The following is a 142,642-nucleotide window of genomic DNA, read 5'->3' on the forward strand; positions in this document are numbered from 1 at the left end:
GATTTGTTCTAGTTCTCAGTATGATTAATGCAGGTGACAGTGGGCATAATTTCATTTACTCTTGGTTCTGATTTTGGGTTGCTTTGTTCTAGAACCAACCAGAGTCCTCTGCAGCATGTACTCTCAGTGTACCTGTACTTAGAAATCAATTAATATACATTTCACACACTGCATGTAGCACTCTAGACACAAGTATACTCTAGCTACTCCTAAAACATATGGACTGTTTTACTTATTCATCACATGGCTGCAATTACACCAGAACAGAATCTAGTACATGAAAGAGATTCATGAAAAACACAGCTTTAAATTTGTGAAAACGACAACAATAAAACAGAAGGGCCTTTGCAGGTGCACATCTAGGCATAGATGAGGCATGTTGATGAGGTTAAATGGTTTTCCACAATTAATAACATATTTGAATATTCTGCAAATTAGACTAATAGGGTTCATGGGTGGTGGTTTTGCATATGGCACTCTTCAGCCTAAAATGGCACATCCGTCATTGAGGTTGGCAGACTGACAGGAGTCCCCTTCCCCAGGTCGAAAGTGGTGCAATAGAAACATTGTTGCCCTCTCTATCATTCGGCTAAATATGTTTTGCAGCTTTTTGTAACATTTCAAGAAGCTGGAAAGCCTTTTGACCAAAGATTACTGTGGCACAAAAGCAGCTGTGTGTGCAGAGCAGCAGAAAATAATCCTTCTGCCATACTACTTTTAGCTATCTTAAAAACCACCTCTCTCTCCGCCTCAAACTTAAAAACTGCAAATTTGCTGTGCCATTAAGTTAATAACTGTGAGCACAGGCACCCACAGGGTTAAGCCTCTTTTGGGGGTGGGGGTGGAGAAGTTACAGTTCACAAACAGTCAGTGTTTTCCGTTCACAATCCAAATCGTTCCACTGTCCATCCTCAACTATTGTAACACAGTCCTCTTTATTACCAGAGTTATTGGGTTCTCCTTGTTTCCAATTTGTGTAACTTAGGGCTGCCCCATTCACATACACAAATCTCCCTTCAGTTTGGATATCGTTGATACCGAGAAAAACAATCTTCGAATTCCTCTTTACTATTTCCGCCAAGGCTGCATTTTCCGCTGCGTTCTTCGGGGTGGCAAGAGCTGCACCTCCATTTTCACACAGTCTTTTTCCATTGGAGTAAGTTAGTTCTTGACCAGTTGAAACAAAAAATTTCTCTCCGACTTTCACCTGCTGCAACATCACAACTAGACAGAGAGAGAAAAGCACAGCACAGTGAGAAGCACATGAGAAATAATTGCGGGCAACCTGAATAGTAACTGTTTCACACTTACCCACATGGGCACAATCCATCCAGAGTCAAGCACTTTAAACTACTACCAATTTCAATGGTAGACAGTTGACTATATGCTTCCCAATGAAATAAATGGGATATAAAGGCAATTCATTCTGGATAAGCCATGCCCTTTATAAACCTTCCCCAACTTGCTGCCCTCCAGATGTTTTGGACTGCAGCCACAACTCCCATCAGCCCCAGGTAGCATGGCCTGTTGCTAAGGATGATGGGAGTTATAGTCCAACAACATCTGGAAGGTTCCAGGCTGTAGGAGGCTGCTCTTTAGGTTCATCAATATCCATGTTATGTACTGAGTTGAATAGGATCCAAACTGCAGCAGTCTGATTGGTCCTAGAACAATGCAGCAATATGATTGGTTGGCAGGAACCACCCAATCCTGCTCCAGTTAGAAGTGAATCCACAACCTGATTGGCTTACAGTAGAATTCCGGAATTAGCCAATCATGTGCAGCCCATTGTGTAAATAGTGTATATAAAGCAGATACTGTGAGGGGACTTTCATTCATTCCTCCTCACCACTATGAGCTGAATAAAGAGCATGAAATCACTTTGCGACTCTGAGTATATTTCAATCCAACACACTGAGGAAAATCTGTCATTTTCCTCCACACCCCACCCACAATAATCAGGGCTTTGAGTCCCATTGTCCCACCTCAAAAGCAAAACAGATTAGCACCCACTCAACCCAAATTTTGTTTTTTCACACATACAGAATGTTGAACAAGCTGATTAATAAAGGATCGATTTTGTTGGTTGTAAAATCTGCATGGGATGACATGATCACCTCACTTTTAGCGTGGAGAGCATAACCTGGCTCTAAGTAATATAAAGAGATGAGATGATAGTAGAAAGTTTGCAACATATGAGCTATTGGCAACACAGACTGACTCCTTTATATGGGCAAATCTTAGTTAGGCCCATTTGTACTATACATTGAAAGTTGTATCATACCATTTAAACAGTTAGGGCTTCTCCCAAAGAGTCCATGTACACCTCGCTATTAGCTTGTTTTTGCACTCGCACTCACACACACAACACAAGCAACCATTTAAAAACAAATATAAGCACAAGCATTGAAAATGCATATTCCATCTTACTCTTTTTATACTTGGTAAGGTCAGCTTGAAGAGTTTGGATTTTCTTTTCCAAAGCAGTTAATTGTTGTTGAGTAGAAGTAATGGCTAAGGTGAGAAAATGAAGATATGGTTCATATGGTTAAGCACAAATGATTTATATTGGAAAGTTGCCACCCAGACCCTTAACAATTCCTGACTCTGTACTACCTGCTGTCCTTTGTCACCCGTGTATCAATTATTTTTATATGACATTTATATCCTGCCTTTCTTCCATAATATAGCTGAAGGCATTGAGGGTCCCAGGTGCCCTAGTCAGGGACTGACTAGATCCAGTCCTACTTAGCTTCAGCCAATGTTCCTGCATTATGTGCCTTCAGCCCATTCCTTGGGGCATAAATGCTCACATTCACAAACACAGAAGCCCTCCTGCCTAAAAGAGAGATGCAAAATATAGTGAAGTAAGAAGAGAGATAGGGACCGCTTGTTCACTGGGGGCAGAAGCAAGAAGCATCAGGCATGCACTTGCCAAACTGGTGTTCTCATGATGTTTTGGACTACAACTGTGGCTGATAGGAATTGTAGTCCAGCACATCTGGATGGTGCCAGGCAGATGAAGGCTGAACTACAGGAAAGGAGGGGTTTTTTTTTGTTTTTGTTTTACTAATGTTTAATCCAATTATAGGACCAGTTCAGCAGCAGATTAAGCTGCATAGAGAGGTCTGTGACTTTCTTGGAAGCATTTCTCTTGGGCTCCTGTTGTGGTCCTAAAGCAGTGATGGCCAAACCTGGCCCTCCAGCTGTTTTGGGACTACAACTCCCATCACCCCTAGCTAACAGGACCAGTGGACCAAGGATGATAGGAATTGTAGTCCCAAAGCAGCTGGAGGGCCAAGTTTGGCCATCACAGTCCTAAAGGATCTACATTGGTTTCTGGTATGTTTCCAAGCAGAATTCAAAGTGTTGGTGCTGACCTTTAAAGCCCTAAACGTCCTTAGCCCTGTATACCTGAAGGAGCATCTCCACTTCCATAGTTCAGCCTGGACACTGAGATCCAGCACCGAGGGCCTTCTGGTGGTTCCCTCCCTGTGAGAAGCAAAGCTACAGGGAACTAGGCAGAGGGCCTTCTCAGTTGTGGTGCCCACTCTGTGGAACGCCCTCCCATCAGATGTTAAATAAATAAACAACTATCTGGAAGACATCTCAAGGCAGCCCTGTTTAGGGAAGTTTTTTATGTTTCATGTTTTATTATGTTTCCATATGTGCTGGATGCTGGTTGGGCTGGGGTATAAATAATAACATTATTATTAATAATTATTATTCCTGATTTACAGTAGATTATCCATGGAGTACTTTCAGATTTCTGTGGTTCAGTTTATACATCCAGCAGGCTCAAAGTGCTTGCTCTATGTGGGTCTGCTGCAGCCAGGTTCATGCTGTGATGGTATGAAGACATCATTGTATGAATTGTCCCTCCACATTAGTTTATCCACAAGCCACTCCTGTTTAAATGACGATGGCATCTTTAAAAGGTGCCACTTGAATAATGGGGAACAGGATGGCTCTGAATGCCCTAACCCCATTGTGACACTGGTTGACATAAATGGTGCTTCTACATGAACCCACTGATGTATTCTCAGATGCAATGGCTTGGGGGCCACAGGATACATTTTGGCCCTATGATATTCTAAGTAAAGCTTTCACAGAATAATAATTATCATGCAAACCATTCACTGGCATTCACAAAGAAGCAGTTATGTTGGTCTTGAAGTGTCCATTCATGTCTTTCTGAAAGCAAAATTAAGCACCAGAAAGTTGATTTCTTACCTGCCATTTCTCCCTTTTGTCCTTTCTGGCCTGGGGGCCCTGCAATTCCAGGCAATCCAGGAGGCCCTGCCTTCCCAGGAAAACCTTGTTGGCCCCTCACTTGGACTCCTTGTGTTTGAGAAAAAGAAACAGCTTTTGGATACTATTCCCCCGTAACAAACAGCCAACAAGGAAAAAAGGTCACTTTAAATAATACACATTCACACTCCTGATGGCAGCCTTCATGACAAGATGTTCCTAGCGCTCACCTTGTACTCAGCTGATAGTTGTGATTCTGTTCTGATGCCACTGCAAATCATCACAATTGTTTATTATCCTCCTGGTTCCTATATATTTACCCTGCTCACTCTGTTCCCTGACTCCCCACCAGCTCTGCCTAGATTTGCTTTGCTCCACAATCTCTCTTCCACTACACAGTGCATACATGCACTCACCACATAAATACAGACCAGGCATATCTCCCTCTCCTGCCTCCTCTGTCTCTCTCGCACATTTCACATATACACAGCTTCACATAAAATTATACCTTCTGCCTCTTTCCCTCCCCCAGACAATGCGCTCTCCCCCCCCAAGTGCATTACTCCCCCCATCACATAGACCCTTCTCTCTCTTCCCAAGAGGATCTCTGCACTACAAATCCGCCTTCAAGCTTCTGAGAAGCTCAGTGTGTAAATAGGTTTAGAACTGGTTGCTCCAAGCTCAGACCGCATGGCTCTAACAAGCCTTTCTTGTGTTCCTATACTAATAATGTAGGAACTTTCACTAGTGTAGTTAATCCAAGTTTTATTGCCTGTGTGTTCCAACTGATGTATGGAAAGCACATGAACCCAACCTTTGGAGAGTTTGCATGTAAGCCACTTTTAACTCACCAAGCATGTGGTCTTTTCTATGTTAAGGGAAGAGAGGAGTTTTGGAACTCACAAGGGGATATTTCAAAGGTCTAACAGCCTATATTTACATGCTTTACTTTCCTGCATATGTTGCGATTTAAAATATCTGCTAGGGTTTGCTCAACAAAGAGTATCAGCCCAAAACTGGGATCTTGGCATCCAGGAATCCTCCCTTTTTAGACCTATTTTTCCCTTACCACCAACAGGGACAAGGAAAGCTGTTTAGTCACTTCTCTCTTCCATCTCCAATGCTCAAAGAAAAGAGCTTGGAAAACTGCTATGAAGTACCCAGCCACCACTCAAAGCAAAAACATCCAGGGCTTGCTTTTCAGAATCATGGAGACAGTCTGCACCCATGCCTTTTGGGACCTTGGAAAACAGTATGACGTCAATGTAAGCAAATAGAGGAAGGGTGGGGGAGAGAAGGGTTAAATACATAGCAATGTGTAACCACCCTGCCAAGTCACACACATACATGAGAAACCCAGCTGAGATATAGATGAGCTATCATCAGGTGCCAAAGATTACCATATAACTATATGGAGATACCTTGGTCTCCCTTCTCTCCTTTGGGACCATCTCTCCCATCTCTTCCCGGTAAACCGGGGATTCCTGGGTTGCCACATGCCATTACTGTGCAAGTGTTTGTTTCAGAATCAGCGGCCAACGCCAGCGATGTTCCCAGCATCAGGGCGATGAAAATTCGAAGATACATTGCTGATACCTTAGACAGATAACCAGTTGAGAGGAAATTATTTTGAGATCTTTTAGAGGTTGCCTATGGCCACTCTGCTGTTCTTTCTCTGCCAGTGAGAGAGGACTCTGCCTTGGCCTCTTAAGATGAGACTCTCAGAAAGCCATCAGCCCACCTGTCGGTGTGTTTTGCGCCATTGAAGGACATTGGTCAATTTGAATTCTGAACAATTGTTACTTTACCCAAATGATCTTGGTGTTATAGCTGTGTGAGACAAATGCTGTTGGTTGGAGAACTACAGTTCTGGTAAATGAGCCACTGTGGCTGCTTGAGGACCATAAAAATTTGTGTCCTGGGCTTTTCAGACTCATCTACCCATGTACTATCTGAGACCAAAGGGGCACATTGGTTGCCAGATGTGATTCCCCCCCCAGCTCTCCTACCCCCACTACTATAAATAGTATTTCAGCTGTCATACTAAAACAGATGTGTCAGATAAGACAAGTTTATCTGATTAATTGTCTGCCTTTGAACCAATCCATTGCTTAATCAAATAAATTTAAATAAATGCCCATATTACGAACTCTTCATCGCCAACAAAATAAAGCCTGTTGCATATTGTAAGGAAGACATTTAATATTTTATTTGCATTCCCTGTCACAGGCAAACATCCAAAAAACATGCCTCTAATTCAGTCCCACAAATTAAAGCAATTTAAAGTGGAATGGTAAATCAACTAACAGCACACTTCTAGATTTGTCTATTCCAAGATAAATTCTATTGAATTCAAACTTTCTCACTCCCAGGTAAATGGGTTTAGGATTACATTCAGGCTTATTTTGAGAATGGGGAAACAGCAGATGGATTAAACTATTTTGTAGAACTGGAGGAGTTTAACAAGCAAAGTTTTCATCCAGCATTAATCTGAAGCAGCATTACTTACCGGTTCCTCATATGTTTCCTTGATCAAATGAAGCAGCTCAGCTGATTTGAAGAGAGATGAAGGCTAGCCAAGAAAGGGGAGGATTTCTGTTTTGCTTAGAATGGTGGGGGAAAAATCAGTAGAAAAATCCCATAGATAAGTATGTTTTATTTTATCTCTGTGGATTGCAAAATTGTACTTTATACACCAGCACTTACTGGCACGACTGCATGAGGTGTTTCAGCATAACCTTTCCCCCCCAGTCAATTTACTGGAAAACAGGGACAAATTCTAGAATTTGCCCTTTCATATAATCACTGGAAGTGCTTCTTCCAGCAAATAGATCTACAGACATCTTATAGAACTGTGATACAGAAATCTGTTATATTATGCATTATAGAGATACAGAAATCTAAAATGCTTTATACTTTTTGCAGCATTATTAGAAAGGTTGGGCTGTCAATCTATAACCATTTTTGAACCTTCTGATGAGTTTGTTCAGAGTAACCTTCCTTGTAAGCTCTCAGATAAGTAAGATAGGTGAAACCAAAGGGAAGTAAACATGTTTTTGTTAAAACCATCCAAGTTTCCCAAAAGTAATGATGATTAAATGCACATATGACCTCTCCATGCAGTTAAGCAGAGTTCCAGAATATCTGGAGAGGCCATAAAGCTCTTTGCAAAAGATTAAGCTAGCAGTGAACAGTAGCTTTAAAGCCAGTTGAAACTGAGGAAAAGAGGGTGGGTGGTGAACAGATATCTATCCTCGTTTCAACACTAGGCCCTGTTTCCAGTCACAGAGGATATTCCCTTTTCAGAAAGGCTGGATGTAGCTGATGCCATCCTAGCTGTTACACCAGAATCTAAATTGGAACCTGGGAAGTATTTTTTCTTTCTTTCCACCCTGAGAAGTGTTTTGGAACCTAAGGCGAAAACACAAGAACAAAAAGAGCAAGTTCAAGCAGAGTGGATGGCCACACCTGAGAAAGAAGAAGGGTGGATCTACACTCATGGTTTATAATGTTAAGGAAGGGTTAAGAAATGGTTTTCATAACATAGATGGACACATTGTGTTCCGCTTTTAATGTTCATAATGCGTTATTAAAATGAGACACCAGAGGGCTCTGCAGAGCAACCAGGAACCAGCAATAGGGAAATGACGTTTTGACAGACAAAACAAGGTAAGAAACGCTTTTAATCTACAAGTCTGCCCTGTAACCTTTTAGAATGATATATCTAATATACCATTCTAAATAAGATATCATTAGATATTAGATATATCATTCTAATAAAGTTAAACATGTCCCTTGTAGATCCAAGCAAAGTAAAACAAAACCCATTATTCTTCATTGAGCAGGAACATCTTAGGATCAGGCACTGTCTGGAAGTAGGGTGGCTGTGGGTCCTACTTTACAGAGAACCACCCTTTATTGGAAAGGGTCCCCTTTTGGAAGGGTAGCCTGATTCAAGTATAAATCACCATAAGGATGGAGAGCAGGGACCCATGAGCAGGTAGCAGCACCCTGAGCAGCAGACTGACACAGCTCGCCTGATCAGTCTTCCCCACAAGCCCACCATGGTGAGGTGTGCTCTGTTTATATCCAAATTATTGCAAGTTTTTTGCAAATGTGTGTCATCTTTTGTACTCTTTTTTGATGACATGTACATGGCTACCCCAGCTGAGGGACTTTCATGAATGTGGAGTATATCACAAAGTATATCACAGGGTAACAGATTAATAGAATTGCAGAGTTAGAAGGGACCATGATGGTTATCTCCTCCTGCAGTGCAGGAATCTTTTGCCCAGCATGAGGCTCAGACCCATGACCCTGAGATTAAGAGTCGCATGCTCTACCGACTGAGCTAACTCAGAGTTTTCAGGTATAACTGAACTAACCGGCAATAATACAAAGGCTTCCTTCCCACTGGTAATATATATTTTGTCTCCAACTTTATTTACCACTCCTGTCAAAGCGAAGGCAGCATAAGAGAAGAAAAGTAATGGTTTATACAGTCAGATCTAAGGATTATTCACACGCATGCACATTAGGCAACAGAGGTTTGGAATGGAGACGAGAACATCTTGGGACGTTGTCCCACAAAGCTCAGAATGTTTAGCAGCAACCTTTTTTTCCTTCTATTTCAATGTTCATGTTACATGATGGGCCACCATAGTCTCAACAGGGGTTTGGGCCTTGAGCTTCTCAAACAGCAGCTCTTCATAGCAAACCACCTTTGAAACCAAAAAGGCTTTCTAAGGTAGCTTGTGATGTTTGCAGAGAATCTGCTCAAGCTCTTTGGACCTTGGCCCATGTTTGTTAGTGACAAATATAATCCATTGTCATTGCCATGACACACATCACATGGAAAGAAGTGTGTGTGTGGGGGAATAAAATAAATGCATGGTAACCATTCTTACACATGCATGCATCAACTAGTTCATCTTGTGGTCCCAAGTGCCAGAAATCTATTATTTTAATGACTGTTCCTTAATTCAAAACATGTTAGTTGCTCAAGAACATAGGGCAAGTTCCTTCTTTCAGAGACCTACCACTCCAATGTGTAGTATCGAGAAAATATCAGGTTCTGAAATGCACTTTAGATTTGAAGTTTCAGGTGGATCTAAGGCATTTATTTGTTTAATTGTAGAATAACTCTTCTTGTGTTTTTGTTTGATCTGTCAGATGCTGGACATTGGAGTGGTTTTGTTTTGCTTCTGTTGTATATTTGTTAAACCTTGCAACTCAGAGAGAGGAAAAGACTGGCACTCTCAATGGAGTGTTTTTCTGAGGATGTCATGAGATGACAGAGATAACAAAGATGACCTTGAGATAACCTAGGGTTGTCCTTACCTGAAGTTGGCCTTACAGGGGACATGTGTTTGCTGATGAAAGTGCAATGCTCCTCAGCAAGATAGGGTGAGTATTTAGGGCTTTAACTTATAGTATTGTTCAGTCAGAGGGAAGATCTGAAAGACTGATACAGCTGACTGACTCATAATGTAACTCTGAAGGTGGCATCATAAAGTACCAGGGCTTTTTTTTCAGCCAAAACTTGCTAAAACTCAGTTCTGGTACCTCTCAGGTGGGCATTGTTGCCATTGTAAGAGAACAAAGTGAGTTCATGGTGAGTTCTGCGAGATCTCTTTCTAGAAAAATAGCACTGTATAGAACCATGTTTGATTCGTTCATTATGGCTGCACTTTAGTTCTTACTCATCACTGGAGTAAGTGTAGGAGAAGACGGTTCAGGCAAGAGGGATGACATGGGCTGCACCAGGCTGTATAGATTAGACAGGTGTGGAATGACTAATCTGTACTATATCCACATTTTAGAGCTGGCAATGTAACCCAGTGAACTATGCCTCCATTGACAAGATTACTTGCGAGTCTCCATATCTTGGCAACAGGTTCTTTTCACAATCATAGTACCCTCAGGGATCCAATATCCTTTTCCTTGCAAGGTCTGTGGTTTATAAAGACATCTCCATTGACCTAATGTCTGGCAATAATACAAAACATTTGGGATTACAGCTAGAAGGCAGTTTAAAAGCATGGATTTTTTCCTCTCTGCCTTATGCAGCATACTTTGACAATGCAAGTTGTCACAGGAATACAAAGAAGGATAGATATTCTGCTATGCAAAGTGGCCCACTTTTCCTAGGTTTTTCTGTATCCCCAAACTGGTGAGCAATAAGGTCCTGCTTCTGATGGTCAGAAGTTTAGCAGGGCTGTTGGCCTGGTTGAAAGGAGTCAACAAGAATAAGAAAATATTCCTCTATGCCACAGGAGCGGCAAGGATCCTAATTGCTAAAAACTGGAAAAAAGAAACTGTGTCAACAAAAAAAGAATGGCAAGACAAACTGTTAGGGTATATTGAACTGGCTAGATTAACAGAGGCAATTAGAGATCACACTAGACAAGAGTTTCAAAAAGGATGGGGGAAATGCAGAGAATACTTCACAAAACAGTGCCCCAAAATACATACCTGGACTTGTTTCGATTAATGTCTGCAGGAGACTTTGTGGATATTTAAGTTATAATTAGAAAAATCTTAATAATTATTCATGAAGGAAACAGTTTATAAGAAGTAAATAAGGAGGCCAGGTACAGGATAAAGGAAGTCTTTTATTTCGTTGTTTGTATTGTTGTATGTTATGCTCACTGTATGTTATGTTCACGTTTAATGAGGGTGGATTGTGTATTGGGGGGTGGGGGTTTATGTTATGTTGTAAATAAAATTCCAATAAAAATTATTTGAAAGAAAGAAAGAAAGAAAGAAAGAAAGAAAGAAAGAAAGAAAGACAACAAGAGATAGCTAGTTCTGGAACAACCCAACCTATGTCCGAGAAACAAATAGCACAAACCTGGAAGAAATGTCAGAGTCAGTAGCCTTATGGGATCAACTGGAAGTCTTTTGGCCTCTTATGTTGGTAGCTACAATTACCGCTGACCACCTGAAATGATGGTGAGTGTTGTTGCTCTGCTATTTCTTTCTTCAGCAAGCTCCTGTGCTGGTACAGAGAGCAACGTTCCTGAATCTGAATACTAGAATCACTGGTATGATTCCTTGAGCGCCTTATGAAGTTACGCCATGGTCTGAGCTGGAGTAGCCTTTGTTATATGTTCTTGTGCAGGTGAGGAACAATTCCTTGAATTGGGCTATAGAGAAGAAAATGGCAGTTTTGCATTTTGGGGACTGGTTGAAAGGGCATGTGGGCGTTCCAGTGTAGTTTCCTTGTTGTTACCATGGGGATGGATGTTGCCTGAATGTCTGTGTACTCATAGCATGTATTTTTTATTCTTGGACATGCTTTACTAGAAATCACAAGCCTCACATTAAATTTGCCGTATTCTTTCTGCACACAGTCAGGTAAAGGAAAGTAGCATCTTGAATATAATAATAATAATAATAATAATAAATTTTATTTATATCCCGCCCTCCCCAGCCAAAGCCGGGCTCAGGGCAGCTAACAACAATCAAATAATCAGTCAAATAATCACACAATCTAAAATATTTCATTATAAAATTAATTAAATCAAATTGATGGCAACCAATTATGCAGAATTATGTGCAGGTTGCCAGAGGAGGGAGTCAGGCTGCGCCCTGACCAAAGGCCTGGCGGAACAACTCTGTCTTGCAGGCCCTGCGGAAAGATGTCAGGTCCCGCAGGGCCCTAGTCTCTTTTGACAGAGCATTCCACCAGTTTGGAGCTGCAGCCGAGAAGGCCCTGGCTCTAGTTGAGGCCAGCCTAACCTCTCTGAGGCCTGGGACCTTGAGGATGTTATTATTTGCAGACCGTAGGTTTCTCTGTGGGGCATACCAGGAGAGGCGGTCCCGTAGGTACGAGGGTCCTAGGCCGTATAGGGCTTTAAAGGTTAAAACCAGCACCTTAAACCTGATCCTGTACTCCACCGGGAGCCAGTGCAGCTGGTATAATACCGGATGAATGTGCTCTCGCAGCGAAGACCCCATAAGGAGTCTCGCCGCGGCATTCTGCACCCACTGGAGTTTCTGGGTCAGTCTCAAGGGCAGCCCCACGTAGAGCGAGTTACAATAATCCAGTCTGGAGGTGACCGTCGCATGGATCACAGTGGCTAGGTCAGGACGAGAGAGATAAGGGGCCAACTGCTTAGCTTGGCGGAGATGAAAAAATGCCGCCTTTGTTATAGCTGTAATCTGCGACTCCATAGAGAGGGAGGTATCGAAGATTACACCCAAACTCTTAACGGACGGTGCTGGCACTAATTGCACCCCCGCAAGAGATGGGAGTTGCCCCCCTGATCCCATATCTTCCCGCCCCAGCCAGAGGACCTCTGTCTTCGAAGGATTTAACTTCAACCGGCTCCCACGTAACCATCCAGCCACAGCTTCCAGACATCTGGTCAGTGTGTCTGGGGCCGAGTCAGGATGGCCATCCATCAACAGATAGAGTTGGGTGTCATCAGCATACTGATGGCAACCCAGCCCAAAACTCCGGACAAGCTGGGCGAGGGGGCGCATAAAGATGTTAAAAAGCATCGGGGAGAGAATTGCACCCTGAGGCACTCCACACACCAAGGAGTGGCGTGATGACAATTCCCCCCCAAGCGCCACCCTCTGTCCCCGACCAGAGAGAAACGAGTGCAGCCATTGAAGGACTGTGCCCTGGATCCCCACGTCGGCAAGGCGGTGGTCCAGGAGTTCGTGATCGACCATGTCAAAGGCTGCTGACAGATCTAGAAGAATCAGCAGCCCTGACCCGCCTCGATCCAGCTGCCTGCGGAGATCATCTGTTAGGGCGACCAGAGCCGTCTCGGTCCCATGACCAGCGCGGAAGCCGGACTGGAATGGGTCCAGAGCAGATGTTTCATCCAGAAACCTACCAAGCTGTTCAGCAACCGCTCTCTCAATCACCTTACCCAGGAATGGAAGATTCGAGACCGGGCGGTAATTGGATAGATCTGAGGGATCTAATGATGTTTTCTTTAAGAGCGGACGCACCACCGCCTCCTTCAGTTCCCCTGGGAATATCCCGGTGCCAAGGGACAAATTGATGATATCCCCCAGGGGGCCCCGCACCTCGTCTGGACACGCTCTATCACTTGCGCAACTTACCCCTAGAGGGGTACTGAATTTTGAAAGAATTAGAACAAACTATTCCTTCACCCCACAAACATGGCCACCCCTGCACCTCCTGATTTTAGAATTCACAAATGACTAACCACTCAAGCGTGCAGCCTCTGTCATGCCATTTGCCATCTTGATGCATTTCTACACAGTCCTCGTTGCCAAGATTATTTGGTTCTCCTGGGGCCCAGTTAGAGTACCCAATGACATCGCCATTCAGGTACTCAAACCTGCCTTCTGTCGCCATGTCATTGATCCCAAGGACTGCTCTTCTGTTATACCAGGTCACTATTTTTTGCAGGGCGCTGTTCTCTGCCGCATTCCTTGGGGAGGCAAGTGCGCCACCCATGCGCAAGCAGGTCTCACGCGCAGCATCATAATCACCTCTGGATCCATCTGTTTTGAATACCTTCTCACCAACCATCACGCCGTTGGGGGCAAGGAGAACTAGAAAGAGACAGGATTGCAAGGCTTTCAATCTAATACTGTAAAACGCCAGGTGCATTGATGGTACAGGCAGCATTTTATATTTCAGTGGAAGGAGAAAGGTTCTCAGTGTGGTTTAAAGCAGAGGAGAGGATGGGAGTAGTGGTTGCACAACATATGGATGGCCATCGGCCACGGGTTCCCCATCACTTTTGTGAACTCAAATTGCATCAATAGTAAACTTGAGATGGCAAGAGCTGAGAAGACTCACTTTGTAGGTGAAGATTAAGGTATAATTATGATAGATATATAATTTTATTTTTTATTATGATTATTATAATTGATATTATTAATGTTCTTATCTATCTGGTTCCTCTTTTTCCCTTTAACTTTTCTTGTTCTTTTCTCTTTTAATTTTGTCTTTCTGATCCTATTTGTTCTAGGTATTATTTTACTGTATCGTGAAAACTTTAATAAAATATTTTGGGGGGAAATAGTCAACTTGAAGCTATATCAGCCTATTTGAACAAAAGCAAGCAATAATTTACCTTTCTTACCTTTTTGAGTTTTGGTGATGGCAGATTTCAAACCCTCCAACTCTGTTTCCAAGCCCCTTATTTGTGTTTTAAGGCTTTCCAGCTCTGAATGAGAAAATAGTTGCATTAGATTTCCTGATCAACTGCAAATTCCGGAAGTGAACTTTTTCAAAATATGTATGGATAACAATCTATGGCCAAGCTTTCATGTAGCTACAGAGCTGGCACAGAGTCCCTCATTTGAGAACAGTGCACCTACTGTAAAACTATAATGTGCCAAGTGGTCCTCAGTTGCTCATTCTTTTAGGTTATTCAAATATTTTTTTACTGTACACAAGAAGCAGAATAAACTTCCTCCTCTTTAAAGAAGTCGAAGGGCGTTTGCCAACAGAAACAATAGCTATTCTGTTTTCCAATGTTCAGTATTTCTCTCCTGTTCTGCCTTCTGTAGGAAGGAAATGTAATACAAATAGTTTTTGAGCTCACTTATCTTGGCTGGTTCACTTGGAAATTTTTCTTCAGGTGCAAATTTTGTTAACTTCCTGGATGGCGAGTTGAACTAAATGCCCTCTTGTTTGGAGATGGAATTAAAATAACCTCATGTTAATAATTGCAAGTGACAGATTTGTGCGGCCAACTTTGGGAAGAGAAAGAGGTTTTTGTGGAGAGGCTATGCAAGTTTTTGCCTTGCAACAAGACAATAGTAGGTCCAGCTGAAGCCCTCTGGGGAAAGGGGAAGGGAGAGGACTCAGAAAAACTGCCAAGAGGTTTTCCTCTTAGGATTGGGACAGTGTCTGCTGTGGAGTTTCTTTTCTCCCAGAGCTCAGAAAGTGCTCCTGTCTAAGGACCAGTAGCCCTGTGTGTTGGCTCTTAAGATTGCACCAATAATAATAATAATAATAATAATAATAATAATAATAATAATAATTTATTTATACCTCACCCATCTGGCTGGGTTTCCCCAGCCACTCTGGGCGGCTTCCAACAGAATATTAAAATACAATAGTCTATTAAACATTAAAAGCTTCCCTAAACAGATGGCATCTAAAAGTCTGGTAGTTGTTGTTCTCTTTGACATCTGGTGGGAGGTCGTTCCACAGGGAAGGCGCCACTACCAAGAAGGCCCTCTGCCTGGTTCCCTGTAACTTGGCTTCTCGCAGCGAGGGAACTGCCAGAAGGCCCTCGGCACTGGACCTCAGTGTCCGGGTAGAACGATAGGGGTGGTCAGTATTTGGATGTGGCTTCTCTTTTTGCACACACTGACATCACCACATCGGGGGAAGAAAGCCGACAACTGCCCCCCCGCAGAACCCCTAAGTGAGAAATGTCCACATGTGCACACCAGATTAGTAGTAATCAGGGCTCCCCCCCCCCAGCTGGAACTTGCAGGAACTTGCGGGAACTCAGTTCCAACACATCTCAGGTGAGTGCCATTGCCAATATAAGAGAACAAGGGAGGCGTTCATGGTGAGTTCCGACACTTCTTTTTCAAGAAAAATAGCAATGGTAGAAACCATACAGAGGCATTTTATTTTTTAGAGGAAGAGAGTTGATTCAGAAGGAGAGAGCATCTTTCCTCATGGAGTTATGACTGGCCCAGAAACCAAAGGGATATATTTCTTCCTCACTTCTTGACTTTGAGAAGTGTCTGTGGACTTTCGGCCTAAACTTCAAGTCTTTGTATCACTTTTTTTGCTAATCTCAATATGAGGTGGTTTTGAAATTCGATCCTCAATGTACTTGCACATTGTAGAAGAAAACACTTTCTTCCAATCTATTTGATTGGAGCAATTGTAATTATGTTAATACTTTTCTTGCTGATTATGTGCCAGTTATGTGTTATACAGTGACACATTTCACTTTGACCAAATAAAAACATAAGGAGGTCAAACAATGCAATTGATATTGGATGGACTACTAGCTCTCACCCTTGATTACCTCACTGGGTTATTCTGATAATAAATGAGCAAAATGGTGTCAATTGCTTTGTATACCGAAAAAGAGCAGAATGAATTGTTGTCATCATCTTTGTCCTCCTGGTACTTTGTACATCACGGAAAAAAAAGTTTAGCCCCCCCCTTTAGATTATAAATCTCTGGTAGGGCTCATATTATTTCTTATTTTTGTACAGTGCCTAGCTGTGTTGTTGCTGATGACAATAATAATAACAACTGACAACAACAGCTTTTACCTGGAAGATTACTGTTTCCACTTGATCCCTTTCCACCTATAGAGCCTTTATCTCTTTCTGAACCAGGAATGCCAGTTGGTCCTGCTGGACCCTGTAGTCCTTGGGGTATTGGTAATCCTATAAAGAAGACCCAAATCAGTTAACTGATATGCGACTTAAAAACAACAACAACTCTGTTTTATAGTGCCTATCATTTGAGGTTACGTAGACAGTACTCCACACTCTTTTGTCAGAACAGTTACCTTGTCTCCAATGAGATTTTACTTGAGAATTGTGCCTCAGAGTTCTTTGGCTCCTATACTATTGTCCGTTAGTTAAGTGCTGATACCATAGTCCTCCATATTCAGGCATTTATTAGTCCTATCTGTGGAAGGGCCACAGAGATGTAGGGAGCTGGGAAGCAGACCAGCCTCTTCCTGCTTTGCCAGTCTGATTGGCTCCAGTACCAGCCACCAAGAAAGCAGATTGGTGCAGTGTTCATAGATCACAGAAGAGTTGGAAGGGACCCTGAGGACCAACCCCCTGCAATGCGGGAATATGCAGCTGTCTCATATTGGGGATCAAACTTGCAAAGCTGGCGTTATCAGCACCATGCTCTAACCAATGGAGCAATCCATCAGTTGGGATAGCTACCAACTATCCAGCTATCCCTTGGCTTCCCCAGTCCAATATCAGAAGCCTGGTACCCTTTACTAGCCTGAGCAAAGGACACTCAAGTGCACAGAACAGGGTGAGCGGCAGGACCTGCGTAGGGCCTGGCAAGGTGGACTGAGAAGACTGGTGGGTTGCATTTAATCAGTGGGCTGCAAGTCCCTCAACCCTTCTGTAGCATGTTCAACACCAGCTTGAGCATTGTGGCAGGAGCTTTTCGCTTATTTGATCTGCTATATGTGTCTTTGTCTGATTTTAGTGCATGTGATGAAGTAGCCTGTGGTTTACCTAAATTACAGTAGCGCTAAACCACAGAGTCTAGGGCTTGATAATCAGAAGGTCAGCGGTTTGAATCCCCGCGGCAGTGTGAGTTCCCATTGCTTGGTCCCTGCTCCTGCCAACCTAGCAGTTTGAAAGCACATCAAAGTGCAAGTAGATAAATAGGTACCACTCTGGCGGGAAGGTAAATGGTGTTTCCATGTGCTGCTCTGGTTTGCCAGAAGCAGCTTAGTCTTGCTGGCCACATGACCCGGAAGCTGTACGCCGGCTCCCTCGGCCAATAAAGCGAGATGACCGCCGCAACCCCAGAGTTGTCCGTGACTGGACCTAATGGTCAAGTGTCCCTTTACCTTTATGTGTCTTTGTTTTATTTTAGTGCATGTGATGAAGTAGCCTGTGGTTTACCTAAATTACAGTAGTTAGATATTCTAGCCTTATTACTATATTATCATAAAATAGTTCTTCTGGACATTGCTGCTATAAGGAACAGGAAGCTGCCCTGTCCCCCATTTCCTGTCACAGGGGCTTTGATCTTGTCGTTAGCTAAAAAAAGAGCCCACACATACTTGCTCCAAGCTTGTATATGAGAACAGAGTGGATCAAGCTTATATAGAAGTTATTTACCCCATATTTACCCCAAAGTGCACAAAAAGAGAGTGCACCCTCCCCATAAATGTTCTGGTACCTTGATCTCCCTCTTCTCCTTTTGGTCTGGTCTCAGCAGATGCACATATAACTAATGTACAAGCATTAGGAACCCATCCTGGCAGAAAAAGCCTTGGAGCAGAGCTGGTGGTTCTCTGCAGAGAGGCTCCCCTTACCAATGGAGAAAGTATTAGAAGTATCAGCATGGTCTGGATGTATGGTCTAAAGTGGGGACAGAAACAAGCACAACGTCATTAGAAAAGAAGACCACTTAAACTCTGGGCACATGCATACCATACACTGAAAGCACATTTCCAGCGCATGGTTTTCCCCAAAGAATCCTGGAAACAGTAGACTGTCACCCACAGAGCAACAGTTCCCAACACTGTTAAGAAACTACAGTTCCCACAATTCTTTTTTAGAGACGTGTGCTCTAAATGTGCTTTAAATTTATGGTGTGGGTGTGACCTTTATCCTAATTAGCAGCTTCTGATTTTAAGAAGGAGATGGACAATATTGGAACAGATATGGATTTTCAGGATTGTGATTTCAGGTTCTGATCTGGAAAGACAAGGTTCAGCAAACATTGCTTGATGCCCTGTTGAAAGGGGAGAACTAGGGGAAACTGGGACCTTACAAAAGAGCAAGTTGGTGACCCAAAGATTAGAACAAGAGCCCAAAGGTCCTTACGTGTGGCACAAACAGGAAGTACCGCAAAGAATTAATTCATTGCTGAGTCAGGCGAGGTGTGCAGTTTCAGCACCATAGTACACCAGCCTGTTGTGCCAGTCATGTTATAACTTGTGCCACCTGTTTTCTACAGCCTTACCATGTAAGGTTTGGATAAAGAAAATAAAATTATAAGTATCTGTAATATGCATCGCTGCTTTCATCAGTGATGCCCAAGTTTTGGATCCTGAAATCTCCCAATTGCATCCTTTGAGTTCTGTGTGTCAAAGCAAACAGGCTGTGATTCCCCCCCCCCCCAGACAAATCATGCTGTCCTACAAGAAACTATTATCACTAGCAATAAGGGTTTACTTCCTACCCCATTCTTGTCCCTGAGTGCTAGCATGGTCAGCTGCAAAAGAGGGCTGGGCTCCTGTAGTTTTAATAGTCGTGCAAAAGTGGGGATTTCAGCAAGTGTAAATTGCATGCCTCTATCAGCTATCAACAACCTCAGGTATGCAGATGACACAACCTTGATGGCAGAAAGTGAGGAGGAATTAAAGAGCCTTTTAATGAGGGTGAAAGAGGAGAGTGCAAAATATGGTTTGAAGCTCAACATCAAAAAAACGAAGATCATGGCCACTGGTCCCATCACCTCCTGGCAAATAGAAGGGGAAGAAATGGAGGCAGTGAGAGGTTTTACTTTCTTGGGCTCCATGATCACTGCAGATGGTGACAGCAACCACGAAATTAAAAGACGCCTGCTTCTTGGGAGAAAAGCAATGACAAACCTAGACAGCATCTTAAAAAGCAGAGACATCACCTTGCCAACAAAGGTCCGTATAGTTAAAGCTATGGTTTTCCCAGTAGTGATGTATGGAAGTGAGAGCTGGACCATAAAGAAGGCTGATCGCCGAAGAATTGATGCTTTTGAATTATGGTGCTGGAGGAGACTCTTGAGAGTACCATGGACTGCAGGAAGATCAAACCTCTCAATTCTGAAGGAAATCAGCCCTGAGTGCTCACTGGAAAGACAGATCCTGAAGCTGAGACTCCAATACTTTGGCCACCTCATGAGAAGAGAAGACTCCCTGGAAAAGACCCTGATGTTGGGAAAGATGGAGGGCACAAGGAGAAGGAGACGACAGAGGATGAGATGGTTGGATAGTGTTCTCGAAGCTACCAGCATGAGTTTGACCAAACTGCGGGAGGCAGTGGAAGACAGGAGTGCCTGGCGTGCTCTGGTCCATGGGGTCACGAAGAGTCGGACACGACTAAACAACAACATCAGCAACACAAAGGTGAGGAAACCCTGTCATCTGTTGCATCTGGCCACCCTACAGAATACAGATGTATACTTTCTCCAATCCAAGTGAATGGGTGTGATTCCTTCCTATGCAAAAAAGCCTAACTTCTGCATCTCGGGGAATTGCTGAAGTGAGAGTGAAATGCTGCCCTATCTGGGGCCTGGCTGCAACTCCTATGCATGCTTGCATGGGACTAAGTTCCACTGAGCACAGTAGGACCCTCCTTGTACAGAAAGAGTACCAAGAAATATAGCACAGCCTCCTGGGGGCCCTGCAATATATGGTACCTGTTTCCACCTTCCCTTCACTCCCATTATAATCACAAGCATTTTGCTAATCTATACAGTAATCAAATGCATTTAGAGTATTTCGGTCCAATAAGTCCCTGTTGATTTTAGCACACTGAAAGAATAATATACAATCATTTATACCTGTTAGGATTCTTTGTTTGGTCCATGTTTGGAGTTCATATCAAAAGTCCAGTCCCTTTGTAATTTCCGTTTTGTTCCACAAAAGTCTTAGCAAGACTAATTTAGGAAGGCATTCAGGATTCCATTTATAGACCAAGGGTTATGTAACAAGAGCTCATGTTTCTTATGCAAAGCATTTTAACCATAAATATTTTGCTTCACGATCGTCAAACTATCAAAGTAGGTCTGTTGCTTTCAAGTGGGACTTCTCAAGAGCATGGTTTCCGGGTTCCTGCTATAGACGCTGTTAATCCAAGAAAGCGAAACACAAAGGAAGTATTGTCCAGTGGTGGTAAAATACATGCAGAGAACAATGGAGCTTGCCACTTCAAAGTAAACAATTCAAAACAAATTGTTAACTCATTACTGAACAATTTACAGTACTTGTTAAGGAGCAATCACGAAAATCAATCCACTGGTGGTAGCAAGCACATAATATTTGTGGCTTGGTTTTCTGTCTTGGGGGTGCTCCACTAATGGGACTTATAGTCACTTATAGTGGGAGTGTCAGGCAGTAAGCAAGTATTGAGATGATGTATTCCGTGTGATTTCTAAAATTCTGAATTTTACAGTGGTTAAAGACCCAGGCTTGACCTTGTTATCATTATTTTGAGGAGCAAATAAATATATTTTATTTAAGTGATTAATTAAAATCCATTTCCGGGAGTGGCCCAGATACTGATCACATTCTTATGGAGAAGAGATTGTTAACTGTGTAAAACTGGTATGATAGCATTTGGATAGCATTTGCACTTGTAGGCAAACTAACACAACAATGCTATAGTAGTCAGAGGTGACATTACCAAATATAGTTTTTATGATAACTGGTCTCCATTTCTTTCATTAATTCCTCGTCCAAAGAACCTAGACTACCTTCTGTTTACTGTACGTTTTGGACAGGTATGTTAGACCAAACATCTTGATATTCCAGATTTTCTTTATTTAGACTGACTCTTTCTAAAGTTTAAAGGTTGTGCTAATTTTATAAGTATGTTGTCATAATCAATACTATATGCTTGGCTTTTGTAGATAACATTCTTTCAAAAGTTTGTCATGAGGATGCACAGTTCACATGTATTTCCTCTCTCCCAATGTGATCTTTGGAATGTTTTGATTATTTTATGCCATGCTTACTGCTTCCTAACATTTTGCACTTTTTGAAACAAAAAATTCAAGATCTCTAAGAGCTTTACTGTATAAAGTGAACAATTGTACCCCCTCCCCTTTCTAATATCATCTAAAATATGTGAATATGCACAATATGTACACTGTTAATCTATTCTCTTGTTTAAACTTACTCAAGTCTTTGGCTCCTTTTCGTACACCTCATGCTTGTAGCTCTCTCTAATATTTCTCAATACCTACCATGGAACACAGAACTCCAAATGAGGGACAATGCCAGGATGTTAAAGACTTGAAATCTGAAAGTCCTTCAAAATGCTTTCTGAGGGTTGGAATTCCAAAAAGTGTGTGTGTGTGTGGGGGGGAATTGTTCCAAGGTTCAGAGTTCCAAAAATTCCTGAACACTTGTTCCAGGGATAAAAATTCCAAAAAAGGTATGACAGCTGGAATTCTGAAAAATGCTGAAAACATGTTTCAATTAATCTGAAAATGCTGAAAAAATAAATAAAAATGATCTGAGGGTTGGAATTCTGAAAATACCACAAAATGCCTTCTGAGAGTCAAAATTCCAAAAATTCATGGGAAAGTATTCTGCATGTAGCAATTCTGAAAATTTACAAAAGGTTTAAATTCATTGTGATCCGATAAAGCGTGTTCACATCAAAAGAGAGCACGTGTTGCGGTTGGGGCCGAACAAAACCCCATGTTAGTGACCAGGCCAAAGTGGGCTAGAGGCCGGGGAACTGATTGGAGGAGGTTGTTACTGGGGCAATTTGGATGTTGCCAATTTAGGGGTGGGATCAGTGGCTTTATAAACAGGGTCCACAGCTTTCTCTTTCTCTTTTGCTGTGGACACCGGATCTATCTTTAGCACCGGAGCGATTCAGCAAGAGATTTCGGTCGTATAAACCATTTTCCCCCTCTTTTCTCTTCCTTACCCTCTTGTTCTATCTTTGAGTTAACCAGGGTAATTAATTTTGTTTTTTCCTTTTCTTTATCTTCTCTTACCCTCTCCTTGTGGCCCTTGGTCGCCGGTGGGGGGGGGTGCGGGACCTTCGGTCCGGCTGGCTTACGGCCCGCTCTCGGCCGAGCCGTGGGTCAGGCTTGGGGCGATTCTTGCCCCCCCTTAGTCCCCCTGCCGGGCCCGGCCTAGTTGGGCCTGTTAATTTTGGCAGCCCCCTTACTCCAAGGGAGGCTCCCGGCCCTGATCCGTGGCCTGCGGTATCCGGGGGCCTTTTGGGACGACTGCCGATCGGTGCGGCCTGCGGCCTGGTGGCAAGGCTAGGGGACCCTATTTCTGGGGGGATTCGGCCCGGCTGCGGCTCCCGGTCGCCCCCTCGCTGCTCCCTTGCCGCCGCGGTCCTCTCTCGGCCTACCGCGCCGCGTCGTCGCCGCCTTCGGCGGCGCGGTGTCTCCCGCGGCCTGCTGCGGCCTGGTCGGGGCCTGTAGGCCTCGGCTGCCTCCCCGGCCTTGTGGCTTGCCGGGGTTGGCCGGTCGCGGCCCCGATCCGCGGTTGCCGCTTCCCGGGGCCCGCTCCAGCTGCTGCCGCTGCCCGGGCCGCGGCTGGCGCCGGCTCCTGGGAGCCCGTGTTCCGCGGCCGGATTCGGCCCGGCCGCGGCCGGATTAGCCCCCCGCCGCCCCCGGCTTACCTTTGGGCCCGGTTGGGCCCGTAGCGCTGCGCCGCTTCCTTGCGGCGGCGCGGGAATCGGCGGTCCGCTGCGGCCTAGTCCTGGCCGGCGCGGCCTCGGCCGCTCTCCTGCAGTGGATCCGGTGACCACTGCCTCGGCCTGAGGCCTGGAGAGCCGGTGCCCCCCCCATTCAGGGCGCACGGTTTGGGGGTGCGTAGGGGGGTGCTGGAGGCCTTGGGAGCTCCGAGCGGCCTGAGCCCTGGTTGCCGCATCGGGTCCCTTCCCCTTTCTTCCTTGAGTCAAGCTGCACAGTGGCCTCTGGTGGCCAGACTGTGCAACTACAGGTGCTGTTTTAATTTTGAATTTTCTCCACAGTGGCCTCTAGTGGCCGTTTTGGTATTGCAGGGTGCTGAATTTGTTTTGTTTTTGACCCGCTGTTAGGGTCCTTGTTAATCCTGGTGCTCATTTGGTTGCGCCGGTGGTGTTGGGTTAATTCCGTACCTGCTGCTTATTTTCCTTAATTTTATTAACTATCCGTTTTTCTAATTATTGTTAATTATATTATTACTTATTATTATTTTATTTAATTTGGTATTTGTTTACTGTTAATTAATTTAAATTATTTGGTCCGGAATTTAACCCCCTCTCTTAATTGATTTCTGTTCAAGCCTATAGCAGGAATGGCGCCAAAGAAGGCAGCGAGGAAGTCTGGTCCTGCTATTGCTCCAAAGCGGCCCATAAAAGGCCCATCGCAGGCTCTGCGTTCTCCGCAACCTGCCCAGTCTCTACAACGCATTCAGCGCATGGTCAACAGCTTGGCGGGTGACCCAGTGGCCTTGGCAAGGGTGGAGTCCGGGATGGATGGTCTGCTCCGCCGCTCCTCTACTCCTTCGTCATCCTCGGCAATATTGAGTCCTACCTTAGGTGCCTCGTCTCCAGTGGCGTCATCTAGCGAAGATGAAGCAGGAGCAGCGTTAGCCGGGGGGTCGCTGCACGATAGTCAAGCAGCGTGCACCCCGGTCATGCCTTCGTCGCAGGTTACTGCGGCGAGGGGTCGTGGCCGTACCAGGGCTGGGGCCAGAAAGAGAGGGTCAGCCAGGGACCGCATGGGGGTTTCACCTCCGCGGTCTTCGGTTGCAAGGCTTCAGGCGCCGGGTCATTCACAGTTAGTTTCTTGTCAGTCAATTCCAGATGCAGTGCAGCAGGCCGATTTATCTGAATCTTCAGTGGAGGACAGCCTTCCCTTACCTCCAAGGTCATCTTCTGGTGGTCTCCGTCGCCGCAAGAGGAGCTCCAAGAGACGCGCTAAGAGAAGACGTAGAGACACCTCGTCTTCTTCTTCAGGTACTTCCTCACTAAGTTCCAGTAGTGACGAAGAAGCGTCGCTTAAGCTTTACTGGGGGTTCGGGGAGGCCTCGGGGCTCCCGAAATGGGTGTGGGAGCGGAGGGCCAACTCCCATAGGGCCAGGTATGGGGCGGTGCAGGATTGTCTTGATGGGGCGTTGGTGCCTGACGTAAAAGTCTCCACCAATTCAGCCAGGGATATCATCCCTGGGGCCCACCTATCTGCCAAATTGCGATCTAGGATCCTAGATGGTCGCTATGTGGACATTTTTTGCCTTGCTCCCCCACTCGAAGGTCAGGAGCCCCTAGACAAGGGTCTGCCGGTATCTAAGAAGCGGTCGGTCCTGTCAAAAGCTGATAGGACTTTTGAAAGGTGGCTAGATAGCTTCCAGGTTTTTGCTGGAGTTGTGTCCGCAGCTTATCCCAGGAGATCCCTGCATCTGTGGATATATCTGTCTATTGTCCGTTCGGCCTATACGATGGCTGGTGAGACTGCGGCTCTGGCCTACGATCAGAACTTCAGACGTAGGGCTGCCAAGATCCCCTCAGCCCGTTGGGATCGGAAAGATTTGGATGTCTGGACCACTTATGTGGCCCCCCGCATTGATAAAAAACTCCCTGACCAGCAGAAATTCAGGCCCGCTCCAGCTAGGTCAGGCCGCAAGCAGTTCTGCTGGGACTTCAATAAGGGCGCTTGCTCGCGTCAGCCTTGTAAATTCGCGCATGTTTGCGACAAGTGCAATGGGAACCATCCTGCGTCCACGTGTGCCGGGGGTCGCCGGCCCTTTCGAAAAGGGGGGGGGGCTCTCAGCAGCCTCCAAAAACAGCAACTCAGCCCCCTGCCGTTGGAGCAGGAAAGTAGTGTTTTATCCTCCTTGGCTTACACCCCGGTAAGATTACAACCGTTGCTTTCTTTGTTAGAATCCTACCCTGATACCAAATCAGCAACTTATTTGCGTGAGGGTTTTTCTGTAGGTTTTAGAATCCCGATAGCTTCCACCCCAGTGGCCATGAACCCAGCAAACCAGAAATCGATCAGGGATATGCCAGAAGTAGCGCGCAAGAAAATCGAAAAAGAATTGGCTTTGCGTCGCATGGCCGGTCCTTTTGCGGCCCCTCCTTTTCCCCGTTTCCACATTTCACCTTTGGGTATAGTTCCCAAAAAAGCTCCGGGGGAATTCCGCCTAATCCATAATCTCTCTCATCCTACAGGCACGTCAGTAAATGACGTGATTCCCCCGGAGCTTTGTTCCGTGAAGTACGCTTCTCTTGATCACGCGATCAAGATGATTCGGAAATTTGGGGCGGGCGCTTTGTTGGCAAAATGCGACATCGAATCAGCCTTTCGGCTGCTTCCGATTCATCCCGATGATTTTTGGTTGCTGGGATTTCAGTTCGAAGGAGGATTCTATTTTGATAAGGCTATGCCCATGGGCTGCTCGGTTGCCTGTGCGGCTTTTGAATGTTTCAGTTCATTTTTAGAGTGGGCCTTGCGTGAGAAGACTGGACTAGGCGGAGTCACGCATTATCTTGATGATTTTTTGGTCGCCTCGGCAGGAAATACAGGGGACTGCGTGGCGTTATTGCAGGCCTTTGCTGCCTTGACGGAGGATCTGGGTGTCCCTTTAGCGGCTGGAAAGACCGAGGGTCCTGCTACACAGTTGACTTATTTGGGTATCTTGTTAGATACCGTGGCACAAACTTCTAGCTTACCGCCTGAGAAGATAATCAATTTGGAAAAGGTTATTAAGGATCTTCTCCCCTTAAAAAAGGTTACCTTGCGTCAGCTTCAGTCGTTGCTGGGCCATCTAAATTTTGCGTGCAGGGTGGTTTCCCCTGGACGGCCATTTTGCTCCCGATTGGCCAAACTCACTTCAGGGTTGCAAGCCCCGCATCACAGGGTGCGCCTTCCTGGTCAGGTTCGGGCCGACCTTTATATGTGGTTGGAGTTTCTGGAGGACTTCAATGGGGTGTCCTTGTGGCAGGATACTTTGAACCTGCACAATGACTTCCAGGTACATTCTGACGCTGCGGGGTCGTTGGGGTTTGGCTTGTATTGGGACGGCAGGTGGTGTGCTGAGCGCTGGCCGCCCGCTTGGCAGGGGCAGGCTATTCTTCGGGATCTAACTTTTCTTGAGTTTTTTCCCATTGTAGTGGCAGTGCACTTGTGGGTCGAGCATTTCAGGGATCATAGGGTGTGTTTCTGGACCGATAACCAGGCGGTGGTGAATGTACTGGCCAAGCAGTCTTCTCGCTCCCCCAGGGTGTCGGCCCTCTTGCGGGCTTTCGTGTTACATTGCTTACGTTTTAATATTGTGTTTTCTGCTCGTTTTGTCCCGGGAATTTCTAACGAGATTGCCGATGCTCTGTCCCGTTTTCAGATGCAGCGATTCAGGTCCCTGGTGCCAGTGGCTCGAGACCGTCCGGAAATTTTCCCGGATCATCTCTGGAACCTTGGCAGAACTTAGTTTTACAGGGAGTAGCTGCATCTGTTGCACCCTCTACCTTGAGGTCCTATGAGAAGGCCTGGGCTGACTTCTTATCATTTAATGGGCAGACTATTGGGGAAATTATCACCTCCCATTCCACCTCTCAGGTGCTCCGGTATTTGGCGCATCTATTCCAGATGCGTAGGGCGGCTAGGACCCTTCGTTTGCACGCAGCAGCAATTTCCTTTTTTAATAGGGCCTATTTCAACAAAGACCCATGTCAGAAGTTTGTGGTCCGTAGGGCCTTAGAGGGATGGGGGCGTCTCACGCCTTCCAGGCCCACTCCCAGACGCCCCATTACATTTGTATTGCTGGCGCAAATGCGCTCCAAACTGCGTAGCATCTGTTGGTCCAAATTCGAGGCTCGGCTATTCTCAGCAGCCTTCTCATTAGCCTTCTTTGGGGCCCTAAGAGTCGGTGAGGTGGTTCTCGAGCCTAAGCAGGACGGAGGCTCTAGGGGTTTGCTGATACAGGACGTTAGTGTGTCTTCTCGTGACCTACAGGTTAATGTTAGGAATTCGAAGACAGACCAATTAGGCAGGGGTGCCATCATTACGCTCCCTGCAACTGGTGAAAGTGGCCCTTGCCCCGTGAGAGACCTTACCAAGTACCTTGCCTTGCGTCCCGGCGGTGAAGGCCCCCTTTTCGTTCACGAAAATGGCCGCCCGTTGGCGAGGCACCAGTTCACCAGTGTGTTGCGAAAAGCTGTCGCGGCTTGCGGCCTCCCGGCTCAGGAGTTTGCCCCTCACTCCTTTAGGATCGGAGCTGCCACAACCGCTGCCCACTGGGGTTTGTCGGCAAAAAGGATTAAAGACCTGGGCCGATGGAGATCGGACGCATTCAAGGTCTATGTTCGGAAATGATTTGTGGTTATACTTACATGTGTGTGTTTTAACCCTAGGTCAGACCGCTATCCACATCTGGGTAGTAGGGCACAGTATTGTGCACTGGGCTGCGGACAGAGCTCGCCAGTCCGGACTGGGTGAAGGCCTGGGATTCCCGCAGCACGTACATGTGTCCTGGATCTCCAGAAGGGGGATGCTGTGGGGAGAATTTTTACCTCTCATGCGAAGGCGTGTCCTCCAGCTTGGCCCCCCTTCAGCGATTGTGGTGCAGCTCGGGGAGAATGACGTGGCTTCCTCTTCCTGCTACGGGCTGCGTGCGGCCATTTTACAGGATCTGGGGGAGCTGGCGGCACTGGTGCCGACCTCCAAGTTAATTTGGTCACAGCTTCTTCAACGCCGCATTTGGCGAGGTAGCCCTTGCCCTGCTGCCACCGAACGTGCAAGGAAGCGGATTAATTCCGCAGCAAGTAAGCTGGTGGTGAACCTGGGCGGGTTTGTTATCCCTCACCCTCTTATCTCATTCAAGGCGATTGAGTTTTATAGGGATGATGGGGTTCATCTCTCGCCAATTGGGAATGATGCATGGTTGGACGCCTTGGCGTCCAGGTTGAGGGTGTGGCTTGATTTGTGAGTGGTTGGCGGCGAGCGTAAGGGGCTCGAATGGCGGTTAGGCATTGGTTTAAAATTGGTTGGTGGAGGGGTATGGATTGGCTGTGCCTGCCCCTCCAATGCTGCTGCTGACGGGTATTCCGTTAAAGGAATTCTGAAGCTTACCATCCCCTCGTCCAAACCCTTGGAGCAGGGTGCGGGCCGCGTAAGCTTCAAGGGATAAGCGCGGAGTAGCTGAGGGCCTGTGACGCAGCTCCAGCAGACTCTGTCCCTTGTTCCTCCGCGACTGACTACGGAGTCAGTACTGTCCCCCATGGCGGGAGGGGACAGATAGTCATAAACCAATGCCTAAGCAACCACTCTCAATTTGTATTTAAATAAAGTTGTGGCCAAAATTATGCCAAAAACCTTAAACAAAAATTATGTGTGATGTGTGAGTTATTGGGAAAGGGGTTTTGGGGGACCTCAACACGCAAAGCGTGTTCACATCAAAAGAGAGCACGTGTTGCGGTTGGGGCCGAACAAAACCCCATGTTAGTGACCAGGCCAAAGTGGGCTAGAGGCCGGGGAACTGATTGGAGGAGGTTGTTACTGGGGCAATTTGGATGTTGCCAATTTAGGGGTGGGATCAGTGGCTTTATAAACAGGGTCCACAGCTTTCTCTTTCTCTTTTGCTGTGGACACCGGATCTCCCGCCCGCCCTCCCTTGCTTGGGCTTGCGCCTTGACCTTGCTCTGCCTGTCATGGGGTCGTTCGCCTTGGTGCGGGGGCCCAGTAGGAATTTACCATTTGGCTGATTAGTGCGTGCCTTTTGGGTTTTGCCTACTGCTTAGCAAATCGTCACAACTTGTAAGGTTGGCGGTTAGGCATTGGTTTAAAATTGGTTGGTGGAGGGGTATGGATTGGCTGTGCCTGCCCCTCCAATGCTGCTGCTGACGGGTATTCCGTTAAAGGAATTCTGAAGCTTACCATCCCCTCGTCCAAACCCTTGGAGCAGGGTGCGGGCCGCGTAAGCTTCAAGGGATAAGCGCGGAGTAGCTGAGGGCCTGTGACGCAGCTCCAGCAGACTCTGTCCCTTGTTCCTCCGCGACTGACTACGGAGTCAGTACTGTCCCCCATGGCGGGAGGGGACAGATAGTCATAAACCAATGCCTAAGCAACCACTCTCAATTTGTATTTAAATAAAGTTGTGGCCAAAATTATGCCAAAAACCTTAAACAAAAATTATGTGTGATGTGTGAGTTATTGGGAAAGGGGTTTTGGGGGACCTCAACACGCAAAAGCTGGAAAATCTCTTTTCCCAATGCTGGCTAACGGCATATATGTTCTCTTAAAAATCATTTATAAGCTGTTAAGCTGAAAAGTTGCAAGAGCAGAAAGAGGGTTGAGCGCCCAGAATATTATTATTATTTTGCGATCAATAAGAAATGCTGTTCTCTTCGTGTCTGTGTTGGGAGGTTTCCCTGCTGTAACCATTGTTTGCTGTACAGTGGTACCTTGGGTTAAGAACTTAATTCGTTCTGGAGGTCTATTCTCAACCTGAAACTGTTCTTAACCTGAGGTACTATTTTAGCTAATGGGGCCTCCTGCTGTTGCTGCTGCACGATTTCTGTTCTCATCCTGAAGCAAAGTTCTTAACCCAAGGTGCTATTTCTGAGTTAGTGGAGTCTGTAACCTGAAGCGTCTGTAACCTGAAGGGTCTGTAACCCAAGGTACCACTGTATTAGTTTATTATTGAACACCCGCCTCCGAAAGTGAACTCCATGGGACTTTAGTGGATATTCTTTTCCTTATTTTCCCCCTTCACCCTGATTTGTATATGAATAGCTCTTGTAAAAGTAACAAACAAGGTGCCTTTATACAGGTGTGTTTCCTTCCAGAACCAACTGCCATGCCTTATTCCTTTCTTTAACCATTATTTGATTTTGTAAATTGATAATCTTATCCATGGCTACATTCTGGCTGGAGAATTGTTTATCATTATTTATACACTGTGATATTGTACCGTTCTATGTGCCAAACTATTGGGGGGGGTAATTTTTTTATTTCTGTGGATTTTTCTATGCTTATTGGTTCCTCATTAATGCCCCTTTCCCATATCTTAAAAGCAAAACTGTTTCTATCATTTTGTTTTTAGGAAATAGAAGAGCCGAACATGTCCTACTCATGGTCCTCTGACTCTTTTCCTGGGAGTTACATGAATTTTCTTTTACACCTGCTAACTGAAAAGACTGATGTCCTTCAGTGGTTGCAACTTTCTGCTCCAAAGGGAAACAAGAAAGAAAAAGTTGCTTGTTGCTTCTTCCTAGTTGCTTCTTCTTCAGCGTAAATGACATTCCTATCAATGGTTCATAATCATGCTCAGGTGTCTTACAGGCCACATAAGGATGAAAAGGGAAAATACTGATATTGCTATGCATTATGCTTAAGTTGGATCATTGTGTTTGTCATAAAGTAACAACCCCTCAGATTAAGTGTATGTATATGATCTGATGGTTTGGTTGATATTTGCAGATTAATTTCCTTGAGTTGTGGGTTTAAATGTGTTCCCCACAAACACCAGAATCCCAGTCAGGGCTGTAGCCTGGGGGACATGGGGGGAGCGTAGCCCTGGGTGCATGATTCTCAGGCATGTGAAGCAGATGCCCAATGCCACCAGGGGTCTCTGGGCCCTGGAGCCCAGCCTGGCCTTGCCACCACAACCTTGGCCTCCTCGCTGAATGGCTGCCTGGCCAGGGTTAGGGTGATGCATCCACCAAGGGTTGTCTTGGCCTGCCAGGCTCCAGCTGTGTGGGCAGGCAAGCAGCGCAGTGCAGCCCCGTGAACACTCCATGTCCCGTGCCTAGCAGACAGCATCAGTGGCGAGGGCTGGGCTGGTGCCTAATATAATGCACATTTGTATGTTATTTTCCACTGACAAGCATTTCTATGGCCGCTTTACCTTAGTATATCCATTTTTGCACACATCACATGGCCAGAGAACGGCATTGCGAAAGTGCAGGCTTCAATGGGTGGCTTTCTTTTGGATCCTCTCACAGAAGGTAAAGGTAAAGGGACCCCTGATCATTAGGTCCAGTCATAGACAACTCTGGGGTTGCGACGCTCATCTTGCTTTATTGGCCGAGGGAGCCGGCCGAGGGAGCTGAGGTGGCCAGCATGACTAAGCCGCTTCTGGAGAACCAGAGCAGTGCACGGAAACGCTGTTTACCTTCCTGCCAGAGTGGTACCTATTTATCTACTTGCACTTTGATGCACTGCTAGGTTGGCAGGAGCAGGGACCGAGCAACGGGAGCTCACCCCGTTGGGGGGGGATTCAAACCGCCGACCTTCTGATTGGCAAGTCCTAGGCTCTGTGGTTTAACCCACAGCGCCACCCGCATCTCTCACAGAAGGTAGGTCCTGCTCAAACCTCAGTTAGAGGATTATTGCTGCTGAAACAACATTTGAAACTCTGTCTTTGTGCACCCTTTAACCTGATCCCTGGGTGAAGCAGTGCCATATAATCTTGCAACTGTTGCCTTACCTCAGCCTAGACCTTGCCCCAGCTCCCCAAGTCTTGCTCTGTTTTACTGAAGCCTAGACCTCTACCAAGAACCACCCAACAAAATTGCTCAAAATGGAACAGTTTGCTTCTTTTGAGTGAAAAAGGATGGTCCCAAATTATATCAAGAGAGTGGCTGCTCAAGATTGTTGTAAAAGCAACGGAGCTGGGATAGCTCAGTCAGTAGGACACAAGACTCTTATTCTCGGGGTCTTGAGCTTGAGCCCCCCTTTGGGGGGCTGGACTGGATGACCCTTGTGGCCCCTTCCATTCTGCAATTCTATGAATAGATAAGGAGCAAGATGTGTGTCAGGTGGTAGAGAGGCATGTAATGATAATGAACTGGGACAGTAAAAACTGTTTCAATAATGCTCAAATATGCCCGAATGTCATTAGCTAAACACATAGGTAAATGCTGTATCATTATCACTCTAAAACAGTAACTTCAAGATAACAATATAGTAAGGAAAGTATAGAAATAGTGTTGGAACAGTGTATTATTCCAAATGTAGCGAACCTACAAATTCAATGGAACAGTCCAATATATGGTCATACCTTGGTTGTCAAACGGAATCCATTCCGGAAGTCTGTTCGAAAATGTCCGAAAATGTTTGACAGCCAAGCTCCTGCAGCCAAGCGGAAGCTGTGTTGGACGTTTGGGTTCCAAAGAACGTTTGCAAACCGAAACACTCCTGGGTTTGCAGCATTCGGGAGCCAAAACGTTTGAGTCCCAAAGTGTTCGGGATCCAAGGTACGATGGTATTATTAGCTTCTTGGCCTCTATACTATCAGCAATCCTATTACTCTTTGGAATTTGGTACACAATGTGCCTGACATTCTCTAGGTGATTCGGTCAACTAAACAGATTTTTGAATGATTTCTGTATATATGAATGAAAAGGTTCTAAAAATTAGTAAGAAATTATAAGATAGTATACTTAGTTTAATGTCAAGTTTTGTACAACAGGAAAATAGAAAAGGTAAAGGCATTGGGGGTGGCGTGGGAAGTCTTAGGTGTATATATGTAGGAGTATATGGTGAATTGTATTGTATTTTGAACTGACATTGTTTTGTAATCTTTTTTCTTCTTCAAAAGACCATTTATAATAATGTTATGTTATCAAGTAAATTCAATAAAAATTAAAAGCAATAATAATAATAAAATTAACAGATTTTTGAATTTTGCTTTAATATATCTATAAACACCCATAAAGACAGTCAGATCAAAATTCACACATTATTAACCGAGCCACATTGCATGAGATGTCATTCCATTTGCCATCTGGATACATTTCTATGCAGTCCTCTTCCACCCCATTGGGTTCTTTCGGTGCCCAGTTTGAATATTCCATTGTTTCGCCATTAAGATGCTTGAAGATGCCTTCTGTCTCCTGGTCATTCATTCCAAAAAATACACGTCTTCCCGTTTTTGCAGAGAGTTTCAGTGCAGCGTTGTTTTCATTTTCATTCCTTGGAGAAGCAACCTGGCCACCAAAATGGTTACACGTCGCTTTTGAAGTCTCATAATCACCGTCATCTCCATTAGTCACAAATAGTTTCCCTCCTACTCTTGTGCTGTTTGAGAAAATGTAACCTAGAATGGCTAACAGACAATACAATCAAAATTAATTATTTCAAATGTGCTTTCGTCATTAATAGCCCAAATTTAGGACCTGGGCCTGATCCATAAAGCAATTGCTGTACATTTAGTTGCTCAAATGAGTGGTTTGGTTGCATTAAGGACTGTGTAATGTCAGAGGATGATATTAATAGCAATCCGTACATCTTTCATCAAGGTACACAAACAACTAGCTTACCTTTCTGGGTTTTGCTTGCAGTCAGCTGCAAAGCCTTCAGCTCTCCTTGTAAATCACTAATTTGAGTTTTGAGCAGTTCAAGTTCTAAAAGGCAAAAGGACAGTATTATTCTTGTTCTGCTTGTGTTAAAGTATAAAAGATTACAAAAGAAGAGCAAAGGAAGAATCTGCTTCAGAAGTGACAAATCTCAAATCCACCATTGACCGTCTCCCTGCCCCATTCAGTTTCTCATTGTCTTAATTCCTGAAGAGTGTTAAGTCTTTGCAGCAAAATCAGCAGTGTCTTGGCAGAACTCAAAGACTACCAAATATAATGTCGCATGCATTTTGGTGGTTCAGAAGAGCTCACCTCATCAGATGCATAAAGTTGATAGTGTACACAATGAACCATCCATCAAGGAACAAGGAAACTATTTTCAAACTATAACAAATCAGGTCAGGTCTGGTTCAGAGACTCCACCCACCTCCCTTACCTAGCCATAGTGATGTTGAGGCCAGAATCATAGCAGGCTGAAAAAAATGGCACCATACTTTCTTGCTCATGGAATCATAGAACTGTAAAGTTGGAAGAGACCTAGTCATCTAGTCCAAACCCCTGCAATGCAGGAATCTTTTGTCCAAGGTGGGACTCAGCCCCACAACCCTCAGATTTAAGAGTCTCATGTTCTACAGACCGAGCTATCCCAGCTCATGTGTATGTGTATGAATTGGTAGTGTCACATGGGACTTTATATGAGACTGTTTGCTTCCATCAACTAGAATCTGCTTGAATCAATAAATGAAACATTTTTGTTGTTGATTAAAGTAGCAGATTTAAAGAAATCATGGGAGAACACAGCCTCAGTTTAACCAGACTGATTTTGCAGCTGTAATCAATTGGCCATTTTAATCAAGACAGATATCTAAAGTAACTCTAGACTTTATATTTCAATAAAGACATATCCTCTCCCATCGTTTGGAAGGTTTTACTTTTCGTATGGAACCACAAAGTTTAGATTCTTATTAGCCTTGTGTATGGAACCCAGACAAATTTCAGTAAAATCTCTTGGCTTGTGTGTGTCTGCAGTTGTCCACATCCCTTACCTTTTCCTCCACAGTCACCTTTCTGACCACTTTCCCCTTTAAGGCCAGGAGGCCCTGCTTTTCCTGGGGGTCCCTGCATTCCTCGTAAACCTGCCATTTAATCCAATGGATAAACAGAAAAAGATGAACAAATGAGCAACATAATGCATTGGCGTTCTTGGGTTATAGTTAAACATATGACTACACCAACAAATGGTTATTTGAAAGGACATTCTGCGGGAAACTGGGGGTCTTCATTGTTGCCCAAGTGTGCTCTATGTTCCACCTCTTTGGAGGAGAGGGACCAGCAGTCTTTTCTAGTCGTGTTATTTGAGATCCCTTTTTGTGGAGAACCACAGATGGAACATGCCAGGTATGTGCTTTGATTTCCTCCTAATACTGAGAGAGCAACCAAGATGATCAAGGGTCTGGAAACCAAGCCTTATAAGGAACAGTTGAGGGGATTGGGTCTGTTAGCCAGGGAAAGAGGAGCCAGGGGAGATCTGGTAGCCATCTTCAAATATCTAAAGGGCTGTCACATGGAAGATGGAGCAAGCTTGTTTTCTCCTGCCCTAGAGGGTAGAACTCAAACCAATGGCTTCAAGTTACAAGAAAGGAGATTCCGGCTAAACATCAGGAAGAGCTTGCTGACAGTAAGAGTTGTTCAACAGTAGAATGGAATCCCGAGGGAGGATGTGGTCTCTCCTTCATTGGATGGTAATCTGTCATTAAGATTACTGCCTTAAGAGCGGCAAGCCACACCCCCTGAGCCAGCCGATAGGCTGGCCAGGGTATGACGCGGCAGAGGATTCCCCCTGTATGCGTGAGGCTGAGAGCCAGCCTCAGTGTGGGAGTTGGGGGCGGGAAGCCCGCAACCCCACCTCCTCCCTAGGGTCGGAAATAGCTTTAGTTGAGATCTTTGCATTGCAGGGAGTTGAATATATAGCCCTCAAGGTCCTTTCCAACTTTACAGTTCTATGATTTTATGACTACCATTGGATAACTCTTGGAAATTCCTTATGCCATACCTTGCTCTCCCTTTTCACCTTGAGGACCTTCCTTCCCATCTCTTCCTGGCAGTCCATTGCTCCCAGGGATGCCTGGCAATCCATTGCTTCCAGGAATAACTGTGCAGGCTGGCACTTTCTCTTCACAGTTGCATTGCTCCAGATCTGACATTCTCACCGATGACGCTCCCAGCACAAGAATGCAGAGGACATGGCGTTGCATTTCTCGATGATGAGATCTAAGGCAAAGCACAACAGCATTTGTATAGTTAGTTGAAGGCGACATCTCTGCCTGGGGCCATGCCAGATAGTACATCTGAGCTTACATAAAGCGAGATGAGCACCGCAACCCCAGAGTCGTTCACGACTGGACCTAATGGTCAGGGGTCCCTTTACCTTTACATGACTGAATCCTCTTCCCTACAGAGAGTTCCACACACACAGCCAAAAAAGGTCCTCAGTAGTCTTCTCTCACACACCAGGAATTTGTGTATAGGAATCTTTTTTTTCAGGGGCAAATTCTATCACACACTTGCAGTCTAGTTTGGTTTGGTCTGACTCAGATTTTGCTACCTCATAACTGGGCCATTGTTATCCTAAGCTAAAGTGGAAACAAGATCTTACAGCGGGGGTCACAAGTTTCAAGTTCTGCAAGGCAAATACTTAAAACATAGATTAGGATCTTCAGATTTCTCAGGCTTATTTGCCACAGTTAGGGTCAAACTAGATGGCATGTTATCCAGTGCTTTATTGCTTGTATGAATGGTTTTTTAAAAAATAATAAATAGCAAGAGAAGGGTAAACCTGACTTCACCTGTGGTATAGGTTTCAATTCGTGCAAAGAACACATTGCTATTTACTCCCACTGCTCCACCCCAAATCAGAGTGAACATGAGGTTTTTTGCGGGGGGGGGGGGGGAGTAGCAGAAATGTGGCAGCAGGTCCTAGCATGACCTACAATGCTCAGGGGACATTAGTCCTCTTCAGGCAATTAGTGTCAAATGTGTGCAGGAGAAAGTGAGCCACTGGTCTTTCTCCATTGCCCTCCATTACTGGAAGACTGCAGTGGTCGAGCCTGCTCTCACACAGTATTGACACACTAGCAAGCCATTCAATGGCCAGGTACACACCATGTATATAAAGCACATAACTTGCCCCAAAGACTCATGGGAACTGTAGTTTATTAAGGGGTGCTGGGAACTGTAGCTCTTTGAAGGTTAACTAAAGTTTCCAGGATTCTTTGGGTGAAATCATGTGCTTGAAAAGTCCACTGTGTATGCAGCCAATGCCTGTTAGCAGGAAGCACTCGCTGATCCCTGCTAGCAAGAAGTAAAAACCTGCTTGCTCTTTCCATTGCAACAGCTTCATTACAGAGGTGGAGATGCATGTGTATAACAAACTAGGTCAGCAGTTGCAAAACCAGTTAATCGTCAGTTTCATTCCTGGAAATGGTTTGGAGTGGTTTCCCCCACAAAATCGAAAGTTTGCTAGATGTTCACCATAGGCGAGGGCAATTGACCTGTGACCCTCCAGGAGTTGCTGGACTTCAGTTCCCATGCTCCCTGATCATTGGCTATGCTGTTTGGGGATGATGAGAGCTGGAGTCCAACTACCTGTGGACAGATGCCATGAACTGGCAGGACAACAGGGAGGAGGAAGGGGCTCCTGTTGAGGGGTGTAGCTGGGACTGGGACACATTGGGCAAGCAGGGGATGGGGATGGAGAGGTTGGTGTAAGAAGGCCTTACAGGGTAATGGAGGATGACAAGGGGGTGAGGGTCAGTGCACAGGAACCAAAGCAGGAGGACCCGTCACCAGAGCCAGAAGGGCCCCTGTTTTCATGAACTCAGCGAGCTCTGAGACGTTGGGAACAGTGGGAGATGTGCTCTAGGAGCCTGAGGCAGGCAAGGGCCCCACAGCCCAGTTCCCTAGCTGGCCAGGTGGGCCTCGCTAGCTCTGGGAGAAGGTATGTGATTCCTCTGCTGGAGTAGGCTTAGAACAGGTGAGGGTCATATTGCTCATCAAGCCCAGGTGCTGCAATCAGTATGCAAGGCACCAAAGGTAAGCAGAACTGAGGTGCTTTGTCTGTTCAACTGCCCATGTTGAGGGACCTTGACTTGGATGCTCCTGGATTTCTACAGGACTGTGATTTGGGTTTGACTCTGGACTGTACCATGATTGCTGGACTTTAGACTTGGCTACTTGGATGGACCCTGAACCTCATTTCCTGACCCTCAGACTTTGGACTTCACTTCACTTCAGACTTTGGACTTCACCCTTGGACTTTGAGCTTTGGACGTGGCACAGTGACTTGCCGCCAGGTAGGCCAGGGGTTCAAGACACCCTACAGATGGCTGACTGCCCCTTTAGTATATGGGGGGCGGGATTTGAGAAGCACTGGTTTTGATTATTTTATCCCTGCACAAGAGTAAAAGAAATGGATACCTGTGAGGACAACTCTAGCTATGTTACAATCATGGTGAGAGAGTCAAGCAGAAATCTTGATAGGTTTGAACCGATGGGATTATTAGGCAGATCACTCTAGTCTCTTTATTGCCCAATGTTTGACGTGACATTTATCCATGTGGGAAAGGTTGGCTAATCTGATGATACATGTGTGTTAAACTGCTCACCCTGTTCCTGTAAATAAGGAAATGGGTTTTTTTAAAGGCCACTGTGAAGTGGGTTGGAGTATGTGCTGGGAAATCAAGAGTTCTGACATCTGGCAACGCCAGCAGCTTAGTTGATTCAGATAAAATATTTATGTACATGAGAACAGAAGGTGTGTGACCCTTATGGGAAATCCATCTAGGGTGGCAAGCCAGATTTTGCCGAGTGTTTACCAACGGGGGCTTGTATAATAGCAATGCACTGTTAGTCCTCAGGATATAGCAACCAGAGTTTATATGGCTTCAATTATGGCATGACACGGCTAATACCAACTGCTGGGCCTATTTATGTGTGAATTTAGCTACCTCAGGCTTCCTCAAACTCGGCCCTTTAGATTTTTTTGGCCTACAACTCCCATGATCCCTAACTAGCAGGACCAGGGGGAAGGGATGATGGGAATTGTAGTCTCAAAACATCTGCAGGACCAAGTTTGAGGAAGCCTGAGCTATCTCCAGGCTTTCATTTGAACAGGTGAAGTTTCAAACTGCATAGGGGAGAACAGGCACACAGCCCCTCCCCGCTACATCCCAGTTTATATCAGTTTATATCCCCCCCTGAAATTTGGATCTCCAGCTGTTTTTGGGCTACAATTCCCATCATCCCTGACCACTAGTCTTGCTAGCTAGGGATGATGGGAGTTGTAGTCTAAAAAACAGCTGGAGACCCAAGTTTGGGAAACACTGGTTTATACTATTAGTAGCAAAATGGCTCCCATCATGCTAGTTGAGGTGGGGGTGAAGGGAGGGGTTCACACACTGTGGCATCCCCAGGGACCTTGCCTGCCCCTGTACAAAGTCACAATGCACCCTGCTGTGGGGTCTGTCAGGCCTGCACCATTCAGACTCAGGTGTGTCAGGCATCTACTTTCCATATTGTATGCCACATTTCCACAGTTCAAACCATGCTCAAGGCGGCTTACAACATTAAAAAAATCATAAACAACAGTAAGGTAAAGGTAAAGGTACCCCTGCCCGAACGGGCCAGTCTTGACAGACTCTGGGGTTTGTGCGCCCATCTCACTCAAGAGGCCGGGGGCCAGCGCTGTCCAGAGACACTTCCGGGTCACGTGGCCAGCGTGACAAAGCTGCATCTGGCGAGCCAGCGCAGCACACGGAACGCCGTTTACCTTCCTGCTGGTAAGCGGTACCTATTTATCTACTTGCACCCGGGGGTGCTTTCGAACTGCTAGGTTGGCAGGCGCTGGGACCGAGCAGCGGGAGCGCACCCCGCCGCGGGGATTCGAACTGCCGACCTTTCGATCGGCAAGCCCTAGGTGCTGAGGCTTTAACCCACAGCGCCACCCGCGTCCCATTAAAACAACAGTAGTCCTAGACAATAAATAAAGTTAAAAAGCACACAGCCAAACTAAACCATTTCCACATAAATCACAAGATCTAAAAGAAAGATACCAACAAATTAGCAGCAACAACCCACACCCCAACAAAAACAGTACCCAACCCAAGAATCAGTTCAGCAGCCTCAGCTTCTGCAGCTGGAGTCCGTCCGAACTCCACCTTCCCAGACCAGGTGGAAAAGGCCTACAAGGCAGGGAACAGATCTTCCAGGACTCACAGCCAAGTTGGTCTCTTCAGGACTTATTCTTATAACAGCCGTGTCCCCCCATGCGACAATTTCTTCTTCGCTATGGCAGGGATGGGAGACCTGAGGCCATCCAGATGTTGTTGGACTTCAACTCCCAGCCAGCATGGCCAATACTCAGGGATGATGAGAGTTGGGAGTTCAACAACGTTTGGATGGCAACCGGTTCCCCATCAAATGCATCCATAGACTCCATTGGGGTTGGGGTTAAAGATGCTCACTGCCCTTGTTGACCCCAGATGTTCAGTGCCAGGTTTGTTCCTATCTACATAGTGTAGTGCAGGCATAGGCAAACTCAGCCGTCCAGCTGTTTTGGGACTACAACTCCCATAATCCCTAGGTAACAGACCAGTGGTCAGGGATGATGGGAATTGTAGTCCCAAAACATCTGGAGGGCCGAGTTTGCCTATGCCTGGTGTAGTGCCACCCTTTCATATGAATGGCTTCATGCTGATCACTGGCCCAAGTCATACCATTGCCTAAAGTGGAGCCCATCCCAAGGGCCAGCACGGTTACAGATCTTGTTGCACCATTCAGACACCAGTCCCATTTTCCCACTGCTCTCCCCCCACCCTCACCGACCCACCCCAAATTAAGGCTGCTTCCTTCATCCTGCTGAATGCCACTCCTGACACTGATTTTGGCTGCTTGGTCGTGCTGGGTTGTAAGGAAGCGGCTTTTCTAAGAACCGATTGCCAATTGACCCAAATCAGTCAGTGTTAATCCTGACTTGTTTGCTCTCTATATGTATAATGCGTTTGCAGAGCTGAAGCCAAGATGCTCGACTTCATTTTCCCACCCTCACTCTCATCCATCCAGCAGAGTTATTTATTTTTTGAAACATGATTGCTTTGTTCCTTGTTATTCCTTTATACCTATGCCAGGTATTGATGCAGACTTCCAGTGTCAGGTTTCAAAATCCTGCTGTAGCTTATTTTGTTGCCTGTTTGGGTGCATAACTCAGGAGGAGGGGTAATAAGCTTGGTCAAGCTGGATTTTGTAGGAGAGAAATAAAATGAAAACATGTCAGATTTAATCCTTGGGGGCACTGGTAGTTTTGGCAAGTTCAAACTTAGATACGTGATATATCAGTCTGTATAAATAGGAGTGTATCTATACGAAAAGAAGTGTCCCGTATGTATTTAACTGTTTAAGAAAATTAGTAAGTGACCACTCACACCACCAGATAGCAAAATAAATAACTATTAGCCAATAGTTGGCAAATACTGCCCCCCCCCATATTACAATCTATCTTGCACCTGGTCCTCACCAACTGATTGACAAAGTGGAAGTACTGGGAGCCATGGGAGGAAGTTTATAATGTCCTCTTGGGTTTTAGAATACAGAGACAAGGGAAGGTTGAGTGTAGTTGGACATGCAATCACAAATGACTTGAGGGAGGACATCCCAGTGGTGGGTACTACCACTGAGAAGACTCTTTTGTCACCACGTGTTAACTGTCTGCTGGTCATGAAATGACCACTAGGGTCTCTTTGGAAGATCTTAAAGATTGGCTTGTTCTGCACCAGGGAAGGTAAGCTGTTGTAGTACATGGGGTTCCTAGGTAGTCTCCCAAACTGGTGTTGATCAAACTCAGACCTGCTTAGCGGCATCATGTTCCCCCAGGCCATGCCCTGGGCTCAAAGTCTATGGCATGGCTCAAGGCCCCACTGTTCTTTCACCAGGGAATACGGCCAACCTTGAAATACGAACCTCTACTTTCCCTGCGATCCCTCTTTTCACTCTGCCAAAAGTGATTAAGATTTTGGCACAGCAGCAACACAGCAGATTAACAGGGTATTAACATTGCAGGTTAGTTTGTGAAAAGTCATGATTTATACAACAGTGAAGGAAAAATTACTAGCTTACCTTCTGCAGATCCACTCTGAGTATGACCTAGCAAAATCTGATTACAGAAACCTCCCAGCCCCATATCACTTAAAAGTGGTTTACGGCCTGTTGGACCCACCCACTCTCTACCTTCTTGTGGGAATTGCATCTCCTGACCCTTCCCCCTTGTACAAAATATGTAGCAATGGCTCTCAGGTGAAGAAAAGTCCAGATGAAGCAAGAACTATCTGGGGAAACTGCCAATATATCATTGAAGTTGCTATTTGTCAAAGCAAATATCCCCCCCCTCGTTTTTAAAGCACAGCATTACACAACAGTGTTGCAACATAATATGGCTTTGGCTGCTACTAAAAAGACAAGTTTCACTTGATTCAGAACTAAATCAAACAAACCAAAGGTATTTCTGTATATCTTTTATTTTAATCTTGCACACTCTTTTGTTAACTTATACAGGGAAACCCGGTTGGAAAGGATGGGACTCGACAGCGCCATCTGGTGCCATAGTGTTATATCGCATATACAACGCATATAAAACACTTTTTTTACCAATCTAGCTGAGTCCTTAGTTTGCAAGTTTTATTCTGCACCCACTACTTCAATTTTGGTAGAATTTGAGCACGAAGGCACGAAGTTGGCAAAAGTCAACTTTCCCTGCATCTGAAGTAGTAAAATAGTTACCACTTCATGGGGTCATTTAAAAAAAAATCCTCCATCCTTTCTTTTTAAAAATCCATACAAGTAGAAAACGAGAACATTAGGGAGAAGGCAAAGTGGGTGGTACCTGCTTAGCACAGTTTTTGCAATGTTGTGAGTCACATTAGTGCAAATGTATAGATACATTTTTGCCAACTGGTAGTCTCAAGTGCCCCCAATTTTCCAGGGACGGTCCCAGATTACAGAAGCTGTCCTGGTTTCTGATTTGATCCCAGAATATCCTGCTTCTCTTTAGGAGTTCCCTATTTTCATTGGAGTAATGTTGAAAGGTATGTAGTCTTCGATGGTGTTGGGGAAGGATTTCTGTAACAGTGAACACAGTGACACCAGCTCTCCCAGTGCCAGGTTTTCTGCTACTGCCTGTGTGGCTATTTGTGCCACATATTTAAAGTAACAAAAATCAAATGAGAAGAAGCAGAGGTGCGCGGCTCTGCGCGTGTAGGACACTGTATTGCACACACCTGCATAAGTGCACATTTGAAATATCCCTGGGGGAAATACAAAAGAAAAATGTTGTTCCATAACAACTGGAACAATAATGAGGGGACGTTGGTGAAGTACCCGAGATTTCAGAAAGTGAAAGGCCAGGAAATGGTGGAAATCAATGCCAAAAATGGAGGAGGGACAGAAAGATTTCCCAACTGATTCTGCAGGTTAAGTCACTCCCAGTGTTCAGATGTCATAAATCAGGTTAGGAAAAAACAATACTGGAATAAACAAGTGGAAATCGCAGATGGAATGAGCAAGTGGAAATGCACGGGTTTGCTATTGCGTTGTGTGAATTCAGAGTGAGCAAGATGGTACTGTAATGAGCAAACAGGCTAGTGTGGGTTGTGTCTCTTGAAATGCCTGAGTTGCGTAAAAAGAGGACTATTTCAAAATACAGACAGAGTGGAGGAGATGGTTTCTTGCTTTGTACAGGAACTGGGAGCCAGTAGATAGTCCCCATTCCCTAACAGGTTTCACACTAGATATTCCCAAATACGATCAGAGATCTTGCATATCTTCCGACTGGGCAGAAGTTGGCAGCCAAGATTAAAACTCGCACACTATTAACCGTCTTTCTGTGCAGGACTTGTCATTCCACTTGCCATCCTGAAATATTTCAATGCAGTCCTCCTTCCCGCCAGCATTGTTTGGCTCTTCGCTTGCCCAGTTGGTGTAATTGACTTCATTGCCGTCCAGGTGGGCAAACGTGCCTTCTGACTGCAAGTCGTTCATTCCCAGATAAGCTGCCTTGTTGTGACGAGCAACTATTTGCTGGACGGCTGCGTTCTCCGCAGAATACCTTGGAGAGGCAAGCAGACCACCGGCCTGAAAGCAGGTCGCTTTGGCTGCCTCAAAGCTGCCTTGGGAGCCGTCGGTTTTGAATAGCTTCTCACCAACACTTCGGCCATTTGGGAATAAATGAGCTAGAGGAATAGAGAATCAGTTACAGCTGCATTAAGTTTTGGCTTTGTTGAATGGTACTTGATTAGTTATTCCTCCTCCTTGTAGTGCAAGGCAGTCTGGGAAGGTTGTACAAACGGAAGCTCTAGGTTGGGCTCTAGATTAAGCAAAAGATGCTATGACCCCTGCAGTGGCGTAGCATGGGTTGTCAGCACCCGGGGCAAGGCAAGTAGTTTGCGCCCCGTAACCCGTGGATTTGCGCCCCCTAACCCATGGATTTGCGCCCCCTAACCCTAACCCCCAGATGTTGCGCCCGGTGCGGCCGGCCCCCCCTGCACCCCACACGCTATGCCACTGGACCCCTGATCCTTTTAAGAGGATATAGCAGGGATTGCACTTGGGGTCTTCTGCAATGAGAAGCAATGAGAAGGTATGGTCTGATCCCTTTACTGGAAAAGGATTAAACACACCCTTCTTCCACACCAACTTGCATCTTGCAAGTTGAAAGAATCACAGAACTTGATGGAAAATGTATTTTGAGCTTACATTTTAGCTAGCTAATGGGTGGCACTCTCTACCACTTTTGTTGATTCATGCTGATGCTTAGTTTATTAAGATGAAGTTTGGGTAGTGTCTTTTAGTTTGAACCTTACGAGTTCACATTGATATTTAAGTAATCTTTAGTGTGGGGACTTATCAGAGTGCACTGTCTCTCTCCTGGTTTGAAATGCCCTTAGGAAATGTAAACCACTGTTGTTAGAACAGCTGCTAAACCTGCTGTGACTTTAACTATATAATTATGTACAAATATGAATGGGAATCAGGTTTGTCATAAATCATACAATTAATGCTTTGGTCATATGAAGCTTAGCAGTTCTTCCCGTGTCTAATCCCCACGTCCAAAGTCAGAATCAGGTTTAACTCAAAGCTAGCAAATCAGAACTAACAACCTTATTAGCAATGTAAAGCCAACATAGTTACCATTTTAGGCAGTAGGGGCCCTCCCTCAGTTGGCAGTTCAACTTTCAAATAAAGTAAAGTAACACCACAGTGAAGAATTTGTTAGCAGCTGTGTGTTTGCTGTGGCATGACAGACAGTACATTCAACTGTCCAGACCCACCTTCAGGGCTGTTTTAGATACAGTCAGTAGTAGGGCCGGATTTAGGTTTGATGAGGCCCTAAGCTACTGAAGGTAATGGGACCTTTTATATGTTCAGCTGTCCTTTGTCAACAACAAATTGTCACTGTTTTTTTGTGCTGAATATATGCTATATGGTAATTTATGGACCTAATAGATATCTAAAGCCATTTGTACATAACAAAATACCGCATTTTTTGCCCTATAGGACGCACCAGCCCATAGTACGCACCTAGTTTTCAGGGGGGGAAATCAAGGAAAAAAATATGATTCCCCCCCCCGCAGCTCTGGGAGCAGCGGACAGGCTGCACGCAGCCTGTGCGCTACTCCAAGACCTTCTCCCTGCTTTTGCGGGAGGTGGCGGAATTCCCCCACCTCCCGCAAAAGCCCACAGGAGCCCCACGTGACTCCTGCAGGCTTTTCGACCAGGAGGGAGAAGGGACTGAAAGGGCCAGTCAGTCCCTTCTCGCTCCTCGGGGAAAAGCCCCCAAGAGCGGCGCACTCTTTAAAGGGTGCGTGGCTCCTGCGGGCTTTTCTAGGAGGTGGGGGAATTCCCCCACCTTCTAGAAAAGCCGCGGAGCCCCTTTAAAGAGCGCACAGTTTTTGCGGGCTTTTGCGGGAGGTGGGGGAATTCCCCCATCTCCCCCAAAAGCCCGCAAGAGGGAGAAGGGACTGACTCGGCCAGCCAGTCCCTTCTCCCTCCTTGGGGAAAAGCCCCCAAGAGCCGCTTGCTCTTTAAAGGGTGCGCGGCTCCTGCGGGCTTTTCTAGGAGGTGGGGGAATCCCCCCCCTCGTAGAAAAGCCAGCAGAAGCCGCGGAGCCCCTTTAAATAGCGCGCGGCTTTTGCCTGCTTTTGCAGGAGGTGGGGGAATTCCCCCACCTCCCGCAAAAGCCCAAAGGAGGGTTGGAGAGTAGCGGCAAGGCATCGCGCGCCTTCCCGCTGCCCCCCATCCTCTGGTGCTGGCGATGGGGGAAGCGCTGCTTCCCCCCACCGCCAGCCTCAAAGAGCAGACTCTCCTGGCTTCAGCGGAAGCAACGCGAAGCCTCTGGAGCACAGGCTTTGGAGGCTTCGCGTTGCTATCGCTGAAGCCAAGGAGTCTGCATTCGCCCCATAAGACGCACACACATTTCCCCTTCATTTTTGGAGGGGAAAAAGTGCGTCTTATAGGGCGAAAAATACAGTATGTATTTTATCAAAGTACTGTAATTGTTGAACTGAAATACAATTAAGAAGTTTATCTTACATTTTCGAAATGTACATCCAGTTTTTTTCCTTTTAATTTTTGGGGGGACCCCCAAGAGAGTGGGGCCCTAAGCTAGAGCTTGTTTAGCTTATAGTTAAATCCGGCACTGAGTAGGATCAGCTGAGCTTCCTTCCTAACAAACTAATCTATACAGAAGGAGATTGTTTTGCCCTTTTGGTTGGGGAACCTTCAGACAGGCAACCCTGCCCTTGCCACTTGAAGTGGTACAGTCCTGAGAAAGCTTACAATCTGTTGATTTTATAAATTATCTCTCAGAGCTTTAACTCCAAGAGCCAGAGCAGCTGGATTTAGGCTGCATCATCATATTGAAATCAACATGTAGGTCCCTCTGCAGGACACTTGATAGATAACTTCATGCATTTCGCAGAAAATGATATCTGATATCCACATTCTCCTTTATCGCTAGTCCACTCCATTTTCTCACCATTTTGGTTCCTGAGCATAGCGTTTCTCAGAGCCTCCACTTGTTCTTTCAAACGGGCCACTTCAGATTCCAGTTGCCGAAGTTCTAAATGATGTAACAATAAAGACAAAATTCTTAATATTGAGATGTAAAGCATATACTGAGAAAAGCATGACAATGAGAGGAACCACCTCTGTGATAAGCCACAAGTGCAACGTCAAAAACCTCTGGATTCTCCGCCCCTGCTTCTCAGTTTTTGAAAAAGTACTTTAATAAACACAGCAAGTAATGCAGTTCACAAGTCAAAGCTGCTGATTTAAAAACAAGTCAGTGACCCCCAGTTGTCTAACGAAACTATTTTTGCCTAGAGTCAGCTGGGCAGGAGAAGAAATTGTTTGGTTCACATTTTCATGCAAGCCTACCTGATTAACATCTCCAAAAACCACACACTAACCAAAACTGGAATCCTATCAATCAGCTGTCCCAGGGCTGCTGATTGAGGCCACCTCCACTAAATAATTTGTTCTCAGTAGGATTCTGGTTTCTCTTTATTCTATTTATTTAGTAAACTTTTCCAAAAACACTAATTGGAGTCAAAATTGAAGCAAAATGGGTACAATGGGTGAGTATGATCAGGCTTAAGTCAGCTCAATAAATAGATTCCAGTTTGTTTGTTTTTAAAAAGGACTATGGGAATGCAGTCCCGGCTGCTTTGTGCAAATGCTGCAAATCACCACCACCACCTATCAGGAACTTGGACCCACATATCTTGTTTGAGATGTGATTGTTCTCACCCTGATTGGGGCGCAGGTAAAGGATTTTGCCAATGTGGTTTCTCTAACAGCACTCTTATGGAAACATGATACTATATCAGGCATAGGCAAACTCGACCCTCCAGATGTTTTGGGACTACAACTTCCATCACCCTTAGCGAACAGGACCAGTGGTCAAGGATGATGGGAATTGTAGTCCCAAAACATCTGGAGGGCCGAGTTTGCCTATGCCTGTACTATATCCACCAAGTATGCTGTTATAGGAATGACATAGATGGAGGCATTTAGGAAGACTTCCTAATAGGTGTAGGACGAACTGCATCAGCAACTGAGTACCGTATTTTTTGCTCTATAACACACACCTGACCATAACACGCACATAGTTTTTAGAGGAGGAAAATATGCAGGCATGCCACCCGTAGGCATTCCCTCCATAACACACACAGACATTTCCCCTTACTTTTTAGGAGGAAAAAAGTGAGTGTTATGGTGCAAAAAATACGGTACCTATAGAGAGGGGAGTCTTAAACTACTGACATTATTGTTGTATAATGAGCAAAAAAGCCAACCATTATTCCAAACTGACTGGCATAAAGCCTATTGTGAGCATTTCTTGGTGACACTTGGGGAAATACAGTGTGGTCAAGTCTTGGAGCCCCTGACCATGGGAATGCTCCTTTTATAGGTTTACAAAATGTGTACACTTAGAATTTTTTGAAACTGAAACAACTAGGTGACCCTGGTCTACCTAGGTCTTTGTACTGACAACCCTCTTCTTTCAGTGACAGATGCTCTCTGTGGCGCAATGGGTCGGTGTGTCTGGCTGTTTACTGGGAAGGTTGGTGATTTGAGTCCACTCAGGGATTGCTGTGGGCAGGATCCCTGTATTGCAGGGGGTTGGACTAGATGACCCTTGGGGTCCCTTCCATCTCTACAATTCTGTTATGAGTTTATCAGATCAGGCTTTCCAGAGTCAGGTTTTTTGAAGAGTCATCAGGAAGTGGCATTTCCCCCTTTGGGTTGTTTTTGTTCTTTGGTCATTTGTTACTAGTTGGTTTAAATGTGCCCTCTTGTGGTATAATAGAGACATAACCAAAATAAATGTGCAGTTAGTTTAGAAGTGATGGATTTTCTCATCAGTTGTCACGGGGAAACGTCGCCACGAAGTGAGATCATTCTCTGTAATTATTTGTCAGAATAAACGTTCTACCTCACGGTGCAGATACAGCCACAGAAAAGGCAATGTTTGTTTGCTTTAGGTGAAATTATATCTTGATTTCAGCTGGCTGTAACTTTACTACTAACCTGGTGAAGGAAAGTGAAACCATTGAGATGATGCCTTGTACTTTGCAAATACTCTTACGTGAAAGCAGGTTGCATTCAGTGGTTGTCTCTTCAGTGCCCAGAATGATTTGTCCACCAGAGAAGAAAGATGGCAGATTAGCAGGTAGCTAATCTATGAATAGGCTCCTACCTCTTGCTCCATGGTCTCCCTTTGGTCCTCTTTCACCTACTAGACCCCGATCTCCTTTATCGCCTTGAGGCCCAGCTTTTCCTGGAGGTCCCTGAATTCCTTGAGGTCCTAGAAATCAAGGGATTAAATGAACAGCAAGAAACACGAGGAATAACAGGAAGGAAGAAAGAAATACGAATCCATGGTCAAGTTCTACAAGAACATCCGTAGCATGGACAAACATTTAGATGCCGATCAAACCTTGAGCGGCCGGCCCAATTCTGGTGGTGATGCGCTCATACTTCAGCATCAAATACAGAAATACTTGTTTTGAAAAGTTCTGACTAATGGCTAATGGCTTATTTTACACTGAGCCACGAAGCTCACCTCAGATTGCCTTATTGTAAGAATCGGCAGCCGTATCCCATCCCATCAGGGCTACCATTGATTCCCTAGATACCAAACCAAAGCCAAGAGTGGTATCCCCAAAAAAGTGACAATTAGGATAGCGTCAGGGGTGGCAGAAATGACAGGGTCCGGTTTGGAGACACACACGCAGTGGTAGCATCCCAATGCTGGTCACTTCGCTCCCTCCTCAGAATGTTTCCCAGTCGTGGTCCCTCCCCTCTTGCTCCAATTCTAAGGTGACGTGGGAGAGTACAAACGCAGGCAGGCAATGACCTGGAATTTAAAATGGCCGACTGCGCTGCAGAGCTCCACCAGGCGATGGGCCTTTTAAAGCAGTGCTGCCTAGTTGGGCAGGGCAGGGGCCAATGTCCAGATGGCCAGCAAGTTTCTGCCCTGGCGAAGCAGCCGTTGGCTGGGCTGCCACGGTCTTCAACTTTGATGGGTATCTGCCCCCATTCCCAGGGCATAGGGGCTGGTCAGTGTGTGAGGTGGGGTAAAGAGGCTGGAGTGCAAGGGGCCACAAATGTCGCCCCCGGGAAGGCGATGAGGAGCCATTGCTGACCAAGGTCCTTACTACAAAACAGTCCTCTTTTTGGGATTGAAGTTGTTGAGCATTTTTTAGGATTTTACCCCAGGAAATAAATTGCCACAGGGGCCGGATTAAACTGACCGGCGGGCCAGATTAGGCCCCCAAAACAGACTTTGGACATGCCTGCACTAAGCCCACCCCTGACAAGTCTTTGTAACTTTACCTTGATCACCCTTCTCTCCTGCTGGACCCGGCAATCCATTGCTCCCAGGCATTCCAAGAATGAAAGGGCACGTGTTGTCCTTGCCTGCAGTGGGGATTGTGCTTTGTGAGAATGCCACCGGCAAGATAAGGAAGCCAAAAGTCCAAAGGAATCCCATGCCTAGAAAGTTGATTTTAGAAGAATGCATGTATAGCCTTTTCAGCATGATCTATTGCCGTTTTTACAAAGAACAGTTCTAAAGTGATCCCAGTAAAACAGTTGTGTGAAATGATGATTCTGTTAGTCTTGAATGGAAAAAAATGTTATATGTAAGATATGATTTCAGGTACATTTGAGTCAATTGGCAAATGCAAATAAAGAGTAGTAACTGAACATATTTGAATAAAGGCTCAGGAAACGTGTATCAATAGTACCAACAGGAGGTTTTGTACACTGGATGCTCAACACGGCATAGCCTCCCTGTAAATTTTGCACACATGTTGCACAACATGGAGAGTTTCAACTAGGGATGGCCAATTCTGCATGTGTTCATTCATAAATCTGTTCCATCCCATTTCTACTTTAAGATGTTACTTTCTAAAAAAGAGATCACACACACACATACAACATTTTAAAATACTTCCTTCATCTCAACATATGGATTTGTAGTTGCATTTTATGCTAAAATACATGTTTTATAATCCATTGTGGTGAAAAAAATTAGCAAAACATATTATAAGAAATAAGTAATATTCCAAAATAACAATTACATAACAAATGCACCTGAACTATATAACCATGCACAATAACAGCAAATCTCAAGGGGGAGGGGCTAACTGGGGCTTTAACCCTTTGCCCCCAAATACGTTACCAATTTGGATCCTCTCACAGCTGTCATTTGTATTGAAAGGAAAACCTATATTGGTGTGAACAGGAGCTTTTCTAGTGCAAACAGCAAGCACAAACCTCTGATTTGGATGGGGACCATAGCGGGCCCCTCTAAAAGGCTAAAGCCCCCCTAACCAGTTTGTGATCTGAAACCGTCCCTGAAATTATTTGGTTTAGGAAGCCATTCACATTTGTGAATAGTGTTTCACCTACCTACGTTCTGATTTGCAGCAGTCTGAAACAGTTTAAGATAGAAACCCCCTTGCTCTGCTTGCTGAGATTCTAAAGCAGCCCTTCTCAAACCTGGGTTGCCAGGTGTTCCGAAAGTGTAACTCCCATCCTCTCTGACCACTGGCCATGCCAACTAGGAATGATGGGAGTTGTAGTCCAACAACATCTAGGGACCGACCCAAAGTTGAGAAGGGCTGTCCTAGAGGTTGCCCCAATACCTATAACTGAAGGTGCTGTGCACTGAACCTGTACTTATAACCTAATGTGCTTATATACAAAATTGGCTTTAAAATGTCGTAGGGAAAATGACTGTTGGGGGATCTTGAGGTGGGATTATGAAACTAATTGTGGTCAGAAAAATCTCAACCTTCTCTGAAAATAAAATTAGAAAATGAAAATAACAAGATATATAAATGATGAGGGAGTGCATTGGTTCAAAACCATATTAAAAAGATGTTATAGGTTCTGTTAGCAGAGGGAAGATGGAGCAACAGCTGCCAGGAAGATTTCTTCTCAGGCAAGTCATAGAAAACCCATCTTCAAATGAATTTATTATTATTTTTTGAAGAGGCACCCCTCCTGTGTGAGAGTTTTCTCAGGATAGGTTTAGTGGCCACAATTTTTATAAGTGCTTGTATTAATCATCCTTGACATTTAAAAGGTCTTGAAAAATATTTTAATCTAACCAATTAACCAACTAAGGCTGTACTCCTATACCAGTTACTTGGGAACAAACCCAATTGAATTGAATGAGGGTGAATTCTGAGTAGACCCGCATAGGGCTGCAGTGTAAATGTTGCAGCCCCAGTACACATGCAAATAATCTTTTATGTAAAGTATTTAAAATCCTGCCTTTCATCCATATGAAGACAACGACGTGGAACAACAAGGAAAACAAATATGTATTAGCACTAGAATTTTCAAGCAGATTAAGGCTGCTAAAAACAATTCACGGTAGAGCAGGTTAAACCAGTGGTGTAGCGTGGGTTGTCAGCACCCGGGGCAAGGCAAGTAATTTGCGCCCCCTAACCCATGGATTTGCGCCCCCTAACCTGTGGATTTGCGCCCCCTAACCCTAGCCCCCAGATGTTGCGCCCGGTGCGCCCGGCCCCCCTGCACCCCCCACGCTACGCCACTGGGTTAAACAATTAAGACTAAAACCCTTGCAAATATATCTTATTTATCTATTTATCTATGCACACACAGAGAGAGATTGTATTTTCATGTGGCATAGATATCTGCTTCCTCCATGTGCTTTGTTTATTGGCAATCTTTTTGTGGCTGGAATCTGGCCAAAGCAAAATTACATGGGAGTTCTTTTAAAATGAAGAATGTGCTCTCTCTCTCTCTCTCTCTCTCTCTCTCTCTAGTGTACAGGCACAGAAAAGGTTCCTGTTTTCAGGATCACACTTACCTTCTTCAAGTCCAAATTTTGTTTCAATATTGGTGGCACCCCAGCGTCCTCTGTGTTTATCTCTCAAGTGAGAATATTCTCTCTCTTTTTTCTTCTCCCACCCACTGTGTTTATCAGTTGAAATTCCATGGAGCAAGGTTCAAGTCCCCACCCACTCCAGACAACAGACAGTCTGGAGCTTCTACAATGTTAAGATAGGGTGGGTTTGGGGTCATCCCTCCCAAGTTTTTGACCTTTAAGAATACATTTTGCAGCGGCGTTTTGTTAAAAAAAATAACGTGCGATTCACATGTCATTCCATAAATCAATAAGATGATTGCAGTAGTGTAGTGTAGCCTAGTGTAGACTTTGGGGCGGGGCCCACCTCAGCATTGAAAAAGAGACAAGTTCATAGATGAGCTGAACAGAGGCAGCAAGTGTGGAGGTGGGCTGGATCACATACAGTAGTACCTCAGGTTAAGTAATTAATTCGTTCCGGAGGTCTGTTCTTAACCTGAAACTGTTCTTAACCTGAAGCACCACTTTAGCTAATGGGGTCTCCTGCTGTTGCCACCGCGCCGCTGGAGCACGATTTCTGTTCTCATCCTGAAGCAAAGTTCTTAACCCGAGGTACTATTTCTGGGTTAGCGGAGTCTGTAACCTGAAGCGTATGTAACCTGAAGCTTATGTAACCTGAGGTACCACTGTATTGGTAGCCAGCATGGTTCACGACCTGCTGTTCCTCAACCATTGTTTCATGTAGTTCTTTTGTTCCATTCACAGGAAAAACTATTGTAGTAGTGTGCCAGTAAATATTGCCTCTGAGAGTGATGAGTGCCTTTCTCACATCAATGAACCCCCAAGCACCTTTTTAAAATGCACTGTAGGAATGGGGCTTCAGAGGACTCATCTGAAGCTTGGCCATGTATTTTCATCCCCACCCACAGCACCATCCATGTTGTTCCCTGCCACGGGTCTTCATTTTGCTCTGAGTGCTTATGCCGGAGTGCCTCAGGAAGTGAGGTTTAGTGGCTCTTGCCTTGAGGTGGACAAGTGACCTAATGGTCACCCCAGGGATTTGATCTAGAACCTTCTCTGGTGGCTTCCATCTGACACGGCAGGTTTTCCACTGCTTGGCACATCCCCGTGCTGCCAGATGATGGCTGTTGTCTCTCGCACTTCTGCCAAGCAATCTTCCACCCACCTCTCCTGTATGGAGGCTAGGCTTCGGGTGGGGGAAAATTCATTGGCTTTGTTGAAATTACTTGATTTATATTTGCTCCACTTCAGACAGCAGAATCTGACACAACTGGTCACCAAGCAGCTCCAAGTTTTGATGGCAGCCCTAGTGAAGGAGGTTTAAGAACTGAAAGCAAATTTCCAGAAAATCACTTGATGCACCTTTTGCTTGACTCTACCATTTCAGTCCATGTGAAGGGGGATAGCACATGATGCTCCCCAACTAAAAATGCTCTTTTGCAAAGACAACAGTAGAAGTGGCTGGAAAGCACACAGGTAGTGTAATTTATTTTCTTAAGAAGGAACCACCACCACCACTTTATGAAAGGTGAATAAATCGTTTTGTTTTTTTTAAAGTTGTCATATTGGCCAGATTGCTAAAGTAGAATAAATTTTGTTCAGTATTTGAACTACATTTCCAGTCAATATTTGTTTTGGAGAAGGGCAAGTTAGCTTATCTTAAAACACCATCTAGAAACACAGTGAGAGATGTTTGATTTACTGTGGTCAAGGCTGTACAGCTTTTGCCTTGCAATCATACATGTATAACTTACTAACGATGCCCTAATATCAGAAGATTGTTCATGTGTTCAGAAGAAGACCCAAGCGTGTATAGTATGTCTCATGTTACAGCCTATAGTTGCAAAATATTTTCTCAACTGAGGTCATTTCCAAGTTACCTACATATTGAGCATTCACCCTGATTTGTTTGCAGGGAGGTAAGATGATATCCTCTATTAACTAAGCAAAACATGGTACACTACTACCCAAAATTTCCAACCCCAGCCATTGTCATTTGGCTGAGTATGAACCATTAGCACAAATCCTTGTTATGTCCAATTCCACCCAGTTTATTTTTCATCAGCAGAAATATAACCAGCATGAATTATAGTGCAAGCGAGTCAGAAAGTGAAATCTATCTGGATGCAGAGAATCTTGTGCAAGTTTTTGGGGAAATGATGAACCATTGTGGAATTTAATATGTGTATGTCTTTCCAACGTTTGCCCAAATGTGCATCACACAATGGAATAGAAAGGCAGCATTGTTTACCACATTCTGGTGTACATCCTCTTGGAAGCAATGACGTAGCTGGTCAGTTTACATGTTTGGGTGTGAATACCAATGAGGATCTGATTTGCACAAGTGGTAGACCATGAGGCAGAACAGTAGAAAGCAGGTTCTGGCCAGCCCTCGTTAGTTAAATGATTCAGTACTTTCTAACCCATCTCTACCTCAGATAAATGCTCCTAGGAATGCTTACTCATATGATGAAAATACTTCTGTTTGCTCCAAGAAAATCTCTTTTAATAAACAGTTTTGAAAATATAAATATAAAAATATCCTGTGCATGTAAAAATCCCCCCACCCGCATCAAAAGCAATGCACCCCACTTAGAAAAAAACAAAACACCCACAAACCATTTTCAACTTCAGATTTACAAGAAAGACCTTACATTTCATTCTGAATGTGCGTCTTAAGCGGAAAACGGATCATGATTTATTGATATAAGCCCATCAATCTACATAGTACACAAGCAAGAAGAAAGGTCCTGCCCGAAGGAGCTTCCTTTCCCGCTCCTCTCCTCCCAGGCAAATCCCACAAAATGCCAAAAAGGATATTTTTTTAAAAAAAATTAAAAGCAATTTAAAAGAAGCCCTCTCTGCTGAGCAGCAGCAGCAGTAGCAGTCCTTATAAAACCTGTCAGGTCCGCCCTGGCCCAATGGCTATGTTATGTGTGCACATATGTCAATAGACTAAAACAAAAAAGGATTAACAAAATAATGATTAATGTCTACAGATAAAAAGCAAACACAGTATTGAAGCTTGTGGCTGGGTTGAGCTTTTTTTTTTTTTTTTTTTTGGAACAGATGGCCTAAAATTCACAGAGTATTAGCCTCTTTTCCCCGCAGGCCCGGTCGTTCCACTTTCCATTCACATAAACCTCTACACAGTTCTCCCTGCCCTTTTCGTTATTGGGTTCTCCCTGTAGCCAGTTGGAGTAAACGATGGCATCGCCATTCAGGTACCTAAATTTCCCCTCCGTCTGGATATCAGTTACCCCAAGAAAGACCGACTTGTTATGCTGAACAACTATCTGTTGGACGGCTGTGTTCTCCGCAGCATTTTTGGGGGCAGCCAGCTGGCCCCCGGCTTGCAGACACTTTTGCTTCAGGTCATCAAAGGTGCCTTCGTAGCCGCTGGTTACGAATACTTTGTTACCGACAATTCGCCCTCCCGGGAATGCTGCAACTAAAACAAACAAAGGGAGTGGGCGTCAGGTTGATAGTCAGCCACTGTGTTTTGCGAAGCCAATAAATGGATGGCAACCTCTGCTATTTGTAACCCATAGGAATCTTGGATTTGGATAATGCCTTTAGCAACAAGATGATTAATGCCATCCTATGTAGAAACCACAGAGACTACGGCTTGCTGATCAGAAGGTCGGCGGTTTGAATCCCTGCGATGGGGTGAGCTCCTGTTGCTCGGTCCCTGCTCCTGCCCACCTAGCAGTTCAAAAGCAAGTCAAAGTGCAAGTAGATAAATAGGTACCGCTCCGGCAGGAAGGTAAACGGCGTTTCCGTTCGCTGCTCTGGTTCACCAGAAGCGGCTTAGTCATGCTGGCCACATGACCCGGAAGCTATATGTCGGCTCCCTCGGCCAATAAAGCAAGATGAGCGCCGCAACCCCAGAGTCTGCCACGACTGGACCTAATGGTCAGGGGCCCCTTTACCTTTACCTTTATGTAGAATCAGGAGAACCCTCATAGCACCTTAGCTGTGGCCACAAAGGTGACAATTGAAAATTGATGGTGCACCTGGCTCTGGCCAGGCTACAGCACATTCAAAAGGACATTTTCTTCACTGAATTTTCAAAATGTTGCAATTATTTTGCAGGAAAGGAAAACGGATCTTTAAAAAGCGGGTTCGGATAACGCTGCAAAAGACTAGGGATAACCTACACAATTTATCCCAGTGCTTATTGAGCTTGTGCTGCAGTCATAATCTTGCAAAGACAATGTTGTTGCTGGTTCTCTAATGCTACAACAGGGGGATGATGCATGCATGTGCTGGAATCTAAGGGTTACGATGAACATCCCTGTGCTATCACATATAATGTGCCCATAGACCTGTGTGTTGGTACTGGTTCTCTGTTAAGGGGCCAAACGGACCGAGAAAGATTGCAAAAGATGGTTCACAGTGTTTCTGTTACATGCAACATTTACCTTTTTGATATTTGGAGAAACTGGCTTGCAAGGCTCTTAGCTGCCCCTCTAGGTCACTGACTTGTTTTTTCATAAGGTTGACCTCTGAGAAATAATAAAATGATCATGATCTGCAAGATTTAGTACTGTAGTAATATGCGCTAAACAATATATTGCACACAGTATGGATGTGAAACATTTTGTTAAACCAAATGCCACCCCCATCTCTCCAACTTCCACCCACCCAGGAACAGTAAAAATTGCCAGGCAATCCAAATGGCACAACACAATAAACATGTTGTTGTCACAGTCAATCAATTGCTGCCATAATTAATACATTCATCATTCATTCATTAATTCTATGGAAATTTAAATAATATTATGCTATATTTGGTACATAATCTCAGTGTAGAATCAAATGGAAATGAATTTGTATATTAGTGAATATTGGGTGGTGATCTCTTACTAGGTCTGTTTTGCTTGTGTGTTGGTGTATGCATGTGTGTATTAATGGTATGAATTATACGATTAATGGTTCAGTGCTATTAATGTCCATCAATGGTAAACGTTTGCCCTTTTTTGAAAGAAGCCTTTGTTTATACAGATACATGTATCCATCGCTTGATCCCTCTATCAGACCTTCCTGTTAAGGCCCAAACTAGAATAAGTATTCCCACCCCAACCCCCAGAATGATCTGGAATTAAATACACTCTCATTTGAGTTGTATGATTTTTTTAAAAAAAGTTAGATCCACTCTGATTGTTCACTTAAACTTTCCCTCAATAATCAGAGTTACAAAATTCACTTGGATTGCACCAACTCTTCAACGCTAAAAAGGGCACAGCAAGTTAAAAGACCAGCATTAAAATTTCGCTCTGACACTTTTAATGCATCACTTTTAACATCAACAACAAAAGGCTACCCTCCTTACCTGAGAGACCGCTGTCACCCTTGGTCCCTTTGTCACCTACAGATCCTTTATCTCCTTTGGATCCAGGAGATCCTGGTTTCCCCACTGGCCCTTGGGGACCGGTCGCTCCTTGTAATCCTATGGAGATAATAATAATAATAATAATAATAATAATAATAATAATAATAATAATTTTTATTATTTATACCCTGCCCATCTGGCTGGGGTTCCCTAGTCACTCTGGGCAGCCTCCAGCACATATGAAAACATAATTAAGATGTCTAACATTAAAAACTTATTGATACAGGATTTTTAAAATAAAAAACCCCCTAGCAAGTTAGTTAGTTAGTTGGTAGGTGGCTTCTGTTTCCCTATGCATGTTAATATCTGATAAACAGCCATAGCCAATTGGTTTAAAAGGTTGTATGCAGGAGCAGTGTGAACAAATCACCCATCTTTTCCCCCCGTTAACTGGAAAGGAGTGTCAGAGGTTGACATGGAGCAGAAGATGAGCAAGGGCTTGGCATTACACCTGGCACCCCTGGGGCAGTGCCCTTGGGCACTGGTAAGGTGAGTTACCATTTTAAATTTCCTACAGTGACATTGAAAGCTCTGGAGCCTTGTGGAGTATTAAAACAGCAGTCCCGGGGGGGGGGCAGGGGGAGTGAGTACAGACATTTTCAATGCTCAGTATGCCCTGGAGTGATGCTATATTCGGAGTATTGTGGGGAATTTAAAATGATAGTTTTTTCATTGCAGGTGGAGTTCCACTCACTTGGGAGGGCATTCAATCCTAGGGCAATCCTAGGGCAATTAGCTCCTCAAATTCAGAGCTGAATCTGGGGAGTGCCAGTTTCCTTTTTTTAAAAAAAAAAGTCATCTAAGTTAGTGGTCAGCTAAAAATCCCTCAAACTAACTATGCACTACATCAAGAAGTTATTTCTGTTGTCTCTTCGGAACCTCTCTCTCTCTCTCTCTCTCTCTCTCTCTCTTTTATTTTTTTTACTAAATTTTCCATTTTAACAATTCAATCAAATCACATTAAATATTCCAAATTATAAAAATACATATCATATAGTCCAAATATTCTGCCAAATTATAAATTTTTATTGGGGCCTCCCATGCTTCAAGTTCGGTGGGGCTCTGATCATCTTATATCTCTACTGCCTTGAGTTTCCAACAGTTCCTTTAATTCTTCCTGTTGTTACCTTTCCTTCGTTCACGGCCTCTGAGTTGTTTCCACAGGCAAGTTGAAGTAAGCAATGATATGCTTCTGTGTGAAATTTGTCTGCCTATTGTTTGCTGTATATCCTCACACGCTGGTGTTTATGCCGAATTAATCCAACTCTTCGGAACCTTTCTCATGCCATCGTAATTTTGTTCCGATGCACCTTTTCGTCCACATCACTTACCTCTTTCTCCTACATCTCCTTTCGCTCCCTTTTCACCCACTGGGCCTCTGTCGCCTTTGGGCCCAGCGACACCTGTGTCGCCTTTGGGACCTTGGGCACCAGTAGCTCCTTTCGAACCTACAGCAATATTGAATGGGGAGGGGAGACTCAACAAAAATGGAAGGTACTTTGTAATGATCACAAATGCAAAAGTAGGTAAATAGTTTCAGCTCAGCCCTAGTTTGTCTGTCTGTCTGTTGTTGTTGTTCCTATGCTGCCCTTCATCCAAAGATCACAGGGAAGTTTACAATATAAAAACACAAAAATACACACAATAGTAACAAAATACCGGCCCACCTATGCGGTTTAAAAGGTCATAGATCAAGCATAGGCAAACTCGGCCCTCCAGATGTTTTGGGACTACAACTCCCATCATCCCTAGCTAACAGGACCAGTGGGCAGGGATGATAGGAGTTGTAGTCCAAAACATCTGGAGAGCCAAGTTTGCCTATGCCTGTCATAGATGGTTTAATTAGCCAAAGGTTGGGAGAAGAGGAATGCTTTTGCCTAAACATATGTAACAAAGGTGCCAGGCGAGCCTCTCCACAAACAGGGAGCCTGGTCTCATGTTGTTGTCCTCTGGGCTTCTTGTAGAGGAGGCACATGAAGAAGGCCTCAGATGATGATTGTACTGTCTGGCTCAGCTCATATGGGAAAAGGCGGCCTACATCTTAGGTTGGACATTCTCACAGAAATGATAGCTCCAGTGTTTATATACTAACTTTGGTTTGTACTGAGGATATGATAGTCACAATTTTATTTCTAGGGGGTAGTCCTGTTAGTCTGATATACCAAAACAAACAATGATGAGGCTATGGTACTGCAGAGCAGGGTTCCCTTCCAAAGTGAGCTATAACTTACACCATCCTTGCCACTGGTTTTGCTGAATGGGGCTGATGGGTTCCAACAACTTCCCATGTTGACTACCCCTGCCTTAGAAACTAGCAAATATATCATAGCACAAGCTTTTCTGGACTAGTGTCAGATGCATTTGATGAAGTGGCCTTTATCACCACATTTTATAACTTGCATGTTGCCAGAGCATGACTTCAGAAGCTGGCTGTCACAGATCACAATCTTTTTGTGACCTCAGCCTAACAATGGGAGTCAAGCTTGAGAGCTGTCAGCCCATGATGTATTTGCTTGTTCTTTCATTGGCATCCACGATGGATGTACAGTGGTACCTCGGGTTAAGAACTTAATTCATTCTGGAGGTCTGTTCTGAAACTGTTCTTAACCTGAAGCACCACTTTAGCTAATGGGGTCTCCTGCTGCCGCTGTGCCGCCACTGCACGATTTCTGTTCTCATCCTGAAGCAAAGTTCTTAACCGAGGTACCATTTCTGGGTTAGCGGAGTCTGTAACCTGAAGCGTATGTAACCTGAATCGTATGTAACCCGAGGTACCACTGTATATATAGAGGGAAACATCAGAGGTATGGGCATTTTATGGTTGCTTTCTCCACTCACATAGCATTTATAACTTGGAAACTGTACCATACTAAGTATCTGGACAACAGGGTGGATGTGAACATTTTCAGTGTATTCTTTTAAAATCTGTGACTCGGATCCAAAAAAAGCTACTTAGGCATGCTTAAGGACTTGGACTGACATTTAGGTCTTTTTACTTCTTTTGTTGGATGGTAGGTCTCCAGTGATATCACAAATGGCCTCCAACCCCACTGGGTGTGCAGAAGTAGTTGTATGCTCCTTTGGATCCTGGCCACTGTGGTATATTGAACCCTCTAGCAGAAATCCAACTATTTAGCACTTAGGATTACCTGTTTCTCCCTTGACGCCTTTTTCACCTTGTGGGCCATTGTTGCCTTGCGCTCCAGAGGGGCCGACGCTTCCTGGAGGACCCTGCAAACCTCGGATTCCACGCGGTCCTACTCAAAAGAAAGAGGTTTTTTGAGCAGGCAGAGATATACACCAAAGGAGGAAGGTCTCTTGTCATGAGTTGCAGTGCATCAGGAGCTCCTGGGCCTTAGAACTGGGAACATAGAAATGTGCATGCCATTGTCCCAATCTGGTATGACTTCAGAGTGGTGGAGGATGCTGTCCTAACACTATTGTTGAAATAAGTTTCAGCTGGAAGTCTGGTGAGGTTCTGTACATGGACTGGGGTATGGGCACCATCTTGTCTTTCATCTCAGACAGCAAAATGTCTTGGGCCAGTCCTGTACTGGGAGCAAGGGAAGAGCACCTTGGTGGGTTTGTACTCTCGTCCAGAGAAAATGTTTGATGCCACCAATCGGCAGGATGGCCCTCTAACAAGACTTAGAGACAGATGTGGATAAAAACATTAAAAAAGAAGTTTGATTTCTTCTAATAATATCTAGCTTTTGTTGAATTCGATGCAATACCATTCCATTTAGTCAACAACACTCCTTACCCATTGCTCCAGCATCTCCTTTGGGTCCTTGCTCTCCTTGGGTCCCCTTTTCTCCTTGTAGTCCAGCTGGTCCCATTTTTCCAGGAGGACCAAGAATTCCTCTTGGTCCTGCCAACCCTGGCATTAAGTGGAAAAATGAAAAGTGGGGTTATCTTAATGATAAAGCTTACATAGGTGAGGAATGCAATACATAATAACCCAAGGGAGAAGTTTATTGAGAGGTGGGCCTTGTTTTTATTTTTCTGGAATGACAGTGGAAATGATGATATTTCCCCTTTTAACTTATGCACGATACTATAGGGTCTTTGTTATGTTGTCCCTTTCTCCCTTCATATGTCTTTCTTTTCTTTCTTTCTTTCTTTCTTTCTTTCTTTCTTTCTTTCTTTCTTTCTCTTTCTTTCTTTCTTTCTTTCTTTCTTTCTTTCTTTCTTTCTTTCTTTCTCTGTATGGGAAGCAAACATGTTTGATGTACAGCTTAATGGTTTTGGCTATATATTGTTATAATATCATATTAAAATCTTTAAAAAGAGGGGGAAATTGGTTTACTAAGTGGGTGAACAAGAGGCACTTGTGATGAACACAAGGCTGGTAAATTACTGGCAAATCAGTTAAATGAAACGATCTCATGCCAGTTTCAGTTTAAAGATGCTAACACAAGAAGCAATGCATTGATTCCAGTCCTTGGTCGTCATCATTGCTAAGTTAGCTAGGGTTGCCAAATTTCAAAAAGTGAAAATCCGGATGGAAAAGTTGTTGGCCATAGTTGCAAAACGACACTGCCGACATTGGTTGCCATATGTCTGCCTTGACATTTAGCTCATTTCCACCCAGACACTGCTTCCGACTGCAGTATTCCAGGTATGTCTGGGAGATTCTGGATGTATGGCAATCCTAAAGTTAGCCAAGGCAGCTACATTCAAGGTGGCTGTTGCCATACATCCACCAGATGACGTTCCCCTCCCCTCCCTATATTTGCTTTCTCCTCTTCTGCCTTTTCCTTCTCTGTTTGACATCATGTCCCTCTTAATCCAGTGAGAGGAGAAGAAATGCAGAACATCATGCAGTCTTGCACTTCTATCCCTCACTGTTGATGGACCTACACCATAGTCTTTACAGTATCAATTTGAAAACTTAAGATTCATTTTTATATTGATGTCATGCAACTTTGCTTTTATGTTGTCTTGGTAGAATTTTTATGCTGTTTGCATGTCCAGGCACCATGACCCTGCCGCCCCTACCCAGTGGAGAAAAACCAGTCAAGACACATTCTTTTGAGTTGAATAAGAGCACTGCTTTATTGGTTGCAGATGTAAGAGGTTTGTCATAGGTACTGGGTATATCCTATAACAACCAACCTGCTTGCTGGAAGTATCTTCTCCATGGGGTCTACCTTGAGGCAAGGAGGTCCTATGACTTACATCAAATAGGTACATCTCCACCAGACTCTCCACCTTGAAGGGTACTATGGCTCTAGCCCCAACCTGGGAATCTGGATAGAAGCATCTCCTCCAGGATCCTTTTAACAGGATACCCCTTTCCCTCAGAAGGGCAGCAAGAGGCTTACAACTTCCCCTCCAACCAAGACTAAGCCTTTTACCCTCAGGTGGTGGTTTAGGCATTGGCTAAGCCTAAGTCATGGTCAGAGAAGAGGTTGTCTTAGCATTGAAAACTAACTGATATTTATCACAAGGCAATGTAATTGGGGGCCATCATGAAGTTGCATCATAAGCCGCTTTTGCTTAAATTAGGTGGGACTGCATGGTTTACTGTCTTTCCCCCCCTCCAGTGTGTGAATCAAAAGCTGATCCTCAAAGAATGGGAGCTCTTAGGAAGTCACCTTTTCCATACCTTGTTCTCCCTTGTCTCCTTTTGGTCCTTGGACTCCATCTCTCCCCTTTATCCCTGGTAACCCTTTCTCAGCTGGTCCACATACAACCAGTGAGCAGGCATTCCGATCCAAGTTCTGTATAACTTGCGGTGAGCCCTGGAACGATGCTGGTGAAAATTGCGAAACCAACACAGAGAGCGTTAGAAGCACCAGCATTGTTCAGTGGTTTGACCTGGGGGGGGGGGAAACAAAAATTAAAGAGGTAGAGATAGTAGAAAAGAATTAACCCAAACCCAACCGTACCAATTATAATGCACTGCAATGAAATGAAGGCCAGCTATATGAACAAGGATTTAAAATATTGTGGATAAAGTGTTGTTTAATAGGTTGAAGTAGGGGATTATGCACCATTTCCAACACTCTTTTAATTTTATTTTGTTTCCTCATCTTTTGAACAGCTACACACAACAAGAAAGTTTTTATGCAAGGTAGGAGAACCCATTGGCCATGCTGCCTTGGGCTGGTGCAAGCTGGAGCCCAAGAGCACCCAGAAGAGGCCTCATGCCTATCGTAATAGCTAGCACCTATATTATTACTATTATTATTGTCACTAATAATAATAATAATATAACCAACCCTTTGCCAGCAGGTCCCAGGGTGCGCTTTAAATTCAGTATTCTAAACAGGTTTTTTTTTATAAAAAAATTGTGATACAAAACAAACACACAAGCAAGGAAAAGTACATATAGTGTCTCCGCTTTCAATTCAGAGTGTCTTTTCATAGTTCGTTTACATTCAGTATGAGACACTATTGTCATAGACTTTGGGGGGAAATAGAGGGGAGAGAGAGGGTTGTGGGGTGATGGGCTTTTCATTCTTTTGCATAGTGTTTCTGCAGGGTTTTTGTGTCAGCGTCTCATGAGTAGGTCCTTTATTTACCATATTTTTCGCCCTATAGGACGCACTTTTTCCCCTCCAAAAATGAAAGGGAAATGTGTGCGCGTCCTATGGGGCGAATGCAGGTTTCGCTGAAGCCTGGAGAGCGAGAGAGGTCAGTTCGCACCAACCCCTTTCGCTCTCCAGGCTTCGCGGACCTCTCCGCAAGCAGCAGGAGCGCTCCCGCTGCTTGCGGAGAGTTGCCTGCATGCCGAAGCCTGCACGTGCTGAGATCAGCGCGTCCAGGCTTCGCAGACCTCTCCGCAAGCAGCGGGAACCAGCGCTGGGCTCCCACGGCTTGCAGAGAGCTGCCTGTTTGGGGGCTGGGGTCGGGGGAAGCTAGGGCCTCCCCCACCCCAGCCCCGCTCCTGGGGGAAAATAATTCCCCCCCTTTATTTCCCCCCCCAAAAAACTAGGTGCGCCTTATGGGACGGTGCATCCTATAGGGTGAAAAATACGGTATATAGTTATTTGTTTTTATTGGCATTGTGAGCGACTGGAGGGTCCAAGGTTTGGTTGGCTGCGTTTGGTTGGTTGCAGTGTGGTTTATTTGCGTGTTAGTGTGTGGGGTTTTTTGTTGTTGTGTCAGGTTAGTCATATTGGTTTGTAAGTTGTTGGGGAGGGGTTAGGTCAGTTAAAGCAAGTTACAATCTCAGGTATGGGGTGTGGGTGTCCTGAAACCACATATCTCAGGTGTCATAGGGCAGGGTATAGAGACATGTATTAGCATTCAACAAAAACTGTATAGTGAAACTTCCAGACACACCTCTCCACATAAGGCACATTTCAAGAGTGCCATACGAGATCCCATTTAGGAAAGAATAAGACTCTGCACTCTACTAGGGATGGGATTTTCTGCAAATTGCAGTGTCAAGCTTATCTGCATGGTTCCCCCCCCCAAATAAAAAATTCCACCCCTCCTACATCACTCCTTGATCTTGATGAGAAGTGGGCTATTTATTTATTTTTACTGGTTCTGCTAAAAATACAAATAAGACTCACACATATTAAATGCATTCTTATGCGTATCATATTACACATGTATTATGTGCTATTCAGCCAAGTTTTACTTGAAGACTAAGTAGTGGAACTAAATTAGTCATGTTCCCTAATTTCAGCAGGTGTGCTCTGAGTAAAGCTTGGTTAAATACCAATTGTTATTTGCATATACATTCCATGTTTCCTAAAGTAGCAAGCACATAAAGAGATCCATAAAGGAATGCATGTAACTGTATTAAAAATATGCATTTAGTAATCTTTGTAATACATGCCGAAAGATAGCACAGTTGTACCTTGGATCCCAAACGCCTTACGAGTCGAACGTTTTGGCTCCCAAACGCTGCAAACCTGGAACTGAGTGTTCCAATTTGTGAACGTTCTTTGGAACCTGAACGTCTGACGCGACTTCCATGGCTTCCGATTGGCTGCAGAAGCTTCCTGCAGCCAATCGGAAGCTGCACCTTGGTTGCCGAATGCTTTTGGAAGTCAAACGGACTTTGGGAACAGATTCTGTTCAACAACCAAGGTACGACTATATATTGGAGTATTCCATTGAATTTGTTTTACTTCTGAGGCACCTCTGTACTGCATAGGGTTAGCAGGCACTAACTAGGCTTTGGGAAGGAGGAGGGAGGACTCTAGGACCCTGTCAGGACCCTCACACCTCCTTCCTGAAGCAAGCGTTTACTAGGCTTTGGGAAGGAGGTAGGAAGGTGCCTTCCTTGCCCTCTGTAGCTGGAGATGCCCACAACTGAAGCTGGGATTTTCCCATACAAAGCATGGGCTGTACCACTGATCTATGGCCCTTCCCCTATTATGCTTCAGCAGCATCTCTGGGCTAAATTGAGTTGATCGAAAACATGAAGCCAGAAGGTTATGAAGGGGATGCTGACACCAGGTGACTATATGCAAAGCAGTCAGTTCCCAGCTCTAACTAAGAGGGTATCTCAGCCAGTGGAACTTTTATCACCTGGGTAGGGCAAGCTGTACTTGGCCAAAATATCATTTTCCCTGCATAATTATAAAAGGAATAGAAATGCCTTCTTCCTTTGCAACGGAATGCCTCCTTCCGAACAATACATTCAAAAGGACAATTTGCCAACTGCATCTAAATCAGGGTGTTAAGCAAAATGGATCAAGATACTAACAAATTACATTGCTGTTGGACACAAAATCAACTCGTCGTTAAATCTGGAGCTAATTATTAGATAAGCGCAGGCAGATGTGAAAGGCTGATACGGAAAGCACTTAATAATCAAAGGATGGATTATCAATGAAGAGAGAGTTAAGGCGGCAGATCTAGCTCTGGTTGAAATTAATCAAATCCATGGAGCACAATGCAATCTGACCCGTTTGAACAAGGAACTGGCGGCAGTCTTCAATATCGCATGTATTTCAGTCGCATAGCCATCATTAAGGAAGGACAAATTAAAAATCTACTCACTCACTTTGACGTTTCTGGTGCTCTACAAAGGCCTGGACAGGAATCATCCATTAGGAGTTCAGCTTTCCTTTTATAGGCTACGAGTTAAGTAACACAGCCTTTGGTTTCTCAATCATGTGACCTTACAGGAAACTTATAGCCAATTTATAACACTTCAGGAACTGTTGGCTTCTTTCAACATTGTGTAGCTGATAAGACATGCACAGAACAAAGGATGGGATTTCCCATGGCTTGCAAAATGTAAGGATTTTTTCTTTTGGAGCAAAAGGGCTGGGGGCTCAAATATGCAAGAATGATATGCTAGAACATTTTTACTATGCAGAACATTGAGCAGCACGTCTTGCCAGTAACAGGACTCAATGGTCAGGGTTTCCCCAGATGTGGCTAATGACCCCACTGGAACCAAAGAACCATAGAATTGTAGAGTTGGAAGGGACTACGAGGGTCATCCGGTCCAACCCACTGCAATGCAGGAATCTTTTGCCCAAAGAATGATAGTTGAGTGGTTGACTCGTAGCTGACTGTGCGAACAGACTCCATGGAAAAGCATTGCATTTGAGGCCTTGCCCAGTGATATGAAAACTTGGAACTGGTTCAAGCATGTTCAAGCTTTGATGACTGCAGCATCAGAAAAGAACAAGTGTCATGTCCTGCTCCTAGAGTCTGGTTGGCTGGCTCCTTTGGGAAGCAGGATGCTAGGCTAGAGAGGACATTGGTCTGATCCAGCAAGTTTTATATATCCTCATGCTCTCAGAGCATAGGTAGCCTGTTGTGGACTGCAGCTCCCATCAGCCTCAGTCAGCATGGCCAATAGCCAGGTATGATGGGTGAAGGAGTGTAAAGCATCTAGAGGGCACCACGTTGACTACCCATCTTAGACTATGTGGCTATCTAGTTTGGCAACCCCAGATGCTCATGGGGGGCCCAGAAATGAGGCTTGAATGCAATAGTGCTCTCCTCATGTGAATGGACCATCATAGATGGTCTCATACATAACATTGCTCATTGGAGTCAGGCCACATGTTAGCCTGCCCATCAATAAGTGCTCTAAGATGTAAAGTGGCCTTATTCTAAACCTGACCATCCATCTGTTTTATGCTGTACTGTCTACTCTCAATGGCAATAGCTGATCCAGGTCTCAAGCAGAGTTTACTTCAGCTCTACTACAGTGGTACCTCTGGTTAAGAACTTAATTTGTTCTGGAGGTCCATTCTTAACCTGAAACTGTTCTTAACCTGAGGTACCACTTTAGCTAATGGGGCCTCCCACTGCCGCCGTGCCGCTGCTGCACGATTTCTGTTCTCATCCTGAAGCAAAGTTCTTAACCTGAGGTACTATTTCTGGGTTAGCGGAGTCTGTAACCTGAATTGTCTGTAACCTGAGGTACCACCGTACTAGAAATTGTCTAACTCACCTTCCCCAATCTTGGGTCCCCAAATGTTCTCAGATTACAATTCCCATCATACCCAGCCAACTCAGCTAATAGTCAAGGATGGTGGAATGTGTGATCCAACAACTTTTGGGGATATCTTGGGGAAAGCATTTCTAACTATGTATGGTACCAGGGGTAGCTACCGTACTTATCTGTGAATAGCATCTACATCACTCTTGTGCTATGACTCCTCCTCGCCATTATGCACATGGAAGAGTGACCTTTTCTGTGGTGTTTGATCTATGATACCTCATTCAGACATGCAAATTGGCACTTTATGTAACATGCGATTGCCATGAACGACTTTTTAAAAAGCTGTTTCTCTCGCATCCAGTTGTGCAAGATTTTGGCTCACTCCCAACTCCTCCCCGTAAAAAGCATGGCATAGCTGAATAACCAGCTCCACCTTACCAAATTGTTGTGCAACATCATGTTCTTTGGGGAGTGCTTAAGGAACTCCAAATATGTTATAATCACCCATGGGTAATCCTGCCAACGCCCCTTTGAGAGAGAGAAGCACACACGGTTTTTTCACACAAAGATTTTATTCAACAACAGTATTTCACCAGGCATTCTAAAGCTGACCCATTTCCATAAGCTTTCTGACCCCTCCTCTCCCTGAGCTCTGAGTCTCCAGCTTTAAAAATCAGTGGTTAAAATGGTGCTTTCTGAAACAGCAGTATATTAAGTACCTGGCATGTGCTTATGCATTGTTTGCAAAATCCATAGCTTAGTACTCTGTATAGTACTTTTTCAGCACATTTCTGTCTCTTGCGAAAACGTTTCAGCAGAGTAAATGGAACCTCCTTAACTGCTCATTTCAACAGTCACAATAGTGCTTCTCAGAGCCCCAGGACCACCCTGTAATTTCCTGCCTGTGATTCCATACTTAAATCATGGCATTTGCTACCACGAGATGTGGTGATGGCCCCTAACATGGATAGCTTTAAAAGGGGGTTAGAAATAGTCATGAAGGTTATCAATGGCTACTAGTATGCCTCTGCATAGCAGTTGCTGGGAATCATGAATGGGATGGGGCTGAGTGGTTGAGCTTGGATAGCTCAGTTGGTTAGAGCACGGTGCTGATAAGGCCATGGTCGCAGGCTCAATCCCCATATGGGACGGTTGCATATTTCTACATTACAGGGGGCTGGACAAGATAACCCTCAGTGTCCCTTCCAACTCTACAGTTCTATGACTACATGAAATAAAAGTGAATTCATGTCCTGATTGAGCGCTTCCTGGAGCTATCGGATTGGCCACTGTGGGAACAGACAGCTAGATGGAGCCTTTGGTTTGATTCAGCAGCACCAAAGTGCCCCAGCTACTCTGCACAGCTTCCAACAAAATATTGCAAACACTTTAGAAAGTAATGCCAGCATTTTGAATGAGAATTTGTGTGTGTGTGTAAGAGAGAGAATGGACATTGCATTGCCAATGGCCTATCTAGTCCAGTATCCTGTTCCCACAGTGGCCAACCAGATGCCTGTGGGAAGCCAGGGAGTAGAAGATGAACACAACAGCAATCTCCCCTCCCTTGGTTTCCAGCAACCATGGAGGCAGAGCCACAACCATTATAGCTACTCTCTATTGATAACCATCCTCTCCATAAATTTGTCTTTTGAAGCCATCCAAGTATGTGGCCGTCACTGCTGCTTGGGGTAGCATGTTCCATAGTTTGACTATGCACTGTGGGGAAAAGTACTTTCTTTTTTCTATCCTAAATCTCCCAACAGGAACAGCACCAGTCTAATACATCCTGGGAGGGAATTCCAAAGGGGAGACGCCACTGTCCGTACACTAAAGGCCTCTTGTCCAATTCTTTCCTCTTCTCCATGTTGAGCTGTTGAGGCATAAATTTCAATTGCATGTTATGTCTAGGCAAGCAGACTAGTCTGAACTTTTGTGGGCAAGTAAGGTTTGGTTCGTTTGAGCCCTAGTCAGGGAAAATCTCAGGTAAGGTTTGAGTAGGGCCAGCATCTAAAAGGGATGAATGACATTCCATTATTGGGTGCACTATGAGCTCACATAACTATTAAACCTACCAGTAATCCAGGAAATGGTTTTACCACTAATACCACTTTTGCCAATAAGGTACTCTTTGTCTTCCACATGTCCTATATCTCTGGCTGACAATGACCTGCTGTGATGATGTTTTAATTTAAAAGTCGTTCTTGGCATATGGAACAAGTTCAAAGGAAAACAGTCTGAAACTGGAGGAACTCTCCAAGATAAAGGAATCGTTTCTGCAAATAAATCCATGTGGGCAAAGCCAGAGAGGGCGTTGTTATATAGGCACAAGCATTCCGCCCCTCCTGATCCAGTTGCAGAATTAGACTGCTATTATAGATATAATGTGATGAAGAATGGCAACTGGTGTGTGCATCTGAGCAGGGGGGCAGGCAATGGAAGTAAGGAAATAAGGAGATAAGTATTTTATAATTACATGGTTTCATGCCTTCCTTGTTTACTTGAGTCTTTCCCCAACACTGTGTCAACAGAGTTTAATGGGCTTCACCAGTTCAAAACAACTGCTGTGCAGTAAGGATTATCCTTGTTATTTGTCTAGAAATTTTCAATCTCCTCTTCCCCCACTGATATTAATAGCTTTGCAGGGTGGGGGAAGTCCGGTCGTCGTATGAGGAAGGGCCTTGCCAGCACTGGCGCCAGCTGTCGGCATCCACAGGCAGCTGCTAAGACCGCCATACAAAAGCAGAACTCACTGTCACTGAGAGTATGGCATGTTGGGAGGCCAGGCATGTGAGCCACCATTTTAAATTTCCCATAGTTCCCTGGACTGTTATGGTGGGTACTTTCAGGCAAGCACAAATGAGTGGGGGAGGATGCAGCTAACATTTCTCCCTCCCTCCCTCCCTCCCTCCCTCCCTCCCTCCCTCCCTCCCTTGCACTTCTGGTACAAATTCTGACTCAATAACATTTCCCACTTGTACATTATTATTATTAATGTTTTATTTATACCCTACCCTCCGCAGCCAAGACCATGCTCAGGGCAGCTAACACCAGGTATAAAAACAATTGATTAAGATACAACTTAACAACAAGATTAAAGTACAACATTAAAATGCAGCCTCATTTCAGTAGAAACTCAAATCAAAAACTTTTTGGGGATGAAAACGTCAAATCTTCACCAAGGCCAACTATCCAGACTGGTCCTACGTGGGCCAGAAAAAAGCCAGGGAAGTCCCCAAATAGGAGTTCCATCACAGAAGGAGAAAGGGAAAAGGAAAAGGAAAAGGAAAGAGGGGGAGGGGATCAAGTTGATTCCAAGCCAAAAGCTTGTGAACCCATAATGTGTCTTGAACCCGTGATAGGATGTCAGGTGGATCCATCCTATGTGCCTTCAGCAAGGCCAGCCTAAGATGTTGTGCTACCCGAGGCAAAGAACAAAATAGCCTCTCCCAGAAACCAACTGGAATTTCTGTTGGGTTTTTTCTTCTTTTTCCAACGCTGGCAATGGGGGAATTCTTCATGGCACTTGAGGGCAGCAGTCTAGTTTAGGGGGTATAGGACTGGCAACGCTGGACACAGAACTCTGCCCTATATAATAGGGGGACATGACTGGGAGGCTGCAGGTCATTGCCCACACCCCGCTGGCAATATCTGCCCCCTAAGGCAGTTTCTGCATGCTTCATAGTAATAGGCTGGCCCTGGTTATCACCTGGGTCTACCTAAAGGAGGAACTGTAGGGAGACCAGCCAAGGAAGCCTCCTTGTATTTAAAAAAACCCACTGGGATCCACCTTGCTTGCTATTCGGAGATGACCCTGCCATGCAGCAGATTGCCTTTGCCTTCCTGACAATCTTCATTCATCTCAGCCTGCCCTCAACTACATAGGATCTGCCCAAAGTGCCTTAAACACATGCAATGTCTTATATAAAGCATGTTATGATTGTCTCAATGCATAGGCAGGAGAAATGACAAATTAAAAATAAATAAATCCTAACACAGACCTTCGTAGGGGGAGCATTCCCCCCCCCCACATACCAACCTTTGCTATTGGTGGAGGCACAGTCTGCCTCTCTACAGCTGGCAGTGACACAATGTTCCTGAGAGAACAGAGCAGTTCTTCTCTGAGGAAATTAATACCTTTGCGAGATTTAGTGTTTGGAGAAAAGCACGGCTCAATTTACCTGCATGTGAATTAAATCAGAGAACCCCAACCAAACTGGAGATCCCATTGTACCATTATGGGGGAGCTTCCCAAATGCAAAAAGTGTGTGTGTGAGCAGCGGCGTAGCGTGAGTTGTCAGCACCAGGGGCAAGGCAAGTAATTTGCGCCCCCCAACCCCTAACCTGCCAATCTGAGGCGAGTTGCCGCTGGCGCTGCCGCCCAAACGACGCCGCTTGCCCGGAGGAGGAGGGGGGCAGAGAGGCGAGGAAAATGCAACATGGCCCAGCAGCTGCAGCAGCAGCGGCGGAGGCGGGGCTGTGAGGAGGGGCTGCTTGGCGCGTCCTCCGCGGCCCTGACCTGCGGGGACTGTGACGAGCGCTGAGAGCCGCTGCCTGCCGGACGCCTTCAGCCCGGGCGCGCGCACAGCTCGTCGGTTCCACGAGACATGGGGCTCTGCTACAGCCTGCGCCCGAGGCTCTTCGGCGACTCCGGAGGCAGTGAGCGCACCCCCCCCAGATGTTGCGCCCGGTGCGGCCGGCCCCCCTTGCACCCCCCACGCTACACCACTGTGTGTGAGAGAAAGGAGGGTCTATTCTGTTTCTTTCACCTCAGGTTCAATTGACAGCACCTTCATAACATGAGTGGCATAAGGGTAACATAGTCAGGCCACCCAGCAGCAGGAACAGAGCAGTGTGTGTCTGTAGATGTGTAAAGGTAAAGGGATCCCTGAGCATTAGGTCCAGTCGTGGGCGACTCTGAGGTTGCGGCACTCATCTTGCTTTATTGGCCAAGGGAGCCGGTGTACAGCTTCCGGGTCATGTGGCCAGCATGACTAAGCTGCTTCTGGTGAACCAGAGCAGCGCACGGAAATGCCGTTTACCTTCCCGCCGGAGTGGTACCTATTTATCTACTTGCACTTTTTGGTGTGCTTTTGAACTGCTAGGTTGGCATGGGGTTTCGAACCGCTGACCTTCTGATCAGCAAGCCGTGGGCTCTGTGGTTTAGACTACAGCGCCACCCGCGTCCCCTGTAGATGTGTACAATTAGGTAACGCGGGTGGCGTTCAGGTAGCCCTCCCTCCCTCTGCCAATGAACACTTTCTGTAACACTGAAGGGGACCTTCCTACATGGATATATACTTCATGAAGATTTTCCTCTTCCAACTAGCCTTTCTGCGTTGCAGCTATTTTCCACTGTTTTTATTTTATTTTTTTACACTTTTCTGGTTTTATGGTTGTGACCTTTTCATTTGTTTTATAATTGTATATTTGATTGTTGTAACCCACCATGGGCCATTACAGTAAGCAGAGGTGACAGCTGCTTAGGGTGATTGAGGGTGCCCAGCTCAACACCCTGGTATCGCATGTGCAATGTCACATGATGTTCCGACGTTGCGCGTGCAACATTGTGAAGAGCCGGGGCGGAACTGAATGGCCTCTGAACATTGAGGGGGACCAGACTCCTAAAAAACAAAACGAAAACAAAAGGGGGGGGAGAAAATGCTATGATGATAAGGACGGGTAAGAAATCCAGTAAGTAAGCAAATAGCAAATTACAGTGGTATCTCGGGTTAAGAACTTAATTCGTTCTGGAGCTCTGTTCTTAACCAGAAACTGTTCTTAACCTGAGGTACCACTTTAGCTAATGGGGCCTCCCACTGCCACACAATTTCTGTTCTTAACCTGAAGCAAAGTTCTTAACCCAAGGTACTATTTCTGGGTTAGCGGAGTCTGTAACCTGAAGTGTCTGTAACCCAAGGTACCACTGTAATAGTGGGTGCATGTACAGCTCTCGCTGTAGGATGTCAAGATGGGTGGGGTATAAATAAATAATTTTTAATTTATTATTATTATTATTATTGACCAGTCTTCCAATCGCCATGGAAGGAAGGGGCTGTACATGCACAGGTCCCCGTCAACCTGATGCTGCTTGCACATCATCCGGAGGTGTGACTGGTACATGCAGCAGCATTTAGCAAGTGGGGTTAGCCGCATGCCTTCTCAGAAACCTCTTCTCGATGCCAGAATGAACCACAAGACACTTCAATCCACCCCAGACCTGATTTTTGTTTTGGTTGAAACCAGTGCTATTTTTCACGGAACTCACCAGGAGAACCACTCTCATTCTCTTAGAATGGCAATGGCGCCAGCTGAAGAAAAACAAAGCCCCGGTTGAAACTCTAACAAATGCTAAATCACATTCCTAAACCCCTTCACTTCTGCTCCTTCAAATCATTACCCCAAAGAAATGATGGTCTTTAAAATATTTTTCATTGTCCCATGGAGTTTTGAGCTGTGCTTCCCAGCTATTTGCTGAACATTGCAGTTTGACAGTAAAACGGAGTGTTTTGTAAATCTTTATTTTTGCTATGAATAAATCAAGACTCGTTCAATACTTGCTTGAGCTGACAAGCAAACAAAGAGCCTCCTGGCAGTCACAGAGGCAATGGATTGAAAACTTTAATAATGTATATGGGAGAGTGTAAGAAAACAAACTTACACATTCCCTGGGGATGACTTTTTTTCCCTTTTCATTTTACTGGATTCTGTCACTATCTCTTATTCAAAGATCTTAATTGGAAATAGGATGTGTTTCTTGCTATGTTGTACTCTGATTCAGAAAATGGTTGTAGGTGATTTTTCACACGCCGTAAGGTTTTCCCCATGGGAGATACCACTTCAAATAAGGTTAATAAAATAGCAAACAGCGTATTGCTTATATCTCCTTCAAACATGTCACAAAACTGAAAGGAGAGCAGTGCTTTGGGGTTTTCTTCTGGTTTGTTGGAAGTCTTCGTGTTGAAAGAAATATACATTCGTATCTTGGTTCTCGAACAGAATGCGTTTGGGAAGTCTGTTTGACTTCTGGAACTGTTCGAAACCAAGACGCGGCTTCTGATTGGCTGCAGGAACAACCTGCAGCCAATCAGAAGCTGCGCTGGATGTTCGGCTTTCGAAAACACTCGCTTCCGGTTTTTGATTGTTCAGGATTCGAAATGTACGAGTTCCAAGGCATTTTGCAACCAAGGTACGGCTGTAATTGGTAAGTAAGAAGCTGAAGCAAATGTTTTCCAAAGCTGATATGCAGTTCAAAAAATGGCATCATAGGAGCCAACTTCTAGGGGCTGAGGTCCCTTCACTCCCCCATAAAATATTTGAGTGGGCCAGACCCCCCCCAAAAAAAGTTGATATGCATTGCTATTCAAATGGAATGTGTGTGGTGTGTCATGTAATCAGTTATGTGGGGCGGGCCTTACCTGCCCCCCCCATATTTTATCCAAGTTGGCATCCCTGAATGGCATGCTTGACACTCTTTAAGAAATTATTGTATACAACACACACAGCCTTTGGAGACAATGTTCAGAATAAGATGCAAATGTGACTACTGATTAGTATGAATTGGTTGCCTTTATATATTTTAATTGTACCTGCTTTGATTGTGTTTTCTTGGAGGAGTGGTTGGTAAATATAAAATGAACAAATGGGTGGTTGATGACACTTTGAAGCATGATGACTCTGGGAAAAATGACCAACTGATGCAACATGAATGCTGTTAAGTATATACGCTAAGGAAGTCTGGTTTTGACCGGGAAGAGAAAGTGTGAGTTTCAAAAGATGTTTGCATTTTAGTTCATGTATTGTTTCAGAATGTGTGACTTAGGTAGGTAGGTTCACCTTGCTGGCCTGGCTTAACAGAAACTGGGGTGGGTAATATGGAGTAGGTTTATCTTTCCTAGGCATAAGCTTCATACATGACCGACAAAACACATATCAAGCGTACCAGAGAAGCTCAAGCAGTGCCTTTTATTTATTTATCACAATCATTTACTTCCCATCCTTCTTCCAAGAAGCTCAAGGAAGTATACATGGGGGCTTCCCAATGTTATCCTCATAACACAGCAAGGTAGGTTAGGCTGAGAGTCACCCAGAGGGTGAGACTTTGAACCTAGGTCCTCCTTGTCCACCACTCTTTCCAATTAACACCACACTGATTCTGAATTTAGGGGATAAAGGAAAATTCACAAACAGTGAGGAGCTTCTCTTTGCATGATGTAGAGTGCCACTTTCCATCTTTGGCAGCTTTTGTACAGTTCTTACTTCCATCAGAGTTGCTTGGTTCCCCATATGCCCAGTTTGTGTATGCGTCAAAATTGTGGCCCGTAACATAGGCCGATTTCTCATGCCTCTTCAACACACTCTGCAAAGCGTTGGTCTCAGCCTCCTTCTTCGGAGAAGGAACATGACCGCCAGCGGCGAGACAGGTGGCTCTGAGCGTTTCGAAGTCCCCTTCACCAAGATTTGTGGTGTATAACCTTTCACTGCCAGTTCCAAAACTGCGAGCTGGAAATACAGGAGACAATCATTTCAATGATTTCAAATGCTCTGCTGCTACAAGTTGGTTGATATAGACCTCAATATTCACGATGCACTATGGAGCAACTTAAGTGAAAGACCCAAGGAGCTTACGATCTGAGATCAGATGTGGAGGATGGCAATGGAGAGGCAAAGGGCAATGCACCTTATTTAAAGAGTAGGAGGTTAAAAATTAAAACTGTTGTTGTTGTTTAGTCGTTTAGTCATGTCCGACTCTTTGTGACCCCATGGACCAGAGCACGCCAGGCACTCCTGTCTTCCACTGCCTCCTACCGTTTGGTCAAACTCAAAAATTTAAACTAGCAATGTTCTAATATGCTATGAGTCTATTTTCAGCAATTTGTAAACACAGAATCCTGTGTTACGTTGGAAATGAACAGGAACTCAGTAATGGCAGGCAAGATTGCTGAGGAAGCATTGGTTAAGCACTCAATCTGTAGCTGCAGGAGAGCTTTAGGTACCTGGGGGAGGACATTCTCACTTTGTGAAGAGCTATGCATTGAGCCACAGTCTAGGGATTGCCATTGGTGTCTCCTTCAGATGCTGTTTATTTTTAGTTATTAAATTTCTCCCATAATTCCTGACCATTGGCTACGCTGGCTGGGGCTGATGGGAGCCCTAGTCTATCAAATCCTGGAGGGCACTATGTTGACAGTCTCTGACCCATTCAAACCCGAGAGCATAACCCAGAATCTCTGGCAAGACACACATACCTCCCAACATTTCTCCAATGAAATAGGGACATTCTAAGGAAAAGCGGAACATTCTGGAATCTAATCAGAAAGCTGAACGGCTTCTGTAAATCTGGGACTGTCCTGGAAAATAGGGACGTCTGGACACAATGTTTCCGCAGCATAGACATTGTACCTTGGGACACTTGTTTCCTCATCAAAGTGTGAAAATCACTAGCCAAGACCAGGAATTATTTTATCAACATTTCAATATTGTGATAACTCCCAAATCCTAAATACTTAAAAAAAAAATCTTTAAAAGCTAGCAGCAAACATAACATACTGAGTGTAATTCTAAAGTGGACCACTTAATGGAAATCCACATTGAAAAGAATCTAGGATTCTGGGAATGGTTTGAGGGAAATAACATACTTCCAGCTGTCTTACCTTTATGGACTGTATAGAAAGCATTGTCTAGTGCGTCCAATTTTATTTTCAAATGGTTCACAGTTTCTTCCAAACCGTGTACTCCTGAAAGGAAAAACAGTATCACTTTCACTGGGACTTAACTCTCCAAGACAAATATCCAGGAACATTTAATATTCCTTGGGCTTGCTATCTTTTCTTTCAAAGGATTTCTATCCATCTGAAGAAATCCCATTAGCTATTATGCATGCATTATACCTATTCTCTTTGGGTATGGCATTTACTTTTAAAACTCTGAATATACACTTTTCATTCTTCAACTGGATCCCCTAAGTTCAACATATGTCTAAAGAATATATGGATCTGGCTTACGCAAAACCAGACAATTGCCCCATTTCATGTATTAGCTATGTTAACTGACAGTGGCTCTGGTCTAACTCTTATGAACAGTAAGTGCTAGTTAACCTTATTTCTGGATTGTCCCACTTTAGGTAAGGTCCCACACATCTGAGTGCTTATCCAAAAAGAAACATTCCTTGCACACAGAAAGCTATAAGGCAAGGCCCAGCCTTGATTTGCTGGCTTCTGTGTGCTGTGATTTGTTCATTTTTTAAATAGTAGATCAACACCTGAGTCCCATTCTACTGTTTCTGAGATGGTACAGTCCAAACACAGGTTAACCACCCCACCAGCAGCTTTTGAGAACTAGATCTCAGGCAGAAGTCTTTGCCATCTCTACTGCCTAAGATCCCTTTTTGATTGGAGATGTCAAGAACCAAAGTTTTTGCATCGAAAGCCTGTGTTGTACCCCTGAGCTATGTCTGATCCACGTGCTTATTATACGAACGTACTTTTGTTCAAGTCTTCGTCTGGGGTTGGATGTGAGCTGGTCAAAGATGTTCCCAGAAGAAGAACACTGAATGCTAGAAACAGACGCATCTTTCAGACTGTCTGAAATATATAAAAAGAGAGAGAGAGAAAGACAGACAGACAGTGAGAGTGTGAGCTGGTGTCCCTGATGACGTAAGGTGGCAGTAGCAGCCTACCAAGTTTCCATTTGATTATTGTCCTGTGTTCTTGACCTTGAATTTGGTCTGCAGCTACAGCTAGAGAGTATTATGCTGCTCCACAAATAGTATTTTTTGTTTTGTTTTAAAGGGTTTCTAAATGTCCATTCGTTCTCCAAACCTGTTGCAAAACACTTGCTGCTTCACTATAGTGTAGACCTGAAGGAACATCTCCACCTCCAACATCCAGCCTGGACACTGAGGTCCACTTCTGAGGCCCTTCTGGCGATTCCCTTACTGCAAGAAGTGAGGTTACAGGGAACCAGGCAGAGGGGCTTCTCGGTAGTGGTGCCCGCCCTGTGGAACGCCCTTCCCATCAGATAAACAACTATTTGACTTTTAGAAGACATCTGAAGGGAAATTTTTAATGGTTGATATATTATTGTGCTTTTAATATTTTGTTGCGAGCTGCCCAGAGTGGCTGGGGCAACCCAGTTACACAGGCAGTGTATAAATAACATAACAGTGATTAACAGAGATGAGTACAAATGCTTTTAGCCAGGCCTGGATGCTTAGCTGTGCTGTCTAGGGCTAATAGTCAACTTTAGAGTCTAACTTTTAGTGTTCACATAATTTAAGCACAATCAATCCAAAGCTAAGCACTATTAAATCCTCACTGATCGCAACAGAAGCAAGCGAAGCACAAACTTACCCCTCCTTTGAAGCCAATGGGATTAAATAGTGCTTGAATTTTGTATAGTTGTGCTCTATGTGCTCCAAGGCCTTTTCTGCTTTTTAGTATCTCCGTGTTCAAAACATTGCTGTTTTGTCATATTTTTATCTCTCTCTCTGTGTGCTCTTTTTAAAAGTATGGGATGTTGCTGCTGCAGGTGGTAATAATAATAAAATAATGATTGTGATTTAAAAACACCACCACCACAAGTGTATCAAATCCATCTTTACCACTTTTGCAATCCAGACCTTCCATCAGAATGATGTGCCTGGGATTTGTTTTATGACATTTTATCTTCACAACAATCCAGAGATATGTAAATTGGCCTGAGAATTAGCAACTGGACTTAATATCATGCATTTCATGAGTGAGTGGAGATTTGAACCTAGGTCTTTCAAGTTTGTTCACTACAGTACTACCTTGTTGCTGTAGAACATACCACTGGTGTATAGTATTTGCCAATGTTCCCTTTGTAGCAGACACTATTTTTAAGAACATTCAACAGCATTAAATAGTATCTTACTGCATTCAATAGATCACATCCAAGGGTAATTAATATTTGACAGCTGACAGCTTGCAAGGTTAAATATTGGAAGACTGTCCAACATCAAAACAATCAAGAGATGTCAACAACACTAAAAAGGCAATCCTCTGCACACTTACTTGGAGGAAACCCCACTGAACACAATGGACTTACTTCCAGGCAGTGTACAAAAAGGATGAGTCTGCAAAGCATGCAAATTTCTAATTCAAAATGTACAAGCCAAACCTGGAAAACTATTCACATTGTGATTATTTGTATTAATCTGTCCAACATGGCAGAAACAATGACAGTGCAGACATAATATTTAACGATGGTTAGCAATAATTATCGTTTGCTGCCTTAAACTTGGTTTAACCAGATACATTATGAAAATAGGGGGTTAACATATCAGGCTGAGCCCCCACCCCCCACTCTCTAAGGTTGTGTATAAGGATACATCAGGAAGACCAGTTTGGTTCCTTAGAAGGAGAGTTTGGAGAGGTAAGAAAAGTTACATAACCACGGTTTGCTCAGTGCATCTATAACACTTGAACATATCATGGTTTGCAACCTGTCTTCAAACCATAGTTGCACAGCCTGGTTTGAATGCATAGTACGTACCCAAACCATGGTTTGCAAGGCGTCTTCAATCTATTCGTTTATGTAGGACCAGTCAAACTAAAAATAATAGGTGCTGTTTCACAGGGCACTAAATAAAATAGATACTACATAAATCATGCACTCTACCTCATTCATAAAACTGAGCAATTCCTTACTGAAAGGAAATTTCAGCTAGGATGCTTATTAGAAACCTACAATTCCTGATCAAAACAGCAGAAAAACGAAAATACCATAAGATTACAATTCCCAACTTACTCTGAGATATCTGATGCTCTGGATGGAGGTTCACTGAGAATAACGTTTCCATCACACAGCGGTCATTTTATATTTAAAATAACCGGCTGATTGAGCAATGTGGGGGCTGAGCAAACTGATTGCTCAAAGGAGGTCCTTCTGGTAAATTACAGTTTTTTGTTTAAGAACAGTTTGGTCTTTCAAAATCAACGAGCATTGCAAAAATCTCCTGACAGCCACAGACCCAAAAGCATGAGGAAACAAATGTGAATTTACCTGAAGATTTCTCAATGCAGTGCAATGCAGGGTTTTTTTTATTGGCACAGAAGCAGAACCCATCTCAGAGACAATAAATCCAGAGTTACACAATCTGGGTGGCAGACTAATGCCATTGGGACAGACAGACAGGAGTTGCTCTGAAAATGTGTCTAGGGCAGACTTCTCCAATCTGCGGTCTTCCAGGTGTTTTGGAATATTTCTCCCACCATCCCCAACTATTGGCTATCCAAGCTGAGGCTGATGGGAGCTGCCCCCCAAAACATTTGTAGGGCGTCTGGTTGAGGAAGGCTAACCTACAGCGTCTGGTAGTTTCAGAGCAGTGCTTATTCTGAATGGTCTGGTTCCAATGTAACACTAAACCATGGTTGAAGTTAATCACAGTTAATAAACCATAGTTAAAGCTGAGGTGCCTGACAAATGATCACTTGAAGCTTGGGTTTATCATGTCACAAAACAGCTAAAAGCACCAGTGAAACAGCTGATTATTCAGAGCACTTTGATTCCCCCCACCCACCTATTTTCATTTGCAGTGATAAAATCCGGATTTCTACAAAATGCTAAACCAAGGTTTAGAAAACAAGTCCAAATCTTGGTTAATGAGTGAGCTGAAACCACAGTCAAACTGTTGGGGTGGGTTCATGCATAATGTTAAACCTTGGTTTCCTAAACTATGGCTTAGTGTTATGTGTGAAATGGGCCAGTGAGGTGTTTAACCAATCAGAGCCTTAAAGCAGACACAGCACTGCAGAGGGAAGAGAAATGCAAAGCTGTTCATTCAGTCCCATGTCTTTGAGGATGTGAATTGTTCCTTCTCCATCAGAATAGATTATCTGATGAGTGGGGAAGGGTATATAACTCCCCTCTTCAGTTGATCTTCATGGATCAGCTGGTGGGGGGGAAGGCTCTGTGCCTGTGTATGTTTGTATGTGTGGTGGTTCACTGGTTTGTGACCCTAAGTGAATTCAATCCTCAAGAAGCGCCTGAAGTTGCTTCTTGTGACGTGTGCCCTGTTCTTTTATCCCAAGAGAGACTGAAGCTCAGTGTGCTAGTAAACTGACCACAATAGTTTAACCCCCACTCACAATACATGAATTCCTTCCTGTAGCACCTTAAAGACCAACTAAGTTAGTTCTTGGTATAAGCTTTCGTGTGTGTCAGAGCTGCCACCCAGTCCCAGCTCACATAGGACCAAGTCCGCCAGTGTTCACTTTATAAGAGTCTTTATTAAGTTACAGGTTTCATTTCCGAACTGCAGCGTGCAGCTCTACACCTTCTGCCCTAGGTCGGCGAAGACCCGTCTGAGTCCCCGCCTCTTGCACACCAGCTTAATACCCTAGCCTTGCTCCACCTCCTTCGCCTCTCCCTACGTCTCTGGGTCCTTCTGCCCCCCTGGGCCTCCTCCCTTCTACTCTCCTCTGACGCTGACCCCCCTGATCCTTCTGCCTCCTTGCGGCGGGCTTTAGGACCTGGCTCACTCTCCGGGCTGCTTACTGCTCCAGCTTCCGCTGCATTTGAACTTGGCGCGCGCGCCCAACTCTCTACTTTCCTCTTAACCGTTGCCTCGCTCTCTGAGGAGGGCGTGACCACCCCTGACTCGTGCCCTCCCTCCTGCTGACAGCCTCCGGAACCCGATGCCTGGCTACCTTCCTCCCTGCTGCTCTCAGTCTTGAGCATGGGTCCCGACTTCCAGCTGCTGCCGCCCTCAGTTATGAGCGTGGGTCCCGACTTCCAGCTGCTGCTCTCTGAATCTCCTCTGTTCCCTTCCTCCTGGGGTGTCCCCCCGGATCCCCCCCTTGCTCTGCTCACTGGGGCTCCCTTTTGGGAGTCCTCTGACTCACTGCTTAGGCTTGGAGATCTCGGGTCGTCATCATCACTCATTTTCCCTTCGGATTCCTCCCCCTCGCTCTCTGCTTCCTCCCTTCTCTGCGTCTCTGCTCCTGAACCCCTGACAGTGTGCATGGACACTTCTTCAGATACACTGGTGTATCTGAAGAAGTGTGCATGCACACGAAAGCTTATACCAAGAACTAACTTAGTTGGTCTTTAAGGTGCTACAGGAAGGAATTTTTTTATTTTGACTATGGCAGACCAACACGGCTACCCATCTGTAACTCACAATACATGGAAATCAAAATCAAATGTTTGGGGCCAGAATAAATCTGATTTTTAATTTAGAAGCTACAAGTTAAGCAGAAGGGCTTATTACAGAAGGGACTCCAGGCACCAGCATGCTTTTCTTTTTTAAGGAACAGAATTGTGCAGTTGGAAGGGACCCACAGGGGTCATCTAGTCCAACCCCCTGCAATGTTCCATTCATTTCCCCAAGGCCTCAAGGTGAAATCTACCAAAATCAGCTGGACGTCCTTAGGATTTCCATTCACACATTTGTGTAGTGGGCAGAGAGTGAAAGGGGCATTGGTGTGTCCGTGTGCATGGAGATATTGTGGAGGGGACAACTGCACCCCATACGAACTTTGCACCCTCATGCGTTCTTTGGAGCACATAAACACAGTTAAGGCAAGGGTAACTTGCTCGTTATAAATCTAATCTGATTTATTCATTACCGTAGGCCAGCCTTGGGTCCCCAAATATTGTTGGACTACAACTCTCATTATCCCTGATCACTTGCTGGCTAGGGATGATGAGAGTTGTAGTCTAGCAACATCTGAGGACCCAAGAGTGAAAAAGGCTGCTTTAGGCTTTGAACTGAGCCAAGGAAGAGACATTACATAACGTGGCTTACTTAAACATTTGTTTTAGTTAAAAGCTGAAGGCATGAACCAGGAAACTATTTACTAAGGATTAATTATTCTTATTTTCTGGGAAAAGTAAAGGTACCCCTGCCCGTACGGGCCAGTCTTGACAGACTCTAGGGTTGTGCGCGCATCTCACTCTAGAGGCCAGGAGCCGGCACCGTCCGCAGACACTTCCGGGTCTCATGGCCAGTGTGACATCGCTGCTCTGACAAGCCTGCACCAGCGCAGCACACAGAACGCCGTTTACCTTCCCGCTATAAAGCGGTACCTATTTATCTGCTTGCACTTTAAGGGTGCTTTCGAACTGCTAGGTGGGCAGGAGCTGGGACCGAAAGACGGGAGCTCACCCCATCAAATACTTTACCAGACATTTGAGTTGTGTTTTTGGCTAGCAACATGGATAGTGTCATTATATAATTTAATCACTAGGTAGCAGTTTACTTAGTGGTATCTGATATCCTATTGCTGTTCTGTGATGGAGAGATACAAATAAGTTCTCGTCTAGACTCCTGACTGGTGTGGCCTCTAAGTCTTCCATGAAAGTTGCTAAGAGATGACCGGCAAAGAGAGCCAATTTTGGTATCTAAAATTTATGTTCTACTTGATATTTATAGCAAGACCCGTCTCAACACACTATTCCCCGTCCTTTCTATAGAATTAATCTTCATAAAGAGCTGTTGTCCCACTGATTCTCACTATTCCATCAGGTTCCTAACATCCCTGTTACACCAGTGCTGTCTTTTAGTACTAAGCACCCCATTATCACATCCCCCCCATTTCCTTTTATGTGCTTTTTTTATTTGATTCTTTGGTTTCATTAATCATGTCTTTTTCTATGCTCATTATAAAGTTCTACCTTGTTCCTTTTCAGATGACCTGAACTTTTGCTCTCTCTTCTTAAAAACGGTTTTCCCTCCCACTGTTCTCATGCTGGTAAGCAGTCCCTCCACATTCATATTCCTAGATGATGCAAGATACTGAACAAAGTGGTGACTGTGTGTCTCCATAATGTCAACACAAATTGTGAAACACAGGGATTTTTTAAGAGTGTGTGTGTGCATGTGTTCTCACTTGGACTAGTCATGTACTTTCTGGCCCTACAAAGAATTTCAGCGAAAGAAGAAATGTCAGCAAAGCAACAAGAGACCTGCTTGTTCCACATCCAGGGCCAGTCTCTGCATGTGGATTACTGAAAGTGGAATAGAGTTTCTCCCAAAGGAACCTGATGTATGGGAAGATCACACCCATGGCTGAACCTTTTCAGAATTTGAACTGCAGTTATGCTCTGTGGGTGACAAACAGTGAATTAAAGCTTTTTATTTGAGAGCTATATACATACAGACCAGCACAAGACTGCAGCTTTCAATACTTGCTGCGGACCTGAGCTTCTGGGTTTTCAACTATTATTATACAGAGCATTGTGCATATGAATACCACGCAAGATTCTGGTCACCCCATCTCAAAAAGGTATCGCAGTGCTGAAAAAGGTGCCCAAAAAGACAGCAAAAATGATCCCTAAGAGGAAATGCCAAAGCAACTGGGGATTTTAAGTTTTGATTAGCAGGACAGGAGGGAAAGATTGCTGGAGGAATGATAAAAAGTTAATAAAATTATGCACTGGGGTGGGTGAAGAACTGTAAACCTCTCAGTCCAGCAAGCACCCTGATGCAAATCACCCCTTTCCCAGTCATCAGATCAATCATTTCATGAGCAGGGTGGGGCATAGCCCTCTCTTTAGCTAAACAACATATATCAGATGAGGGAGGGCTATGTGTCTGTGGGTGTACAGTTATATCTCGGGTTACAGATGCTTCAGGTTGCGCGTTTTTGGGTTGTGCACTGTGCCAAACCTGGAAGTACTGGAATGGGTTACTTCCGGGTTTCAGTGCTCGCGCATGCGCAGAAGCACCGAATCGCAACCTGCGCAGACATGGCACTGCGGGTTGCAAACATGCCTCCCACACGGATCACATTCGCAACCCGAGCGTCCACTGTATAAGTTTGGGGTAGCCACATCCACTGCTGTTATGCAGCCCCTGGAGGATTGAGCAAGGGTGAAAGGTCTGCAACTCTTGAGCTAAAACAGTAGCTCAGTCGGTAGGGCAAAAGACTCTTAATCTCAGGGTTGTGGGTTCAAGCCCCACATTTGGCAAAAAAATTATTGCATTGCAGGGGGTTGGATTGAATGAACCTCATGGTCCCTTCAAGCTTTAAAATTCTATGATTCAATAATGGCTAAGTAACGTTGGAATGAAAATAAAATTCTAAATACAATCTCGCCTTGCAAGGGTAAGTGGTAGCTTTTGCCCACTCTCGTATAAATGAACTAAGATAGTTAGCAACAGACATATTTACGTGGATGCCGTCCATTCATTTAATGCATCTATTTGATTAATCAATTACTAGGTTGCCAGACTTAATGTATAAGCACCAAAGAAGCCTTTTCAAAATGCACCCTATATTCAAAGCACACGTAATCCATGTGAACATTTAATACAATTAATTCCTTTGAATGCAGACAGCTGTTCAGTTTGCCTCAAATGCATAAAGCATTTCTCTGGTTAAATCAAATGTTGCTCTGTATCCTGGGTGGTGTTTGTGCCTATCAACTACTTACATTGCTTGTTGTCATTTGAGCGTCAAGCAATTATATTGAGACTGCCAGGAGTATTTGGTTACAGGTCTGTACCCCAAGATTGCAAAGAATGTTGAAGGTAGACCTCACCTGTGATTTTATTATAGGTGTACATCTAAGTTTTAAGTCTAAAGTATGAATGCAACAAGCACATGCTCTCACACACACCCAGACCACATAGGTATGCTCATTGAGAAGTCAGAATTGGCTCTGACTTCTTTTCAAGTGAACATCTGACACTCAGCCAACCCGAGCTTGCTATTTTATATTGTGCAAAATGGCCGTTAAAGGAGAACATCTATAGACAAGGCAATTGACAGGAGTGCTTAATGTAGTTCCACCAGGCTAACTTGGCAAGATCACAGAAATTTCTTAGGACTGTCAGTTACAGGAAGGTTTTAACTCCACAACAAAGTAAATGAACCCTCTGTGCCGAGAACAATACTGCTCCTGGGAGATTTGAAAGCTATTCAAAATGTTTAAAGTTAATGTTCTTTTTGAAATGAAAAACCCCGTGAGAAGCCCCAGTCCACTGACAATCAAATTACTAATCTGAAGTCAGCACAAAAATATATGACAAATAGAACTAAAGCGAAGGGATTGAAATGAAAATAATCACTCTGCAAGGAACTAGGACCGGTACATACATTTACCCTGCCAGTTATTCACTTCATGGGTCAGAGGCATGTGTATCCACCCTTCTCCTGCACCATCACAGTGTTTTCATTGATATAGCTCACCTGTGTGGGGCAAGTAATAAAAGAATGAGCTGGATGCCTACATCCAGAAACAAAGGGCATGTTGTCTGAACCTGGGTTCGTGCTTCAGCTCTCTTCAAACAAACCAGGAGCTGTAACCAAGGTTTGCCCCGTTTTAACACGTGCATGTTAACAGTTAGGTTAAACTGTGTTGGTTATCTCTTAGGGCGCTTGAGGCCTCCTTGTCCTTCAAAGTTGCTGGGCTTATCTCGAAATGGAGGAGTCAAAAGATGGCCTAAAGGTAAAGCTAAAGGGACCCCTGACCATTAGGTCCAGTTGTGGCTGACTCTGGGGTTGCGGCGCTCATCTTGCTTTATTGGCCGAGGGAGCCGGGGTACAGCTTCCGGGTCATGTGGCCAGCATCACTAAGCCGCTTCTGGCGAACCAGAGCAGCGCACAGAAATGCCGTTTACCTTACCGCTGGAGTGGTACCTTTTTATCTACTTGCACTTTGACGTGCTTTCAAACTGCTAGGTTGGCAGGAGCTGGGATCGAGCAACGGGAGCTCACCCCGTTACGGGGATTCGAACCGCCGACGGGCATACAAGGATCTGCCCACCACTGAACTTCAAAATGGCTAGAATACATCAATATTTTAGTCAGAATAAATATTTTTTTATGTGTGGACTGAGGTAGTAAAAAAGGAGTGGGGAGAAGAAAGCTCCCTTTCAGAAGCAGAATGATGGCCCACAATGATTCATGCAGATGTTGCAGATTGTATGTACGTACACTGCCTTTGTAGGAACAGAGGAACTGACATATCAAAAGCCCCAAAATAACGGGTGTTTCCTTTCAAATATTATCCTCTTTTAAAAGGGGCTTTATTTTTGTATCTCCCTAAGCTAGCATTTCCTCCTAGAATGGCACTGTGTATAAGTCAGAGTTTCTGCTGCAGTTTCTATAGTGATTATGTTCTTACTTAAGGATCCAAATGTTCCTGCCTAGAAAAAGACAGCATGCTGCCCTGGACAATACAGGCAGCGTTTAAGCACTTCAGTCCTGTTGATCTAACTGGTCTCAAATTTCAGCAGAGCCCCTGTGCAATGCCAAAATTCACCGCCCCTCTGCCTCCTGCACTCCATTCTACATCATACTTGCAATGTCCCCTGTGCTGAGTGCGATCAAACCAGTCACACTCCCCTAAATTTGCCTCTGTCTAAATGGATCAAAGGGTGCAGTCTCATGTTAACTTGCTTGGGAGTAAGTCATGAAGAATTCTGCAACACTTACTTAAGAGTCTTAGTAAGCAGGAAGGGTTTCTGGCTTAAATGAAATACTTTTTAAAGGATGTGGTCCTTTGAAAAAGATGCCGCCTCTTCTGCAATGGAAACACTGAACACTGATTTGATGTGTAAACTCCGTGGGGCAGAGACTTATCTTTTTCATATAACTCTCTTAAGTATCAAATAACTCCCTTCAGAGAACTGGATGAACAACTGTAGTCTTAGGATACTTCATGTGAAATGTCTGCCTAGATCATGTTATCCGCTTAAAATTGACCCAAAGGCGATACCCCTTTTTAAAATGGCCTACTTTGAAGGAAATGACTTATATAAAATACATTCACCAGAGAAGACAAGCAGAGATTATCACAAGGACTTGACATGGTCAGACACACAGATACCATGAAAACAGATTAAAAACAACCCACATAAATGTGCCTATGGCACAAGAACCATTTTACAGTAAAGCATAGGAAGGAGGAAAAGGCAACTCAAAATAACAATTTATTAAGCAAGGAGAAGAGAATCCTTTTGCAAGCATGGCTGAGTAATTCAGCTACTTATAGAACAGAACCTTTACTGAGACAGCATTTAAATAACTGTGTTTTCTGTGTACTTCTCACTGCCACTGCTGATGAAAATGGGCAAAGGGGGAGGGAGTTACCTGAAAAGCTCATAATGTAGAACAGCTGCAATCCTTTGCTTCCGAAATAAATTTGACATTTTGTGCTGAGCAAGAGAGAGCAGAGCAAAAATTGCCATTCCAGTAATGTTGCAATTAGACAACAGGAAATTAATGGAACCACTAGGGGGCACTTTAAACCAAATATTTCATGGGATTTCATCTGCGGAGCACTTGTCTATTATCCATTTCTGTCACTTGGCTGAATCCGAATCCAGCTTCTATTGACAAGCTGATTGCACTTTCTTTGTTATCCCAACAGTGCTTTTTTAAGGCCTTGCTCTGCTATCAGTCCACATCTCTCTCAGCTAAATGCCTTCACCAAAAGCAATCTTTTCGAAACACAGGAAAATGGTTCCCTTAGCTAGCTAGTTAGCTTTATTAATTAATTTATTTTTGCTTGCTTGTGGGGGAAGTTAACTTAAAAGGAAAGGGAAGGTAGGGAAGGATTTTTGAAGGAGCAAAAAGAACCCTCCATGTCACCTTTGCTAAGTGAACAATGGAGTCTGAAAATTATATTCTAGAGAAGTGGTGGCTAAGAAAGATTTTATTTTTTTTGAAAAAAGGCAGGGGGAGCCCTCATCTTATTCTCTCTCTCTCTCTCTCTCTCTCTCTCTCTCTCTCTCTCTCTCTCTTTCTCTCTCTCTCACACACACACACACACACACTTGAATAGATAGTCTCAGCCAAACAACCTCAGAATGCCCAAGTGTCCCTATTTTCCATGGACAGCCTAGTTTTACAGAAGCCATCTTGGTTTCTGATCTGATCCCAGAACGTCCTACTTTTCCTTAGGATGTTCCTATTTTCATCAGAGAAATGTTGGAGGGTATGGAACTATGCAACCCCCGAGCCAAGGACATAAGTAACTATACAACCTTTAGAAGACATCTAAAGGAAGCCCTGTACAGGAAAGTTTTTTAATGTTTAATGTTTTATTATCTTTTTCTATATGTTGGGTGACACCCAGAGCCACCCAACACATAAGCCATGCATTGTCTGGGGTAGTATAGTGTCCAAAGCTTCCATCCTAGATGGGAGTGAGAGCAAAGCTCTCAACCATTTTCCAGTGGCAAATCCATGTTACAATGGCGCATTGATGGTAGGGCGATGTTTTCAGCATCCGTTTTACCATGGGGACTGAGCCACTTTCCCCATCATTGCCGTTTCCCAGCTAACCATCTTCCACCTCATTCCAGGCAGGGTGAACTTCTTGCACCACTCAAGAGGTCACCTTCTTGGGAAATCACAATCGTTAAACCTTTAATATTCCCACTGGCCAATCTGCCAGAGGTGGGTGGGTGAGTTTGACAAACCAGAAGGAAATGAAATGGAGTGTGGAATGATCCACCCATCCATCAAATTAACCAATGCTGGTCCATGCTTTGGCTCCGTTCTCAAAAAGAATGAAAAATGCAGACCTCAGAGCAGCCCACTTAATTACTTTCTTTAGAGCTCAGTCTTCCCTAACCATATTATTTACTTATTTGTCTATTTGAAAAATTTGTGCTGCCTTTTGGCCAAGGAGACACTCCTCTCTACGACCCTGGCTGGCTGCGGCCTGGTTTCAAAGGGCTCTACTTATTCCCGCGCAGCTGTGGGTGGGTGGGATATCAGGTGCCACCCCTTCCCAGCTGTGCCAGACCTACAGGGATGGCCCAATCATCAGGTCCATCAGGCACAGGGGGTGGGTGGGTCAGAACCAGGCCTGCCCCTGCCATTTTTAACAGGGCAACATAATGTAAGCCACTTTCTTCATGGGATTTCCCACCCACCCAGTCTGTTAGGGCTCGCACAGCGAGGGAGCGGAAGAGTTTGTGTATGTGCTTTGTTATGATTCACTCAGTCGCCATATTTGGGGCCAGGGAGGAATTTTCTCCTGCAAGCAAATTGGCCACTTTGCAAGTTTTCGTGATTTAACTTAACAAAATACATATATAATAATAATAATAATAATAATAATAATAAATCAATTTTCATCATGGTAACTGTAGCTTTCAAAAGTGTTTCATTTTCATTTTATCAGGATGAGCCAAACGTAGCAGTATTTTAGTTGGACTTTGTCCCTAGTGAATTATTATTTCAAGAGGAACTAAGGAGTAATAAGACGCTACCTAAAATTCATGAGCGGCGAAGTGCTTTAAAATATAGATGAAGAAATATTAGAATGAAGTCAGCTGAAGAAACGCCAGCTGTTACCTACAGTCCTGTCAGCCTCAGTGCAAGGAGGACATGGCTTATTTCTCGCTGGCGCTGGGCAAGAAACAGGCAAATTGCACATCTTCTTTCCTCAGCGTTAGTGATATATATTCTAGGTTATACCCTACTCATCATTTCAAACTTCTTGCTTCACACAACATCCACCCATTTCTTCCACTTGCCCTCCATCTTGCATATGAAATTTTTTTTCTGAGTCTTGAAGGTGGTATGAAAGATAGTTGTTGTCCATGGTAAGTATTCTCACTCCATTATTACCTCTGGGGAAATAGGTGTTGCAGGTTTGGGGGATATTTCAAAGCCTGTTTGACCAGAGACAACAGTGTGTCAAAAGCATATATGTACGTTTCCGAGCACAATTCAAAGTGTTGGTGCTGACCTTTAAAGCCCTAAACGGCCTCGGTCCAGTATATCTGAAGGAGCATCTCCACCCCCATTGTTCTGCCTGGACACTGAGGTCCAGCTCCGAGGGCCTTCTGGCGGTTCCCTCACTGCGAGAGGCCAAGTTACAGGGAACCAGGCAGAGGGCCTTCTCGGTAGTGGCGCCCTCCCTCTGGAACGCCCTCCCATCAGATGTCAAAGCGATAAATAACTACCTGACATTCAGAAGACATCTGAAGGCAGCCCTGTTCAGGGAAGTTTTTAATATGTGACATTTTAGTGTATTTTTCATCTTTGTTGGAAGCCCCCCAGAGTGGCTGGGGAAACCCAGCCAGATGGGCGGGGTACAAATAATAAATTTTTTATTATTATTATTATTATTATTATTATTATTATTATTATTATTATTATTATTATTATTGCAAAAAGTTAAAGGCACCCCTGACCGTCAGGTCCAGTCCATAGCTGTCAACTTACAGATTTGAAAATAATGACCAGCAGCCTCAAAAATAAGGGATCAGCAGCCAAAATAAGGGATTTTCCAAACGCAGGTATGTTCAACTTCTGAGCCCCTCTGAGCCAAAGGCAGATAGCCCAGCCAACAGCCAAATGAAGCCTCAAATGGTGGTTCCCACAGCGCAGCAACCCGGCAAAGGGGATGCAGCAAGGAAAACTACTGTCACCTCTCCGCTGGGAAGTGCTGAGCAAAGGCGAGTCCCCAGGCAACATGGCCGATTTGATCAGCACAAGGCATGCAAGCTCCACCCCCCAGTCATTCTTAGACTCCTTATTGGGTGAGCAACGCAGCCAAGCAACACAGTTGGAGCCTCCCTCCTCCCTGGCTGGCAGGCAGGCAGGGAGGGAGAGGAGCTGTTTCCTTTGAAACCCGGGAAATTTAAGGGACATCATCAATAAGGGACAGCAGCAGGACACAGCGCTGGGATAAGGGACTTTCCCGCCAAATAAAGGACGGTTGACAGCTATGGTCCAGTCACAGACGACTCTGGGGTTGTGCGCTCATCTCGCTCTATAGGCCGAGGAAGCTGGCGTTTGTCTGTATACAGCTTCTGGGTCATGTGGCCAGCATGACTAAGCCGCTTCTGGCGAACCAGAGCAGTGCATGGAAACGCCGTTTATCTTCCTGCCGGAGTGGTACCTATTTATCTACTTGCACTTTGACATGCTTTTGAACTGCTAGGTTGGCAGGAGCAGGGACCAAGCAACGGGACATCACCCCATCATGGGGATTTGGACCACCAACCTTCTGATCGGCAAGCCCTAGGCTCTGTGGTTTAGACTACAGCGCTACCTGTGCAACAGCGCCTTTATCACATAACTTTCAGTGATGCTTTATACCACTCTCTTACACATTATTGTTTGTGAATTGTGTCAATCAGAACAATTGCATGATAATGGCCCAGGAATGGAAGCTTCCTGGCTGTGTTCTGTGCTGTTTATAGAGGAATTTCTAATAGAAATTGTTACAGGAGGGAAGGGGAGCATGCTGGGTAAATGGCCTCCTTAAAAAACACAACACTCTTAGAACACTTCCCTAAAGCCAACGGGCAATTTCCACAGTTAATCCATAATTACATTCATAGGTAATTATGATATGCTTAGGTAAACCTGCACAGTCAGTGCGCTGAAGTGGATAGATGCCGGACTGCAATAGGCGAAGTCTGGATTCAAACCCTCATTCAGCCATGAAGCTCCTGGGCTAGTCACTTCCTCCCACCTTAATCCTCCTTACTGGAAGGGGCATTGCTAGATGCTTAAAGGACACAGGGGGGATGCCTTTGCTTTCCAAGGAGTTGTGAGCAAAAAGACTTGGGTGAGGGAGGGGATCTGTCAAACGTGCTTGCAAGTGCTCGGTCTGAGAGGGAAATTGGCTTCTAACTCCTACTAAGAAGGCTGTAAGCATGGATGTGGACAGGCTAGCTAGTGCTTAGAGCTTCCAGGTTTTAACAGGATGTGCTTCAGAACCTAAAGAAAACTTAATGAAAATTGTAAATTCTATTTTTAAATAAAAAATAAATAAATGGAGATACATATATGATAAACAAATTGTGTAACTTCTCAAAACGTTTCTCAAGAATACAACTGTATTCTCTAAACATTTGTTAATGAGCTATCTTAAAAGGATAAAAATACCCCCCCTCCCTGGAAAGGCAACCATTAAGCTATCAAAAACAGGAGAATCCTACTCATATGGCTGTGCTTAGTGGTGCCAAACATGGACTGACAAGGCAAACCACCTTTCCTTCCTGCCTTCCTTCCTTCTTCCCTTTACCCAATGTGGTACTTAAGTGGTAGAAAAACGCAACTGGCCAGACACAGCTGTATATATCTCCTTCCGCAGGCATCTCCTTTAGTTAGATGAGCTTCCTCTTTGAAAGAAGGACAGGCAAAAAAAATAGAAACCAAGAAGCCAGGTGTTATGTGCCTTCTTTGCACAAGGGTTTCTATGCAGGAACCACTGGCGTGATTGTTTAAACATGTGCTTTGTGTATATTGCTCACTGAGACAGCACTACCTGCATGTGCATTCGGAGAGGAGAGTATCCATGCTGAATCTGAACAGTTTAACTTGACAGGCTGCTATAAAATCAGCCACTGACAAAGGGTACAGACACCGCGGTTTGCTGACCCAAGTACGACGCCTTACATGGCATCAAGAGAAGATCTTTATAACAGCATAAAACCCCAAGGACTGTTGACTTTTTAGCATAGCAATGTAAGTGTGGCGGGGGAACAATGTCCTTTCATAAAGCTATGAAAAAACTCTGAATTCTAAACAACAAATGTTTGGCCTGTGAGGCCGCAATGTTCCCTGGGAAGCAGCAGCCCCATGAATAAATATGGACAGGTATTAAAAATAAGACCATTAAAATAGCTCCCACTTTTGATTTAGCATAACTTCTTTTCTGAGGCTATTGGCTCTTGCTTTGGTGTGTGTCCATGACAGCAGTCTGTATCTAATACGGGACTCAGACAAACTCAGAATATCTGTTCCCTCAGGGGAGACAGTGCTGCAGCTTCACATTTCTAATATTGCAAAGAAAGCTCTGTGATTTTGAGGAGTGCAGCCCCATCACAGTCCCTAAATATCCATCATCAAGTTGAACTTGGAAATATGCAGGCTAGTATAGAACTCGGGCAGCTGCTATGCATATTTAGCTAAATCGTTGTTCTTAAATAGAGGCTGACATATATGACTAGGGGCCAGTTTATAAACTCAGTGGAATTCTTTATGGTTTTAATTGTTGTTTATATTGTTGTGCACCATGGGGGGGGGATGAGAATCTTTGGATCTGAAAAGGGGAATATAAATTAAATCCACCAAACCGGTTTTTAACTTTTTCCAGGACTGGACCATCTCAAACTCCAAGGGGAGGAGAGCTACATATAGGGATGCTCCCATAGGAGCAAAACACTGCCAGATATTCTCCAACTTCAGTTTGGAGGGGGTGTAGCAGGAACCCCCCCACCCCAATCATTCTGTTTCCACAAACTTCACACACACTCACACTCACACACTACATACGCCACATTTCTGTTATAAATTCATAGAAAATCAACCATACATCGGATTTGCACTGTTCCATTTTTTACTCCATGTGACAAGGACTATCAAAGGGGGGTGCTTGGTTTCTGGTCAGCCATAATCCCTTCACCATCCCAGCACATCCACAGGAGCCCTGCCCAGTTGCTATGTCAACCCTGATAATCCCAGACAGAAGACAATCAAAATCACAAAGAACAGTGGATTCACCACAGGCTGAAACAAAGGACAATGATCAGATCTTCCCTCTGGGGGCAGGAAACTGCAAACTCCCCATTGTCACCTGGAAAGTACTCATGGGGAGGGGGAAAGGAGGAACCAGCTGGGTGACTGGACACTCAGGTTACCACCACAACTCCTCCCTCAACCCCTCCTTTCTGTAATGTATGCATGATGTCAACCCCTTCTGTAATGTATGCATGATGTCAACCCCTCCTTTCTGTAATGTATGCATGATGTTTCTGGGGGTGGGCTTGACCTAGAGGAGGGGAATTTCAAAAGTTTTTATAAGGTCTTGCAGCCCATTGTTCTGGGTCTTTCCTCTCTCTTGCAAGGGAAGGGAACCCTGTTGCAACAGTTCAATAAAGGCCAAGCCTACAGGCTGCTGTTTTGCTCCAAGTTATCCTGGTTGGTGTCTTTGTTTTTGTCCAAGGGAGCCCTCAGATTTTTCCGTTAACAGGGGGAGTCATGATTTCTGTGAAACATTTTCTAAAAATAACTTTCTGCTGCTGCTACTTCTCAGCACTGTTTTATCCTGCCTGCTGTTTCTTCCTCCTTCTTGGATTAGTCACATGGATAATCCTAAACAATCAAGGAGAATATAGTAAATGGGAAGATAACACAACAGTACGGTTTCAAGTTTGGCTATGTAAGAACACCATCAAAGCCAGTGCTTCCTGAGATAGTCACATGACTGATCCCACTCAATCAAGGATCAAACAGTGAATTGATAACATCACAACAACACAAAGCCTATCAGGATTTGGCTACTACATGATGATATCACTAGAATACATTAAGACAATTGAATAGAAATACAGCTCAATGGAAATGAACAGGCAGACAGTCTCTCAAAAGTGTCAAAAACAATAGAAAAATGTTCATTAAAATTGAGAAGACTTTAGCCTTAGATTTACTTGCATACATAACAGTACCACATCTGGGAGAAGGCTAAACTCTTTCTCTGACTTGCTATTGTTCCTTTGTAAAGGGAAACCCCCTTCTCCCAATTGGGAAGCACTGTCCAGGTTGAGCCTCTATCAAATATACACTTTTTACATAAACATACACATATCCATCTATAAAGCAAAGTACAGTGGTGCCTCAGGTTACATACGCTTCAGGTTACATACGCTTCAGGTTACAGACTCCACTAACCCAGAAATAGTGCTTCAGGTTAAGAACTTTGCTTCAGGATGTGAACAGAAATCTTGTTCCGGCAGCGCGGCGGCAGCGGGAGGCCCCATTAGCTAAAGTGGTGCTTCAGGTTAAGAACAGTTTCAGGTTAAGAACGGACCTCCGGAACGAATTAACTTCTTAACCCGAGGTACCACTGTATAGGATCAGGCCTCCTTGGGTTATGTTTAGTAGCTGCTGTTATAAATATTTTGCATTTATAAAGCACAAATTATTTTTCAAAGCAATGCCAATGCACCCAGATTCAAATTTGGGAGTTTCAGTTTCACAGTTCCATCTCCGAGCCATTACGCCGCACCAACTCGCACAAGCTAAAATAGAGAAAAAGGTTCTAACTGTCCATATTTCAAACACTTTGCTGTCAGGCTCTACCCAGAGATTTTGGTAAGGGAGAGTAAAGACTTCAGTAGAGATGGCAAAATTCACAGCAAGATTCACCCTTGGATGTATTCATAATTAACCTTCCCCAAGCTTTGGGAGAAATGGCAAACATGATGTCAGATGTTTGCTATTGGTCTAATTAGACCCATGCTTTGCCTCCAAGAAAGATGCAGTAGAAGAGAAAGAAATGCCTGGAAATGAAATTATGGAAGAGAATGGCTACAGTGAAGATTGAACATGGTTGATGTAGAATTAGAATATCTAGGAAAGTAGGGGATTTTGATCTCCATGGCTCCTTTCAGAAGTAAGGCAACATGGACACAGCAATGCCTTTCTTTAGATATGTAATAAGCATCAAAAGTGGTGCTTTTGTGTGAGTGCCATTCCCATGTATGGTGATTATGGAACTTCCATCTCCATGGGGCAGAAAATGTGTGTGATTGAACAAAGGATTCCCTTGACAGCAATGCAGTTAAATGCTTCACTGGCCCAACACGCACATCTCTCCAATCATCTGTCACTCCAACAGTTTCAGTGGCATCAAGGGAATGCATCTCACAACCAGAGAGAAAAGGAAAAAAGCAATTCCACAGCATGTTACAACAATTGAAGGCTTGTTCACACAATCGGGGCCCTTCAGGCAGAAGGAGAGATTGTCCAGAGCTTTGTGGCTGGACGTCTCTGGCATGCTGATACCACCTAGCTCTATACAGTATTACTTTAACTAAGCAACCAGGACTAGTTGTCATGGTTCTGAACGGATGTCTGGAAGCTGCGGCCAATGTGGATGAGGGTGGATGAGAAGTTGAAATGGAACCCAGAACAGAGAACAGAAGCAATATTGGTTGGAACACAGATCTGGATGGATCAGTTTTTTTTCCAGTTTTGCATGTTATGTCCCATTTCCATATCGATTTGATGTTTTTAAAAATGGGGTTTTGCACACATTTTAACCAAAAACCAAATTTTGCTTTTATATGCAAGCATTTACATGTGTATTTTGGTAAATTAAACACACACACACACAAAAGAAATATACCACAAAATCCAGAGTGAAAAATAAAGGGTAACTGCATTCTGATCCACGTAGTAGCCTGGGAAGCATGAATCTGGTCAGTTTTCTTAAAATTTTCTGACCAAATAGGTCCCCTGGCATCTCTACTGGATTGCATATATGTTACTGCATCTGGGGCACTTCTTGGGCATCCTTCTGGCATCCTGTTTTGTTGGATAACCAAGTGGCAGCATTAGCCAGGAATGCTTTTTATCAGCTTCATGTGATATGCTGGCTACCTCCCTTTGTTTCAGAGACACGGCCTTGCCACAAGGGGAGTGTGTTCCTATTGGTTATCCTGGACTTCTAAATGGCTTCTGATAAAACCAACAACCGATATCCTTCTAAGCCACATATCACTCTTTTATAGTGATTCTGATTCTTCCTGATCGGTAGGTTTGAAGAAGTGCCATTGACAGACAGTGGCTCATCCTTGTGACATTTGACTTACGGGGTTCTGCAGGGTTCCATGTTGTCCCCCCATGCTGTTTAAGCATCGACACCGGGGTGGGAAACCTCTGGCTTGGGTGAGGGGTGTGAAATGTCTCCACCTGACCCTTGGGAATATCCCCATTGCCACACTCTTCTTTGGCTCTGTTCCGCACCCTCCCCAAGTGCTTTGCCTTGACTGGAATGTGTCACTAAACCATGATAATGCCTTCCGTTAGCCTGGATGGAGCATGGGTATGTAGAAAACTCTGGCCTTTCCATAGCTGAAATGTAGCCTGCTGTGGAAAGGTAAGAGTCAAACCTATTGCTCCGCCTGCTTTTTGCTCTGGTCAAACCTATTGCTCCGCCTACTTTTTGCTCTGGTCTCATCCAGCATCAGCATCAGGCATCTGGCCCCTGGAAAGCTGTCCTCAGGCTGAAAAGGGACCCCAATCCCTGATCTGCATGAAACTGTTGGGATATGATGTCCAAAGCTTCAGGGGTACATCTATCAATGTAATCGCTGTATGTGCACATCATGATAACTGATCTTTGTGACCGAGTCACACTGAAACCAACAGAAGAAAGTAGGTGCAACTCAAATATCCCAAGGCTTTGGATTGGGCTTAGTCATGGCTGCTTTTAGCTGGATTGGGGTTGCTATGCAGTACCAGTCAGAAATATGGAAGGAAGTTCAGCGAAGGATAAGCAAAACAAATAAGCAAAACTTCTAGTGCTAGCCAATGCCAACATACAAATTTGTTTTAAAAGCTGAAGGTCAGATCTGTGATGGTTTAAAATAATAATTTCAGCAACCCAGGAAACTGGCTGACAATGGTTATCTACTGCGATTCAGCAAATGATAGTACAGACCCACATTTTATATCCCCTAAAAGGTACTGGCTCCTTCAAAGATTATTGGATTCTGGCAACATCCCACCAGTGTGGAAATCGAATAATTGCTACTGGTTCCTTTTTGTTCTTTAAGAGCTTCATATTTGACACCTGCAGAGCCTCATATAAGATAGGAATTCTGTTGGGGGTGGCATTTTATGCCTTTTTACTTTCGCTACAAATTATATCATGGCTAGATGCAATTAAATGAGATCTTGCACCCTGGAACCACTTTTGGAGCGAAGAGGTTATTTATTCAGAAAGAAAATTAAACTTGGGCAATCACTTTTTAAGATCTCCCCCTGTTGGATTTTTTGTATCTGCATGAAAATGCAAAGATCCCTGAGGTCCAGTTTCTTCTGCTCGAGCCAGGTGCAAGGTCATAATTCTGTGTTTGCCATCTCACAGTATGCCGGCATGGAAATGAATGAACGTGTTGGCACCTTCTCCCCAGGATCAATTATGATAACAAGCTTAATTTTCCCAGAGCTGCTGAGCATCTCAGAAAAGAAAGCTGGCCGCCATCGGCACCTACTGGTTTTCCCTACCAAGATAATGAGACTTAGGTTTGAGAGATTGCTTGGAAGTCCCTTGAAGAAGCCAACATCTCCCCAACACTCTTTGAAAGTGCTGATGACTACAACTCCCAAAGAAAAAATATGTTAGGATCAAACTAGGCATGACGGCAACAGCCACACTTGTTTACATAGGTGTCTGCCTCATTCACGTGTAAAACAGAATAGTTGGATGTTATCCTAGAGCAAATGTTTTGAATAATTTATTTTATGTAACTGATGGACAGAAAATTGGAAGTCCTTTTTATTTTTTTGTCTTTCTCTCCCCTTTCCTTTCCTTTTTTCTTCTTTGGTGTCCTCTGCTCTGGGCTGTTACTGTGGCCCACAGGAAGGTGGTGGATAGTTGGTGGAAGAGCCCTGAAGTAAGGAAGTGAAGATCTCCCAGGGCGAAAGTCTGGGAGAAGGTGAGAACTGGGAGGGTCCACCACTTTCTGTAAATGAAGAGCTACCTTTGAGAGAGGAGTCTACATTTTCTTTTCTCTTCCTTTCTCTGTTTTTGTTTTTATTTAGTTTCTTTTCTTTTCTTGTATTATGAAAAAGCTTTAATAAAATCTTATGGGGGGAAAGACATTTATCTGTGCCATTAAGCCCACAGAATATGCTGCCCAGAGCCTGTCTCTTCACTTCACACTTGTTTAATACCTGCTTTCTTCAGTCTCCAAAACATTACAATGATGGATAGGACATTGGAAAACAAATTAATGGTGCCGTGTGCTCAGCTTCTCATACTTAGGGATGGAAAGATCTGTCAATTTTGGTTTCTCTCAGTTGCCCATTCTTCCTCTCTGAAGTTCAATTCGCCACATTTCTGAACCACATTTTTGAAGTCTTCATGAAAGATTTCCCGTATTTAAGTGCTCATTTCTCCCAACACACACATCTTTTGTATGTAACTTTGTCTAACATTAACACATATTTGTATGTTACGTTCACAATTATGTGCATTTCTGGGCACACTTTCCCCTAAATATAAACATTTTTGCACACAATTTTTCGCTAGAGAACTGCACCACAAGATTCAGAGAAATGCAGAGAGAGCATAGTTTCACTTCACAGATTGTGGAAGTGTGGATTACGTAGGTTGGCCTAAAAATACAACCTAACAAGTTCCTCCTCCATCCCAATACACCCTCCAAGGCAGGAGTGCCAACAAATAAAATATGGCGGAGGCCCAGGTAAGCCCCACCCCTCATAATCGATCACATGATGCAGGGCACATACACCATTTGAATGGGAATACTCATCAACTTTGTGGGGGCCCAGACCCCTCAAATGTTTTATTGTGGGGGTCTAAGCCCCCACAGCCCCTAGCAGTTTCCTCCTATGCTCCAAGGTGTTTTCCTCTAGCTAAATTCTTTACTACCACTTGGTTGCTTCATTGACTACCTCTGAGAAGTTGGTTGCTGCAAAGATAAGTTAGAACATCCTTTAATCCCAATTTTCAAAGACCTGTCTGACTTCTGACTTAATTGCCATTCCTTGGGTGGCTCTTTTCGGAAGGAATGTTCTAGGGTCTTTGGTGACTAACTCACAGGCAACCTCTCCCTCTGTGGCACCCACACAAAGTGAGAAAAAGTCAGCTCAGCTCCGTCTATGGATCAGGATGCAGTGAGGTGTAAGAAAGGCCAGGCAAGGGTCAGGAGCAACCATTGTCTTACTGTCAGAACACTAATCACTCTCCCCCAACATCAATCTCCCATCCCTGGCACCAGAGCAAATTCCAGCCAGTGAATAGAAAGTTAATTTTTCACATATCAGTAAATACCGACCAAACCCATCAGTTCCCAGGCAGTACTTGGGAGAGAATGAGAAAATGAAACATGGCTCTGTTTCCAGCAGATAAAAAAACTATATCTATACTATTCATTTATATTACACCGAATTTTTCCTGGGAAGTAATTGCTAGCAATAGGCACTTCAAGAGTGAAGCCAGTGGTAATATTTACGGCACAGAGCAAATATGCACAAGGTCTGAGTAAGCTGCAAAAACACATTAAAACATCCCATCTTTAAAAGAACAGATTATGGATTTGGAGCTCTCTTGTGAAATGATTCGTTATTTAAAAACAAGAGACAAAATTGAAAGAATGCGCTTCATTCTCCAAGACAAAAATGAGGATGCAGGAAAGGGATCTCCTATTCCCAGATTTGTACATTGTCTGCTGTAGATTTTCTCTCAGCATAGTGCAGGAATGGGCAGTTGTCCCTCCTTACCATCTAGGAGAAAGTAATGTGAGACTCCAGCAGATATACCCTAATTTATTCTATTTTCACTCTTCTTCTTTTTAGGTGATGAATCATGTGGCAGTGCATTGAAAGCTCTGCACAGAGGCCCTGCTTCAGATGTGCTTTAGGGTCTTTCAGAAGCCCATCCCTTTCCATCTCATGAAGAATTTTTCTCTGGTGGGAAACATATGAATTGAGGTCAACAACTGTGCTCACCAGCACACTCAAAATGAGAATATATTATGACCTGGCAAGCGCACTGTGGTGAGGACAAAGTGACTGGTAAGGGCACATTTTTAACTTTGTTCTGAGTTTCTCACTGCTTCTGAGCACTTCCCAGACCCAGTATGACTGGCAAGAAGAGCTTTCGCTCCCCCCCCCAACAACATCAAAATATCTGCAAATCTGTAGGCAAAATCTGTATGAGAACTTTCAAGTCTAGGATGCAATTATTCACTTTGAAAGGCAACTGGTTCCATTGCCATTTGGAATGTGAATGCTTCAGACTTGTTTGTGTCTCTTGTCTTGACAGTAATGCTTTTGGTTGGCGTGGGATCTCAAAAGCTGTCGATTGTCAAACTCTACCACTGCATTGTTCGTGAGTCTTGGTGAACTCCCTTGGGAGGGGCTAGGGGTGCGGTTAAAGGGACGAAAAATTAGAGAGAGGTTTTCTGGTGTTCTCCGATGCTCTCTGAGATGAAGAAGAGGAGGAGTTTGGATTTGATATCCCGCTTTATCACTACCTGAAGGAGTCTTAAAGCGGCTAATATTCTCCTTTCCCTTCCTCCTCCACAACAAACACTCTTTGAGGTGAGTGGGGCTGAGAGACTTCAGAGAAGTGTAACTGGCCCAAGGTCACCTAGCAGCTGCATGTGGAGGAGAGGGGAAGCGAACCCGGTTCCCCAGATTACGAATCTACCGCTCCTAACCACTACACCACACTGGCTCTCATGTACTTTCCACTGCCTTATCATAATTCCACCTATTTGACAGATTTTGAAGCACATACCTTGTGTTAATCATAGTACAATTTGATCTTCACATTTTTTCTGCTGATATTTTATTGGTATAGATTAGTTTGAGAAATACAGCGGTACCTCAGGTTACATATGCTTCAGGTTACATACGCTTCAGGTTACAGACTCCACTAACCCAGAAATAGTACCTCAGGTTAAGAACTTTGCTTCAGGATGAGAACAGAAATCGTGCTTCGGCGGTGCAGCGGCAGTGGGAGGCCCCATTAGCTAAAGTGGTGCTTCAGGTTAAGAACAGTTTCAGGTTAAGAACGGACCTCTGAAACGAATTAAGTGTTTAACCCGAGGTACCACTGTATTTGTTGGCTAGCTAAACATGGTTGCTTTTGTGATAATCATTCTCATTTATCAAAGCATGTTTTGAGTGTGATATGCTTAGGGAAATTTAGGATTTCCCTGGGAGTGACTCCCATTGAACTTAATGAGATTTACTTCTGTGTAGATCTGAGACATAGGAGGAGCATTCAGCCCTTTACTTGGTTGAATGTTGTCATTTTGTTAGCTACCAATTATAAGTGCAGTTCTAATCAGGTCTATCCAGAAGTTAGTCTTACTGAATTCAGTGTGCCTTACTCCCAAGCAAATGGGGCTAGAATTGTAGCCTTAGGCAATGTTTTGATTTATTTGGTGTATTTACATATTTGGCATATTCACATTTACAATTGTTGCAGAACTGACATTTTGATGTTTGGGTTTACAGACTCTGAACTGCTTTGAGCATAATTTAGATAAAAAGAAAAAATAAATCGTTATGGACCCTCTAACAATTATTTTTGGAATATGTAAATATGTTATACCCCCTGGTGATAGGGGAAATAATTATTGATCTATTGACAGGGGCCTAATTATTTATCATGGGAACAAATATTCTGCGATATCTAAAGAATATTCCTCTCTAAATTTGCAAATAATAAACTAGAAGGTTTTTTTGCTGATGGGGTGTGGGGGCCTTGAATCAGTCTAGATGCATGTAAAAAAACAAAGTTTCACCATTTCCCCACCCCAAAAAAGAATAACTGTGATTGGAGTGCTCTGGAGAAATGATTTACTTTGATTAAAACCTAGATCTGTTCATCAAAATGAAAGATTTTCCCTCACCTCTTCTGCCCTTTCTCACTCATGCTCAGAGCATTCTCTGGGACAGCTTAATCTGTTTTGCTTTTTAAAAGTGCAGTGTTTTGGGGGCACCCAAGTCCACAGAGTGACTCAGGACTTTTGAGACGCCTTTTAAATGATGCCATTTGACTTAGGAATGTGATAAACTTGTTCCTGAATTGTTCCCGCCTGACTCATAATTCGGAAAGCAACAGAGGTGACGCACAACCCCTAATAAATACATTCAGAATACATAAAGGACTTGTCTATGGAACTGCCTACAGCAGTGTTTCCCAACCTTGTGTTCCGTGGGAGGGAGCCGGGCGAGTCGGGCGGCGAGAGGCGGGGCGGCGGCGGCGAGCACACGCGGGGTGGCGAGCGAGCTCCCTCCCACATCCCATCGCCGCTCGCTACTGGGCCTGCGCATGCGCGAAGTTTTCGCGCATAGCCACTTCCGGGCCTGCCCCAGGAGGTGGGGTTGCGGGCATCACGCCCTTCCCCACGTGAGCGGGGGCTGATCTCAGCCCCCGTGAGAGCAGGGGAATCCCATCCGGCCACGCCTCCTGGCCAGCCAATCGGCTGGCTGGAGGGGGCGTGGCTTGCCCTATTTAGGGCCGGAGCGGAGGGGGCTCGCCCTCTCTTCTCCGGCTAGCCCCATTGCCACTCGCTACTGGGCCTGCGCATGCGTGAAGTTTGCAGTCCTTGCCGTCCTCGGTAACCACAGCTTGCAGTCCTCGGTAACCACAGCGACCCGAGGGAGGGGAGGGAACAGGGAAGTCGAGGGTGGCGGCGAGCCGCGATGACATCAGTGGGCCGCGCCGCCTCGCCCTGGCACGGTGTGAGAGCCCCGGCTAGTGGCGCGAGCTTCGGAATAAGTGGGATCCGCGTGCACGAGACCGAGATCGCGGGTAAGGAGCTCAGCCCTGGGCAGGAGGAAGCGGGGCCGCGCGTGCGGGCCGCATCCCCACAGAGAGCGAGCCTCCCCCGGCCCACCACTCCGGGCAGGTCCACTCGCATGAGGGGGCGGCGATGGCGACGGCCGGCAGCTTGCCTGCAATACCATCCCTCGAGCAGGCGAGGAGCCCGGAGGCTACCAGATGCGAGTCCTCTTTCCCACCCTGCTCGGGAGTCCAGAGCACTTGGTCGCATTCAGGATCTAGAGTGGGGAAGCGGGGCTTGTGTCTGGGCTGGACACATTGGGCTGCCTGTGCCGCTCGACCTGCGGGGAGAAATCAGGGTGGGAGTCACGACCGTGAGGCAGGGCTGCCAAGTATGGCAGAAGAGGACACGGCCGTCGCACCTGTCCTTAGGTAGGAGCTTGTTCCGTGTCGACCTGCTGCCCTAAAGTCTTGGCTTTTTTCTTGGCTTTTTGGCGGTTGGCACAGAAGGAAGGCAAGGGGGAGGGGAAAAAATTGAAACTTACACTTTCGTGCGTCCCGACGTGACGCTGCACGCTGACGTCACGGGGCTGTAATGGTGGTGTGCCTCGAGATTTTTTTCATGAAACAAGTGTGCCTTTGCCCAAAAAAGGTTGGGAAACACTGGCCTACAGAGCATCAAAGTGCTGACAGAACAGATTGAACATTTCTGCTATAGATGAACCCGGGAGGGTAAAACTAATAAGAACCTAAGATAATCAAATTTAATTTTTAAAAGGAACAATAAAACAATACTTAATGTAATCCCCAAACCATAAAATCTGGATGCACTCACAAAATTAACAACAATTTAGCAATTTTTTTCCTTGCTAAATTGCAATGAGAGCATAAACTAGACTACGAGGAGGAGTCGCGGAATGGTTAGCTCCCCTGTCAAAACTGATTCTTGTTTCAGTTTTTAAACTTGCATGCAAAATGTAGCTTGAGTTTAGACAACATGGTACAAATTTGATGCAATGAATTATGAATGGAACATCTATATAAAACGATCCAATTCCTTTGTGCTGTGCACAGAAGTGAAGGCCTGGTCCTTTCTCCATCATGACCTCTGTACGCCCTTTCCCACAGAACAACTTTGTGAGGTGCATGGTCCCTCTCTTCCCTCAGACTGCAGGGAGATAGTGATCAGGGGCATAGGAAAGGGGAGCAGTGGGGGCAGACCGCCCCGGGTGCCCTCACTGAGGGGGTAACATTCGGCGCGCCACCCGCCTGCGACTCCCAAGCTTACCCCAAGCTGTCGGGGTAAAGTGGGGAGGTGGGCCGCTTTGTCGCCGTTCTGTACTCAAAATTATCAAAATACATTTAGAAGTGCATATTATGTGGAGAAAACAAAGTTCAGAAGTACATCATCTGAGAGAAAATTGTATTTAAATGTGGGTTTTCATGAAGATCAAAAACATGGCAGATCAATGCAGAATTTGGCACAAGCAAAAGTGACCCAGGCCTGAAATAGATTGATTCCCCCACCCGCAACACAATGTTTGCTTCTTCCACAAAGCCTTCAGATTTACCCCTCTGTTCTCAACCATAAGGACCCTGACCATTAGGTCCAGTCGTGACCGACTCTGGGGTTGCGGCGCTCATCTCGCTTTATTGGCCGAGTGAGCCAGCATACAGCTTCCGGGTCAAATGGCCAGCATGACTAAGCTGCTTCTGGCGAACCAGAGCAGCGCACGGAAACACTGTTTACCTTCCCGCCGGAGCGGTACCTATTTATCTACTTGCACTTTGACGTGCTTTCAAACTGCTGGGTTGGCAGGAGCAGGGACCGAGGAACGGGAGCTCACCCCTTCGCGGGGATTCGAACCACCGACCTACTGATCGGCAAGTCCTAGGCTCTGTGGTTTAACCCACAGCGCCACCCGTGTCTCTGCTCTCAACCATAATTAAGGTTAAATACATATAACTGCATTTGTTCACATTTAGACCCATATTGCCCAGTCCCCCCTCCCTATTGCTCTCTTCTGATCTGTTATTCTTGCTTATCCTCGCCCATAGTCTCAAACTTAGACTGAATGCACTGCACAACAGGGGCCTGTTCTTTGCTCATGTAACATTGCAAAGTGATAGATGGCCTATATAAATAAAAGAATAAGAATCATCATACACATTTGTATAATGCAGAGAAACTCTGCTTTTTAAATGCATGCACACTGTTTACAATTGATAATGTCACATGTTTATTGTGCCATTCAAATTCCAATAAATTTCATGCCTGAGCTTAAAAGTGAAATATGACAGCTCTGAAAGTCGCATGCCTCAGATACTTCCTGCTCAGATACTTCAGCATGATGCTTAAATGGTTAGATGTCTTGATGCAATAATTTTACGTTCCAAACCTCAACGAGAGGAAACCAAGTCAGGCTTCATGTTTTTAGTCTCTTTAGCCAATATTGTTAACTGGAAATGACTCCACACTAGTAAACTATGCCGCAGTTGTATTCAGAAAGCGAATTGCTTTAAAATAAATAGATTTTAGAATGGAGACATATTGACTTGATGGATTCTAAAATAGAGAGAAGTTGAAGCAAAAGGTAAGCGAGAGGCAGATGTGAGAAATCACCAACCAGCCAGCATGCAAAAACTTGAAAGTCTCCTTTCTCTGTGTGATAGAGCCTCATAAATAAAAGCTACCAAGAAGTCTGCAAATTTAATTTTAATACCAAAATACGCTGGACAGCCTGCACCTGCCATTGCTTCACTTTCCCAGTGAAATATTAAATCAGATGCTTGATAAAATGCCAGAAGACCAGTGCTGTAATGAAAAGGAACACTTGTTAATATTACATCTGCCACTATACATTATATCACCTCAGCTAAACTATGGTGTTTTAGGATGACATTAGTAGCAGACTGATTTAATTTCAGTTTTAAAGGGGGAATATGCAATTTTAATTCCATTTACTTAGGCCAGTGCCAATTTCAACTTAGAAATGCCAGACAGAAAAGGAATGGACAAATGAGGTGGCATGATTGAATATTGATAAGTCAATTTTTAATTTATCAAGGTTATAGAGAGGTGCTGTGCTTGCACCGCATACCAATGAGGAGCTTCAAGAGCTGAGAATTGGCAGTGTGCGTCACAAACTGTACTCCAGGGCTGATGGAATGACACCGTGCTGGTCATAATATTAGTGCTGGAAACCTAGAATGGAACTGTCGAGTGCAGAATGCGAGGTAACTGCAACAGGCTCCATCCTCCAAAAATGGCACCCGTGTTGCACTCTACACCTCCATAACATGCAGAAAGACTTCTCTCATTGGCTCCTGACAATTGCTGGAAGTGTAAACAGGTAGCTGAATCTTTCTTTCATACATGGAGGACTTCTAAAAAAGCGAGGGCATTTTGGGAAATTATACCCGACAAGATTAAAAAAAAAAAGTTTAAAATGAGTATAACAAACGAACAAGCAAAACCCTGAAGTGTTTTTGTTAGGGATTACAGGGGCAGAAATCCCCCACTCCAAAACTGTTGAAGTTGTTCATGTATACAACAGCAGCAGCTAGAATTCTTTATGCGCAGAAATGGAAGGAAGACGTTCCCACCAAAGAAGAATGGATAAGTAAGATAATGAACTACCGTATGCAGAACTGGCAAAAATAACAGCAAAAGTAAAATAATCTAATGATGAGTGTTTTATGGAAGAATGAATGCCTTTTTCAGACTACTTAAAGAAATACTATAGTATGATGAACTCGTGAGCAGGATTTGAGCTATGATAATAATAATAATAATTAGATTATTATACTCTGGTTGTGATTTGATAGATAGAAGAAGGCGAGAAACAACAACTCCACGGAAAACGGGTTGGGAAGTTGACAAAAATAAGAAAAAAAGACGTAACCATGTTTTGATTATATATGCTAAAAATGTTGAAATTTAAGAAAATATAATTGAAGAAAAAAGACTTCTCTCGTTGGCTGACATGGAGCAGGGACACAGGAGCAACACATATTTTGAAAGAGGAGGGGAGAATGTAGCTCAGGGATGCTGTTTTCATCAGCAGCCCCATATCATACCAAACGGACATCCCTAAAAAATGGCACTGCTGCAGCCCAAGTTAAGCATTTGTAGATTACCACTGAGTTCAATGGAAAAGACTACTATACATGCTTGAGTCTCCCATTGCTATCAATGGGGCAAAATGTGCTTAGCTGGCTGGCTGATTTCAGGAGAGCTTGCACAGGCAGCACTTCCCAGATAATTTATGCTAAAGTTTGCAATCTTTTATTATATTCCTTTAATCTCTCCAGTTTTGGAAGTCAGGCAATGTTTTGCCAAGGGGCGAATCTGGAGCACACAATTTAAAAAAGGGTTAATGTAGAAAGAAAAGTGCCGAAAGGTTTGTGGTTTTTGAATCGTCATTGCTTCAAACCCCTTCATTAGAAGGCAGCTAAAAATATCTTTTGTATTTACCAAAAGGTGTTAATTGATTTGAATTGCCTGTTGCTGTTTTCATACCTCGTATTTATGCCTGCTTTTATGTTGTATTGTTTTCACTGTAATTGATTATTATTTTCCGCACATATGCTGTCTTGAGCAATTTCCCATGGGAAAGGTGGCCTATAAATACTATGCAAATGCACAGAATCAAGTGCTATTGTTAACCAAACATTTAGTCATCACACACACACACACAAACCCCAACAGATTGCGCATCAACACTTTGCAGCTCGTGATGCTGGATCTGTTTCAATTATTGCCACCTAGGGATGTGGACCAATTACTTGGGGAAGTGTGGCTGATCACCTGTCTTTTGACACTGACCCATCTTAGCTTCTTAGAGCTTGCCAAATAGAATTGCTTGCATGGATCCAAAATATAAAAAAATCCTTCCAGTAGCACCTTAAAGACCAACTAAGTTAGTTCTTGGTATGAGCTTTCGTGTGCATGCACACTTCTTCAGATACACTGAAATGTATCATTTCAGTGCATGGATCCAGTGAGTGATTAATGCTTCCTTTGGAGGAGGAGTGTTGAAGTAAGGGTAGGAAAATCTCAGCTAAGAAGCTCAAATCAATACTGTTGACTGCAGTGTCCTTCTGGAATGGCTCAGGGAGCTAGAGGTTGGAGCACTGTACTTCAGTGGTTTGGGGTTTCTAAAGCAGATGGGGGGCTCCAGAAGGAGAGAAGTCTCCCCACTTTGGGCAGTTGCCTTCCATTCATGGAGTGGGGTAGAGCTAGTGCACAGTGATACCTCGGGTTACAGACGCTTCAGGTTACAGACTCCGCTAACCCTGAAATAGTACCTCGGGCTAAGAACTTTGCTTCAGGATGAGAACAGAAATTGTGCTCCGGGCCCCATTAGCTAACGTGGTACCTCAGGTTAAGAACAGTTTCAGGTTAAGAACGGACCTCCAGAACAAATTAAGTTCTTAACCCGAGGTACCACTGAATTCATTCCCACAGGCCCATCTTGTCTGTTTTCAGACCCTGACATTAGAACACCTGACAAGGGCTATGAACTTTCTTCAGGGAAAAATCTCTCATAGTTTTAAAGCCAGCATCAAGGCAGTTGATCTGGGTTTTATTCAGCAATTTCCTCAAAAGGCTTGTTTGCCTTCCTCTGTTCTCATAGAAGCAGCGGGAGATCCTGCTAACACAGACTTTAAAAGTTTATTTTGGATGGATTATGGCTTTCCTTTTGAATATCCTATGAGGTGGGCTGATCAAGTTCCCTTCTCTAACAAAGCCTATCATTCTTTGTGATGGTCTCAAGGCTTTCACCTTAAAACCAGACAGATGGATGTTTGAGGAGCTGGCTTACAGAAAACAAACCCTCATGTAGTTAAAATTTCCATTTTTTCCATCTCTTGTCTATCCCATCACTATGACAGGAGACTGAGAGGAGATATGATAGGCATCTTCAAATATCTCAAAGGCTGTCACATGGAAGATGGAGCAAGTTTGTTTTCTCCTGCTCTGGAGGGTAGGACTCAAACCAATGGCTTCAAGTTACAATAAAGGAGATTCCGACTAAACATCAGGAAACACTTTCTGACAGTAAGAGCTGTTCAACAGTGGAACAGTCCCCCTTGGGAGGTTGTGAACTCTCACTCCTTGGAGGTTTTTAAGCTCAACTGCTCCCTTTGACACACTGCCCCAGTAGGGTTTTTCGGATGTTCAATTAGGGTAGATGGAACATGCACAATGTGTGTTATGAACAGCCTCATTTGTTCCACAGATAGAAGAGAGACCTCTCTGCATGATCAGAAACCCTGCCTTATCATCTGTATCTGTAAGAGACACTCTTCGATCTTCAAACCACCAATTATAATTGGGAGGCAGAACCTGCCATTGCAATTCGACTTCCTTTTAATACTTTCTACCCTAGCTGAATATCTGAAAAGTCCCAAAATCTCTCTAATGATGGTCTCAGGCAGATCTGTGCTCAGCCACTTCAATCTATGGAACCTGAACATTTACAAGCACTTCATAATGTTGATTCTGCATGTGTCTTTCAGCCTTTGGAGCTCCCCACGTATTAACATTAGACAGATTTAATACACCTGCTAAAAAGCTTTCTTTTTATTTCAGCAAGCCATAATTTAGTTATGTATACTTAGTTTTTAAATCCCGCCGATTTTATCTGCATATTAGTGATAATCATCTTACTATTTCATGTACACTGCTTAGATGTCTTTTGAGTAAGCAGTTTATGAACCTTCTTAAATGAATAAAATAGACAGGCAGACACAATGCCATCTGCATATAGGCCATTTGTCTCAATGAGAAATAAGCTTTAAATCAGAGGTACAAGGAGATGTTCTTGGGAATAATCCAACTCAAAGTTAAGCACCTGTCCAGAGGATACATTTAGGAGCATGCTTAACTCTTCTATTTAAACAAATAGAATGTAAACATGCTTATCTTGGACTTGATCAGGTTTCCTATATGTTGGATATACACACTTAGGACTCAAGTCTATGGGGAAAAATGTATCATATTGATGCAGAAGCCAATGGTGGACGAAGAGGGGCCAAAGGATGCTCAGACGGATGCAACCCTATTGTCCTATTGCATGTTGACATGGTTTAGTTTGCTAAATATGCACATCAGGGCCCTGATAGGATAGACTATTGTGCCAAGAGTTTGGGAGGGCTATCTTAACTCAGCATAAATTCAGTGCACTAGAATGAGCAGAAGGCTTGAATCTCTTAATGAGTTCAGTAAGTAGGGAATGATACCAACTTAAAAGAAGTTATGAACCCAGTCCTTCTTCACTCCTTATTAATTGAAAACAAGGCTTTTGAATCCTGAATTTATAATGAACAGCTTTTAATTTCCCCCAGACTTCATGCTTCTGAGAGCAAGGGCTTCACTTTGTACAGCTCCGTGAAAATGGTCGGTGGGACTTAATGATGCACCCCCCTCTCTTGATAATAAAGATTGAGTCATGTGACCAGGATTACGTCTGATGTTATTAGGGCCTTTTCTGTGACAATTATTAATAATGCCATTAATGAGAAATTTGCCCCAGAGCATTTTATGGATGATAGGCAATGTATTCTGAACTATGCTCATCAGAATGGGTACTGAGAAAGAAATGAGAGCTTTGAACTACACAAAGGTTAGCAGCTAAAAACAATTATTTTGAGGGAATGTAATTGCCCGAAGAAATGCCCTCTTATATCCTGCAACTTACACCAGGAAACATTAACATGTACGTAGCAACTTCAGTGTTGGCGCTAACTAGAAATTCCCAGTCTATTCCACAAGCCACTTTAAACAACATAATGAAATTAAATTGGACTACACACTCACTAGTTTGAACACAGTGGGACTTACTTCCAGTGATATTTTTCTAGAAAAAGAGGTGCCAGAACTCACAACGAGCACCTCCCTCGTTCTCATATAATGGCAATGGAGCCCACATGAGAGGTGCTGGAGCTGAGGTCTGGCAAGTTCAGCTGAAAAATGCCCTGCTTACTTCCAAACCATCATATGGGGTGAGCTGCACATTCTACTCCCTTTCCTGCTTTTCTCCATCTCACACACGCTCGCACATTCATTTATTTATAGCCAAGGACTGTCTCAGTCACTACAAAATGTCTGATGGTGTAAAAAGGGCAACCAAAAGGCTGGCAATTGTTAGGGTTGGCAACTCCTGAAAAACAAAATTCTGCCATGTGGTCAGAACCCAGATGAGTCAAGGGGTGTTGCCCAGGAAGGTCAAAAGTGGGATATGAACACCAGGAGCCACAACTGAGCAGTAAAAAGGATGCAACATGTGCAGTATTACATAGATTCTGTTCATGCATGGGATACAATTCTTGCTAACAAGCCCCTTACCAATAACCAATACCATCTCCACATATCAACCTAACACCATCCAGATTCCAGCTACAACAGAAGTACAAAACGTTAACTCAAGCATGTGAGCCCACCCACAGACTGTGTGGAATAATAGGGAGCACATATTAAGCATTAATTATAAATTAAACATTCTGTAAATGCTTTACCCAAGACTGAGCGTCCGCAGCATGAAACAACACCAGTGAATCTATGGAAGCAACCTGAAAACCCAGGCCAAACTGATCAAGAAAAGGAGCAAACTTAGCTAAAGGCTAAGTCACAATGGACACAGGATCAATAAATTAAGCATCTAGAAAACATTTACCAGTAGTACACATACCACACCCTCCTCTCCACCCCAAATATATACTCCACCTGGCTGCTACTGGTGGCTCCCTGCTATTGGTTACCCAGCACTGGGATCCCTAGCACATTGGGTTCAGGTTATCTGCTAAGCTATTGCTGCTATAGCAACCTCATTGTTGGCCCCGCCACTTTTAAATACTAACAGCTGCAGATAAATGTAACCACTCCTGCTTCCACCTCCACTCTCATCAACCCTGCAATCCAGCCGAAATGGTGTGTGTGCATTTACAAACAGAGCTGGGGGACACCTTCCCAGATGCCCAGGGTGCAAAACACTTGCATGCACACAAAAAAACAAATGGTCTGGATCCAAACTAAGCAGCTCACACTTCAGTCCCTTTTTGTGGGGGGAGGGGGTTCCTATTCTCCTGCTGCAGTAGCTAAGTAAATGTAAATGGCAAGTCCTTTTCAGACATGTTTTATAATCTGAGTTGGAGTATGATGAGTGGAAAAGAAATGACCCTGGCTTGCAATACAGGTGTGTATTAAAAGTGTGCCAGATTCATATTCTGAACCAGGCAATTGCAACACTTGGCAACATCATTGCTGCCTTTCCAAACTAGATCTGACTTCTCCCTTTCAGATGTCTCTCAGTCTGATAAGCGTGGTAGCTGAAATGCTCTTGAGCCTGATTGCTAAAAGTATGGGAAAGCTGAATACCCACTACACACGCACTGCATATAGGATATTTACTCTTGTATCGATGCTAAAGAAAGGAGTAACAAGTCTGGAGTTCAATTGCTAGGTTAAAAAAACAGACCGAAGCTGTCCATGTATTTCCTCCAAGATTTCCAGCTAGTATTTCTCCGTCAAAATCCCAGCCGTTGGGAAATGCTGGTATAAAATATCCCATTGCTCTGCCAGAAAATTAAATGACCCAACAAGACATGGTAGGTCTGAGGACAAGCTATTAAGTATGTGTTCAGAAAAATCTAAAGTCTGCTCAAAACCAGCTTCTCTCTCCCCCACCCACCTGTTCCCCGCACGCCTCCAAACTCACATTTCATAGGGAGTAGTAGGGGGTTGTTCTTCTTTTCATCTTAATTCAGCCGATGCACTTTCTGGCTCCAAACTGGGGCCCTAAATGGATGTGTTGAATAGAACAGCAAGGCCATTTTGGCTGCATTCCCAGCCTGAGTAGAAACAGGTGATTCCACATCTCTCATGGGTCTCTCTAACTACCGCTCCAACTGACATGTCTCAAGCTTCTTAAAGGCCAATTGAGAATTTTCAGCCTCATTTCCCAAGAGCCAATGGGAGCACCACAGTAATTTACTAGATGACCCTCAAATGTGAATTTGTTCCAAATAAAACTTAAATGTGCCATAATTGGTATCCATGGGATGGCAGGAAAGTGCTGCACATTATACAGGATTTCTTATCTCTTTAAGTCAACCTGGCTGGTTTGCCTGGGGTCAGAAATGAAAGACACTTGCAAAAACGGGATTTTGAAATATCCCAAATATACCTAAGGCAACACCTTCCATTTTAGATAGCAAAACAATACACCACCTTATCTTGCCAAATTGCTTGCTTTTATACTTATTAGAACTTTCAGTGAGCAAATCAGCTAGAAGAAGATGGAAATTGTGGAAACTATGCATCAGGTCTAGAATAGGTTTCAAAAGGCACCTAGGATGTTTGCTGATCCTAGGAGTTACAGGACGAAATTTTACTTTGTTGCAACAGGCAATCTGTCTTCTGTGAACTGCCCCTTTGAGAGAGAGAGAGAGAGAGAGAGAGAGAGAGAGATTTCTTTGGTGGAGGCAAACACATTGTCTGCTGCTTGTTCCTGCATCCCTTCACAGATAGACCCAACACACCTCACCTGTGTATGAACCGTGCCAAGGAAAAAAAAGCATGAGAAGATGTGACAGAAATGCATTGAAACAATTGTCTACCTGCTTAATTAGGGCTACAAAATATCAGCTCTACCAAAAAGGTTTAAAGGGCACTCACCTGAACATGCGAACGCTCAACCTATGGGTGCAGGCACACAAGCAAGCCCCACCCTGACTGTGCTCCTTGTGGCACACGCACACCCACCCACCAGACCATCACATCCCTTTATTTCTGTGCCACCTTGGCACAAAAAAATTATGTGCAAAGTACATCACACAGGAAAGATGTGCAGGGGGCTTCCATGTGTTGACTTGAATGTGAAGAAAACAGTTCATGAGATGAGGGACTCTGTTTTATTCAGGGTCCTCAATCATATGGAGGGTTTTCCTCAAAATTCAAGCCAACATGAGTAGAAGACCCTCCCCCCTGCAGATCTTCCACACTCAACATGGAGATGGTTGAGCACCAAGCATGCAGCAGGCACAACAATGTTGGAGTGAGGCTTGAGGGTGCACCCTAGCCCATACCCCAAAATTCATGAATACCAAGTTTTTGTGTTCAGAAACCCCTACTAATCTGGAAGATGTAAAGGCAGCCCCCCATTTATGCACGTTCAATATGCGTGCAACTGTGTACATGCGTATCACGCCGAACCTGAAAGTGACCCAGAAAGGTCATAAAGATGTCACTGAAATGTCACTAAAAGAATGGAATAGGGGAGAAATGGGGTGTTTGCAGGCATTTTCAATGGGTTTCAATTATATGCAAATTCACCAATGCACACAGTGCCTCAGAACGTAACCCCCATGTAAACACAGGACTGCCTGTACAGGGCAGTCCTAAACTGCTGTAGAAAATAGTTCAAAAGTATTGTTGTTGTTGTTGTTGTTGTTGTTGTTGTTGTTGTTGTTATTTCACTCTACACCAGCAGGCCCCAACATGGGTTACAATGATTTAAAATTACATATTAAAAATAGGTAAGACAAATCACAGTCAGGGGAAGAGGGTGAATCCTAAAAATACTCCTCTCAGGTGTCAAAGATCAGGAAAAAGAGGCAAGTCTTCAGCACTTGCCAAAAGCTATGTAGTGAAGGTTCCGGATGCACCTCTGTGCTGAGGGAATTCCACAATGTGGTGGAGCATGACTAGTGCTGGAGCTGTATGGTTAAGATGACATACTTGGTCCTTGTTAGGGTAGGCATCCCTTAGGACTTTGCATGCCTTAATAAGCATCTTCAGTTGTGCTAGGATGACACAATGAGAAAATGCAGCATCTGTGCACTACAAGCTGTTCCTATTGGTGAAAAGCTGCCTTGTGGACTTGCAGGAGCTTCCAGGTTGTTTTCAAGGGCGCACAGGTAATGTATTATGTTATTCACATCTCAAATAAAAGTTTGGAATCTTCTCAATCTTTAACAATGTGTCATTAGGAAACTGTCATATTACACTATTACTTATCGCAGCACATAAACCACTGATCTGTCACTACTGCTTAACCAGGCCGGCTCTCATGTCACATAGTATTACAGTATTTGAGCCAATTAAACCACTTGAGGGCTCCAGTGGCATCACCACTGCTGGTCTTTCCTTTTTATGTCCCTCGTCACTACAGATGAGGGAGCTCACCATGGTTTCCCGAAATTGCTCAGTAAAATGCACAAAAACTGTAAACAACGCTGACACCCTGCTGAGATGCATTTCAAATCAGACACTCAAACACCCAACTATTTTACCACTATTTCCCCAGACAGGTTTTGCCACACGCCTGCATCTGACGTGAGACAATCTCCTTTCAACCCGCAAGAGTGATACACACAAACAAGTATCCCACCAGGGGTTGGATTTGGCGGTTTTCTGCACACACTTTCTGCCAATAAAGTACAAAAACAAAACAGCACAGCACAAATTTTGAGCCTCCCGAAACGTTTCCCTGAATTCACAAACAAAATGACAGCAATTATATTTTCATGCTGAAAGCAAAGAGATGCTGAAATAATAATGGGTGGAGAGAGAGAGAAAATCTTTGCTTATGAGTCATCCTAGCACAATTCAGGCATTTGAGAAGCAGCAACAAGCAACTCAATTTCCTCAGTAATCTATATTTTTCTACTTGTAGAACATTAAGTTAATCATTTCCATATTAATGAATCCCACAGTGGAACATATCAAATAGAGGAAGCAGGTATTGTGGGTGGATGGGCAGGAAGAGTGAGTGTGTTTGTGTGTGTGCATGACTGGAAAATATAAGAAATTGAAAATGGAGTTGAAGAGTGCTGTTTTGATTTACAGCTCCTCCTCATCCTGTCTGCTTGTTTGTTTGTTTACAGGTATTTAAACTGCAACCCAGCCAAACACTTGCACAAGCTCAGAATATGTGTATTTTTAACCAGTAGCATTGGCTAAAAATGGTTGCTCTTTATAAAGATGAAGCTCTAGGGAGAATTAATAACACACACACAAGAAATTGTGTTCTCACACTAGGCTACTCTGTGGCATTTTCTCTGCAGCAACCCCCTAAGTCAAATCACAAGGCCCTCCCCAAAAATTGCTGGGTTGGTGGAAAGTTAATATGGAAGGAAGGGGGGGGATTTTTTCCGGATTGCTTAAACCTGCTGAAGAGAGTGTAAAGAAAAGTAATCTTCCACCGTCTTGAACCTGGGAGCGGGGTATCAGGACAGACGTTTTTGGGAAGTTCATTGACTATAGACAAATGTTTTTGACAGACAGTTAAAAGAAAAGAAACATAGTGATTCCATTGTTCTCTTTCGCATTTTAAAGGAATAAATATTGACAAAATATCTGAAAAAGGAAACTTTGTTGTTAGATATGCTGTTAAAAAAAGAAAAGAAAAGAGATTGATACAAATAGAAGTTCTTCCCCTAGAGGGAGCTTGTGAAACTGTTATTAAATTTGAACTGGGTAGCTTCGCAGCTGCAAACAGATTAAGATCGTGGGAACAGACTTCTGACCTTGCATAACAATGTATTCAGAGGCTCTGGTGCGTGCTTTCTGCAAGTCAAGTGCTTTATTGGAACAGTTACATGAGAAGACAGATTTGATGACTGTTGCGATTAGAAATTTTGGACAGGTAGTGGGTATCTATATAGAGCCCACCCAGGAATCAACTCAGGAGTGTGCTCTGACAGATCAGATGAGGGAGGAGGTTGTTGTTGGACCTCGGGTGGCAGAGATGGAGGGAGCTGTGGCCCAGCAGGAACATGAGTTGTTGGATCTGACAAATGAACTTGGAAAAAGCCAGATTTGGAGAGATAGAGTTTTGTTTGGCTTGGAGATGGGGGGCTGGATAGACCCCCCTATGCAGGGATGTCTTGACTTTCCAAGTCTGGCAATAGGCCGTGAGGAGTTTGGGGTTGTGGGGGTCCTCAACTCTGGAGGGACCTTGAAACACACTTTTAAATACCACATGGAGTTCAGTGTGGACTATGGAAAAGGGGCTGATCTGTCGAGAAGGGACAAAAATACTGTCAAGTTGGAGTTTCCACGAGTGAAAGGACCAAGAGACAAAGTAAAGTACAGGTATAAATATGAAGAAGATCTGCGGAAGGGACATGGAAGAGACTTAAGGGCCTCGGACATAAGATTACCAGGTTAATGAACTAGATGGATGGGATAGAAAGGACTGACAAAACCCGGGACCAGGAGGAAGAGACGTTGGATGAAGATTGGAAGAAAGTTTTAAATTTTTTTTATTTAGGATTGCTTTGTAATTAATGAGTATTAGAAAAATGTTGGAACGAAATTATTTGGCTTTAGCAGAAATGTTAAAAAGAACTATGCAAGAATATGTTATGGTTATGAGAAATTGGTATAAATAAGATTTAAATTTTAAGTTTTAGGGTTTTTTATAGTAAGATAAGGTTAAAATAGATTAAGGTAATTTAATGACAGAATATTATGAAAAATGGGAAGGATTTGCTGTGATAATTAATAACTAGAATACAAAAAAGGGAGGTGTGAGGAGGTCGATGAAATAAGGTAATGACAGTTAAGAATTTGAGAATATTGGATCTGTTTTTAAATTTTTGTGGTCTATTTTTGTTTTTTGATTTTGATGTGTTATGTGTTTTGGTTTTGCTTTTTGATTTTGATCGATTTGTACTGTTTGTTTTCCCCCTTTTTTCTTCTTCTTTGTCTCTTTGTTTTCTTCTGTAATTTTAAAATGCTTAATAAATATCATTTTAAAAAATAATAAAAAAATAAAGTTAAAAAAATAAAGGGGGAGTTTGCTGGCACAGACAATTTGCAAAAAAAAGAAAGAAAGGAAAGTTAATATGGAAGGTTGCTGAAGAGTAAACTGATGGGAAACCCTAGATCAGGCATAGGCAAACTCGCCCCTCCCCCCCGATGTTTTGGGACTACAATCCCCATCGTCCCTGACCACTGGTCCTGTTAGCTAGGGATGGTGGGAGTTGTAGTCCCAAAACAACTGGAGGGCCGAGTATGCTTATGCCTGCCCTAGATGCATGTAAACATCCATAGGGCCCAGCTTTAAAAGCTCAACTCACACAAAAAGCTCCGTTGATTTGTTTTATCTAACAGTATTTGCATACAGCTTAACTGTAAATAAAACTTCTAAGCGGTTTACAAAGAATAATTTGAATTCACTAAATATGTGAAGGGACACCCCAGTGCAATCAATTACATTGATATTAGGTGCCCATTAAATATACCCAGCAGCATTATGGAGGTTGCTTTGCTGTGGGTTTATTCCAGGGGGTATTTTAACATTTAAAGGTCCACCAGTATCTTCCCCCATGAAACACATACCCTTCCAAGGAAATGACCCTTAAACACTGCATGGCTATGCATGTCTACTCAGAAGTAAGTCCCATTGAGTTCAGTGGGGTTTACTTCTAGGAAACAATGCACAGGATTGTAGCCAAAAGATTTACAAATGGTGCCATGGGATGAACTTTTGGGAAAGCAGCCCGCACTGCACTGCTGTGCTACGTAAAAAGGCACTTTAAAACCCATATAGCTCACTCTAACATTAAAATCTCAAGCAGCAAAAGATTTCTTTGGAAAAGATAGTGTCACAGAGTTCATAATCTTGATGGGGAAAGTAGCAGAGATGTAATTTTAAAAATGTATCCAGAAAGAAAGCACAACGTGGCCAAGATATCTATTTCCCTTCCACGGCCTCGTGATTCATTCTACTCTATTATCCCATCATTTCCCTCTAGGGAAGGGCTGATATTGGAGTGGTGGAACACACAGTTTGCATGCAAATGGTCCCAGGTTCACTGCTAGGCATCCCCAAATAGGACTGGGAATGGTTTCGTTTTGAAATCCTGAAGAATCACTGTCAGGCAGTGTAGACCAGGGACCCTTGGGTGTTGTTGGACAGAAACTCCCACCAGCCCTGGTCACTGGCTGTTCTGGAAGGGACTGTTGGGAACTGGACTCCAACAACACCTGGCAGGCAAAACATCCCCCATCACTGGCACGGAAAATACTAAGTTTCTTTAGTCTGTCACAGTATGAGGCAGCATTCTATGTTCTGCCAAAACAATACCCACAAACTCCATTGCAGGTTATCAGATAGCAGGAGCTTCTGAGTTCCAATGCTTAACAAGTCAGGACAGCAGAAGTAGCTCTTGAATGTAGAAGGAACCTACACCATAGGTGGTGAACCACAGGCCTGGGGGCCAAAGACAGCCCTCTAGGTCTCTCTAGACCACATCCCTTCTCAAGCACCTTTGCCTGGCAGGAATGTGACACTGAACTGTCACAATGCCCCAGCTTGCCTGCATGGAGAATGGAATGACAGTTGTGTGTAGAAACTTCAGTTCCACCAACTGGGTCTGGCCAGGCTGGCTATGCCCCGACTGACCTTGGATGAGGAGAACTCAAGAACCACTGAATCCAAACTCTCTTGTCCTGGTGGATTTTGGGTTTGTATTGCGCTGTTAGAATATAATGTACAATTAGTTGTTGTGCTAAATAAGAACTGAAAGGGGTTGGAAGCTTGGCTGAAAGCTAACTGCAAGGTTAGAAGCAGCTGAAGAGATCCAGCATATCAGTTCCCACATGCCTGGAACACCAAAAGGTTCCCCCATTAGCCAGATACTTAACATGCCTTAGGTAAGAGAGATATCTGTGGGACATAAAAGTTTTAGGTATTGGAATTCAAAACGAAGAGAAGGTTTAGCATATGCTAAACATATTTCACACTAAAATGGCATTAAAAGGTGTGCATGGTGATTTTATATTATGTTGCACATTCTTTTATTTTTTTGAAAAGGTGAAAAAAACCTCATTCTTTGAACTAATAAATAATTACGACAGCATTTATAATTTTACATGCATGTAGAACATTGATGGGATCATGCCTTAATGCATCCTCTCATTTCCTGTTAAATTTCTTAATCTGAATTTCTCTGAGATGAGAGGAATTTTTCCATCCAACAATTTCTACTTGTTCTACATGACTTTATTACCATTATTCTTGATAGCGGTTTCTTCCATTAAAGGAAGAGGGCATTTTAAGGCTTTTTAGAGAGACCTACAAAAAAACCTCATGCACACTACCTTTCTTAAAAGCACATTGATTTCTGAAGCCATGCACACTTACTTCACTGTGTTAGGGAGCCCACACTACTATGCACTTGTACAGGGAAGGTGTAAAACTCCCAATAGCCCCAGGCAGCATGACCAATGGTCAAGTGTGGTGAGAGTTATAGTCCAGAAACATCTGGATGACCACAGGTTTTCCCTTCCTGCCTTAATAGCATCCTCATGAGATGCTATGCTATAGCTATGGTATACTATCTACAAAATTCCATAGGAGTTTCATAAAATAAAGATCACATCTCAAGCCTTCTGGGACATGATCTGTCCCCTAAGTTATCTGGCTATACATTCAGGATGTAAGTGTGAACCTTCTCATTTTGCCTTCATAACTGTGAAGAAATGAGAGGGAGCTCCTTCCCACATTCCCCTAAAGCCTTCTCTATAAGGGGTGGGGTTGAAATGGACATCACGGTTACCCAGACTATTTGGTACAGCCCTTTCTCCAAAAGTGAAAGTTAAAGGACTTCATTCTGCAGCAAGGGGTGTTTGTGTTGATCTTTAAAGCCCTAAATGGCCTTGGTCCAGTATACCTGAAGGAGCGTCTCCACCCCCATCGTTCTGCTCGGATGCTGAGGTCCAGCTCCGAGGGCCTTCTGGTGGTTCCATCACTATGAAAAGCAAAGCTATAGGGAACAAGGCAGAGGGCCTTCTTGGTAGTGGCGCCTGCCCTGTGGAACGCCCTCCCATCAGATGTCAAAGAGATAAACAACTACCTGACATTTAGAAGACATCTGAAGGCAGCCCTGTTTAGGGAAGTTTTTAATGTGTGACATTTTGATGTATTTTTAATCTTTGTTGGAAGCCGCCCAGAGTGGTTGGGGTACAAATAATAAATTATTATTATTATTATTATTATTATTATTATTATTATTATTATTATTGAAAGACGAGCTGAGGTTGTTAGGTATATGCAAGAGTTCAGTTAGCATCCAGCATTTGTCAGAATGTGCTGTCGCTTCTTGGGGAGCTGTCCAAGGTACTGAAGGTCCTTTCTCTCTCCCTCCTCCCCCTACACTCTTGCTTTACTATCTGCAATCTTAAAGTGCATTCAAACTCCTTCGCTGCCCCAGCTATGTGCTATATCCCTCTCCCTGACCTGCTTCCTTTATATTTCACCTGGGCTTACCTTAGCTAGGACTGGGCACTTTAAAGGTTTGCATGTTTGGATACTGTGACTAGCTGCCAGATGCTTTAGAATATTTATTTATTACATATGTAACCTGCTATACTCCCTAGATCCTCAGGGGAACATCATTCCTGATATTCAGGCATGAGTGCAGTTGTTTATATAGTCAAAACAACATTACCCATGCACAAGCAGGTTTTTCCGAAGTACACAAAATAGTGACAGAACAAAGGCAAGGGAACATCATATACAGCCCAATGAGCACTGAGCATGCTAAGTGACCACAAAATGCTGAGTGTATGTTGTGGGTGAGTGGAAAACCAGGTGAGAGGATTTGCTGTATTGGGGAGGAAGGGATGGTTGGCTGACTGAAATTTGGAAAAAGAGCGTTCCACGCTACAATAAATTTGTTGCTTGTTCCAGTTGTACTTGGGACTATTTGCTTTTCTCTTTCACAACAACCTGATGAAGATGATTAGGTTAGAAGAAAGTGACTGCCTCAAAGTCACTCAGTGGGCTCCATTTTTCTGAGTGGAGACAGTATCAAAAGTCTTCCAAATTCATTTTTTTGCTCTGTGCCACAGTGCCCTAGCCTGTTCAGATGTTCATCTGATAAGTATAGCTTATCTTCAGAGCTAGAAATACCAGGACCTTTCAAAGGATTTGCACTCAAGTTTTCAACCACCCAAAGTGGCAATTCAATTTTTCTGTAGTTGGGATTACTGTCATCTATTTCTAATAGTAATTAGAGTATGTTATCAGTTGAAAATACTCTCCTCTTAAACCTTGGTTTTACTACATCAAATAGCAATTAATTTGTATTACAATGGTTATCTGCTGATACCTACTCTTTTATTGTACTGTTGTTTTTTGCTGACAAGCTCTTCAAATAAATTCTTTCCATACTTCCTGACATTATTGGTGCCATGTGCCAAGTTACAATCTGTACTTACACTTTATCATTTGAATTTGTGTGATGACTGCTTCATCTGTCATTAACAAGTGGCAACACAGAGACACTCAAAATGTTCTTCTTGGTTATGAATGGCAGCTGTGATTAACATTATTCTGCATTACTAATTTGGGCTCAAGTTCTTCTGCTTTGCCCAGAATGTCTTTGCAGTTCATATCTGTCTACTTCTTCATTTCTTAAACAAACATCTTATTAAATCTTCAGGAGAGTAAGGCAAATGCATATGTTAACAAACATTAAGGAATATTTGAAAACCAACACAGTTTGTATGTTTACTGATTAGCCTATTGGATTTTTAATCATATACAGCAAGCAGCTGTTGTTTAATAAGCACATTTAAGGAGCCATTCTGTACATGCACTCTTTTATTAAAAGCAAAATCTAAACCCTGTGTGAGAAATATTCAGTTCAAACACTGCCAGTGTTAGCTTTCATGGTACATTACTTCATTAACCACTGTGACAATATTCGTACTCTGTTTTAATGTCTCATGAGAACACAGCACAAAGTCTATAGAACACAGCAAGTGATGTGCTTCTGTGAGTCTATATTTGTAAATATGCACATAACATTCACTGGCTATATAAGGGATGGATCAGTATATTTCCATTCAGTGTCAATTTCACATGTTCATATTTCATTGCATCACATTTGTACATTAATCTGATTTTTAAGAAATACATACATGTTCCATATGTGAGCAGAGTGCAAACAATGAGCTGCTACTGTACAGCTCCACGATGAGAAAAAATGTATCTATTTAGCTATGGGGGGAACCCCTCCTTATTTAGTTTAAATGCTTTAGCATGAAGATATGGGAAAAGTGTATTTTGAAATTGCCGCCACATAATTCTCATCAGGAACTATGACATTTGGACATTAAAATATGGTTCCCTCTTCTGATTTCCACCATTCGAAACCAAGTCATCCAGGGCTCAAAGCCATTTGAACAAATGAGTGTTGAACAAATGAGATGTGACATATCTGAAAAATGAATTACAGTGGTACCTCAGGTTACATATGCTTCAGGTTACATATGCTTCAGGTTACATACGCTTCAGGTTACACACTCCGCTAACCCAGAAATAGTGCTTCAGGTTAAGAACTTTGCTTCAGGATAAGAACAGAAATCGGGCTCTGGCGGTGCGGCAGCAGCAGGAGGCCCCATTAACTAAAGTGGTGCTTCAGGTTAAGAACAGTTTCAGGTTAAGTACAGACCTCCGGAATGAATTAAGTACTTAACCCGAGGTACCACTATAGTTAAAATTTGGGTGTATTTAAAGGTGTAACACTTTTTTTTTGTTTCACTTACCAATCTGGAGATTTCACATAAGCTTCACATAACACCAAACATCACTGCAACTACTATTCAGATTCTATCATCTTGCGTTTGATATATGGCCACAACGCATCACATGACCCCACCTCTGAAGCCCTATTTTGAATGCATCTAGGACAAATTCAAGATGTGTAGGAAATAATCTGAAGAAGGATGAGTGCACACACACTCAACTCAAGTTCCAGTTACAAAATAGCTGTATCAGGCATGTTAGGACATAACCTGCTCACTCTCCAAAGTAAATCAATTTCTTTTCAAACACTCAGAACGTATCTATCTGTCTGTCTCTCTCTCCCCCCCCACCCCCGGCAATCTTCACCTTATGGGAAAGGTCACATAGAAAATCCAAGATTGCCTTAGCAGCAGAAGCGACTGAACAGCAATATATGGCCCAACTTTCTCATGTCATTTTATGCAAAAGAAGAACCGCGGAAGCTGTGCAGTTAAACAAAAACTCATGGATTTAAAAGTATTTTCCATATTGGCTCCACAAATCACTTCCAGCAGATCACTTGGATTTACTGGATTCAGGATTCAATAGCTTAAATCTATGTACACTGGCTTTATCAAATTGTGGTTTGTGGCCAGTGCAGACAAAAAAACAAAAACAAAACAACAGATCACAAACCAAATCTTTTGCTAAGGGAGTATAACTTTGAATTCTTCTCCACAAAATCCCCACACAAAGAAAACAAGTATGGCCAGGGAGAATACTATGGTCGAATCCTTCTCTGTGACATATGCACAATTGGATGAGTTTGATCACATGATTCCCCCACATACCTGCAGTAGTATAAAGACTCTCCTCCTGCAAGAGAGGGGAGTGGTTGTGGTCGGGAGCTGGACTCCGCCTCAAGCAGGGGGCGTTAGCCCCCTGCCTCCCACTCAATTGGCTGGCCTACGCCCACGGGCAGGCACCCAACCAGGTGCCTGCGAGGGGGCGTGTTTAGCAGCCCAAAGTGCTGCGGCACCAGCCTTGTCGCCATGTTTGGCCCTCCCGACATCCTTATCCTTCAATTAGGGGAAAATGATCTTGTTAACAGAAGAAGTGCGGACTTGTCGTGGAACATAAAAAGAGATTTGGATGAGATTGCTGCCTTGTGTCCTGGAACAACGGTGTTCTGGTCCTCCTTCCTGAAGAGAATTGTTTGGCATGGTGCGCAGAACTGTATGGCCATTGAAAAATCCAGGAAACTCTTAAATCATGCAATAGCCCCTTGGGTGCGCTTTATGAATGGCCGAGTCATTTTTCACGACCATATCCGGATTGGCGATCAGGCCTTGTACCAGAATGATGGGGTCCAGACCAAGGGAATGACATTTGGTTAAATAGCATCAGCAGAAGCATCAGGGATTGGTTACAGCTGTGAGGGTATTGGCGGCGAGCCTTTTTGGGCTCAGGTGGCGGTTAGGCATTGGAATAATGTGTTGTGGTGTGTCGAAGGGCTAGGTGTGGCCATTGCCTAAGCCTTCAATTTTTGGGTATTCCGTTAAAGGAATCTGGTGGTCGTGTATTCTGTCCAATGCCTGCTTGGCGGGAGGCCATGGCACGACCCTCAGTGACATCAGGGGAGAGCATCAACAGGCTCCACCTACTGGTGAATAAACCCCCCTGTTTTAGACTCACCCCTCTCTGAGGGGGTGGAGTCAGCTGACATAATCCAATGCCTAAGCCAATACCTTTTCACTTGCTGTAATCAATAAAGTTGTGGCCTTTTTTTGCCCATTAACCTTATATCACGTGTTCTCGTGTTTTCATTCCACTACGCGGGGATCGGGTCCTCGAACCACATCCTAAGAACTATTTCCCCATATAAACTGATGCTTGAGTAGGCAACTGAAATCACAAGAGAACTCTCCCTTCTTAAGTTAAATCCTATTTGTCTCTGGATTTTAACTAAGGTCCATCACTACATACATGATGAACTGCCAGAATAGTAATAGCTTTTATCTGTTCATCTACTAAGTTTGAAGCAGCTCCTTTGAACTCTCCCCTTCTTTGGCTGGCTCAGCTACTGCTATCTATAAATATTTCAGCTCTCATCAAAAATACATCACTTCAACATTGCTCTTACACCTTTGCAGCGCTGCTCAAGACAAGCCAGATTCTGGTCCCAATCCCATTTAAGAGGCATAAATCCCCTGTATATTTCCAAGACCAATTGAAGTCAACATTAGATTATCCTGCTTTATTTTTCCATGGAAGTGGTGCATCTAACTTTTTTGTGTTAAAGGTAAGAATGAGATACAATTCTTTTGAAATTGGAGAATTGCGTCTCCCCTCCCCCCCCAATGGTCTGTGTGACAGTTAGATTTGAAATATGCAGAGCTCAGACTTCCCTTAGATACTGGTTGCTACCACCTACTGACTTGCAGAGAAGTCTCCCTTTGCCAACTAACACGAACCAGTCTGATTTCACGTGTTGGGTGAGATAAATATGCCTGCTAAACTACCCAAAACAGAAAACAGATTGTTAAACCTGAATTTAAGTAAGGGCCATAACATTCAGAACAGGCAGTGGTCCAATATACAAAGTCCTTAATCTAAAACAGGGATGTCCAACTCCCAAGAGACTGCGATCTACTCACAGTATAAAAAACGGGCAGTGATAGTTGTTGAGCTTTTTTTGGGAGCCAGAGTTGATTGAAAAGGAATAAACTCCCTTTTCTTTCTTCTCTGATTCCTCTCAGTGTCTCTCTCTCTCTCCTCCCCTCCTCCAACTACTCATTCCTAACTGACGTTCTTCTCCCTGTCACTCACTCCCTCTTCCATTCCAAGTCCTCTGCTGTCAATCACTCTTCCATTTACCCTTCTGTTACAAAAGGCTTCCATCTTGGGGGGGGGGTAATGTTGTTAGATGTTGGACCAATCACTCTATTTGAGTATAACCCAGTTTTTTCTCAATCTGCGGGTCCCCAGATGTTGTTGGACTACAACTCCCATCATTCCTAGCCAGCATGACCAGGGATGATGGGAGTTGTAGTCCAACAACATCTGGGGACCCACAGGTTGAGAACTGCTGGCACATAGGGGCGTTGTGAGGGGAGAAAACACACCTGACTAGTAGGATAGTTAAAATCTGAGCCCATGGAGGAAGGGTGGAATGGAAACAATTGTAAGCTGATTCTGTCCACCCGCCGCATGGCTTTTGTAAGTATTTTTATTGAAAATTTTAAACATAGAACACAATAAAAGCCAAAGTTTCTATAAATCTGTTTTTAACAAACAACAACAAGAACTCACTCTTAAACCTATTCGTACATTATTTTTTGCCTTCACCCTTGTCGATTCCTTTTCTTAACTACTGTCTGTCAAGGTAAAGGAATTCCATCAATATTCCCATAGGATTTGATCCTCCATTAGCTGCAGTTCATGACCTTGAGCTCCTGGATTTGACAATAAGTTCAACTTGTCTGGTAGCATCTGTTCTTCTCTGCTGAATTGATTTTCCATCATTGAGGTCACTCTCTTCAGCACCCTTTCCCCTTAATATTATGTTTAATAAATGTCACCGCATGAAAACTTGGCATTGCTGTGGGTTTACTGCTTCATATGCCTATTTGAGGTACATAACAGGATTGTTTGGGTAGGGGGGAATTAGATAGGATAATTCAGCACACTAGATTTCTTCAAGACTTGTAGCACCCTGAGCCCAGCCCCAGTAGACTCCTATCTTCTCTGGTCAGCAGACTAATAAGAGAGAAAGGTCAGCAGGAGATGTACTATTTGCATTAATAGAGGTACTGCACCAGCACAAGATTCTCATACACCCCACTGTAATTTCCTCGTTATTCACATGCCAAAATGGATGCAGAAGTACGGCAGCATGTTTGAATCCCTAAATTAACCAAACCTTCAACTCATTGGTTGTTGGGGGACAATTTTAATGTGGGCTTTTTTGAAGTGGTGTATTTCTGCAACAAGGAATGAAAACTAAAATATCATCAGGCCCCCTTTCCTGATGACATACTTAAACTGCCTCATACTGCCTTTGATACATCAAAATGGCACCGGTATTGAAATCTTGGTAATATGCACATTTGTTTAAACTTTAACCCATTGATTGATTAGAAAAGAACTACTTGAGCAACTAAAAAACAAACAAACTTTGAATCAGTTGACAGACCTATCAGTAACAGAGAACATTAACTTATTCCTTATGTCTTTATTATGTCTACAAAGGATTGTGCCAAAAATCACAGCCTCACTTTCTGTTCCTCGACATTTCTTATAAAAACTGCTTGTAAATTTACTTTGCCCTTGGTGATACCATCACATACCCATTTTGCAAGGCCACTAGTGCAGGAGGGATAAAAAAAGCAGAAGGGTAGGAAATGGTGCCTAAGAATCAAGCCGAGGAAGCCATGATATCAAGCAGAATATTTACACACACACACACACACACACACACACACACACACACACAATTTAGGTTGGATGCAGAAAGATAAAGTGACACCTGGCTTGAGAGCAGTACATGTGAAAAGGATCTAGGAGTCTTGGTTGACCACAAACTTGACATGAGCCAACAGTGTGACGCGGCAGCTAAAAAAGCCAATGCAATTCTGGGCTGCATCAATAGGAGTATAGCATCTAGATCAAGGGAAGTAATAGTGCCACTGTATTCTGCTCTGGTCAGACCTCACCTGGAGTACTGTGTCCAGTTCTGGGCACCACAGTTCAAGAAGGACAATGACAAACTGGAACGTGTTCAGAGGAGGGCAACCAAAATGGTCAAAGGCCTGGAAACGATGCCTTATGAGGAACGGCTAAGGGAGCTGGGCATGTTTAGCCTGGAGAAGAGGAGGTTAAGGGGTGATATGATATCCATGTTCAAATATATAAAAGGATGTCATATAGAGGAGGGAGAAAGGTTGTTTTCTGCTGCTCCAGAGAAGCGGACACGGAGCAATGGATCCAAACTACAAGAAAGAAGATTCCACCTAAACATTAGGAAGAACTTCCTGACAGTAAGAGCTGTTCGACAGTGGAATTTGCTGCCAAGGAGTGTGGTGGAGTCTCCTACTTTGGAGGTCTTTAAGCAGAGGCTTGACAACCATATGTCAGGAGTGCTCTGATGGTGTTTCCTGCTTGGCAGGGGGTTGGACTCGATGGCCCTTGTGGTCTCTTCCAACTCTATGATTCTATGAATGGAAGAAGTTCTCGCAGTGGCACTATTCTGCACCCAGTTGTAGAAGAGCTATCATAAGACTTTGTACACCACTGACTTACTACATGCATACATCCTGAGGTATCTCCTTTATTACACAAGGATCTTGCTGCTAACTCAGGAAAAGCCCTTCCATGCATGGAAGGGGTCATCTAGATCCAAACCACTATTTGTAAAATCTAAGTTCTCCCCTCCACCCCAGCCCAGGGTCAGGCCAAACAGTTTTTAACTTACAACTTTTGCAACAGTTCAAACAGCTCAAAGAAAACTTTCAGGAAAATGTTTACTCTGCTAAATTGTTAGGCCCTAGTCTCCAAAACCCAAACAAAACTGGAGAGATTTTGTCTCAACTTGGATTAAAAAATAAATTAATTAGAGTGGCATTTCAAATCAATATGAATGACTGTGACAACAAACTCAGAGGGTGGAGGTAACCCTCCATGGCATTTATGCCACAGTAATGACTCTGAAGTAAAATAATGTGAATATTTCCATTGAATATTTGCATGAAATGGTGTGAATATTAAAAAAACTAATAAAATACGGTACTAATTTACTGTGGAAGTCAGGTTCTAAATGGATTAGCTAAGGCCACTAGCCTGTCTTCAAGCGCAGCAAGCAAATACAAATATAATGTTATTTTATGTTCACTTTCAAAACTGAGTATAGATTAACTTCTAGAACACTCTACAGTGTTAAAAAAAGTTCTGTTAAATTATAACAGGCTGTTATAGAGTTCCAATGTACCTACTAAAAGTAGTTAAACATTATACAATACAATGGTAATTATTATTATTATTTTTTAAAAAAATATTTATTATAAAATTATTTCCATTACATCCTTTGCTCTAGAATCTGCCTAGGCAGTCTCAAACCATGCCACACATTATTTTTTTGGAGAGTAATATTGCAAACAACAACACCTGAATGTGTGTAAACTACATAATTTCAGTTTATATGCCATCCTTCATCACACGTGACCTGGATCTGACACAAGTACAGTGGTACCCCGCAAGACGAACGCCTCGCAAGACGGAAAACCCGCTAGACGAAAGGGTTTTCCGTTTTGGAGGCGCTTCGCAAAACGAATTTCCCTATGGGCTTGCTTCGCAAGACGACAGCCCATAGGGAAATCTCCGGGACAGCGGGGAAGCGCAGCGCGTCTTCCCCACTGTCCTCGGACCTCCCCCCCCGCCCGGCATCGGAACGAAGCTCCGATGCCGGGCGGGGGGGGACCGTCTCCTTCCCCCGCCCGGCATCGGAACGAAGCTCCGATGCCGGGCGGGGGGGGGGGGGAAGCCTCCTTCCCCCGCCCGGCATCTGAACGAAGCTCCGATGCCGGGCGGTGGGGGGGGGAAGCCTCCTTCCCCCGCCCGGCATCTGAACGAAGCTCCGATGCCGGGCGGGGGGGGGGGAAGCCTCCTTCCCCCGCCCGGCATCTGAACGAAGCTCTGATGCCGGGCGGTGGGGGGGGGGGAAGCCTCCTTCCCCCGCCCGGCATCTGAACGAAGCTCCGATGCCGGGCGGTTGGGGGGGGGGAAGCCTCCTTCCCCCGCCCGGCATCAGAACGAAGCTCCGATGCCGGGCGGTGGGGGGGGGAAGCCTCCTTCCCCCGCCCGGCATCAGAACGAAGCTCCGATGCCGGGCGGTGGGGGGGGGGAGCCTCCTTCCCCCGCCCGGCATCAGAACGAAGCTCCGATGCCGGGCGGTGGGGGGGGGAAAGCCTCCTCCCCCCGCCCGGCATCGGATGGCTTTCCTGAAGACTTGGGGTGGGAGGAGGGTTTTCCTTCCCACCGCCAACATTCAGAATGCTGTTCTGAATGTTGGCGGTGCGGAGGAAAAACCCTCCTCCCACCGCAAGCCCCGGGAACAGAGGAGAAGCGCTGCGTGCCTTCCCCTCTGTTCCCGTACCTGTCCTGAAGGCTTGCGGTGGGGAGAAAAGCCCTTCTCCGCACCGCCAGCCTGGCAAGCGGTTTCCCTAGGAACGCATTAATTGATTTTCAATGCATTCCTATGGGAAACCGTGCTTCGCAAGACGAAAAACTCGCAAGAAGAAAAAACTTGTGGAACCAATTAATTTCGTCTTGCGAGGCACCACTGTAATCCTAGTTCATGTAATCAGTCTGTTCACTTATCATGCAACTGAAAATATATGTAAAGGCAATGATTTAGCTAGATGGGGAAGAGCTAACATGACACCATCTAGATGTTATTCAACTCTGACCCCCAGCACCCCACTGCAACTAAACCAAGCACCCCCAAACTTCGGCTCTCCAGATGTTTTGGACTACAATTCCCATCATCCCTGACCATACTGGTCCAGTTAGGTAGGGATCATGGGAGTTGTAGGCCAAAACATCTGGAGGGCTGTAGGTTGGGGATGCCTGAACTAGATACTGAGTGACATGCCATGAGTGCATTTCCTAGTAGAAGGAGCTTCCCAGCCACACAGATGAGAAAGGCAAGTTTCCTTGTTCTAAAGGGGATGGTGAATGTAGCCTGATCCCAAAGGTGAAGCTATCATGGAGAAGGCAGCAGAGAAGGTGCTCAGCTAGGCCAATGCTGGAACAAATGGGCTTGTAACCATGCCTACAGGATACTTGCAGAAACTCCTACACCTTTACATCTTCTTTGGAAAAGGTAGTATAGAGAGAGATACAAGAATATGCGGGAATTACGGGTAAAGTAAAAGAACCTTGGAAGGGGAAGGAGGGAAGTCATTGAATGGATGGGTATAATTAAAGATGTTAATGTGGAAATGTAAAACCTGAAAACTATTATGACAGATAACTCCTAGTCACAGACCCTCCAAGTGTCCCTGTTTACAGAAGCTATCCTGGTTTCTGATTTGATCCTGGAATGTCCTGCTTTCCCTTAGGATGTCTCTATTTTTATCGAAGAAATGTTGGAGGGTGTGAAGTTATCCAACCCACAAGTCATCTGAAGGCAGCCCTGTATACAGAACTTTTTAAATGCTTAATATTTTATTATGTTTTATTGATGTTGGAAGCCGTCCAGAGTGGCTGGGGCAACCCAGTCAGATGGGAAGGGTATGAATAGTAAAATTGTTTTTAATGGAATATGAGGTCCCTATTTTTATTGGAGAAATGTTGGAGGGTTTTCTAGTCACCTGTAACAGCCTCAGTTCACTTGCAAAGATTTATGTGCACCAGAGCTTCCCATACTATCTCATACCTCTCAACTGCCCTGATACTGCTGGGACAGTCCCAGAATTGGTAAAGTGATGTAAGGTGTGAAACTGCCCTAAGATATCACCTGTAGTATTTTCAATGCCTGGATGAAATGATAATGTAGCACTCTGTTAAAAAAAAGAGAAAATAAATCTAAAGTCTATAAACTGACTAAGTGATTATGAAAACAGAACCAGAGGGCTATATTTATTCTACGAATTAATTCATAATATTGGACACACCAGAATTTTCAAGATTGCTACTAAGTCTGTAGCTGTTGCAGCCTCCGGGTCTGATGATTTTGCATTTTTATAAAGCACTGCATTCCCAGATGTACCAGGGAAAAAGTAGGAGGACTCAGAGGAGCACAGAACCACTGCAATACATCGGAGCATTTTTCAATGATTCATAATTTTCATTAATCGTAATTATGCTTTCCCTAGACTCAAAACTCTAGAGAGTTTGTCAGGCTTTGCTTCTAAGCCAGCTTCCTTTCTGTGGAGGAATGTTTAAGCCCTTCCTGGGGAACAAACAGATGGAAAAATTGTCATATAAAGAAAGCCCAGCAGGTGTTTGAGTAAAGCCTGTCATGTTAGCTCAGCGACAATAACTGGCGGGATACTGAGGGGACAAGACAGTGCAAACCTGGAAAGAGACAATAGTTTTCAGAGAGCTAAAAATTGACTACAAATCAGAACATAGCTTTCCTTCAGATTTCAAACTTCTATGAATATTGCAATGCAGTTCTTAGCTTTAAAATGTATTTTGAGATATAATACATTTAGAAATATTTTATTTTGCGGGGAAATGCTTTAGAGCACCCATATTTCCACGCACAATTTTTAAAAATTGCAGATAAATGCAACATGGTGTGAGACTGTTATGAACATGTGTGAAATTATGAGAGATCTTCCCTCAAAAGCATGCCTATTGGACAACTATGATTGGCAGAACAGTCACGCAGTTATGTTTCCACAAAGATGGGCTGTTGAGCTCACCACCCCAGTATGCCCACTTTCTCCTTGTTCCCTTGCTTCCAGGCCTTTTAACTATGACAGTCTTCACTATTTCCCTCAGTCTGAGAAGCGTTGTCTGAAATGTGTTGGTTGCTAGTCATGAAAATAGGACGGAGGTGAGGGGGGCAATTGGAGAAATAGCCAACGATGCTACAAATGGACTGTTTTCACCCCAGAGGAAGCAGTACTAAGTGGGAAAAGGATGTTGGCGGGGCTACCTCAAGAGAAAGCCATTGCCTTCCCCTCTTTCTCAGCTTTCAGCCAGTACCTGTCCTATCTCCACTAGCAAAAGAATTGAGAAGGTGAAGGCAGACAAACAGATTCACAAAGATGTGGCACATTATTTAATATATTAACACACTTGGATGAAATGTGTTCAATGCAGATAAAAACAGGACTTCGTCTCTGGTTGTTATTCATTTCACTGAGATGCTGAACCTACTCTGCTCATTGTACCATCAAACCTAATCTCTGCACTGCCCTGCCTCCTTCCTTGTCTGCAGTATATTTACATAAACAACAAACTGTCATAAAATTTGATGGCTGCAAACAGGAGTAAAGATAAAGCACAAGAATTGCTTCACACCTTTGCCAGATGAGCCCAGAAAGGTCCCTCAAGGGGAGAGAGATTATTCCAAGACTCCACATAGCAGGTATATTGTAAAACAGGAAAAATATAAAAATATACCCATGAACTACCCTTCACACAACACAAATCCATGGAGGATGATGCCAACAGGGAGGCAAAGCTAGAACATTCATTAGAACACCCGAACATGGCTATAATGGCAGCTATTTGACTACATGACAGAGAGAACTGGTGAAATTCCGGAGGAAACAACTTCTGTAGCTTTGTACATTTCTTCTGATCATGAAGTCAGGAAGTGCCCCATACCATAAAATCTTTTGGGAAACTCTACTACATAGTAGGAAGAAACAAAATGCAACCAACTAAATTTAATTCCACAACTATGAAATCAGCACAGTGTTTTGAAAGCTGTTACCTACAGTTGCCACTTTCCATCCACAGGAGAGATGATGGAATAGGAAGCTGTTTAGGTCCTGATACATATCCGCCGGCTGGCAAAATTAAGCCCATCCCTGCCTTCCCTTCAATAACCCACTAGAAAATAATAGTAAACAGTAAAATTAATTGCGTGGCGAGTTGCGTGGTGAGTTCCCGCCCCCCACCAGGGAGAAATAAAGACACAGGACTCCCCCCTCACCTGTTGTTGTGCCTCATCTGAAAACTCCTGCTCTTAGCTCATCTTGGACCACTGCCTATGGGGAACCAGTGGCCCCCCAGATGCTTTTTGGACTGTAACTCCCATCATCCCTGACCACTAACCATGCTGTCTACAGCTGACAGCGGCTGGGGATGATGGGAGTTGGTGTCCAATAAGATCAACAGGGCCACACATTCTTCATCCCTAGCCTATGGCTTAATCTTGGCACTGTAATAAAATCCCACGGCCCATCAACACCTTATTGTCCAGAGCAAAACGCCAAATCAATGCATGCTTTCCCTTACATGACTGGCTATCACCTTTGATTTCTTTGGCACTTTCCCTGTTATCAAATTTTATAATGCTCGATCCATTCCCTCCCAATCAGCACGGCAAAATGTCATCAACGTTTAGGCATGCAAAACAAGCAAAACAAGTCTAACACACTTCCCTCCCTCTTTTTTTGAACGAGAGGCGGGAGATGTTAAATTAATCTAAAATGGGAAACCAGTTCCCAAGAGGCCCACTGAACATCGTAGCCATAATGAGACCACTCACTGGGTGTTGTCCCTGGTTTAAAAATAAATACTGAGAAATAAAAACAAAGAAACAGCCCCAAGCTGCTATGCATATCCAACCGGTAAGAGAATTGTGTGGTTAACATACAAATACATATCCAAAATTATCCAAATAAAGCAGTAATTGGTTCTAAAAATAGTCAGGTTCACTGGCACTCATCAGACTTTTATTTTTATTTTTTTCAAAAAAATCAATACAATCTTTGCTTTCTGAGTATGAGCCTGAAAATTATGATTGAGTTAACTGCAAGTTAATTTGGATTCCAAAGTTAGTAAAGCTAAAAACCACCAATTTAGTTTTACTTAGGCAAGAAAATACTTCCAATTATTGTTGTGTGTGTGTCTTTTTCACGATTCTGCCCTCATTCTTTTAAAACAAAATTATCTACCTGAGCAAGCCCACAAGGGTAACACGTAAGGAAGATGTCTGAGCAAACTGAATAGCCCCTGCAACACAAGAGTAGGGAGGCTGGAGAATTTCACCAGAAATGCTAACACAAGCAGAAAGTGCAGCAATAATAATAATAATAATTTATTATTTGTACCCCGCCCATCTGGCTGGGTTTCCCCAGCCACTCTGGGCGGCTTCCATAGAAACAAAAAAACACACTAAAATATCATACATTAAAAACTTCCCTGAACAGGGCTGCCTTAAGATGTCTTCTGAATGTCAGGTAGTTGTCCATCACCTTGACATACGATGGGAGGGCATTCCACAGGGCAGGCGCCACTACCGAAAAGGCCTACATTCATCAGAGATCAGGGACAGATACCACACAGACAAATACAAGTGGTCCTAATCTGGTTGGGTTAGCCCCTGAGCTTGGCTGGGGACAAGAATGCATCACTACATCCGTTGAAAGCTGAGCTCCAAAATATAGCAGCCACAAAACAGTAGTGAGTGGGGTTCAAAAGCAAAGCCAATGTGAAGCACGGGCAAACCACAAGAAAGCAGTCCTGCCTGAGTCAAGTGGGATGCAAAGGCAGAAGCTGGCAGCTAGACAGACCTGTCAGAAGGCATTACAAAGGCAGGGAAATCAAATTGCAGGGGAAAGAGCTGAAAGTAATCTGTTGCTCCTGCAACCAGCAAATCTCAAAAGAAGGCTTATACAGCCTGGCAACTTGAGAACCACCCAAAATCATCTATAGGTGCTGAAGCCTGCTTACCAGGAACACTTTACTACTGAGAAGTGTGGGTACTGTCAAGGAGCCTTTTACTCACAAGTAGCACAAATATATAGAGCTTCCAGGGGAGTCATTCTTGGCCAACCAGCTGCTGAGCTTGAGTCTTCCAAGAGCCTCCTGCTCCAGCTCAGACATGGGGCTCCTCTACCACACATCCTTCCTGGTGAGATCTCTCTCTCTGGACCTAGAGAACTTTTCAATCCATTGTGTAACTGGGGTACTCTATCTGTTCCCCCACATCTTGGGAGTCCAGGAAGTCTAGTTCCTCATCAGAGGATGAGCTGTCTAGGGTTGAATCAGGGCTCAGTATGACAGAGAGTACTCCTCAGTTAGTTCATGGTTCTTTCTCTGATGGACTTTCACAGACAGAGGACAATTATAGGCCAATCTTCTCACCTTCCCTTGCCATGTTTCCACACAATAAGGGATGTCCATTAATAGGGAGAGACCGATTCCTTACCATGCTGGTTTCAGTCAGCATTCTTTACTGACAGTGCAAGAAAAAGAAAGGGAAGCTTTGATCAGAGCAGGTGGTCTCTCAAGGCTTAAGTGCTTCTTATGTATTCATGCCACAAACCTCTGCCGGTCAAAGGGGGCAAGGTTACAGGGTCACCAGGATGATTTTAGCCTCATTTGATTAAAGTGAGACCTAGCTATAAATCCTGATTGAGTATATGGTATCATCATTATCCCCAACAAAACCACCAAGATGAGGTTGATATTCTCAAAGGAAAAACAACATATTACAGCCTCAGACCATCTCTCCCCCCCATCCCTTCCTCTCTGTACTGATCTATGCAGCACAAACCTTTTATATGTAGCACAGCCCAATATAGAAGCTCAAGGCGCTAATGAGGAATTTGCTTTAATGCATTAGCCTTTGCTCTCTGGGGCTGCAATTTGAAATCCCAGCTGGATATTCAAATTCATGATGAGGATGCAGTTATTTCTGGAACTCTGACACAAGGACCTTGTTTTTAGCCGATAAGGAGAGAGGTTGCAAATCACACACGCATTGGAGATGGTAAAAATCCAATAGAGCTGCAATTATTATTTTCAGTGCTAAAGTCCACAGCAATCCTGTTTCCATTTTAATTTGTTTGTCAGTGTAGAAATAAATGTAGATATATTCCTCCTTTTATTAATGCCACAATATATTTGTAGCAACTGAAATGTGGCCTATTGTTCATACAGCACCAGAACCTGTGTGCAGAGGAAATCTGATATCCATTTAAGTGTAGGTTATGAATGCTGCTGCTCTCTGCTTTTAATTCCTTTCTTGGTTCCATATATATATAGTGAACAGCTCATCCTCCCATAAGAATTCCTGAGGTGCTTTGCTCGACAAATACATTATGAAGCACCCTTCCCCGACCTGCTGCCCTTCATATGTTTTGGACTACAACTCCCATAAGTCTTAGCCAGCCAGGTCAATGGTCAGGGATGATAGGAATTATAATCCAAAACCTCTGGAAAACATCCTGTTAGGAAAGGCTGATATAAAGAGCCACTTTTGAGAGCCTGTGTGGCAAGTGGATGATGCAGAACTTGGATTAACAAAGCCTTGTTTCAGGCTCAAGCCAGCCATGAAGCTCACTCAGTAATCTTGGGCCAGGTTTGTTGCGAGGATAAAATGAAATAATACCTATGAACACCGCTATGAGCGCTAGATAAAGGAAGGAAAGGAAACAAGCGGTGTTTTTTTCTAAAAAAATGTTTAGGGGTACTCTCCATTTCCTACTCATATTGAAATACTGCCCCTCAAGGAGTCCAAACTTATATTCACAAAATGTTTAAGGGTATGCGTACACCTGCTTCCCCCCAGGAAAAAAAGCACTGGATACAAGCATAATACAGTCAGACCTCAGTTGTTGAGGCGTGGCTTCCGATTGGCTGCAGGAGCATCCTGCACTCAAGTGGAAGCCATGTTGGACATTCGGCTTCTGAAAAAATGTTCAAAAAGCAGAACAGCTACTTCTGGGTTTTCAGCGTTCGGGAGCCGAAACGTTCCGAAACGGAGGCATTTGGGAACTAAAGTTTGACTGTATTTAAATACAGTATTTAAACCAATATCTTTTTTGTAAACCACTTTGAGGGTTATTTTTTGTTTGTTTACAATCAAGCAGCGTACAAATGTTATGAAATAAATAATGAAAACAAAAACTCCAAAGTAAGGACACTGAGCACCACCAGTTGCAAACAGCAACAATATAAATGTAGGAAGCTACCTTATACTATCAGATTACTGATCTATATACTGTATACTGTATACTGTATACTGTATACTGTATACTGTATACTGTATACTGTATACTGTATACTATATACTAGTGCATATACTAGTGCATGGGTAGGCAAACTAAGGCTCAAGGCCGGCCCAATGGCCTTCTAAATGTGGCCCACGGACGGTCGGAGAATCAGCATGTTTTTACATGAGTAGAATGTGTCCTTTTAGTTAAAATGCATCTCTGGGTTATTTGTGGGGCATAGAAATTCATTCATTTTTTCTCTCCAAAATATAGTCCGGCCCCCCACAAGGTCTGAGGGACAGTGGACTGGCCCCCTGCTGAAAACGTTTGCTGACCCCTGCACTAGACCTGTGGTCTAGATTATCCCTGTTCATTGGTCTTGCTGGCCAGGGCTGATGGGAGTTGGGCGTCCAGCAATATCTGGAGGGCTAGTGGTTCTCCATCCCAAGTCTCTACTGGCTGGCGATAGCTCTCCATATTTTCAGGGAGCGATACCTGGAGATGCTGGGGATTGAACCTGCCAAGCATGTGCTCTATCACTGCCACAGTCCTTCCCTTGGTCCAAATAGTTATGGCAGCATTCAAAGCAACCAGATGAAATCCACAGCAGCACTCCTTACACATGCATAATTTTTTTAAAAAAAGTTTCTCCTATTCCAATGAGTCTCCTTATGGAAGCACATGGCAGTGAATGGGCCTTCTTAGTGAATGGGCCTGCTTAGGAGGAGCTCCCTGAACCTAATATAAACTGAGGTGTTGTGCTGAAAACACTTAGGTTTTGTGACAATTTCAGTTGTCTGTCTGTCCAGATGACGTTATTGGACGCTGTCACAATATGGACCCTGAGAACTAGACGAGAATTCATTAGGGAATGAAGAGCTCCTTTCTATGCGCTGAGCAAGAGAGACCGAAGAGGCTCTGCGTTAATTAAGTTTCTTGGGGTTACTAGAAGGTTGGTCTTGTTAATCAGAGAATTGATTACCAACATGGTGCTCTCGCACCATCCCTTTTGTTCCACCTAATCCCTAATGGAATTGAGACATTGCTCTTGCCCTTTGCCGAGACATTAATTGAGTGACGTTCGGCAGCTAAGAGGTCAGATTTGCTATTTCCTCCTTGAGAAGATAAAACAACTGGACAGCAGCCCTGGTCCCTTTCCCCTCTTCACTACACTTAGCACCAAGCGTACATCTTGCCTGTTACAGGGCAGGATGAGAAATTAACTAACCCTTTGGCTTTGTTACAGCAGCGCCAAGCAGGGGGAAGGAACTGGGCACTCAAAGAAGTTACACCAATACTTTTGCTGCACAGAGATAGCAGAGTGCAAACTTTGGAGGTTCAGAAAAGGGCAGCTGTTATTATGCATAATCACAAGGCAAGTGTCTTGTCAGAGCCTTGTACAGAGGTGATAAATGATGTTAGCACAGAACTGAAAAATTGCCTTCTTAAAATACAGCGGTAACTAAGAAAATGAACTGATCCTAAACAGATTAGATCTGGAGGATAAAAACA

General features: G+C 44.0%; 6 protein-coding genes across 10 annotated transcripts; all 6 read right to left on the reverse strand.

Annotated features, from left to right (window-relative positions):
• Window positions 1-207: 207 nt before the first annotated feature.
• On the reverse strand, window positions 208-6,876 carry LOC309532574 (mannose-binding protein-like). 2 transcript variants are annotated; one of them, XM_082222985.1, is made up of 5 exons: window positions 6,761-6,876; window positions 5,673-5,847; window positions 4,234-4,341; window positions 2,431-2,514; window positions 208-1,224 (listed from the first exon to the last, which is right to left on the reverse strand). In XM_082222985.1, exons 2-5 carry the CDS (start codon window positions 5,836-5,838, stop codon window positions 851-853), a joined length of 732 nt encoding a protein of 243 aa, XP_082079111.1. In that variant the 5' UTR covers window positions 5,839-5,847; window positions 6,761-6,876; the 3' UTR covers window positions 208-850. The 2 variants fall into 2 exon arrangements, with proteins under 2 accessions (XP_082079111.1, XP_082079110.1); XM_082222984.1 differs by lacking the exon at window positions 6,761-6,876 and having other exon boundaries at window positions 5,673-6,088.
• Window positions 6,877-10,847: 3,971 nt separating this feature from the next.
• On the reverse strand, window positions 10,848-20,706 carry LOC309532931 (pulmonary surfactant-associated protein D-like). 2 transcript variants are annotated; one of them, XM_082223727.1, is made up of 6 exons: window positions 20,483-20,706; window positions 18,116-18,246; window positions 16,501-16,617; window positions 14,331-14,414; window positions 13,311-13,794; window positions 10,848-11,627 (listed from the first exon to the last, which is right to left on the reverse strand). In XM_082223727.1, the coding sequence occupies exons 1-5, from the start codon at window positions 20,506-20,508 to the stop codon at window positions 13,421-13,423; spliced, it is 732 nt and encodes a 243-aa protein (XP_082079853.1). In that variant the 5' UTR covers window positions 20,509-20,706; the 3' UTR covers window positions 10,848-11,627; window positions 13,311-13,420. The 2 variants fall into 2 exon arrangements, with proteins under 2 accessions (XP_082079853.1, XP_082079852.1); XM_082223726.1 differs by having other exon boundaries at window positions 10,935-11,627; window positions 18,116-18,297; window positions 20,483-20,704.
• Window positions 20,707-33,270: 12,564 nt separating this feature from the next.
• Window positions 33,271-42,276, reverse strand: LOC309532281 (pulmonary surfactant-associated protein D-like). Of its 2 annotated transcripts, XM_082222504.1 has the most exons (5): window positions 42,121-42,276; window positions 36,005-36,222; window positions 34,998-35,087; window positions 33,916-33,999; window positions 33,271-33,701 (listed from the first exon to the last, which is right to left on the reverse strand). In XM_082222504.1, the coding sequence occupies exons 2-5, from the start codon at window positions 36,204-36,206 to the stop codon at window positions 33,322-33,324; spliced, it is 756 nt and encodes a 251-aa protein (XP_082078630.1). In that variant the 5' UTR covers window positions 36,207-36,222; window positions 42,121-42,276; the 3' UTR covers window positions 33,271-33,321. The 2 variants fall into 2 exon arrangements, with proteins under 2 accessions (XP_082078630.1, XP_082078631.1); XM_082222505.1 differs by lacking the exon at window positions 34,998-35,087.
• Window positions 42,277-42,500: 224 nt separating this feature from the next.
• Window positions 42,501-51,528, reverse strand: LOC309532285 (pulmonary surfactant-associated protein D-like). The gene is made up of 5 exons (XM_082222514.1): window positions 51,478-51,528; window positions 50,398-50,556; window positions 49,259-49,366; window positions 47,033-47,116; window positions 42,501-44,228 (listed from the first exon to the last, which is right to left on the reverse strand). The coding sequence occupies exons 2-5, from the start codon at window positions 50,552-50,554 to the stop codon at window positions 43,852-43,854; spliced, it is 726 nt and encodes a 241-aa protein (XP_082078640.1). The 5' UTR covers window positions 50,555-50,556; window positions 51,478-51,528; the 3' UTR covers window positions 42,501-43,851.
• A 3,878-nt stretch (window positions 51,529-55,406) lies between these two features.
• LOC309532836 (uncharacterized protein) lies at window positions 55,407-67,561 on the reverse strand. Of its 2 annotated transcripts, none has more exons than XM_082223532.1 (8): window positions 67,297-67,561; window positions 63,934-64,145; window positions 62,086-62,202; window positions 61,472-61,579; window positions 59,654-59,770; window positions 58,263-58,379; window positions 57,352-57,435; window positions 55,407-56,378 (listed from the first exon to the last, which is right to left on the reverse strand). In XM_082223532.1, exons 2-8 carry the CDS (start codon window positions 64,127-64,129, stop codon window positions 56,002-56,004), a joined length of 1,116 nt encoding a protein of 371 aa, XP_082079658.1. In that variant the 5' UTR covers window positions 64,130-64,145; window positions 67,297-67,561; the 3' UTR covers window positions 55,407-56,001. The 2 variants fall into 2 exon arrangements, with proteins under 2 accessions (XP_082079658.1, XP_082079657.1); XM_082223531.1 differs by having other exon boundaries at window positions 67,293-67,352.
• A 9,079-nt stretch (window positions 67,562-76,640) lies between these two features.
• On the reverse strand, window positions 76,641-81,609 carry LOC309533689 (phospholipase A2 inhibitor alpha-like protein). Its single transcript, XM_082225212.1, has 4 exons — window positions 81,466-81,609; window positions 79,178-79,277; window positions 78,348-78,431; window positions 76,641-77,196 (listed from the first exon to the last, which is right to left on the reverse strand). Exons 2-4 carry the CDS (start codon window positions 79,263-79,265, stop codon window positions 76,856-76,858), a joined length of 513 nt encoding a protein of 170 aa, XP_082081338.1. The 5' UTR covers window positions 79,266-79,277; window positions 81,466-81,609; the 3' UTR covers window positions 76,641-76,855.
• Between the last annotated feature and the right edge of the window lie 61,033 nt (window positions 81,610-142,642).

This window comes from Podarcis vaucheri (assembly GCF_965113315.1).
Source record: "Podarcis vaucheri genome assembly, chromosome: 5".
NCBI classification, from domain to species: Eukaryota; Metazoa; Chordata; class Lepidosauria; order Squamata; family Lacertidae; genus Podarcis; species Podarcis vaucheri.

Coding starts and splice junctions, on each gene's coding strand:
- LOC309532281 (XM_082222504.1), bottom strand. CDS start 36,206: ATGCAACGCCATGTCCTCTGCATTCTTGTGCTGGGAGCGTCATCGGTG. Junction 34,000..34,997: donor AGGTGACTGTGGAGGAAAAG/GTAAGGGATGTG, acceptor TTTGCCTTTTAG/AACTTGAACTGCTCAAAACT. Junction 33,702..33,915: donor TGCAAGCAAAACCCAGAAAG/GTAAGCTAGTTG, acceptor ATTGTCTGTTAG/CCATTCTAGGTTACATTTTC.
- LOC309532836 (XM_082223532.1), bottom strand. CDS start 64,129: ATGCTGGTGCTTCTAACGCTCTCTGTGTTGGTTTCGCAATTTTCACCA. Junction 59,771..61,471: donor AGGCGTCAAGGGAGAAACAG/GTAATCCTAAGT, acceptor ATATTGCTGTAG/GTTCGAAAGGAGCTACTGGT. Junction 58,380..59,653: donor AGGAGATGTAGGAGAAAGAG/GTAAGTGATGTG, acceptor TTATCTCCATAG/GATTACAAGGAGCGACCGGT.
- LOC309532574 (XM_082222985.1), bottom strand. CDS start 5,838: ATGTATCTTCGAATTTTCATCGCCCTGATGCTGGGAACATCGCTGGCG. Junction 2,515..4,233: donor ACAAAAGGGAGAAATGGCAG/GTAAGAAATCAA, acceptor TTCTCACCTTAG/CCATTACTTCTACTCAACAA. Junction 1,225..2,430: donor CCTTACCAAGTATAAAAAGA/GTAAGATGGAAT, acceptor CTCTCTGTCTAG/TTGTGATGTTGCAGCAGGTG.
- LOC309533689 (XM_082225212.1), bottom strand. CDS start 79,265: ATGCGTCTGTTTCTAGCATTCAGTGTTCTTCTTCTGGGAACATCTTTG. Junction 78,432..79,177: donor AGACGAAGACTTGAACAAAA/GTACGTTCGTAT, acceptor TTTTCCTTTCAG/GAGTACACGGTTTGGAAGAA. Junction 77,197..78,347: donor TTTCTATACAGTCCATAAAG/GTAAGACAGCTG, acceptor CTGTATTTCCAG/CTCGCAGTTTTGGAACTGGC.
- LOC309532285 (XM_082222514.1), bottom strand. CDS start 50,554: ATGGGATTCCTTTGGACTTTTGGCTTCCTTATCTTGCCGGTGGCATTC. Junction 49,367..50,397: donor AGGAGAGAAGGGTGATCAAG/GTAAAGTTACAA, acceptor CTTGATTTCTAG/GACCTCAAGGAATTCAGGGA. Junction 44,229..47,032: donor TATGCTCAGGAACCAAAATG/GTGAGAAAATGG, acceptor CTATTCCTCTAG/CTCATTTATTCCCAAATGGC.
- LOC309532931 (XM_082223726.1), bottom strand. CDS start 20,508: ATGGACCAAACAAAGAATCCTAACAG. Junction 18,298..20,482: donor CAAACAAAGAATCCTAACAG/GTATAAATGATT, acceptor TCCCCACTTTAG/ACCATACATCCAGACCATGC. Junction 13,795..14,330: donor CATCACCAAAACTCAAAAAG/GTAAGAAAGGTA, acceptor GTCTCTTTCTAG/TTCTCCTTGCCCCCAACGGC.